Source organism: Aphelocoma coerulescens (genome assembly GCF_041296385.1).
Source record: "Aphelocoma coerulescens isolate FSJ_1873_10779 chromosome W unlocalized genomic scaffold, UR_Acoe_1.0 ChrW_unloc_scaf_1, whole genome shotgun sequence".
In the NCBI taxonomy this organism is placed as follows: Eukaryota; Metazoa; Chordata; class Aves; order Passeriformes; family Corvidae; genus Aphelocoma; species Aphelocoma coerulescens.
Genome location: NW_027184080.1, coordinates 19,604,496 through 19,748,674, shown reverse-complemented (window position 1 = coordinate 19,748,674; position 144,179 = coordinate 19,604,496). Strand labels below are relative to the sequence as shown.

At 44.6% G+C, this 144,179-nt stretch overlaps 1 protein-coding gene across 3 annotated transcripts; it reads left to right on the top strand.

The window, feature by feature from the left end:
* The first annotated feature begins 36,004 nt into the window (after positions 1-36,004).
* On the top strand, positions 36,005-121,113 carry LOC138102688 (ubiquilin-1-like). Of its 3 annotated transcripts, none has more exons than XM_069000408.1 (11): positions 36,005-36,419; positions 66,799-66,950; positions 70,894-71,009; positions 78,580-78,842; positions 80,239-80,397; positions 81,100-81,340; positions 81,859-82,001; positions 83,640-83,723; positions 86,811-86,926; positions 87,259-87,427; positions 89,122-90,289. In XM_069000408.1, exons 1-11 carry the CDS (start codon positions 36,261-36,263, stop codon positions 89,275-89,277), a joined length of 1,758 nt encoding a protein of 585 aa, XP_068856509.1. In that variant the 5' UTR covers positions 36,005-36,260; the 3' UTR covers positions 89,278-90,289. The 3 variants fall into 3 exon arrangements, with proteins under 3 accessions (XP_068856509.1, XP_068856508.1, XP_068856507.1); XM_069000407.1 differs by lacking the exon at positions 89,122-90,289 and adding an exon at positions 120,965-121,113 and having other exon boundaries at positions 36,161-36,419; XM_069000406.1 differs by having other exon boundaries at positions 36,161-36,419; positions 89,125-90,289.
* The last annotated feature ends 23,066 nt before the right edge of the window (positions 121,114-144,179 follow it).

Here is a 144,179-nt window from a genome sequence, read left to right as displayed (position 1 = left end):
TTTGGATTAGCCAAAAAAGTGACTAAAAATTGTATAACATGTCAGAAGATAAATAAAAAAGGTATGAGAAAAAGCACACCGGGAGGGCGTGAGTTAGCCCTGCGGCCATTTCAAAGCATCCAAGTAGACTTTACTGAACTTCCCCAAGTACAGAAATGGAAATTTATATTAGTAATAATAGACCATTTAACTCATTGGGTAGAAGCTGTCCCAGCTGTTAAGGATACAGCCAGCGTAGTATGCAAAACTCTCCTGGAACAAATTATTCCCAGGTATGGAATGGTTAACAAAATAGACTCAGGTAGAGGAATACATTTTACATCAAAGGTGTTACAACAAACCACATGGGCTCTGGGAATGGAGTGGGACTTACATACCCCGTGGCACCCTCAAAGTTCAGGTCGGGTAGAACGAATGACTCAAACTCTAAAAAACACCTTAACCAAACTAATGATTGAAACACAGATGTCCTGGATAAGGTGTTTATCTTTGGCCCTATTAAGGGTCAGGACACAACCCAGATCAGATCTGGGGGTGTCCCCCTATGAAATGATGTTTGGGCTGCCCTTTCTGACCACTCAACATAAAAACACTTCTTATGAGGAAGGGGAGGCAAGTGTTAAAAAATATATCACCACAATTGCCCAAACCCTGGAAAATTTGCCAGCGAGAGGAATGATTTCTCAAACTGCACCCTTAGACTTTAAGATCCATAATATTCACCCTGGGGAATGAGTAATAGTTAAAACGTGGAAGGAGCAGACTGGCTCCACAATGGTAAGGTCCGTTCCAGGTGTTGCTGACAACCAAGGCAGTGATCCGAACCAAGGAGTGAGGGTGGATCCACACCAACAGAATCAAAGGACCCATTGAAGAACCTAAGGAGTGGACCCTAATATCTATGCCGGGTGATACAAAATTAACTCTTAAGCGTGGACAGGGGGGTAATGAACTGGGAAAACCTGAATGATCCACAGAGAAATGTAAGGGTTGTAAATGATGAAGAAATAAAACGAAACCTGTATCAGTGGTTTCAGATACCATCAGAGCAAGTCCTAAGACCCCTGCATTATCCTCCTTGGGGGGGAACAATTCTACCCCAAACCGGACGATCAGGACTGTATCAGACAGAGGGTCCTAATGTGTTTGCATTGGCTTGTGATTTGTATAAAAAAGAAATCACATTATATCCTGACCTGAAAGCATTATTACAGCCCCCACCAGTGCCATTCCAAATACCTTGTTTAATTCATCCTAATAGTAAATACTGTGGCTGGGTCGAATGTAAGTGTGAATGCTGTAAGCAAAATTGGTATTGTATTTCCTATTGATGCCATGAAGATTTTTTGCCTTTTCTTTTATACCCCTGTTATACCTTTTTTGCAACTTCTGTATTCTTAGTGCTTTTTCCCTACATTCTTAGACTTGTGTGTTAAGCTAAGAGACTAAACATTTTAGAAGCTTTGTAGGTAAGAGTTAGTGTGCCCCAGACCCCAAGGTCCTCTCCAGAACACATTTTGTAAACTAAGATAGAACCATCCAGGGGAAGGCTCCTTGGGGAGGGGGGCTCACTCGAGCCTCTCATTGGGTAATTTTTGATAGATATGCTAATTAGTAAAACCTATAATGTTATACCAGATCTTTTGGGGTTGTGCACTGCGGTGTGCATTTCGGTGCATTTGACCTGGACGTGTGCACCTAAGGATCCTTAAAATAAATACAGAGGTAAAATCCCTTTTCCCCTTCTAACTGTGTTTGACTCTTGATTTTAAGACCAGGAAAAGGCATCAATTGCTGGTGACCACAAAGGGACCCTAAAGACCTTGAAACTCGCAGTCTTGGGTTGGAACACATCTTGCTTTGCCCCTCTCTCTGTGTGAAAAATGAGACAACTCTTAGTTAAAAAAAAATTAAAATAATTTATTGAAAACGGAAAAATGGAAAAATTACAGAAATTAGAAAAATATAAAAATTTGGGATCCTATGTCTCGATAGATGGTATGCCCCAGGAGCGCAGGGATTTTAGATCTTCTGGCTGAAACAGCACTGGACCTCAGGTAGAGAAAAAGGACTTGCAGTGCTAGGCTGGCTTTTGGCTGGTCCAAAAGCAAAAAGAATTACTAAAGGCTCCTTAATAGGAGTAGGGCTTTCCCAGCACTGATGTCCACCACAGCTAGCCTGCAGGGAAAAAAGAGGGCGTGTCTCTGGCTGCCTCGTTGTTTTATAGTGCCTTTGCTCCGCCCCAGTCTGCCCACAGCCCTCCCACAGCCCGCCCCTTCGGTTTAAAGTGATTGGTGCTTTCCCTTTGACAGATCATCTCCGTCCACCAATGGCTCATCGTTGTCAGAGGGGTGGTATTAGTTGAGATAAGGGTGCTACAATGCCTTCATTAAAATTCAGGTTGCCATGGAGCTTGCCTACAGGGTAATGGCTATGGGGCTAAAAATAGCTGCTGGCTGTTAGAACTGGGGTTTTTGAATTTGCCTTGGAACCAAAGTACAAGTAAAAACACCTAAAAAAAGTATTAAAATACATCCAACACATCTTAAAACACTTGTAAAAGTATACAGTAAACACTAGAAAGATAACTTATGGTGTACAGGTGGTTTGAAGTTTGAAAAGGGAGCATTAAGTTGGGAATTTTTAACTGGGGAATTTTTAACTGGGAAGGGTGCAACTCTCTTAATAAACTACTTTGAACAATTGAAAACACTGATAATGGAACTTGATTTTTGTACCTGGGCTGATGGGTTAATTTTAACATTCAATTTAAAAATATTTAACTCAAAATTAATTAATTAAAGCACTTAATATGCAAAGACCAAGCACAAATAGGGATTTCATGTATGACACTCTGCCGGCAAATTACAGAGGGGCCGGAGCTACGATCCAGGACTGTGACCAGGACTTTAGAACCCAGCACGGAAAGGCAGAAGCACAAAAAGGGAGGTGAGTTAAAAGGGGACCAATATTACCGATATTGTGCTAGCACTAGGGAAGGAGATCTCCAAGGGAGGTGGAAAGGTTGGGGACAGAGAAGCCCATGAAAGGGGAAAGCTTAAACTTTTCCCCTGCAAACTGTGGAAAAGAGGGGACACCCTTCGTGGAATCCACAAGAGCCCAGAGGCTCCACTTCTCCCAGCTGTAGGAGTGGCTGAGAGGCTTGTGAGGTTGGTTGGTTGGGACATCGGGAGGCTGTGGGTTCGAATCCTGTTAAGATCAGATTTTCATGCCTTTACTGTTTGCTAAAACTAGTATTTTTAGTATTTTAAAGTGCTGTTTTGAAGTGTTTGTGTAGTAACCTAGATAAACTGCCTGGGAAATTGGAATTCCGAGACCAGATTGCAGGCTGAATTCTGGAGTTAAAAGCTTCCCTCTGGCAGAGTTTTCCTGTCTGTGAGCAAACATGGCTGGTGTTTTTTCAGATGAAAATGAAAAAATCCCTCCTAACAGCCCATTAGTGTTGATAATAAAACACTGGAAATGGCTGACAGGGTGAAAAACTACTTTGGACACCTGAGAATTGATCAGACTCTCCACACGAGTTTGCCCGACTTTAAAGTTAAGTCAAGGAAATTGGCCTCGCTATGGGAGTTTGGAGAATAACATCATTACTGACCTGATGGTAGAATTGAGATCATTATATAGGTTTGATGAACTAAGATATGCAGAACTTTTTACTATGTATCTGAACAGGGAAGAAGCATATGTAGCAGACAGATGTAATACGGAAATGACTTTGAGGAGGAGAAAAGGAAAGAAAAAGCCGCAGCAAGCTACCTCGCATACTAATACAGACAGAGAAATCGATGTGACACATCTAGATATTGTGGCCCCAGTTTTGCAGGGTGGGGGGGGGGGGGGGTCTCCCCCCCCGTTCAACCACCGGGGCAGCCCGCACAGGTGGGGGTGGGGGATAGAGGAGTGGGGCAGCCGGTGGGGGCGGGGGGTGGGGGAGCAGTGGCTCCGCCGCCACCGCCTCTGCCTCCGGGGCAGCCAGCACAAGTGGGGGTGGGGGCGGGGAGTGGAGGGGCCGTGGCGCCACCGCCGCCTCCGCTGCCGTCCGAGCGGGGGTGAGGAAGGGAGCGAGCGGCCAGCTCCAAGTCAGAGGAGCGGCGCAAGGTCTCCCCCCCCAGCCTCATCAAGGGCAGAGGGCGGGCACGGAGCGGGGAGAGATGCGGGTATGCCACCGCCCCCTGACCGCCCCAGAGGTGGAGAAGGTGCGGACTGGCCACCGCCCCCTGACTTTTTCCGAGGCAGAGACGGGGAAGCTGGAGGGGAAGGGGTGGATTGGCCGCCTTTCCCCGAGTTCCCCGAACACGGAAGTGAAGGCAGAAATGGGTACGGGCGGTTCCGAGTACCTTCCCCAGTGCAGCGAATTGCAAGTTTCCGAGCCAGAGACAAGAGGAGCCGCTCGCTCTCCCCACCCTGCGGCGCAGGCAGTGTTAAAGCTGAGGGAAGACGGGATGGTCCCGACCCAGGCGGCTCTTGCGGAGCTAGGGACGGGAGAAGCTGCTTGCAGACCCTGCCTCCCTACCCCTCCACTGCTGCAAAAAGCGAGACAGTTCCCGATCAACATTTGGCTGGAACAATCTTTAAAACCAATGAAGCAATTTCAATTAAAAGTGAATGGGATGATTCCGATACAGATGGTTCCCGCGGGGAGTGTGGTAGAAAAAAGGGGAAGATAGCCCAAGAAGCCATGAAATCAGTCAGTCCCATAGCTAAACACACAAGGTCAAAAGCAGATAAAGGGGGGAGGGAAGGACCTGTATAAAAGTACCTCTGAGACAGGCTGTGAGAAATCAAGGGGTGATTTATATAAAGATATTATTCTCCCTCTGAAAACTACAGCACTGGAAAAACTCGAATAGATTGGATAACACAGAGAAAGAAATGGTCAACAAAGCTGCTATATCTGCTATAGAAACTCAAATTGCAGCCGAGAATCTCCAAGGGTCAGTTAATGACATTTATCCCCTAGCAAACCCTGGCTGGGATCCCAATGTCCCAGAACAGATGGATAAGCTGAAGCAATACTAGAAATGGGTGGTTGTTGGGTTAAAATGTGCCGTTCTTAAAGTAGTGAATTGGGCTAGGTTATACGAGACCAAACAAAATCCAAATGAGACCCCCACAGAGTTTCTAAATAGGCTTAAGGAGGCTGCACAAAAATACACTACCTTGACTCACCCGATCAGCAGATCCACCTGGCCTACCTGTTTATAGGTCAATCTGCTAATGACATAAAGAAAAAGCTGTAAAAGATAGATGGGCCACCGGACATAAGTAAATTGTTGAATGTAGCCTGGAAGGTATACCAGAACAGAGACTTAGCAGATAAACATAATAAACCCCACCACAAGAGGAAATATGATAAGGGAAAGTCATCTGAGACATCAAAAAGGGGTCCCCCTTTTCCCCTAGCTGAGGACCAGGGCACAGTTTGCAAAAATGGGGGGCACTGGAAAAATGAACTGTCCATCACGAGCAGAAAAGAAGCCCCCAGTTTTGGAACTAACTGTAAATACGGACTGACGGGGACCGAAGGTAACTACTCCAGCAGAGCCTTCGGTTGGAGCTAAGCTGGGGAATGATGATGTTGAATTTCTGGTTGATACAGGGGCAACGTATTCTGTGGTAAATACTTTAAAAGGTAAACTGTGGGGTATGCCCAGCCCCTGCCCTGGAGGGATCTCTGCTGAGACAAGAGATTTTGCAATTGCCCAGCAGGACTCCCTGGAAAGGCAACCACTTCTTTGGTCACGGCAAGAAAAGACAGACCCACAATCCTTTAGGAGATCCTATGCAGATCCTTCGTAACCCATTGGTTCTCACCCATCCCAGATCCTCTGTAACCCACTGGTTTTCACCCATCCCCTGTATCCCTATAAAAGCAAGCCCTCTGGCCCCTGTGGCCCTCAGAGAGGGTTCTCGTCCCTGGCTTTCCCCTTCGCCGGAGGGGACCAACAATAAAGCTACCTTCGTGCGGAACCAGCCACACGGGCCTTCTCGTCTCTCTGGTCTGGCTTGGCCTGGAGGCTGCCCTGAAGAGCTGAGCTGGAATCACGAGCTGATAATCACTAAAGAGCTGACAGTCTCTGCAGGGGCCCTCCTGCCAGCAGCTGAGGGAAGACACCGGGCCTCGAGAAGGCGATTCCTTTTGGGACCATCTCTCCAGACCGGTCACCTCTTCCTGGGTCAGAGCCTCTGACCCCAATCACCAGCTGTTATAGTAAACTGAGTCAAGACACTGTGGATGTGATCGGAGCTACAGGGGTAAGTGAAACAAAGCCTTTTTTCCAACCTTTAAAATTTAAATTGGGAAAACACTGGGTCACTCACCAGTTCCTGTATATGCCAAGTTCTCCAATGCCATTATTGGGCAGAGATTTATTGGAAAAATTGGAAGCAGAAATTAAGTTTTCCAAGGAGGGGGGAGTGAAAGTTATAATCCCAGAATCTAAAATAATTGAAGCAGCTGCTATACTTGTACAGGAATGCTATGGAAAAATTCCCAAAGAAGTTGAAGAGGCTGTCATTCAAATAGTGTGAGCCAATGATTCTCCTGAGAGATCCAAAAAAGCTGAACCTGTGAGTATCACACTCAAAGCAGGGGCTACACCAGTAAGGCAAAGACAATACCCTCTGAAATTAGAAGCTCGCAAGGGATTAGTACCTGTGATTGAAAAGTTTCTCAAATTGGGTTTGTTAGTGGAATGTGAATCCAGGTACAACACACCAATTTTGCCAGTAAAGAAAAAAGCTACAGGTTGCTACAGGATTTGTGTTGCAGCGGGGATTACTGCAACAGGCATAAGACAGCAAGGTCCATGGAAAAGAATAGGGACTGATTCTTGATAGAAGTTTTCAGAGATGTTTATTTTTCAGCTGCCTGGCCGGGGACTGACGAAGAACTGTCGCAATCAGGGGACAACTAGGGTCCTCCCCGCCCAGGGGAACACAAAAAACCAATGGGGAACGGGATTCACCAGGGAGTAGGGAAACCCCATGCCTCTACCCCAGGGTCCCCTCTCCCAGGACCCTATGGCAGGGGGGAGGAACCCCAACAGATTTGAGGGAAATTAATAAGATAACAGAGGACATACACCCAGTGGTGGCGAATCCTTACACACTCTTGACAACACTAACAAATTAATTAGGGTGGTTCACTGTTTTAGATCTCAAGGATGCCTTTTTCTGCATTCCTGTGCACAAGAATAGCCAAGAACTCTTTGCTTTTGAGTGGGAGAACCCAGAAACAGGGAGGAAGACCCAGCTCACCTGGACAGTTTTACCACAAGGATTCAAAAACAGCCCAACCATATTCGGAAACCAGCTGTCAAAGGAGCTTGAGGACTGGAGGAAACAAGAACCAGGAGGAGCGGTTCTCCAGTATGTTGATGACATCTTAATAGTGGCTAAGACACGAGATGACTGCATGAAGCTCACTGTAAGTCTGTTAAACTTTTTGGGCCAAAGTGGGTATCGGGTCTCGAAAGAGAAGGCACAGGTTGCCAAGGAAACAGTAGTATACCTGGGCCTGGAAATTTTCTGTGGACATTGACAAGTCAGCAGAGAGCAGAAGGAAGCCATCTGTTGACTTCCAGAGCCCCATACTGTAAGGGAGATGTGGGCCTTCCTGTGGATGGTAGGTTGGTGTTGCCTGTGGATATCAAACTACGGACTACTGGTAAGGCCTTTATACGAGGTCCTTAAAGCAGCTGAAAAGGGAGAATCATGTGGACAGAGAATGCCAGGGCTGCATTTAAACAGCTGAAACATTCCCTGATGTCAGCCCCAGCTTTGGGGCTGCCGGACTTGACTAAACCTTTTGAACTCTTCACACATGAGCAACTGAATGTTGCTCTGGGGGTACTGGCACAGCACCTTGGAGACCAGCAAAGAGCTGTGGCCTATTTTTCAAAACAACTAAACAATGAAGCCCAGGGTTGTCCAGGATGCTTGAAAGCTGTGGCAGCAATGGTCCTTCTGATACAGGAGGCCCGTAAATTCACCCTTGGGCAGCCCATTGTCATGTATGTACCCCATGCAGTGATAAATGTGCTAGAGCAAAAGGAGGGACACTGGCTCTCCCCTAGCAGAATGCTCAAATACCAATCTGTGTTGTTAGAACAGGATGATGTTACTCTAAAGACAACTTCTGTGGTAAACCCTGCAATGTTTTTATCATCCACGTTACTTGACAGTGTGCCTGAGCATGATTGTTTGCAGACAATAAAATAAACTTATTCCAACAGACCAGACCAGAAAGATGTTCCTTTGAAGGATCCAGACTGGGAATTGTACACTGATGGGAGCAGCTACATGAGAAATGGTAGGAGGATGACTGGTTACGCCGTAAGCACCTCAGATAAAATCACTGAGGCAAAAGCCTTGCCTCCAGATGTATCATCACAGAAAGCTGACCTCATTGCACTAACGAGAGCTCTAGAACTGAATGAGGGGAAGAAGGTGAACATATGGACTGATTCTAAATATGCCTTCAGTGTTGTTCATGCCCACTGAGCTATTTGGAAGGAACATGGCCTGCTGACTGCTCAAAGTAATGAAGTTAAACATGCTAAACAAATTCTTGCACTCTTGCAGAGCATTTGGAAGCCTATGGAAGTGGCTGTCATGCACTGCAAGGGTCATCAAAAAGGGAAAACAGCCCCTGAACTGGGAAATCGTTTTTCTGACAAAACAGAAAGGGGGATTGCAGAAAAAGGCATTTTTGCAGTGGTACCACAGAGAGAGATTTTTCAGAAATCACCCCAAAATATGGTCAGAGGGATCACAAAATAATTAAGTTTCTTATGGCTGAAATCAAAGAAGGTGGGTTGGTTGTTACCCCAGTAGGACAAGTCGTAGTTCCACCCCTGATCCTTTGGGAAATAGCCCAACGAGAACATGAAAGTACCCACTGGGGAACAGAAAATCTTTTAAAACATCTGAGGAAAGTAGTGATAGGGAGAGGGATGACTGATATTGTACAATCTGTAATAAGCAAGTGTGAAACCTGCTGTAAAAACAGCCCTGACACAAGGAAGAGAGTTGTGTTAGGAGTGACAAAGACAGGAGATCTCCCAGGAGATTATTGGCAAATAGATTTTGCTGAGATGCTAGGCAAAGAGGGATGCAGGTATATACTGGTACTGATTCCACCTTCAGTGGATGGCCTGAGGCTTTCCCCTGTCACACCAACACAGCAAAAGAAGTAGTGAAAGTTTTGCTCAAGCATATAATACCAAGACTTGGGGTTCCTTTGGGAATGTCATCAGATAGGGGACCACATTTTGTTGCAACGGTGGTTGGGGAACTTAGCAGGATTTTGGGACTTACCTGGGACCTGCACACACCATACAGGCCCATGGCAAGTGGTAAAGTTGGATGCATGAATGGGACCCTCAAAACCGAGATTTGCAAGATTTGTCAAGAGACATCCATGACATGGGTTCAAGCACTGCCTATAGCCTTGTCTTGGGGTGACTTTATGATGTGTATCCCATATCGCTGCCGTATAACCTGAAATTAATTCTTGTGCCTTTCTATGCCTTTAAACTGAGCCTGAGAGGGGGAAGGGAAAACTGAGCAAAACTTTCTCAAAGCACTTTGCAGCTTGTTCAAGGTCACATAGAGATAGCGACTTTTTTTTTCAGCTGCGGCAGGGAAGCGAGGAAGCACCCGGCTTGCTGCTTTCCAGTCAGCTTTTGGCCAGTTGTTCAGTTTCTTTTCTCCAGAGAGAGACTTAGAGTTGAACTTTTTTTTTCCTTCCCTGGAATTTCAGATTTTCTCCCTTTTCTACTGGACTGCTTCAACCTCAGAGCACATCAGGAGGACTTTCCACCGGGCACAGAGGGCCTGGCTTTGGGCCAAGCCCCAGCTCTGAGGAGACCAAAGGGAGGACTCTAACACTTTTTCCCAGGTTTTTTCTCCACAGCGAGAGATTTTATTATGTAGCATTATTTTCCTTTTCCCGTGTGTTTGTTAAATAAATAGTTTTATCTTCTTCACTTTCCTTCGAGGAAAATTTTTTTTTCCCGAACCTGGTGGGGGAGGGGTGGTTGTGCCTTCTCTCAGAGGATATATTTCTAAATTTGGCCAAACCGGAACAAGCCTTGCTGAGAGTCCGCATACAGCCAAGGCAAAGGGACAACATCAGTCCCTATGAAATATTATATGGCAAGCCATACCAGGTTCCACATATCCCAGGGGAAATTCACATGAGAGGTAAAAATTATTTGCAGAAGTATTTAATGGCTCTGGGTTCCACTTTGCAGAAGCTCCAGAGATTCGTCATGTTATCCAAACCAATAGGATTGGACACACCTGCTCATCCATTCCAGCCTGGAGACTGGGTCTACATCAAGTGGTGGGACAGCGACCCCTTGCAAGCCAAGTGGAAGGGACCATTCCAAGTTTTGCTGACCACTTTTACTGCGGTCAAGGTTGCTGGCAAGGGACCGTGGATTCACTACTCCAGGGTGAAGAAACCTTCTGCTCCCGAAATCACCAAGAAGACAGAGACTGATACAAATCAGAAGGATGCAGTTTAAACGGTTTTTTACATGTTTGCTGTTTGCCCAACTGGTAACCATGGTTTGTAGATACAAAAATGCTGCTAGCAAGGATTTTCTTGCTATTTTCTAAGTCTGTGAGAGACTTTTCTCTCTCACAGAAGAGGTGGCAGGGAATGTAAACAACCCAGACACCTGCAACCTTGAAAAGTCTTGTTTATGGTATAGTAGAAAAATATTTTGACAATGGATGTTTTAGGATTTTAGCCAATCACCCCCAAGGGGTGGCTGGTCCTTTGTCCAATTAGACTAAGAAGAAAAAAGTCTATAAAAGAGTTTGTAAAATAATTAAATAAATCAATCTTGCTGCACAACTCCTGCCTGCTGGATCTTCTCCTCCTCCTCCTCCCTATGGCTGCTGGACATGGTGCTATACCGTAGGAACCAGGCCTGCGGTAATATTTGGTGCTACCCGACGTGATCTGCACTCTCTGACGTGTCCTGCTGCTGCGAGCCAAGCCGAATTCCTCTAGAGGTACGCTGCTCCCCTTTGCCCCCCGGGACCGGGAGGTCCTACAGAACTGAGAAATGGCAAACAGCGGCTCACAAACCGAAGCTGCGATGCTGGTCTGGAAAGGTGTGTTTAGCATATTGCGCACCTCCATTCCTGAAAACTCAGTTCGGGAATTATTAGACTGGGCTACTTTAAAAGGGATTTCCATGGACAGAGATAGTGCCCTGGACTTTGCCTTATGGCAGGAACTCGGATGCGCTGTCCGACAGGAGCTCCCGACTGGGGACTCAGCAGCATTAGAATTATACAAAACCTGGGGTTCATTATTTATCCTGCTGACAGACCTTGACTGTGATAGCAGGGCTGGCTCGCCTATCTCTGTGATGAGTGACGGAGGAATGTCCGAGGGGGGGCCCCGTTGACTGGGTTTCCGGGGAAAATGATAATGGATTCAGAAAACCCCCCCCGGCTCCACAGGCAGAGCCTGTGCCGGCTCACCCTGCACAATCGCAGGACTCTGCAGCCCCCAGGGACCCCGCGCCGCCAGAGGCGGGGGGGTCAGGGCAGCGAGATGGCGCACAGCCTGCCTTGCCTTTCGGCTGGGCAGCGGCCAGGGCTTATCCAGTGCCGCAAATCAGCGGTTTGGCCACTTGGACGCCCAGAGAGGCTCCTAGCTCGGTTCTGTACGGACCTGGATCTAACTTCTTAGCCGGCGTAGCGCCGGGCGTGCCTGCCCCGGGACTCCCTGGGTGTGGTCCGCTGCCCTCCCTGGAACTGGACTGTTCTGCGCAGTCACAGAACCGAACCATCGACCTCTTAATGCAGCATCTGCCTTTGCTGATGGAGCTGCCAAACCTATACCGAAGGATGGAGGAACTCCTCACCCTGCTAGAGCGGCGAATGCCCGAGCCCGCGCCGGCCATGCCGGCCGCGCCGGCCCTGCCATCTGCGGGAGACGCTGCCGGCGGCGAACCGGGAAGCGGCGCAGCTGCGGGAAAACCCGGCAGCGGCGGTGGCTGCGGAGACGCGGCCAGAGACGGCGGCTGCGGAGCAGCGGGCAGGGGCGGAGGCACCCAGAGCGACCCCCGAGAACGGGCTAGAGGCGGCAGCGCCGGGTGCGGCTGGGGAGCGCGAAACAGCAGCGGAAGCGGTGACCGCACCGAACGCAGCTGCTGTGCCAGAGGCAGCGGCGCCGAGAGCAGCTGTAGCCCCAGGGACAGCGACAGCGGTTCCAGTACCAGTTCGGTCGGGGCTGGCCGAGACGGCCTCCCGTATAGAAACTGGTGCAAAAACTGCCGCGCAGCCAGCTGCAGTCTGTCCTGTCTGTTCTGCCTCTAGCGAACTTAGCCAAAGTGCCCCTCCACGTACATTTCTGTTCACTCCCAGCACCCCAAAGTTGCCTTTGCCTGATGATTCCTCGTCAGGCAGTGAGGCAGATGAGGTGCTGGCCCCAGGTCGTCAGGCGGCTATAGCCGCGCGGCGAAGAAAAAGGCTGTGCCGGTCTCGCCCCTGGACCTTTCAGGACTGCACAGTAACAGTGCGTCCGACGCATTATAATCGCTTCTTAGAGTCCCTTAAGATGCGAGCATTGGAGGAGGGTGACTGGAGGTTATTAGAAGTCCTTGGAATGCCAAATAGATCTGAGGATTCTGGGGGTAACCAGGGAGCTGTTACACTCCATCCACAGGCTGTGCCAGAAGTTCAGGATGGTAGTGCTTCCCCTAAAGGGGAGATCCAAGCTTTCCCAGTGTATAAGGCTCTCCAGGATTCAGGGGAGCATGACAAGCATGAGGTAATTGCTTGGAAAGTTGCCCAGGACCTCCAATCCAAGGTGGCACAACATGGACTAGATTCTGCTGAGGTTATGCAGATAATAAGGGTGATAAATACAGTTTTGCTTGATCCATTTGATATCAGACACTTAGGTCAAATTCTATTTCAACCTGTACAATTTACAGTTTTTGAGAAAACCTGGAGAAAGATGGCCGGCAAGACTGCATTAGCAAATTTGCAGCTCCCTGCTGCTGATCCTAGACACACAGCAGGAGTTGATGCTTTGATGGGGACTGGTCCCTTCTCTGATCCCAGTCTACAGGGTAACTTGTCCTCTAGCATCCTGCAGCAAGCTCAACAGGTCGGCATGGCTGCCCTGTTGAAAACCATAGAGTTATCTGCGCCCAGAAAGCGATATACTGAAATAGTTCAAGGCAAATCAGAGTCATTCCTCTCTTTTGTAGAGAAAGTCGCTGCTTCTCTCGAGAAGCAGGTTGAGGATGATGGGTTAAGACAGATGTTGTTAAGGCAGTTAGTGAGAGATAACGCAAACGAGGAGTGCAGAAAAATCATAGATGCCTTACCAGGGGATCCTGAGCTCACAGACATGGTCGAGGCCTGTGCTAAGGTGGGATCTGGGAACCAGAAAAGGTCTGCTTTGGCTGCTTTCCTGCAGCCTGTTCACGCATCTTCTGGTCGTGAACCAAAGCCACCAAAACAGGTGAAGAAACGGAAGCGGCCTAAGCCGAGCCAAAAAGAAAACTCACCGATCCCCCAGTGCAAGAGGTGTGGCAGGCCAGGGCATTGCACGGGCTACTGTAGATCCCGGACTCATGCCGATGGTTGGCCTTTGTCGGGAAACTTCCGCCGGGGTGCAAGGAGGGGGAATTGCTCTCCGATGCAGTCGTTCCCCCAGAGAGTGGCACAGGTACAGGCACAGGCCTACCCAGCCACCCGAGAGACGGCACCCAGGGATCAGACGGCACCCACGGATCAGATGGGTTTGACATCCACACTGCAGCCGCAGTCGTCTTAGACTCTAGCGGTATTTATGAGGTTCCCTTGGATGCATATGGACCCTTAGCCCAGGGATCCAGTGCGATGCTGGTGGGAAAACCTGATGTTGCCCATCAAGGAATCTTAGTGCACTCAGGAGTTATTGATGCTGACTTTAAAGGTCAGATTTGCGCTATGGTCTCCACGCAAAACCCCCCTGTAACTATTCCTGAAAAAACCTGCCTTGCTAAATTAGTGCCTTTTAAGTCTTGTGTCCCCAGGGTAGAACAAACTCAGGAAGATAACGGCGGTCGATCTACGGGACTTCCACAGGCCTTCTGGACTGCAGACCAAAGGCCACAGATGACGTATACCCTGGTCCTGCCGAACGCCCGTCCACCCCAGATTCAGCTTCGAGGTTTGATTGATACGGGTGCTGATGTAACTATTATCTCCTTCTCTGCATGGCCTCCCTCATGGCCTTTAACCCCCGTGGGATCGGCCATCGCAGGATTAGGAGGAACCACACAGAGCTATTTAAGCGAACGGCCTGTGGTGGTGAAGGACTCAGAGGGGCACACAGCTACAATAAGGCCTTATGTTGCTACCACTTCCTGTAACCTTTGGGGACGGGATGTGTTGGCAGCTTGGGGCGTACGGATTGGGACAAATTTGAGCAGGGGTCACTGTGTGTAAGAGCACACAGTATCTTACACTGCCTTTGAGGTGGTTCGTTAACACACCAATCCGAGTCAGACTCTGCTCAGTTAGTTGAATTAAGGGCTGTTACCATGGCTTTTCAGCGATTCTCACAGGAACCTTTGAATTTGGTTACTGACTCTGCTTATGTAGCAGATATCACCCAACGCTTAGATTGTTCCCTTCTGAAGGAGGTGAACAATGCGGCTCGGTTTTCGCTGTTGCAAACCTTGTGGTCTGCAATTCAGGCTCGAGTGCATCCGTATTACATTCTGCACATTTGAAGCCACACCAATTTACCAGGGTTTCTAACAGAAGGCAATGCCAGGGCTGACATGCTGGCCAACCCTGCATGGGCAGGGCCTCAGCCTGACAAAATTGCACAAGCCAAGGCATCGCACGGTTTCTTCCATCAAAGTGCACATACCCTGCAGAAGCAGTTTCATTTAACGCCAACCGAGGCGCGCGACATTGTCAGCGCTTGTGCTGACTGTCACGGACTCGCTGCGCCTTTGCCAGCGGGGGTAAACCCCAGAGGGTTAAAAGCCTTGCAGATCTGGCAAACGGATGTAACTCACATCCCAGAATTTGGTCGGCGGAAATATGTGCACGTGTCTATTGACACTTTCTCCTCGGCTATGTGGGCTACTGCTCACACTGGAGAGAAGGGCCGTGATGTCATTGCCCATTGGAAATTGGCTTTCTCAGTCCTGGGTGTGCCAGCTTCTGTGAAAACCGATAATGGTCCTGCCTACGCCTCGGAGAAGACACGGCAGTTTTTACACCTATGGGGTGTAGACCATACCTTTGGTATCCCACATTCTCCTACTGGCCAAGCCATTGTTGAACGCGCTCATGGTACCTTGAAGCGTGTTTTGGGCAAGCAGAAAAGGGGAATGCATGGAGAAACCCCACAGAGCCGACTAGCAAAAGCTTTGTATACAATTAATCGCCTTACAGTACCCGAAAATTCAAATAATCCTGTTATTCTGAATCATTTTCTCTCATTGCAGTCTGCAGGCGACAGACAACTGCCCCGGGCAAAAGTCTGGGTGCGGAATTTACTCACTAACCAGTGGGAAGGCCCTCATGAGCTTATCGTTTGGGGTCGTGGGTATGCTTGCGTTTCCACAGATACTGGGGTACGGTGGCTACCTTCAAAATGCGTTCGCCCTGACCTATGGCACCAGAGGCAGAACAGGCAACCTCTGAATGATGACCAGAACGCCAATCATCCAAGTGGCGACCAGAATGCAGATCATCAGCCTAATGACTCTTCTGATGATGACCAGGATGTCAACCATCAGGCAGATGGTCCTTCTGCAAGCAGAGACTGGGATGGTCCTTCCACAAGCAGAGACGGAACTTTAAATTTCTTGTTATGGAGTCAGATAGTTAAAGCCTTTAGGACATATTTAGAATTAATAACTGATGTAGATTTCGATTTGGCATTAATAGTAGAGTTGTTATCTTATAAAACAAAAAGGGGGAATTGTAGATACAAAAATGCTGCTAGGAAGGATTTTCTTGCTAGTTTCTAAGTCTGTGAGAGACTTTTCTCTCTCACAGAAGAGGTGGCAGGGAATGTAAACAACCCAGACACCTGCAACCTTGAAAAGTCTTATTTATGGTATAGTAGAAAAATATTTTGACAATGGATGTTTTAGGATTTTAGCCAATCACCCCCAAGGGGTGGCTGGTCCTTTGTCCAATTAGACTATGAAGAAAAAAGTCTATAAAAGAGTTTGTAAAATAATTAAATAAATCAATCTTGCTGCACAACTCCTGCCTGCTGGATCTTCTCCTCCTCCTCCTCCCTATGGCTGCGGGACACAGTGCTATACCGTAGGAACCAGGCCGGCGGTAATAATGGTTCCGGGTTCACCCTATGATTTGCATAAGACTGTGGTCCAAAATGTGTCCGAAATTCTTAATAAGAGCGATTGCTGGATCTGTACTCAGTTACCACCCCTAGATGGGAAGGGTCACTGGCCATTGATTGGCATTTTAATGGAAGAGAACCCCACTGAAACATGGGAACCAATTAATAGCACCCTTCTGTTCCCCATACCCCTGAGTGGCCTGGTAGAGCATGCAAACAATAAGGTTCCTTGTGCAATTGTAAACGCCACAGGAAAGGCCATTCTTCCTTCATATTATCATAAGACCCATTTCAGGGAAATAGTAGACCCAAGAATTGAGGAAAAGATGAAATTGACAGGGTGGAGACTGGCTCAGCCATTTGGGACGGGGTTGTATTGGATATGTGGTGATAAGGCCTGAAAAGTTATGCCCGTGAACAAAGACCAGGCTTGTGCTATTGGGGCTGTGGTCCCAAATATAACAATATTTGACCATCTTGAAAAACCAAATGAGAGGAGAAAAAGATCTCTTAATCCCCTCATTGAACGTCCCACACTTTTCCATAGCATAATCAGAGCCCTCGTTCCCTCTTACAGAATGGTTGAGCTGGAGAGAGCAGTCGTAAACATCTCAGCCATCATTGAATGTATTGAGCAACATACTGCAGATGCAATTTCAGCCTTACAGGAGGAAGTTGAATGTCTGTCCCGTGCAGTTATGCAAAACAGGATAGCTCTCAATTTCATTATTGCCGCACAAGGAGGTGTACGTGCTATTGTCAATACCACCTGTTGTTCTTATGTGGACCAAAGTGAGAGAATGAAGAAAGGTTTGGATGAAATTTGGAAGGGAACTCAAATTCTACATGAAGTAGCTTCTGGAAATAACACCTTAAAATTTGATCATGGTTTTGATACCCTCACCTCATGGTTACCAAACTGAGCCTGGGTAAAAGAAATATTCATAATAGTTGTATTTGTAGTTATTATCTGTGTAATTTCCTGTGGAGCAGCCGATTATGTAAACCGGTTCTGTGGGTAAAGAATAGAGTAGGGTAGAGACTAGACAAGATAGAGTTTTGTTAGTCTCATAAAGGGGGGAAATGATGCCATGAAGATTTTTTGCCTTTTCTTTTATACCCCTGTTATACCTTTTTACAACTTCTGTATTCCTAATGCTTTTTGCCTACATTCTTGGACTTGTTTGTCAAGCTAAGAGACTAAACATTTTAGAAGCTTCGTAGCTAGAGATCAGTGTGCCCCAGACCCCAAGGTCCTCTCCAGAACACATTCTGTAAACTAAGATAGAACCATCCAGGGGAAGGTTCCTTGGGGAGGGGGGCTCACTCGAGCCTCTCATTGGGGAATCTTTGATAGATATGCTAATTAGTAAAACCTATAATGTTATACCCAATGTTGGGGGGAGGAGATAGACTCAGCAGTGTGCATTTCGGTGCATTTGACCTGGATGTGTGCACCTAAGGATCCTTAAAATAAATACTGAGGTAAAATCCCTTTTCCCCTTCTAACTGTGTTTGACTCTTGATTTTAAGACCAGTAAAAGTCCTCACTATAAGTGGCAACCTCAATGTCCACAGTGCGTAGATACAACCACCTGACCTTCAACACCTAGCACAGGTTGTAACCCTAATTTGTGGGTGGAAACTAGCACTCTCTGCTGAGTGAAATAAGTGAAAAGGAGTGGGAAATTATACAAGCCTGGGTAAAAGAACATCGGCCTGCTGGTCAGTAAGACACTTAGAATTATCCGAATTATACAGCATAAGAATAATGCAAACTCTCAAAGGACCAAAAGTAATCATTACCAACCAAAAGACCCAAAGTAGGTGGCTTTCTTGTTTAAAACATCCCCACTCAAATCATCAAGCATGGGTATTGTGCAAATGTGTTAAATGCCAAAATAAGTGGTATTGCTCTTCAACAAAGAGGCATCCCCACTGTCTGAACTGCTGAAATAATAAAGAACAAAAAGGTCAGGAAAATGCTGTGTGTTGGCATTTTAGGAGTTCTCCTTCTGTTTTCTTTTTCTCTCAAAGAATTTTCCCATACATGTTGCCAGGCTAGAGAGAGAGGGTACACCCCACGAGCTGAGCTGTGGTTTTTCTGTGCAACCATGGGGAAGACATGAGAAGGTGGGATGGGAAACCCACTTCTATCCTGGCAGCACGGGTGCGTGAACTCAAGGAGGGAGACACAAACTGAGGGGGTTCCGCTAAGGTAAAAGCAGCCTCAGCCTACCATGACCGAGCTGCAAGGTATTACAGAAGGGAGGATGATATGTTGGATCGCCTTGAAGGTACCTTGAGCATGTACGCCCAGGGAAAGAATGATAACCAGGGCTAGAGGGTCCCTGCCTCTAGCCAGGGAGAGGCACGGGAGAACCAGGTTTTCTGGACGGCGTGGATCCAATGGCCTGGCACATCAGAGCCACAAAAATATGACGCGTTGGTTGATACTGGGGCACAGTGAACTTTAATGCCATCGGGACATGTGGGGACAGAACCTGTTTGTATCGCTGGGGTGACCGGGGGATCACAGCAGTTGACCCTTTTTGTAGAGAGCTTATCTGAGGAATGGCTGCGCAGTAGAGGACATGATAAGATAGAGCCTTGCAGGATGTAGGAGTCAGCCTGTCGTGGGAAAAGGGGTTTCTTATCAACAGGGTGTCCAACAGGACACAAGCCAGAGCAGACTGGAATGAAGAAACCATCGCCGCGGGGTGTGTTGTTCCCACGAGAGAAGATGACCAATCATGAGCTCAGGTTTTGCAATATGTATGAGCTGTTTAAGTGTTGTATAAATAAGAGATGAAAAGACAATAAAATCGAGGCTTGCCCGTCATGAAATCATGAGCTCGTCTCCCACGCCTTTCCCGACATCTGACGCCCGAACAGAAGGCACGTCATTTACCCCCCCCACCCCCATTTCCACAAGGAAAGGTGCGTTGGGTTCAGGTCCTGCAGCTAGAGGGACGGCAATAAGAGCGGAGGACAACTGTGTTCCCGTCTCCGTGCCCGAACGACCACACCGGTGGGTTCGCTGATACGTGCTGCCGAAGCCTGGAGGGCTAGCAACGGTACCGTAAGTATGGATAGGCAAGCAGCACAGGATTTATTTAAAGCTTTTCTTCTTATGCTTTACTTTAAAGCTTTTAACTTAGAAAAAGACCTCCCTTCCCTACTAACTCACTCGCGTTCCTATGGCTCCTTTCCCGACCCTCACAGCATTCACGAATTAGTAGAATGGTGGAGGTATGGGGATGAACTTTTTAGCCTTGTTTTAGACGATGATAAGTCAGCCAAGAAAATAAGCAAACTTTGGAAAGCAGTTCATAATGAGCTACTGTTAGTGCAGGCAGAGAAGCGAGCAGTCATAGGTATTAAGGCTGCGCACTCGCATAACCAAAATTATGACTCCTCGGTTTACCCTACAGCCCCCAACCCCCCCGCCTTTGCCACTATTGAGATTCCTCCAGAGCCACCCCCCGCTGACAGTCAATCCCCCGCACTGCCTACCCCCCTGCCTGCTCCCCCGCCTTCCGCTTCAATCGCCGCTTCTGCATTAACCCCCTCACCCCCACCGCTGCCGCCCGACCCCTCTAATGCCACGAAGCCTGTCCCTGGGGCAGAATCTGACCCGGCGGAGGCTATGGCAGCAAGGAGGAGAGAGTTGTGGCAGGCGCTTGCCCTAGACGGCATGGAAAGGGGAGATTCCGAACTCCTAGCAGCGGCACAAGAAGCGATGGCTTTCCCTGTTGTTTTCACTACTAATGCGCAAGGGGGTCAGAACGCGCAGTTTGCCCATCTCGACTGGAAACTCCTGTCCCAGCTGAGAGCAACAGTCAGTAACTTTGGGGTGTCTAGTGAACCAGCTAAGCAGATGTTAGATTATCTTTTTAATGCCCACATTCTTCTGCCTGCCGATATCCTGGCCATCACGAAACTCATTTACACCCCCTCTCAGAGATTGCTTTTTGAAGCAAGGTGGAGAGAGGAAGCAGCAAGTAGCGCTAATCTCCCCAGACCCCAAGGGGACCCCTTAACAGGCCTTACTGTAGACGAGCTTACGGGACAGGGCCCGTATCTCAGAGTTGAAGCTCAAGCTGGACTAGGGCCGCATAAACTTAGGGAGGCCATGGCAGTAGCTAAGAGAGCAATAGATAAAGTCAGGACATCGGGAGGGACCCCCCTATATATGAGCATCAAGCAGGGTCGTGATGAATCGTTAAGCTCCTTTGTTGATAAGGTTATGGATGCTATCTCTAGGGCAGGGATACCCGACCATATGCAAGATGCCATTTTAAGACAGTGCATTTTGCAAAATAGCAACCCTAGCACCAGATCTTTGATTACCTCTATACCTGGTGATTGGACCACTCAGGCATTACTAGATAAAGCTGCGACCTTGCCCACAGGTGCTCAAGCCTTTTTAGTCCACGCGTTAGAAAAGCTGGGGGAGGGATTGAAGGAACAAGCAGCTAGTGCTCAGTCGCAGGTAATGGCCGCCCTTGCTCCCCTCCAAGCAGCAGCCACGCGCCCCCGGTTGCCTCCAGAGGGAAACAGAATGAGATGCTATCGATGTGGCCAGTCGGGCCACCTTCGTCGGGAGTGCTCAGCATCCGGAGTTTGGTGCAACAAATGCCAATCCAACCCGCATAACTCGAATGCCTGCCGTAACAAGAAGCGGGGAAACTCCCGGAGCAGCGCGTCCAGCAGCCGTGCAGGGACACAAGTAGCAGCTGCAAACCCTTGCCCTGCCTCCAGCCAGCAACAGGTGGCAGCATCGGCCTGGACTTGGCAGCCTCAGTAGACTGTGATCTCCTGACGTCTGAAATCCATAACATCCCTACAGGACTCACAGGACCCATCTGCCTCAATGGTACACCAGTAGGAGGCTTGATTCTTGGCCGATCATCTGCCACTGCCCTAGGACTGTTCGTTCAACCAGGCGTGGTGGACGCTGACTCACAGGGTGATATCTTCATACTGGCTTATACTGTTCCTCCACCTGTAAGGATTCCTAAAGGCCAAAGACTAGCTCAATTTGTACCTTTGCCTCAAGCCACACAAGGCATGCAACCCTTGCAGGCTCAACCAAATGCTCATACAGGCTGCGGCTCAACTGGGGAACTAACCTTGCTCACCATGGATCTTAATAGCCGTCCACGGAAGCCGTGTGCCCTAACCTATAAAGGAGAAACAATCACGTTACAGAGCCTCCTAGACACAGGGGCAGACTCCAGCATTGTCGATGTGAACACATGGCCCTCACATTGGCCTCTTCTGCCAGCAATGACAGCCATCACTGGTGTCGGAGGAATGAAACTAGCACACAAATCTCCGCTGATAACTGTAGAAATTGAGGGCAAGAAAACTACCGCAACTTTTTCTATCGCCCCTCTACCCCCCACAGTTGACTGCCTCATCGGAAGAGATGTATTGGCCCAAATGAGTTTTGTGCTTACCGATGATCGCCATTTCTGCTAAGGGCCGTTGCTTGGAATTTCCCGCTGCCACTAAGATGGACTGACAACGACCCTGTGGTGGTTAAGCAATGGCCTTTAAAACGGGAAAATCTGCTCCAAGCACACACTCTAGTCAATGAGCAGCTTCAACAAGGACATCTTAAGCCTTCGACAAGCCCATGGAACACCCCAATTTTTGTCATCCAAAAGAAGAATGGCACGTTTCGTCTGCTACAAGACCTTCGAACTGTCAATGCTCGTATGGAGCCTATGGGAGCGCTGCAGCCAGGACTCCCTAATCCAGCAATGTTGCCACAAGATTGGCCTCTTCTTATTATTGACTTGAAAGATTGCTTTTTCACAATTCCACTACATCCAGATGATACGAAGCGATTTGCCTTTTCATTGCCTGCTCTTAATCGTGGTGAACCAGACAAACGTTTTGAGTGGACTGTATTGCCGCAGGGAATGCGCAACTCTCCCACCATATGTCAATTGTATGTCGATGCAGCGTTGCAACCACTGCGACAAAGGTTACCTCAGACCATCATTTATCATTATATGGATGATATTTTGTTTGTGCAGAAGGAGCCTTTTGACCAAACAGAAATTCAGCTTATTACCTCCTCTCTTCAAGAATGGTCTTTAGTAATAGCTGCTAACAAAATTCAAATATCCTCCCCGTGGAAGTATTTAGGATGGGTCATCACCAATCAAAGAGTGAAGCCTCAAAAACTGCATATCCAAGCCTCAATCACCACTTTAAATGACACTCAAAAACTGTTAGGTGATCTGCAGTGGTTAAAGCCAATAGTAGGAATCCCTAATGTTCTTTTAGACCAGCTCCGTCCCTTACTAAAAGGATCAGACCCATGCGCACCGGTACACCTAACGCCGCAGCAGCAAGAAGCTCTACAACAAATCACCACCTGTATCACAGACGGTTTTGTTTCACGTCTTAATCCAGACATCCCCCTCTCTCTTACTATTTGGAATTCTGAAACTCACCTCCTCGGCGCAATTACGCAGCTAAAGAAAACGGGGGAGCTGGCGGTTTTAGAATGGATATCACCACAGTTGCAGCAACGAAAAACTATTACCACAAAACTTGAAAATTTGGCTAATTTAATTAAGAAAGGACGTTTGCGCATTTTGGAAATTGGAGGACAAGAACCTGAGTGCATCAATCTCCCAATGGAAAAACCTGCCTTGGACTGGTACTTGCTAAATTCTTCATTACTCACGGAAGCCCTGTTGTCCTCAGGAGCTAAAATTCGGACCGGTCCCCTGTTTCCCAAGGCATTACAGTGGATAGGAGCATGAAACTGGATTTCAAAACCCTTGCGAGAAGATAAGCCTATCCGCAATGCCATTACTGCATTCACAGACGCCGGAAGAAAGACAAGGCAGCAGCTCGAGCTCATCGCAATATAGAGAGATTAAGCTGCTGGGTAGTGAAGCAAGCAAATGGAACAAGTAGAGTACTGTCCGCGCTTGCAGATGATTTAAGCACAGTCCAACATGCTGTATTACAAAATAGAGCTGCTATTGATTTTCTGTTGTTAGCTCATGGACACGGGTGTGAAGAATTTGAGGGACTATGCTGCATGGATCTAAAGGATCATTCTCGCTCTATTCATGCAGAGATTCAACAGCTTATAAATCACTCTCAAAAAATTAAGGAAGATACAGGTTTCTTTGGCCTAGATGGGCTGGTCAGTGAACTGGGATTGGGTGGTTGGGTAAGAAGCATGGTAAAAACATTGTTTCTCTTATTGATCATGGTTTTGGTAGGATTAGTCCTGTTCAGCTGTGCTCTAACTTGTATCAAGAGGGTACTGCTAAAAACAACAACTCTGAGCATGATAGCACATAAAGAAAACGGGGGAAGTGTAGAGAGCTTATCTGAGGAATGGCTGCGCAGTAGAGGACATGATAAGATAAAGCCTTGCAGGATGTAGGAGTCAGCCTGTCGTGGGAAAAGGGGTTTCTTATCAACAGGGTGTCCAACAGGACACAAGCCAGAGCAGACTGGAATGAAGAAACCATCGCCGCGGGGTGTGTTGTTCCCACGAGAGAAGATGACCAATCATGAGCTCAGGTTTTGCAATACGTATGAGCTGTTTAAGTGTTGTATAAATAAGAGATGAAAAGACAATAAAATCGAGGCTTGCCCATCATGAAATCATGAGCTCGTCTCCCGCGCCTTTCCTGACACCTTTTGGAGGCTGAGGTGAGCCTGACTGGGAAGGAGTGGCAAAAGCATCCAATTGTGACTGGCCCAGAGGCCCCGTGTATTCTGGGCATAGACTTCCTCCAGAACGGCTATTACAAAGACCCAAAAGGACTCAGGTGGGCATTTGGGATTGCTGCTGTGGAGGCAGAGGGCATTAGGCAATTGAACACCCTGCCTGGACTATCAGAGAATCCCTCTGCAGTTGGGCTCCTGAAAGTGGAAGAGCAATGAGTGCCAATTGCCACTTCGACAGTGCACTGCCGGCAGTACCGGACAACTCGAGATGCTATGATCCCCATCCACAAGATGATCCAAGAGCTGGAGAGCCAAGGGGTGTTCAGAAGACCCATTCACCCTTCAACAGCCCCATCTGGCCTGTGCGCAAGTTTGATGGGGAATGGAGATTGACTGTGGACTATCGTGCCTTGAATGAAGTAACTCCACCATTGAGTGCTGCTGTGTCAGACATGCTGGAGCTCCAGTATGAGCTGGAATCCAAAGCAGTGAAGTGGTATGCCACTATTGACATTGCTAATGCATTTTTTTCCATCCCTCTGGCAGCAGAGTGCAGGTCTCAGTTTGCCTTCATATGGAGGGACGTGCAGTACACCTGGAACCAACTGCCCCAGGGGTGGAAGCACAGTCCCACCATCTGCCATGGACTGATCCAGGCTGCACTGGAAAAGGGTGAGGCCCCAGAACATCTGCAGTACATTGATGACATCATTGTGTGGGGGAACATGGCAACAGAGGTATTTCAGAAAAGAGAGAGAATAATCCAAATTCTCCGGGAAGCCGGTTTTGCCATCAGGAAGAGCAAAGTCAAGGTACCTGCCCGAGAGATCCAGTTCCTGGGAGTAAAATGGCAAGATGGACAACGTCACATTCCCACTGAGGTCATCAATAAGATCACTGCGATGTCTCCACTGACCAACAAGAAAGAAACGCAGGCTTTCCTAGGCGCCATAGGTTTTTGGAGAATGCACATTCCCAAGTACAGCCAGATCGTGAGCCCTCTCTACCTAGTTACCTGCAAGAAGAACGTTTTCCACTGAGGCCCTGAACAGCAGCAAGCCTTCGCCCAGATCAAGCAGGAAATCGCTCACGCCATAGCCCTGGGCCCAGTCAGGACAGGACCAGAGGTGAAGAACGTGCTCTACTCTGCAGCCGGGAACAAGGGTCTGTCCTGAAGCCTTTGGCAGAAGGTGCCTGGTGAGACTTGGGGCCGACTACTGGGATTCTGGAGACGAAGCTACAGAGGGTCTGAAGCCAACTACACTCCCACAGAGAAAGAAATCTTGGAAGCTTACAAAAGAGTCCAAGCTGCATCAGAAGTAATCGGCACACAGGCACAACTCCTCCTGGCACCCCGACTACCGGTGCTGGGGTGGATGTTCAAAGCAGAGGTTCCTTTCACGCATCATGCCACTGACACTACTTGGAGCAAATGGATCGCCCTCATCATGCAGCGCGCCCAAATTGGAAACCCACGTCCCCCTGGGATCTTGGAAATAATTACGAACTGGCCAGAAGGTGAGACTTTTGGGTTATTGTCTGAAGAAGAAGAGGAGCAGGTGACACATGCCAAAGAAGCCCCACCATATAATGATCTACCAGAGAGTGAAAGACAATACACCCTCTTCACTGATGGTTCTTGCTGAATTGTAGGCGCTAGGCAGAAATGGAAAGCCGCTGTATGGAGCCCCACATGACAAGTTGCACAGGCTACTGAAGGAAAAGGTGGATCGAGCCAGCTTGCTGAACTCAAAGCTGTCCAATTAGCTCTGGACTTAGCTGAAAGAAGTGGCCAAAGCTCTACCTCTACACTGATTAATGGATGGTAGCCAATGCTCCGTGGGGTTGGCTGGAAAGGTGGAAGAAGGCCAACTGGCAGTGTAGAGGAAAACCAATCTGGGATGCTGATGAGTGGAAAGACATTGCCACATGGGTAGAGAAGCAACCCGTGAAAGTCTGCCATGTAGATGCTCATGTCCCCAGGAGTCGGGCTAATGAAGAACATCATAACAACAAACAGGTAGATCAGGCTGTGAAAAGAGAGGTTTCCCAGATAGACTTGGATTGGCAACATAAAGGAGAGTTGTTCCTAGCTCGATGGGCCCATGATGCCTCAGGCCATCAAGGCAGAGATGCCACCTATAAGTGGGCACGAGATCGAGGGGTGGATCTAACCATGGACAGTATCTCCTAGGTGATCCATGATTGTGAGACATGCGCTGCGATCAAACAGGCCAAGAGGGTGAAACCCCTGTGGTATGGTGGGTGGTGGTCCAAATACAAGTATGGGGAGGCCTGGCAGATTGATTACATCACACTGCCTCAAACCTGCCAAGGCAAGCGCTATGTGCTCACGATGGTGGAAGCCACCACAGGATGGCTGGAGACCTACCCAATGCCTCATGCTACTGCCCGGAACACCATCCTGGGACTTGAAAAGCAAGTCCTTTGGAAGCATGGTACCCCCGAGAGAATCGAGTCTGACAATGGGACTCATTTCAAGAACAGCCTTATAAACGCCTGGGCTAGGGAACATGGCATTGAGTGGGTGTACCATATCCCTTACCATGCACCAGCAGCTGGGAATGTTGAGTGGTGTAATGGACTGCTTTAAACCACCTTGAAGGCACTGGATGGGGGGACTTTCAAAAACTGGGAGGTGCATTTAGCAAGAGCCACCTGGTTAGTTAACACCTGAGGCTCCTCCAACCGAGCAGGCCCTGCCCAATCTGAACCCCTACAAACAACAGACGGGGATAAGGTTCCAGTGGTACACGAGAGGTATACTTGGATAAACTGTTTGGGTTAATTCTGCCTTGAGCAAAGACAAACCCATCCATGGGGTTGTTTTTGCTCAGGGACCAGGTTGCACCTGGTGGGTGATGCAAAAGGATGGAAAGACCCGATGCATACCTCAAGGGGACCTTGTTTTAGGGTGAACAACCTATGGCTCTGTACTTGTATCAGTATCTGTTGGCATTTTAGGAGTTCTCCTGTTATCTTTTTCTCTTAAAGAGTTTTCCCCATACATGTTGCCAGGGGGACAAATTACTGGGTGCTTAAGAAAAACAATAGTCCTGGACACAGGGGGAGGGGTTCATCTGGCTACTCTCTTTCACCTGGGCTTGTGGGCTGTTAGTTCCCGGCATTTGGACCGAGGGAGGCTGGAAGGAATTCGTCAGCACCGGAGACTTCTGCTTTTTTGGCTGCCTTCCTTCTACTGGAGAAACCCCGGGATTCCCAAGCCCGCTTTTTCCTGTCCTGCTGGGAGCCGGGCTGCAGCTGCCCTGCCCCCGCCGTTGCTTTGAGCCTTCGCTACTCTGTAGCCCTGCCACGCCCTGCCTACTGAGACCTCCGGGGGGTTCCCACCGCAGCTCCGGAGTTCGATACATCTCATCTGCCACCCAGGATTTGTGCTCCTCCCTGCTGTTCCAGCCTGCTGTTCCCGAGGGTCCAGCCGGACACTGGGATCGGCTGCCCAGGGGATTTCTGCAGCCCGTGTTCCATCTCTTCCCGGGATCCCAAGACACCATTGCCGCGTACTCCCTGAGCTCGCTCCGGAGCACCTCCTGCAGCCGCGGGAAAACCATCACACCTGCCTTGCTCACTGGGAGCCGCCAGCGCCCCTGCCGGTTGCGACAGTAACTGCACCCAAGGGGAAAGGGCCTGACAGCCGAGAAGGCTGGGACTGAGTTTGTGATTGTTTGCTGTTACTGCCCTAGTTATTGTTGTTTGTTTGCCTTGTTATACACATATATATATATAATAGTAAAGAACTGTTATTCCTATTCCTCATATCTTTGCCTGAAAGCCCCTTAATTTCAAAATTATAATAATTTGGAGGGAAGGGGGGTTGCATTTTTTTTCATTTCAAGGGACACTCCTGCCTTCCTTGGCAGATACCTGTCTTTCAAACCAAGACACTGTGGTAGAACAAATTTTGTGTGGGTGGGAGTTACTTGTACCTGAAATTTGGGACATTCCTGAAGAAAAGTGGGAACAAGAATTACTCTTATGTGCAGTATGGCTTGCATGGAAGTGGGACAAGCGGCATAAAGAGGGCAAGACTGGGTTGGCCTCTGCATCTTCCTTAGGTATAGTCCGGCCACGAGCAGCAACCTCGGAGGGCATCAGACAAGGGGGTTTATGCCAATACCGAACCTCTGATTACAACCGTGGCGATCATAATTGTCGCATGCATCCTTGCATGGGTAACCCCAAGCAATGCAAATCCAGCAAATCCCTGCACCAAGTGTAACTCCCTTCTACAATGGGGCAGTCGTGCTTCTTATCTAACCTGGCACATGACAGTAAATAACGAATGTTATTACGAAGCATCCCTAGAGACTTGTAATTATGGGAAACACTCACTATGGGTAGCCAAGTTAAAATCCTCAAGGGGACATCAGCCGGGACCACTGTGCCTGAAGGGACAGTATGTTTGTTTTGTCAATGCAGAAATGTGGGGCATTTCAGATGGTGGGGGCGCACAAGACAAAATTAAAAAAGAACTAAGAAAGCCGCAAGTACAGACTCTCGAAAGCTCCTTGAAACAGACTCAGTCACTGGAGCCACAGTAACAGTGTTAATATACCATGGGATGCCCCTGATGGACTCTTTTGGATTTGTGGGAGAAAAGCTTATACTAAACTTCCCAAAGATTGGAGAGGAGTTTGTACAATTGGAACCATTCAGCCAGGATTTTTTCTATTGCCAGAGGCAGTAGGGAAAAATTTAAGCATTCCAGTTTATGAAGATTTACAAAGACAAAAGCAAAGCTCAACAGAAAATATCCAAAAATGGAGTGGTAATATAGGAGGCACTCAAAGGTGGAAAAACTATGAGTGGCCACCTGAAAGAATAATAGAATATTTTGGCCCAGCCACCTGGGCTCAAGATGGATCATGGGGCTATAGGACCCCCATTTATACACTAAATAGGATAATAAGACTCCAAGCAGTGGTGGAAATTATTAGCAACAAAACGGCCTCAGCCTTAGAAGTAATTACTGAACAGTTATCCCAAACCAGTGCAATGACCTATCAAAACCATTTAGCCCTTGACTATTTGCTAGCAGAAGAAGGCAGAGTGTGTGGGAAATTTAATTCCTCTGATTGTTGCCTGCAAATAACTGATAACGGTCAAGCTATACTTGATATTGCTACTGACATACAAAAGATTGCTCATGTACCAGTTCAAAAATAGGAAACAATACTAGAAGCTGGTTGGTGGGATAAATTCTTAGGAACCGCATGGTGGAAAAAACTATTTTTTTTTCCTCTTGTGTGTGACCACTGGGCTGATATTCCTTCCTTGTTTAATTCCCTGCTTCATTCGGCTAATCACAAATGCTGTCCAAGGTATGCAGGTAATTACCATGCCTATGGGCTCAGAACAAGCTACTTCTGGAACAACAACCGAGGCGGCGTCGTGCTGGCGGAAGGAGCAGAAATAGGAGAGGGGGGGCAAGTTGAGTGAAGTGTAAATTACTTTCTGGGCTTAATGAATCTGTAACAGTTTAAGAGAGTACTTAAGTCCACAGTAAAATGAATGGAGTGCTCTTCTGGCAATATTGCCAAGTGCCCCAGAGCTGTGATATGCCTTTGTTCTACTAATAAATGTTCAATATTATATTGCTAAAAAATTTAGCACTTGAATTCATTTTTTTCACTACACAAACTACAGCACTTTAAAATACTAAAAAGCAATTAATTTTAGCAAGCAGTAAATGCGCGCCTGCGAAAATCTAGTCGCAACAGGATTCGAGCCCACAGCCTCCCGACATCCCAACCAACCAGCCAATCAACCTCTCAGCCACTCCTGCGGCTGCCTGGACTGCAGTCTCTGTGCTCTTGTGGATTCCACGGAGGGCGTCCCCTCCTTTCCACAGTTTGCCGGGGAAAAGTTTAAGCTTTCCCCTTTCGTGGGTTTCTCTATCCCCAACCTTTCCACCTCCCTCGGAGATCTCCTTCCCTAGTGCTAGCACAATCTTGGTAATAGCGATCCCCTTTTCACTCACCTCCCTTTCCGCACTTCTGCCTTTCCGGGCTGGGTCCTAAAGTCCTGGTCACAGTCTTGGATCGTCACTCTGGCCCCTCTCTAATTTGCCGGCAGAGAAAGGGGCAAAGCAAGATGTGTTCCAACCCAAGACTGCGAGTTTCAAGGTCTTTAGGGTCCCTTCGTGGTCGCCAGCATCTGATGCCTTTTGCTGGTCTTAAAATCAAGAATCAGACACGGTTAGAAGGGGAAAAGGGATTTTATCTTGGTATTTATTTTAAGGATCCTTAGGTGCACTATGTCTAGGTCGAATGCACCAAAATGCACACCACAGTGCACAACCCCAAAAGATCTGGTGTAACATTATAGGTCTTACTAATTAGCATATCTATCAAAGATTCCCCAATGAGAGGCTCGAGTGAGCCCCCCTCCCCAAGGAACCTTCCCCTGGATGGTTCTATCTTAGTTTACAGAATGTGTTCTGGAGAGGACCTTGGGGTCTGGGGCACACTGATCTCTAGCTACGAAGCTTCTAAAATGTTTAGTCTCTCAGCTTAACAAACAAGTCCAAGAATGTAGGGAAAAAGCACTAAGAATACAGAAGTTGTAAAAAGGTATAACAGGGGTATAAAAGAAAAGGCAAAAATCTTCATGGCATCAGTATAATGCCTGTTGATTAGCAGCAGAAGGAATTCTGTTAAAAGGAGAAAGAAGTAGTATTGTAAAGGTGCGTGTTCATCTCCTCAAAAATAGCTTATTCTGTTTTTAACTGCTAAAGAAAGAGACACACCTTATTTGGGCAATGCTGAATACAATTCTCATTGTTCAACAATTAATCTCAGTCCTCCTTTCCCAGTTCACCACATGGTATATTAGCTAAACAGTTCAGTATAAATTGTGAGGAAATTCTTAATCAGCTGATTTGTTCTCCACTAAGTCCCCCTTATTCTTATAAGTTAGTTGTGTATGACTGTTGAGGGGGAGGAATGCTATTTTTCCATATGTTGTTCCTTTTATATTTGTAATAACTGAATGTTCATAAAGAGAAAGCTTATTTTATAGTTGTTGCAGCCTGTTTTGGGGGGGTGGGAGGAGGAAAGATGGGGCAGTACAGGAACACACACACACTCCCAGTATGCTTTCTTCTGAAAATTTAGCAATTCTCTTGCTATTTTCCCATAATTTGATTCATTTTAGATGAGTGTATATAACTTACTGATACAGGTTTTCCACTCTTCCGATTTCCAGTACAAATCTTTAATAGTATTCTGTATTTGCCCTAGTTGCTTTGAAATAAGCTGTAAATCATGTATGTAGCAAAATATGTAGCAAGACTCAGCAAATAAAGATTATATTAAAAAAAAAAAAAAAGTACCAGAATTACAAGACCAAAGATGAGATGAGGTGACAGAAATTCTGAACAGAGGGAAGGAAGAGAAAGATGCCTATTTACTGAAATAATAGTGTGAATAAAACAACAAAAATAGGTAGGACTAATGCTTAGATAGTAGAGTCCAATTGGAAACTGCCTGTCTACTGCTTAGGATAATCAAACTGATGAATGCTGGGGGTTTTGGTTTGGTTGTTTTTATTTTTCTTTTTTCCCTCTAAACTTTGAAAGAGTGATTCCATCTAAGAACTAGCACTCATAGTTCAGAAGCTCAGGGCTCTTTTCCTGTCTAATGCTACTGTTGTTAGCAAAATCGGATTTGTTACTCAGTGTGCAACAAGCCAATAATTACACACTCAAGAGAGACATTGATTATTTATTTCATAGTTGCGGAAGCCTGGGTGTTCGGTGGTTTTTCACAAATCAAGCACCCCAACTACCAAAACTTTTTCTATTTATACATTTTAGCAAACAAAGGAATTAGTGTTCATTGGCTACAAGTTACATAGTTCTCTTATTAATTAGTATTGTATCTTCTATTCGTTAATGATTCCGTCATTTCTCATGCTAATTAGTCCACATGCTCAGTCTTTCTCTTCTTTTGAGGTGGTGGGTTTCTTTGGTTGGTGGTCGTGATCTGCCCCTACGAGAATTACCTTTTACCCAGTTGGAGCTGATTTCAGCACAGTTGCTGAGTTGACTTTATTAGTTTCTTCTTTATCTTGGGAGTTCTACCAGATGTCCCATAAATTCTGCATTCTTTGTGTCCACTATCAGTGGGCATCCTTTTTTCCCAAGCTATGTTAACCTTCCCCCCCACATCTGTGATTACTGAAGCATGTCAAGCCCTAAACATTAATTTGTTTTTCTAACACCTGGACATCACTTAGAGCTTGTTGTCTGCTCTCTCTGTTTCATGGATTAAATCTCCCTTCTTGTTGATTATGCTTGAAAGTTACAAAGATCAAACATCAAAGAACATCCTTTTTTAAGAAAGTTTTTACATATTCTACATTTTGCAAGGCTACTTTTATGGAGCTATTTAATGCCTTTTAGAGAGTAAAGACAAATTCCACTCAAAGGGAGTTAACAGCATTTAATTTATTGCAATTATTAATGAACTAACAAGGATGTTGCACTCTGGTTCTAGCAAAGCATTATGCCTGTGGTTTGCTATAATAAAGGCAGGGTATTCACAAAGTGAGCCCCATAACATCAGTAGAAGATAACTCTTGTCTATCCAGTTACACTTCAGCATGCAGCATTTTCAATTTAACCTTTTTAATTGACTAAAACAAGAGTCTTAACCTCAACTCAGGCATGTGAAGGGAAACTTAATACACATCTCATGTGGGGTTTTTTTCTTTTTTTTTTTCCCTTTGGACATATGAAAGTAGAAGCGTCCTGGTTCCAGCTGGGATAGAATTTATTTCCTTCTCAGTAACTGGTACAGTGCTGTGTTTTGGATTCAGTATGAGAATAATGCTGATAACATACTGATGTTTTTGTTGTTGCTAAGTGATGCTTACCCTGAGTCAAGAGCTTTTCAGTGTCTCAGGCTCTGCCAGTGGGTGGGTGCACAAGAAGCTGTGAGGGAGCATGGCCAAGACAGCCAATCTGAACTGGCCAAAGGGATATTCCATTCCATAGAATGTCATGCTCAGTATATAAACTGGGGGAGTTACCTGGAAGGAGGGGCTGATCACAGTTTGGGAAGAGGCTGGGTATCAGTCTGCAGGTGGAGAGCAATTATATTGTGCATCACTTGTTTTTTTGGGTTTTATCACTCTCTCCCCTTTATTACTATTATTATATTTTACTTTGTTTCAGTTATTAAACTGTTCTTATGTCAATTCACAAGTTTTAGGATTTTTTCTGATTCTCCTTTCCATCCCACTGGGGTGGAGGTGGAAGTGAGTGAGTGACCGCATGGTACTTAGTTGCTACTTGGGGTTAAACAAGAATCATAGAATAAGATGAGTTGGAAGGGACCCATCAGGATCATCAAGTCCAACTCCTGGCCCTGCTCAGGACAGCCCAATACTTTTTTCTTTCTTCCCCTGTGCATGAAAAACATGAAAGGTGAATGTATCATCTTCAAGGTTTAATGTTCAGAAATATAAGTAAAGTTTATAGCAAAACTTTGGAGATCTTGGTTGTAAGTTTTAATGTAATTATACCACCTGGGACGTTGTCTAAACTCAGAATTGTCTCATTTTAACTTAAGGTATGACTTTAAACTGAATTTAGCTAAACTGGTTCAAAATCTTTTACTGATATTCTCAATTTGGTTCAATTTGGCTTGAGCCAGTATTTTGATCTTGATGCAAAATATTTTCTGGTCACTGCGAGTTCATTTTCAGTTGTGTGTAGCATGTAGGTTTTCAATTTATTTTGGTTTGTGCAGTTATTTTGCAAATTTAAGTGACAACATTTGATGAAATCAATTACCTCTGGAAAAAAATCACAAACTGGAGATGTCTATTCAGAGCTGGGAATTAAGGTGAAATGAAAAATGGTAAGATGTTTGACTTGAAGTAAATCAGGTCTATTAGATTGAAGGCAGAATTTTCTTCTTTTCAGATATGTATTAACAAGAAACAATTAAACAAATTTGAAAATTACATTATTTGGAATTATTAGGAATATAAAGTATTTTAAATTATATGGAAGAATGCTCAGAATTTGACTTTTAGTAAATATTTACAGCACCTGGTAAAGTTCACATTAGTGGTCTGACCCGGCTGTTGAAGTCGAGACTTCACTGGAAGGAGAGCTGTGCAAGATTTCTCTCTTTTCACCATCAACCCAAACCCCCAGATCTCTTTGTGCAGGACTGCTCTCCCACCTCTCTTCCTCCAATTTGTATGTGTAACCAGGATTACTCCATCCCCAACTATCATAATGATTATAGAAAGAGGAAATAAAAGCACAGGAGGAAGGAAGTGGGTAAAAAATAAAACCAAGAGTAAAGAAATTAAAAATGAAAAGAAGTTCAAAATAAAAACAGCCTATGGAAGAGTAAGAACTCAAAATGCCTTGCTGGATTATTTTCATTTTCTATGCATTGTATATAAGATGTATTCTGAACTATCTCAATTTGAATACACAAACATTGACATGTTTCAGGGTATTTTCTACCTTGACACTTTCAATATAGGCAAATAAACTCCCTTTTTCATTTATCTGTACCAAAATTAAGATTATGAAACTACCATTAAACCTTCATTTTTGCTTACTCAAGGGCTTTTTACTAATTTGTATTCTTTGTCCCTTGGGTATTCTTAGTAAATAACAGATTATTAATTCTCACATCTGACTTGTAAACATGAAAATTTGTAAATCTTCAATAAGTTAAAGCAGGTAGCATTTGTGCTATTTCAGTACAAACTGTATTCAAAGTAATAATACCATACAGCAGTGTAAAATGATATAGCCAGCATAAGATAGCATATAAACTAAGAGCCATGGATGAGGAACATCTCTTTGTCCTTTGATTTGATTTCTGCTTGAAAGCACTACTTGATTGCAGTCCAAAATGTTATTTCATAATGGCCCTCAATCTGCTAGTTAATAGGACAATGCATCACTAGCATGTATCAAAGTGCTCTCCTGGATCAGAATTCAACACTTTGTAGGGTCAAATTATGTGTGGAGAAGGAAACAGCATGACCAAGGAAAGGCTTAGTGGTTAAATATGCCTGAAATATTTTTTATTGTAACAAATTGAAGCCCTAGGACAGACAAAATTTGGGATAGGCTTTAGCCATTTTGCGCTTTAAAACTTTTTCACGGGTTTTTAATTGGTTTAATAAAAATTTATTGAACCAATTTAAATAGTTTATATGAAATTATCCCAGTAGTAGACCAAGCCAACAAAGGGTAAGGAAGAAAGGACATTTGACTCTAGAATTCAAAGCCATTCCTATATTTGATATTAAAACAGGGATAAGAATGTGGAATTTACTATCTGATGCATAGGAAAATCACTAATGTTTTGGGAAAGGACCTAATTTGGTGATACTAAATTTAAGTATGGGTTAAGGGGGGTGGTGGTGCTGTGGTAATGGGTTTTTTTTGTGTCTTTTTTTGGTCCGAGTTTGAGGAAAATCTGATTCCCAGCTATGGAATGTTTCCATAGTACTTATAGTTTTAAAGTAGTAAAAGATTTTTATTTGAGATATTAAGTTTTACCCTTAAGCTGATGCTAAACAAGTAACCTACAAGCAAAAGGCAATTTTATGATCTCTCTTTACATAGGTTCATGAGCTGTATGTAATTTTTCTCCCTCTTTTTAACATGTAAGTTATACAGGTCATGATTCGGCTTTGTTACTTCATACAATATAATTTTGCATTATGTTATATGCAAGTAATAGTGTAATTATATGTAGGACATCAACGCTTTAATATTCTAAAACTCATAATAACATTTTTAATGTATTTATTTGGATCTTTAGAGTACTGAAGTCACCTAACTATATCGAAAATAAATTTAAAACTTCCATGTAGCAATTTAAGGAACTATTTGTCACTGTCTTTTTTTCAGATTTTAAATCTTCAAACTACCGCCCCTAGCGCGCAAGCGCACCGAAAGCGGACTCACGCCCGGGCAGACAGCTCCCCCTTTCTAGTAACTTCCTCAATTCGGGGCGTCATCAGTGCGCGCCGCGGGTCAGTTGGGTTGTTTCTGTCCGCCGCTTTGAGACTGAGAGCGTGGCGCGGAAGACTCGCCTGGAACCTTACGGTTGGAGCGAGTTGGACCCTACCTGCAATGTCGGAGGGTGCGGAAAGCTCCGCGGGCGCCCACAGCTCCTCTGAGTCCTCCGCTCAGGGCTTCGCTGCTGCCCAGCCGCGAATCATCAAAATCACGGTGAAGACTCCCAAGGAGAAGGAAGAGTTCGCTGTGCCCGAGACCAGCAGCATCCAGCAGGTGAGGAGTTGGGGGCGGTAGGTGGGGAGCGCAGCCAGGGGCAAGAGCCTTGGTCTGTGGTTTCCGCCTCCCACACTGGAGGGTGAGGGCCCTTCGCGATGACAAAGCAGCTTCTGCTTGTCGGACCTGTTCTCGGTGCTGTTGGGCGATTATCGGGGCTGGCTGGCCGGCCTTATGGAGGGCCGCTGATAACAGGCTATTGGGAGTGGTGAAGAAACCGTCTGCGTCGTCTCCTCCACGGCTCCTCCCTGTTGCGATGCTGAGAGCCGGCCCGGGAGGTAGACATAGCTCGTTTCGTAATTCTGAGTTGCCCTGTTGAGCTGACTCAGTCTGGCAATAGGAGGCTCGCTGGCTAACTAGTACAACTGTAGAAAACATGCAGTCACCTACGTGGCGGTGCTATAGTGCCAATAACTATCTTGATCTAAAATTGGCTTTAGAAACAGCGAGTAGGCTATGGCAATGATCTCTTAATTTTAGAAAAGCCACGTCTTTAGACTGTACAAAACTTCCGCTACAAATAAAGCACAGCTTCTGCCGTGCTTCAGTGTAGTACTGTCTGATAACTCTGAATTGCTAGGGTCTTTGTTATAAGTTTTTATGAAAGTTAGTATCTCATTGTGCCTTTGTTTCAAGAGAGACAGTGGCATCTACTGAATCATTGACACTATTTCCTGCAGCGCTTCAGTTCTTTGGAGGCCTTCCATAGGAGTATTTACCAGGACTTAATTTGTTTAGACTGGGAGGCTACAAATCGTAGGAAAGGTGTGGTCAAAGCATAAGGCAGATATCGATAAAGCCAGTCTCCCCTATTTGTGAAGGATGTAGATATTGCTATGCTAAAATACTTGAAAAGATGAAGGTCTCTGAAGGATATTCAGATCTTACTTCATTTTCTATAAAATTTCTCTGAAACTCAGTATATGCAGCTTGACATCATGTTAGGGGTTTTTTTGTGCAGTTGGTAACTGCAAACCTCACAAAAAAAATTGATTACATATGTAATAGTGCAATTGATGTATTGAAATTGAGCTTTAAATCTTTAGTTGCTGATGAGGCAGAAGATATTTGTTTTCGGGAGGGAAATGTAAAACTTGAGTTAAAAAGCTCTGAGTGATCTTCTAGCCAGTGTGCCGCCTAATTTTAAAATTCTTTGTAGTTCCATTTTTGTTTTTTATATAATATGCTGGTTCTAATTTAAGGATCACATTTGACCTGAAAAACAGTTTAATTGCAATAATATTGGGGACTTCATGAATTATAAATAAATTCATTTAAGATGTGAATTCCTAATATATCTAATTTTAACAGCATAATTTCAAATGTGAATCCCAATGGGAGTATCAGGTTTTCCTAGTAGATGGTCATCTTAAAAACTGAAATAGTTATACAAGCTAACAAACCCATAAATTTTTATTGAAAAAACTAATTTTAAAAAAAGTGATTAATAGAACATATTGCTTTAAAATGTCTTCATTGTCTATAGATATCTTAAACTTTAAGTATTGTCTTGGTATCCCTTTGAGCTGATATTAACAGATTAGATATGCAGTTGAATCTTTCTGTGAAGTAAGACTGCTGCTGCCCCTGTGGGTCTGCCATTTGCTTTGATTTCTAGACAAAGTTACAGTTAGCACAAAAAAATATGCAAGACTGTAGTGTGACTAGTATTGGCTGTTTTGGTTAAATAGTCAAAATAAGTTGCTGTTAATAATAAGCATTATGTAGCATAATAACAATAGATGTGATGTTTCTAGAGCCAGCCCAGAAAATAGATTAGCCTCAAATAAACAAATTGAGCAGCTGTTCAGATGCATATGGGATCAGCAAGTGGGTTATTCTGTTGGTATAGGCAAGCCAGCAATGTCTGCCCTATTTGGGGGGGGGAAGGAAATGTCAAAATTCGTACAACCTAATAGCTTTTAGTTTGCTGTGCATTCCTATAACTAATATTATGACTTAGTGACTTGGTTTTGTTTACAGTCACTTCAGAATAAAGCAAAAAAAAAACCCTCTAAGACTTTTAGATAAATATTTTGGGTTATCTGGCCTAAATTTAGGGCTACACAAAGTGTATTTTATGTTGCTTCATTGATGTAAGTCAGCTTTGCAACAGTTCAAATTTGAGGAAGATTTTCCTATGTTAGAAGACTTCAGTAACATAGGGTTTGTTATTGCTGATTCTATGTCCATGACTGTGAGTTCTATCCATCCTAGATGTCTTCCAGGACAGGAGGACTGGTGTGCTGTTGGCTGGTTGTTGCATCAAGAGCTCATGAGTGATGTATCTGGAACAAACCAAATTCATTGTCCATGGGAGTTATGACATACAGTGGCAGTGCCATTCAGCAACCAATATTATTGATTTACCAAAATATGAATATCGATCTAATATCGATATCCAACTGAGATGGACAAAAACTCTCTAACAGTTTAAAGTTAGAAAGTGCATGTTTTATTTGGCGCCAGGCACTGCGTGGGATAGCTCCCTAAGACGCAGGCCCCAATACAAGCAAACATGATACCTTTTATGTCCACATATTATGAATATCCAAAATACAAAATGCATATTCATAGTGTTGACACCTCCCATTCTCCGCTTCGTATGGAAATGAGCTTACATGCCATTAAGCATGCGTAGTGTGTGATCTGAATTGAGTCGGTGGTCTTGAATTGGGTCAGTGGTCCTAAGGAAGATGAAGTAACTCATCTTCCTCACTTTGACCTTTATGCCTTTCTGAGTTTTAACAATTCTAATTGCTTTAGTGACCTCTAAGTTTCTTCTTGCGTGACTTTTGGATGGGCTCCCACAAAGGGAGGAAATTTGTAATTGTCTTTATTCTATACACCAACTTATCAATGTTTCTGCTCATTATTCTAAGCACAGCTAAACAAACATGCAAATGACAGATCATCAGTTATTTGGTAATCAGTTACTAACATCTAAAACTCTATTTCAGGTCCAGCTCTCCTAACTATTTTGATTAACCCTTACTGGGCCCAAGCCTACAACTGAAATTCCAAGCCTATGACTAAAATCTTTATGTTTCCTCCAAATCTATGTTTCATTCCCCACTTCTCTTTTAACAGTGAGTAAATTCTTTTACTCAATACACAGATTCTTCATTTATCCAAGCCACACAGTCAGCCTTTTTCTCATTCAAGACAAAACCATACACTTTGGATAGTGATGTCAAGGCTGCTATTCTCCACAGCATCTTCCAATACCAAACAAACATCACCACAGATAAAATCCAACTTGTGCCTACTAGAATGAGCAACACAATAATAGGATGAATCAAGGCATTGAGTATACCAGTTGTTGTTGGTGACCATCCGAAAAGCACATCCCACCAATGATGAGACAAATGTCTATCGTTATGGTGGGACATGCCATCCTGAGGCAGACGCAACCTTTTCTGGTATACACTAGCTGCGTTGTTTGGTTAATTGAATGCACCTCAAAGTGGCAAATGCTTTGGTCTGTGTCCAAACAAATGTCTTTACCTAAAATCCTTCCACATATGTACCCTAACTGTTCCCTTAATGGTTTGCCACTGGCTTTTAATTTCTCGTGCCCGCATTCTATGTTCAGAGGGGTATAATACAGTTCAATTCATGGTCTTGTTCTTCTGTATCTTCCCAATCTGGTAATATTTTGGATAGTTTCCAATGGTTATCACCCAGGACCAGCAAGGAGGATTGCTGCAATTTAATTAAGTCGCTCCTTACTGCGGTCAATTTGTTCATCATATGCTTTTGTTGCACACCCCTCTATTTTAAGTCTAAACTTGCTCAAGCATTTGTCACAGCATTCAGGATAAGCTTCATGGGCGGATGGTAAGCCTCATGAAACCTATCTTGCACAAATACATATTTACATCTTCAAACATCCCTTCCTTCCCACAGGCTTGCGTTTGTGACTCTGAGCATTTTGTTCAAAGCCTTCTGAAAGTGAGAATCATATGCCTTCCCTTGGCAACGGTATATTTCAGTTGCGTTAGACTGGTGTGGTACTGCTTTAACTCATGTTACAATTGTAGGAATAATTAGTAAAGTCCCAATTTTCCACATAATGTCCATCATAACTGAATCCATCAATCGCCTTTTCGGGTCAGCTTCAGTTCGTTATCGCTTGGCGTTACCTCCCAAACTCTCTCAGGGACCTTCTTCACTCAGGAGTGATGAATCCAGGCCTTCTGCTCTTTGATCTTGGTTGCAGTGAAGGTGGTGGGGAGTACCTGGAATGGTCCTTCTCACTGCGGTTCCAGTCTTTTGCTTCTCTGCAAAAGACTTAACATACACATAATCTCCAGGTTATACATCATGTACTGGCCCATCTAATTCTCTGCTTTGGGCTCCAGCCACATACTTTTCAATTTCTCTGAGTTATCTATCTAAGGCCACCATATATCTATGCAGGGTTTCTTCTCCCACCTGAATGGGTGAAGTTCCCTCTTGAACTACATATGGCCTCTCATATAAAATTTTGAATGGACTTAACTTTTTTTTTTTTTTTTTGTTCTGGGTTTTGTTCGAATCCGCACTAATGCTAATGGGAGACAAGGCAAATTTGCTTCTTATCCCAATCTTATAATTTGTTGCTTAATCAAATGGTTCATCTTTTCTACCTGGCCACTAGACTGAGGGTTATATGGAGTATGTAACTTCCAGTCTATTCCCAGGTGGTGACGGATTTGTTGTACAAATTTTGAAATAAAATGTGGCCCTCTATCTGGGGACATGGTGGCTGGAACTCCAAAGTGGAGTATGATCTCTTGCAATAATGCTTTGGTCACCTCTCGAGCTTTAGCTGTTCTAGTGGGAAAGGCTTCTGGCCATCCTGAAAAGGTATCTGTTAGTACCAATAGGTATCGATACCCCCCTTTCCTGGGCAACTCTGTGAAATCAATTTGCCACTGTTGCCCAGGTCCGCATCCTTTCCCAATTTGACCAACTTTAGGTTTTGGAATATTCTTAGGATTAGTTCAGAAGCAAAGACCACACTGGCGAGTTACTTGTATCACTGCACCTTGCAATCTCTTAGCCATAATCCTATCTTTCAAATAATTGTACAAAGCATCCATTCCCCAATGTGTTTTCTCATGTTCTTTCTGCACCAGTGACCACAACAAATAAGGAGGTACTATAAGTTTGTTATCCTTAGTTACAGCCCATCCTTCCTCATTATAACTTGCATTTTCCTTTTTTTAAATTTTCTTATCTTTCCTGTTGTATTCTGGCCTACCTTCAAGGTAAATCTTTCCATCTGGTATTAATGTTGCCTCTACCATTTCATTGGGTACTTCAGCTTTGGCTGCATCTTTTGCCTCTCTGTCCGCCAGCATATTTCCTTCTTCCAATTCAGAACTCACTTTTTGGTGTGCTTTAATGTGCATAATAGCTACCTTCTCAGGTAACTGAACTACATCCAGCAACTTTAGTATCTCCGGTGCGTGTTTGATACTCTTCCCTTGTGAGTTTAACAGTCCCCTCTCTTTCCAGATGGCTCCATGTGCATTAACCACCCCAAATGCATACCTTGAGTCTGTGTAAATATTAATCTTCTTCCCTTTTGCCAATTCTAAGGCTCAGGTTAGAGCAATTATTTCAGCCTTTTGTGCAGAGGTATTCATTGGCAATGGTTCCAACTCTATTACCTCTCGGCTGGTGGTAACGGCATACCCAGCATGTCTTTTCCCACTTATGACATAACTGCTTCCATCGGTAAACCAGGCCTCAGCGCCCTCGAGAGGAATGTCCTTCAGATCTGGGTGACTGGAGTAAGTGGCCTCGATGGTCTCCAGGCAGTCATGGATCACCGGTTCTCCCATATTCCCACTGAGGAATGAAGCTGGGTTCACAATGTTAGTCATCACAATTCTGACATCATCTTGTTCTACCAGTATGCCTTGGTACTTCAAGAATCTCTAAGGGGAGAGCCAATGGCCCCCTTTCACCTCCAGGACTGCAGATACTGTGTGAGACACTAGCACAGTCATTTTCTGGCCCAGGGTAAACTTGTGTGCCTCTTGGATGTTTATTGCCACTGCTGCAACGGCTCTGAGGCACCCTGGCCATCCCTTGGCTGCTGCATCCAGCTGTTTGGAAAGGTAGGCCACTGCCCGCCAATACGGGCCCAAGTCTTGTGCCAGTATTCCCAAGGCAATTGCTTGCTTTTCGTGGGAAAACAAAAAGAATGGTTTACTCACGTCCGGAAGTCCCAGGGCTGGAGCTGACATGAGGGCCTTCTTCAGTTGGTCAAAGGCTCGTGTTGCTTCTTTTGTCCACTGCAGACTCTTATTTCTTTCCGCAGTCAATGCACATAAAGGTTTAGCAAACAACCCATAATCATTAATCCACAGTCTGCACCACCCTGTCATACCTAGAAAAGTTCTCATCTCTTTTGCTGTCTGGGGTTTCGGGGTCTGGTATATTGCTTCTTTGCGCTCTTATCCCAAGGTCCTCTGTCTGGCACTTATTTCATAGCCCAGGTAAATAACTGTTTGCTTCACCATCTGGGCCTTCTTTTGCGACACCCGATACCCTTGCAAGCCTAAAAAGTTTTAAGAGGCTTACCGTCCAGTTCATGCATGTCTCTTGGGTCTGGGTGGCTACTAGAAGGTCATCCACATACTGAAGCAGTTGCCCTTCTCCCGGTGGGGGTTCCCAGGATTCAAGGTCCTTTGCAAGCTGTTCCCCAAATATAGTAGGGGAGTTCTTGTACCCTTGGGGTAATACACACCATGTGAGTTGAGTTTTACATCCACTCTTGGGGTTCTCCCATTCAAATGCAAAAATTTTCTGGCTGGCTTCATGGAGAGGGAGGCAAAAGAAAGCATCCTTCAAACCTAAAACGGTAAACCAGGTTAGTTCAGGTGTTAAATGAGTTAACAAAGTATAAGGGTTAGCAACCACTGGGTACAAATCCTCAGTTACTTTATTGACTGCCCTTAAGTCTTGGACCAACCTGTATGACCCACCAGGTTTCTTCATGGGTAAAGTGGGAGTATTAAAATCTGATTGACACTCCTGTAGCAATCCAATTTGCAAAAAGCTCTTAATAATTGGCCTGATCCCTTCTCTGTCTTCCCTTTTCAAGGGATATTACTTGGCCCTTACAGGCCATTTCCCTTCTTTAAGCTTAATTTGAATTGGCAGGGCAGTCTTTGCCCTCCCTGCGGTATCAGAGGCCCATACTCCAGGGAATACTTAATTCATTATCTTAATAATTTTTCATTTACTATTTCAGTTTCTTTAGTTATTAGCATTAGGCTCAGCAACTCTATATATTGTTGGTCTTTTATTTCCAAACTGATTTCTCGATTTTTAAATATTATTTTTGCCTCCAGCTGCTCTAGCAGATCTCTGCCCAAAAGTGCAGATGGAGCGTGTAGTGGTTTGGTCCAAAATACTCATTACTGTTTATCTTCTGTGAGATAAGAATTAGGAGAAATGCAAAGCAGGCACCAAACTTGAAAGAATATAAAGAAGTTTATTAACAGACCTAAAAGAGGGAAAAAAAAAATAAAATTATACCATACCTTCAGAACTCTCCTCCTCCCCCCACCTTCCTCCCTTCTCCCACTGACAATGTAAAAAGACAACCCTTAAGATGTTCAGTCTGTTTCCCACTTCCATAATAACCTTGTTCAGTCCATTTAGAAAGAGAAGTCTCTTCTTGCTCGTGCTATGAAAACAGTATCACAACGAGACAGCCGCCCACTTCCAAATATTGTTCAGTCCATTTAGGAAGAGGAGTCTCTCTGCTTGCAATGTGAGTCCCTTCCCCCCAACTTGCAGCTTTTCCTGCAACTGCTTTCGAGGGTCCACTCTTGAAGTTTTTTGGGGTACAATTTTAAGGTTGAGCCATTCAGAAAAAAAAACAGACGCCCTTCTCCTTCCCTGGGAGCAAAGGGTCTTCCTCATCTTCATTGTTAGGACTATCTTTGGGAGCATCTCTAGGGACTGAGGTTTTCTCCTTTCCCATTTGGAGCAAAAGTCCTCATCTGGTCCATCTCTCCCTGTCCAAACTTCTCATGAAATTACAGCTGCGTCAGCATCTGCATATCTCAGCGCAGGTGCTTTTGCTTATGAGTTGAACACTCCACCCCCCATATCTTCATGAAATTACAATGGGATACTCTGATATATCATAGCTTCACAACAGACTTTCAGCTTTAAGCATCTCCTCTCTCTCTTCCCTCAGGTTTTCAGCTCTTCACAGCAATAAAAGGGTTAATCTCACCTCGGCCTTGCAGCTGGAATATTTCTTATTGCAGTGGAGAGGGGGGAGAGCCGAGCCGCTCCGGCTGCCCATGGCAAGGCAGTGGGGGGGGGGGAGGTTCCACGGGTGGAACAGGTCCATTGACTCCAGGATGGCCGTGGCCCGGCCTGGCCTGGCCCAAGCAGGGCCTGGCCGGGCCTGCTGGCCCCCACACGGGGCCCGCAGCCACCTGTCCCAGCACCGGAAACGAGAGAGAGAGCTTGGGGGGGCAGTTTGTCTATTCTTAAATGTGGATCACAGAGGCGGTCACAATTTTAAGTGGCTTAAAGAATTGTCCATATTCAAACAGGCCAGCTGATAGGTTCTATCAGGTCCCAGAGGAAGCTGTAAGCACCCCTTAGCAAGGACATCCCTTCCGGGATTATGCTTGCTAACCTATGACAGAGCGTTAGGCATATATAAAAATTGATAAATTCCCCACTGTTTTCCCAACTTATATTTCAGTGGTTTACAAAAGTATGCCTTTTCAGATTGACCAGTTGCCCCTGTCACTACAACATAATCACTTGATATGGGTATCAATGCTTTATTCAACACTGAATATGTTGCTCCTGTATCCACTAAAAATTCCACTTTCTTTTCTTTGTTCCCTAGTTTAACTATAACCAGAGGGTCCCCTAGGGGAGGGCCCAGTCTTCCTTTTTCTTCTTCTTCTTCTTCTTTTACCACCCTTATTAATTTTTACGTCCTCTGTTCAAACTCTCCATGCCACATTAAGCGAAGTCTCTAGATTCCGGATTGTTGGACCTTGCATCTTCTGAAGCTTCTGCCAGATGTCTCCTGTGGATTGTCCTAAAAATAAATGTACTAATTGCTGCACTCCTTCTTCCAATCCAGGATCCAAGGTTGTAGGTAAAAAAATGCTGCTAGCGAGGATTTTCTTGTTATTTTCAAAGTCCGTGAGAGACTTTTCTCTCTCACAGAAGAGGTAGCAGGGAATGTAAACAACCAAGACACCTGCAACCTTGAAAAGTCTTGTTTATGGTATAGTAGAAAAATATTTTGACAATGGATGTTTTAGGATTTTGGCCAATCACCCCCAAGGGGTGGCTGGTCCTTTGTCCAATTAGACTATGAAGAAAAAAGTCTATAAAAGAGTTTGTAAAATAATTAAATAAATCAATCTTGCTGCACAATTCCTGCCTGCTGGATCTTCTCTCCTCCCCCTCCCTATGGCTGCAGGACACGATGATATACTGTAGGAACCAGGACTGCGGTAATACAAGGTGGCATGGTGACACTTCGCATCTCACAAGTTGTCTAAAAATTCAAAAGGTGTTTGAGAGGGACCCTGCTTAATAGCATACAGGGCTGACCAGTTTATGGCTTTAGGGATTGCTCTTTCTAGCCCTTTTATTATGAATCCTCACTACCTTTTTAGCTGTGCCATTTCATCTGGCTCATTAGGGCCCCACTCTGGATCCTGAAGAGGAAGTACCTTTTTAACATCCTCCTGTGTTATCCTGCAATCATCCTCAGCCATATTCACAGCTGTCTTTATAACTAATTGCTTTTCTGAGTCAGTTGGAGCATCAAGCAGTAACTGAACATCAGCCCAATCAGGATTGTGTTGCTTTACCATAAATTTAAATTTCTTAGCAGCCCCTATTGGGTCACTCCGGTAATTTCTGGCCACTTTTTCCCAGGCTTCTATATCTATAATAGAAAAGGGGATTTTAACTAATATAGGAATCCTTTAATAATTTACTGCTTCCCTTAAAGGTGCTTGTATATTTCTTTTAGTTCGCTCCCGGGTCCTTAATGTTATAGGACCCTGTGGGGAGGGTGGTTCATCCTCTTTGCTGTCACTGCTTGGTAAAGGTAGGTGCAGGTTAGTTGTTATCGATTTCCCAGAGGGAGATGAAAGTGGAGCGGGGTTCGGGGATGGAGATGATGGTAACTCTGATTCTGTATCATTTGCTACCCCTCCCCCATCTCCCTTTTTAGGGAGTGACTTAAGTAGATCTGCCAGTTCTTGTTCTTGTGCTTCTACCTGATATACCCTGTCAGCATGGGGTACATCTCTGGTTTATTGAACATGCACTGCAACATGACTTAGGTTTTTCATTATTAACTTTGTTATCCTTTTCAAAAGCCAATACCAAGGGATCAGAGGGTGGTCTGATCCCACACTCTTTTTATCACTCAGGTTGATTTCGAAGAATGAAAAATAATTCAGCATAAACAATCTCTGGCCATTTTTGCTCATGTCTAAGAAAAGCATTAGTTGCAGTAATGTTTCATAATCCAGTGTACCAGAAGGCAGCCACTTCACATCCCTTTCCAGTTTATAAAGCGGCCACCATTGGGTGCATGACTTAATAAGCTCTCTCTTGGTCTCCGCACCGCTATGATTCACCATCTTTTTCCAGTGTGTCAAAACACATCCCAGGGGGCTACTCTTAGGAACCTCTTTGCTTTTTTTTGCCCCTATTTTTAAAGTTCACAAAAAGCTTGTTAATAAAATTCACAACACACTCCACCACTCAAAAAAAACCCCTTCTTTTTATTCAAATCTTAAAAGAATTCACACAGCACATAAAACTCACACCACACATTCAAATGCTTAAAACAATTTACTCAAAGCACTTATACCAACAATTTTAAAATTATAAAACCCACCGCAAGCCTTTTGCAACCTTGAGCAAATATTCTGCTGGGGTTTCGCAAGGCTCCGCTAAAATCTGGCGAGCTGGCGAGTCACAGCTTGTGCTGCCGCCTCGCTCACTCTGCCGAGCGGGGAGGGGGGGGGGGTTTAGCCCCTACCGCTTCCGCGCTACGCCTCTCTGCCTCGCTGCTAAGGTTAAAATTATTAGCCCTTCGTCTGCATGTTACCCTGCACCAAATTACCAAATTTAAACTCACTTACAATCAAACTTTTCAAGATATACTAAAGGCTTACAAAACAAAAATCCAAGGCTACAAACTCCAATCACTCCGCCGGTCGCCAAGGTGACGCCGGGCGTAACTTCAAACTAGCTCCACTCGCTCCTTTAAACACAAATTTAACAACTTTCAAACACACAATTACCACTCTTCATTAATGTCTTAATCAGATTTCACCGTCACCCTTTACACAACTCAAAACTCACACACACTACTTAATGCCTTTCTTACAACTCATGCACAAAGATCAAATTCCTCCGCTCTCTCAAACACAAAAATCCTTCCGCCAACTCCACTAAACGCAAACTCTTACAAGCTTTTCACACGAATACGCAGCTAATCCGCTTCAAATACACACGAATCAAAATACCAACTAACTAAACACACACACACAACGAGCTGCTAATTCACAGTTCCAAATAACCCTTTGGCATAACCCAGCCACCATACCCCTACAGCGCTTGCGCAGCCCAGGGAGTCCGTACTCTTTGACCCAAAGAGGTCCCTGTAGACCTCTGGCGCGTCTCTAACGCATGCTCACAGCACTCAAAGTTAGTCTCTGTTCACCACTCGTATCCCAAACTAAAAGCCAATGCTGATTTTAAGCCACCAACCGGACCGGAGCCGACAGCACTCCCGCCGCTACCGCCCGTACTCCTCCGGTGTGCAACCGCGCGGTCCTCCCTCCCCTCTACGGGAACGAACCAAGCCGGAGTTCTCACCGCCGTTAAAACCCCGCGACCACACACACACACACACACACACACACGCCGTACGGCCGCTCACGCTGTGCGCCCGGCTCTCCTCTACGAAAGACCAAGGCAGCGCCCCTGTGCCCCGTTCCCCTCCCTGGGAAACAGAGGCAGCTCTGCTCCCCTCACAGGAAACAGACCCTTTTTCCACGGACACTTACAACCAAACTTTCCCAGGCTTCCACTTCGCACAGGGCGTCCCGCTGTGTCTTACAAGCTGCCTTCCTTAAGGTACCCTTCAATTTTATAAAACATACCTTTGTCCGTGGTTCCGGAAGGTCCTGGTCTTTCCCCAGGGTGTCAGAGGATCAAGGAGCCCCCCTCCCTGAAAGTGCGGGGCGGGCGCCCGAGGGGGGCCCCCGGACCCCTGGCCCCACGGCGAGATAGAGCAGGGTCCCAACAGAGTCGCCAAAATGATTTACCAAAATATGAATATCGATCTAATATCGATATCCAACTGAGATGGACAAAAACTCTCTAACAGTTTAAAGTTAGAAAGTGCATGTTTTATTTGGCGCCAGGCACTGCGTGGGATAGCTCCCTAAGACGCAGGCCCCGATACAAGCAAACATGATACCTTTTATGTCCACATATTATGAATATCCAAAATACAAAATGCATATTCATAGTGTTGACACCTCCCATTCTCCGCTTCGTATGGAAATGAGCTTACATGCCATTAAGCATGCGTAGTGTGTGATCTGAATTGAGTCGGTGGTCTTGAATTGGGTCAGTGGTCCTAAGGAAGATGAAGTAACTCATCTTCCTCACTTTGACCTTTATGCCTTTCTGAGTTTTAACAATTCTAATTGCTTTAGTGACCTCTAAGTTTCTTCTTGCGTGACTTTTGGATGGGCTCTCACAAAGGGAGGAAATTGGTAATTGTCTTTATTCTATACACCAACTTATCAATGTTTCTGCTCATTATTCTAAGCACAGCTAAACAAACATGCAAATGACAGATCATCAGTTATTTGGTAATCAGTTACTAACATCTAAAACTCTATTTCAGGTCCAGCTCTCCTAACTATTTTGATTAACCCTTACTGGGCCCAAGCCTACAACTGAAATCCCAAGCCTATGACTAAAATCTTTATGTTTCCTCTAAATCCATGTTTCATTACACAATTCAACATTACAGGCTATTCTCACCCAAAAATCAAATCCTCTTGAGTTATACAACGTGTTTCCCTGTCCCTCTGCATTACCCACCAAGCGCACACAGGTCCTTGAACAAAAACAATCCCATAGGTGGGTTTGCCTTTGCTTGAGGCAGGACTGATCCAAACTGTCTTCCCTAACACATTTCTCATATGCACCACAGGGACCTTTTCCCCTTCTATGGTATATGAAGGTTTTGACTGGGCAGGGCCAGCTCAATTGGTGGAGCCTCCAGTGTTTACTAACCAGATGACCTTTGTTAAATGTAGATCCCAATGTTTGAAGGTCCCACTGCCCATTGCTTTCAATGTGGTTTTTACCAGTCCATTGTACCATTCAATTTTCCCAGAGGCTGGTGCATGATATGCCCACTCAGTCCTGAGCTCTCTGGCCCAGGTATCTGAGGCCATTTTCAAAATGAGTCCTGTTGTCTGACTCAATTCTTTCAGGGGTGCCATGTCACCACAGGACTTGCTTTTCAAAGCCCAAGATGGTGTTTCAGGCAGTTGTGTGAGGCACAGGGTATGTCTCCAGCCATTTAGTGGTTGTTTCCACCATTGTCAGCACTCAGCGCTTGCCTTGGAGGGTTTGTGGCAGTGTAATGTAATTGATCTGCCAGGCCTCCCCATATTTATATTTTGACCATCGTCGCCCATACCACAGAGGCTTTACCTGCTTGGCCTGCTTGACAACAGTGCGTTTCACAGCTATGGATAATCTGGGACATAGTGTTCATGGTAAAGTCCACCCCTCGATCAGGAGTCCATCTGTTAGTTGCATTTCTTCCCTGATGACCTGAAGTGTCATGGGCCCACTGAGCCAGAAATAATTCACCCTTATGTTGCCAGTCCAGATCCACATGAGACACTTTAATCTTGGCAGCTTGATCCAATTGTCCATTGCTGTGATGTTATTCAGTAGGCCCACTCTTGGGTATGTGTGCATCTACATGATGTACTTTTACAGCCAACTTCTCTACCTGGGTATTACTGCAACCCTAGGGTATATCACCATGTCCCGCCAGCCGTACGGAGGAGGAGAGAAGATCCAGCAGGCAGAAATTCTGCAGCAAGACTGATTTATTTAATTATTTTACAAACTCTTTTCTAGACTCCCCTCTTCATAGTCAAATTGGACAAGGATCAGCCCCGTTTGGGGGTGATTGGCTAAAATCCTAAAACATCCATTGTCAAAATATTTTTCTACTGTACTATAAACAAAACTTTTCAAGGGTGCAGGTGTTTGGTTGTTTACATAACTCTGCTACCTCTTCTGTGAGAGAGAAAAGTCTTTCACAGACTTAGAAAATAGCAAGAAAATTCTTGCTAGCAGCATTTTTGTATCCACAATTCCCCCTTCTTGTTTGATAAGATAACAACTCTACTATTAATCCTAAATAGAAATTTACATCAGTTATTATTTCTAAATATGTCCTTAGGGCTTTAACTATCTGACTCCATAACAAGAATTTTAAAGTTCAGTCTCTGCTTGTGGAAGGACCACCTGCCTGATGGTTGACATCCTGGTCATCATCAGAAGAGTCATTAGGCTGATGATCTACATTCTGGTCGCCATTTGGATGGTCTGCATTCTGGCCATCATTTGGAGGTTGCCTGTTCTGCCTCTGGTGCCGTAGGTCAGGGCGAACACATTTTGAAGGCAGCCACCGTACCCCAGTATCTGTGGAAACACAAGCATACCACGACCCCAAACGATAAGCTCATGCGGGCCTTCCCACTAGTTAGTGAGTAAATTCCGTACCCAGACTTTTGCCCGGGGCAGTTGCATCTCACCTGAAGACTACAATGAGAGAAAATGATTCAGAATAACAGGATTATTTGAATTTTGTGGTACTGTAAGGTGATTGATTGTATACAAAGCTTTTTCTAGTCGGCTTCAGTAACCAAATTCAAAGGTTCCTGTGAGAATCATTGAAAACCCATGGTAACAGCCCTTAATTCAACTAACTAAGCAGAGCCTGACTCAGATTGGTGTGTTAGTCAGCCACCACAAATGCGGTGTAGGATACTGTGCACCCTTACGCACCGTGACCCCTGCTACAAATTTGTCCTAATCCGTACCCCCCAAGCTGCCAATATGTCCCATCCCCAAAGGTTAAGGGAAGTGGTAGTAACATAAGGCGGAACTGTAGCTGTGTGCCCCTCTGAGTCCTTCACCATCACAGGCCGTTTGCTTAAACAGCTCTGTGTGGTTCCTCCTAATCCTGCGATGGCTGATCCCACTGGGGATAAAGGCCATGAGGGAGGCCACACAGAGAAGGAGATGATAGTTACATCAGCACCCGTATCAATCAACCCTCGAAGCTGAATCCGGGGTGGACGGGCGTTCGGCAGGATCAGGGTATGTGTCATCTGTGGCCTTTGGTCAGAGATGTCTGCAGTCCAGAAGGCCTGCGGAAGTCCCGTAGATCCACTTCCATTATCTTCATGAGTTGGTTGTTCTATCCTGGGGACACAAGACTTCAAAGGCACTAATTTAGCAAGGCAGGTCTTTTCAGGAATAGTTACAGGGGGTTTTTACGTGTAGACCTGTCTCGGTTTGAAAGACAGGTGTCTGCTAAGGGAGGCAGAAGCCTCCCTTGAAGTGGCAGATATAACCCCTTTCCCTCTGAGTTATTATGATTTTGAAATCAAGGGTCTTTAGGCAAAGATGTGGGAAATAGGAATAACAGTTCTTTACTATATATATATGTTGGGGTCCCTCCCCCCGCGCCATGTAGCCCTGAGGGAGGCACGGGGTTTCCCTGCCCCTGGTCAGCCTCGTTCCCCATTGGTTGGTTTGTGTTCCCCTGCGCGGGCAAAGCAGCTCGGGCCCCGACTGTAGGAGTCTCTCGGCAGAGCCCGGCCATGCGGCTGGGGAAATAAACATCTCTGAAACATCTAGCAAGAATCCATCCGTATATATTTCTTTTCCACGGGACTCCTGGTTGGATATAGGCGTGTTGCAGTATCCCCACTGTAACATATGGTGAAAGATTGCGAGCAGAACGATCCCCGTGACTGATTTGTGTGAGTAAACCCTGGAAACTTTGGATTCCTCTTCTTGGTTTTGTTTTGCTATTGCATATCTGGACTATGGAAGAATCGTGGGAAATGGGGCTCTCTGAGCCACAGAAAAAAATGTATCTAGAAGTAAAAGGGATCCTTGAACAACAAAACAAAAAAGTATTGGAACCGGGAGATCTTGAACACTTTTTTATCTGGCTTTTCAAAGAGTTCCCCTATATTTCTCGAGACTTACTTTTTGATATCAAACCTCCTGGATATTCTCAGGAGTGTTTCTGGAACGAGATCTGTGATAAGCTAAGGGATGGACTAGCGATAGAAGCTCTCCGTGGATCCTTTATAATCAGTGACGCTCTTCAGGAGCATCTGTATGATCCCATTACCCCTAAAGCAGAAGATCATACCTCTCCCGTGGCCGAGACCGCGTGGCGGCCACCCCAGGAGTGTATGACTGCAGCCGTGCCAGCGGAGGTGCCTGCGCTGGATGCGCCCGGCCCCCTCGGGAGCGCGCGCCTTACTGCGGACCCCATCCCTGTCTCGGGGTCCCTGGCCACGCGGCCGCGAGTGAGGGAGCGACGCCGCAGGCGCCGCGGGTGCCATGGGCCACGAGCAGCCAGGAAGCGGAGGTCAGCGTGGAAGCCCGCTCTGTGCATACGGCTCGGAGAGCCCTATGCAGGGAGAAGCGGCGGTTTCCACAGCAACACGAGAAGCCGCGCAGCGCAGCGCCGAGCCGAAACGGGGCCGCTCTCGAAGCAGCGTGGAGTTTGCAGAGCGGAACCGCTCACAGGCCACGGAGCCAGCGGCAATGGCAGCGCGGGGCCGTGCAGAGCCCAGACACGCACCGGAGCAGCGTCGTGCAGAGAGCGCAGAGCGGCCGCGGCGCGGGGGCCCGGCCGAGACGTCGGAGTCGGCGAGGCGGCAGCCACGCGGGACCGGCACCCACGACAGACACGCAAGCACGTGATAGGAGACGTTCTAGCAACGAAAGTCACAGGAACTGTGAAATGGTACAATGTAAAAAACAACTATGGATTTATAACACGAGATGATACAGGGGAAGATTTATTCATCCATAGAACTGCCATTAAAAGGAATAACCCTAAAAATTACCTGCAAAGTGTAGGAGATGGGGAAGTTGTTCAATTTGATATAGTGCAAGGAAAGAAGGGTTTACAAGCAGCGAATGTTACTGGGCCTGGAGGTATTCCCGTCAAAGGCAGCCGTTATGCACAAAATTATAAACAATATCCATTCCAGCAATTTCCCTACCCACAGCCTAATTTCCCCTTTTATCCTATACCCAATATGAACCCTTTCCTAAGTTTACCCTATCCCCAGTTTATTCCCAATCCGTTTTTTCATCCATGGTTTCCCTCACAAACCCCTGCCTTTGCCAATTGTTTCCCCTACAATTCCTCTCCGATGCCGATGGGGGGATGAAAAGGGGGAGGAAAGAAATTAAACCCTCTCCTGCCTCAGTTTCCCCACAGGCATGTCCAGAGAGTTCTGTCTCCCTTCTGTCAGCCCTGAGATGTTCCACAGAATTTGTTTGGACATTTAAAGACTCAGGAGGGTGGCTTGTTTTGTTTTGAAACTGTTCTTGTTATGTTTATCCAATTGTCTTCATTCTCCTTTTATTAAAATAAAACGGGTGAGATGTTGGGGTCCCTCCCCCCGCGCCATGTAGCCCTGAGGGAGGCACGGGGTTTCCCTGCCCCTGGTCAGCCTCGTTCCCCATTGGTTGGTTTGTGTTCCCCTGCGCGGGCAAAGCAGCTCGGGCCCCGACTGTAGGAGTCTCTCGGCAGAGCCCGGCCATGCGGCTGGGGAAATAAACATCTCTGAAACATCTAGCAAGAATCCGTCCGTATATATTTCTTTTCCACGGGACTCCTGGTTGGATATAGGCGTGTTGCAGTATCCCCACTGTAACATATATATATATATAGATATATAGATATATAACCAAACAAAACAACAACAACTATGACAGTAACAGCAAACACAAACCCAGTCCCAGCCTTCTCGGCTGTCAGGCTATTTCCCCTCGGGTGCAGTTCCGCTCGCAGCCGGCAGGGATCGCTGGCGGCTCCTGGTGAGCAGGGCAGGTGCGATGGTTCCCCCGCGGCTGCAGGGGCACTCCGGAGCGAGCTCGGGGAACACGCGGCTCTGGTGCCCTGGGATCCCGGGGAAGGGTGGAACAGAAGCTTCACAAACCGCTGGGCAGCCGATCCTGGACTCCCGGAACAGCAGGCTGGAATGGGTCCTCTGACTAAGGCTACCATTGCTGTTATCCGGTTTGCGCTATGGGTCGAGAAGGTGAGGAATTCATGGTTTCTAACTTCCTCCAGAATGTGGGCACGTGGATAAATGGCTATCACACACTAAGTGCATGTTTTTGGGGTTATGTTAAAAATGGTACCTTCTGTGAGGAAATGACATCAGAGGAAGTTTTCTCCCAATCCCTCAACCAGTTCTTTGGGCCCATCCCACCAATTTTCGAAGGGTTTAGATTCCCTCTGAGTACTAACCAACTGGTGCTGGTAGGCCTACTCTATTTAGCACTCAGGGATAAGTTGAGATTGGCTTGGATAACTACTTAGACACTGGCCCCAGAGACTAGAGATCCTACCCCAGAGCCGGATCCTGCCCCAGAACCTGACATGGCCCCAGGCACCAGAGATCCTACCCCAGAGCCTGACCCAGCCCCAGAGCCTGACACAGCCCCAGACACTAGAGACCCTGCCCCACAGCCTGATACCGCCCAACAGCCCACCTCAGAAATGGACTACCCGAACTGAGTGGGGGTACTGGTGAAGGGGTTCCAGCAGATGTGCCAGTACATATGCCAGGAGATGGGCCAGGTGCGCCAGGGGATATGCCAGGAGATGGGTCATGTGTGCCAGGAGATATGCCAATTGCTAAGGGAATACACCTCCTCAGCTAGTGAAAAACCCTCTCCCTGCCCCAAAGAGGATGAGTCCGATGGTGCAGCAGTGGAACCCACGGATGTTACAACCGTCCAGGTTTTAGGTGAACCACAAGGACAACCACAGCCAGCAGCAGTCGCCCCTGTGCAAAGGAGGAAGTATAAGACCAAATCAGTACGACCAGTTAATGATGATGGGGAACCAGGGCCCTCACAACCAGCAGGAGAGCCAGAGCCAGAAATCATCACTGAGTCCCTGTCGTACGACAGTCTCCATAGTATGTGAAAAGACTGTGCGAAGAGGGCATGAGCCTTATACAACCCGGCTGCTTCAGGTTTGGGACCTTATGGGCACAGGTGTGCAACTGGATAGTGGTGAGGCAAGGTATCTGGGATCATTGACCCAGGACCCAGGTGTGGACCAGATATTTGTGAGGGAGCCAGGGCCCCTTTCTCTCTGGGAGGGGCTCTTAATGAGTGTGAGAGAAAGGTTCGTTCACAAAGACAGAATGCAGGAGTACCATCATAGAATGCAGTGGAAGACACTTGAGGAAGGGATCCAGCAGCTAAGAGAGGTGGCAGTATTAGAGGTACTCTTTGGGAGGGATGGACAGCATGACAATGACCCTGATAAGATCAAGTGCACAGGACAGATGATGTGGAACCTGGCAAAGCTAGGGCCACCGCAATACACCACGTTCATTGCAACAATTGATGCTGACAATAACCGAGAAACAGTGGGCTCTGTTGCCAACCAGCTCAGGAATTATGACAGTATGGTCAGTGGTCCGCTGAAAGCTCATGTCTCTGCTGTGGTCCAGGACCTCAAAGAGGAGATGAAGGAGATGAGGGAGGAGATGAGGGAGGAGATGAGGAAGGTCAGTGTGGCACCAGTGCAAGTCACAGGCCCCCAAGTCAGAGCCCGTCGTCCCCCAGCTAGAGAGAGAGGGTACACCCCACCAGCTGAGCTGTGGTTTTTCCTGTGTGAGCATGGGGAAGACATGAGAAGGTGGGATGGGAAACCCACCTCTGTCCTGGCAGCGCGGGTGCGTGAACTCAAGGAGGGAGGCACTAACCGAGGGGGTTCCGCTAAGGTTAAAGTAGCCTCAGCCTACCATAACCGAGCTGCCAGGTATTACAAAAGGGAGGATGATATGTCGGATCCCCTTGAAGGTACCTCGAGCATGTACGCCCAGGGAAAGAATGATAACCAGAGCTAGAGGGTCCCTGCCTCTAGCCCGGAAGAGGCACAGGAGAACCGGGTTTTCTGGACAGTGTGGATTCAATGGCCTGGCACATCAGAGCCACAAAAATATGATGCGTTGGTTGATACTGGGGAACAGTGTACTTTAATGCCATTGGGACATGTGGGGGCAGAACCTGTATCCATCACTGGGGTGACCGGGGGATCACAGCAGTTGACCCTGTTAGAAGCTGAGGTGAGCCTGACTGGGAAGGAGTGGCAAAAGCATCCAATTGTGACTGGCCCAGAGGCCCCGTGTATTCTGGGCATAGACTTCCTCCAGAACGGCTATTACAAAGACCCAAAAGGACTCAGGAGGGCATTTGGGATTGCTGCTGTGGAGGCAGAGGGCATTAGGCAATTGAACACCCTGCCTGGACTATCAGAGAATCCCTCTGCAGTTGGGCTCCTGAAAGTGGAAGAGCAATGAGTGCCAATTGCCACCTCGACAATGCACCGCCAGCAGTGTCAGACAAATCGAGATGCTGTGATTCCCATTCACAAGATGATCCGTAAGCTGGAGAGCCAAGGGGTGGTCAGCAAGACCCACTCACCCTTCAACAGCCCCATCTGGCCTGTGCGTAAGTCTGACAGGGAATGGAGATTGACTGTGGACTATCGTGCCTTGAATGAAGTGACTCCACCGCTGAGCGCTGCTGTGCCAGACATGTTGGAGCTCCAGTACGAGCTGGAGTCCAAAGCAGCGAAGTGGTACACCACTACTGACATTGCTAATGCATTTTTCTCCATTCCTCTGGCAGCAGAGTGCAGGCCTCAGTTTGCCTTCACCTGGAAGGGTGTGCAGTATACCTGGAATCGACTGCCCCAGGGGTGGAAGCACAGTCCCACCATCTGCCGTGGACTGATCCAGGCTGCACTGGAAAAGGGTGAGGCCCCAGAACATCTGCAATACATCGACGACATCGTTGTGTGGGGGAACACGGCAACAGAAGTGTTTGAGAAAGGAGAGAGAATAATTCAAATTCTCCTGGAAGCTGGTTTCGCCATCAAGAAGAGCAAAGTCAAGAGACCTGCCTGAGAGATCCAGTTCCTGGGAGTAAAGTGGCAAGATGGACGACGTCAGATTCCCACTGAGGTCATCAGTAAGATCACAGCAACGTCTCCGCCGACCAACAAGAAGGAAACACAAGCTTTCCTAGGCGCCATAGGTTTCTGGAGAATGCACATTCTCGAGTACAGCCAGATCGTGTGTCCTCTTTACCTGGTTACCTGCAAGAAGAACGATTTCCACTGGGGCCCTGAACAGCAGCAAGCCTTGGCCCAGATCAAGCAGGAAATTGCTCACGCCGTAGCCCTTGGCCCAGTCAGGACGGGACCAGAGGTGAAGAACGTGCACTACTCTGCAGCTGGGAACAATGGTCTGTCCTGGAGCCTCTGGCAGAAAGTGCCTGGTGAGACTCGGGGCCGACCACTGGGATTCTGGAGCCGAAGCTACAGAGGGTCTGAAGCCAACTACACTCCCACAGAGAAAGAAATCTTGGCAGCGTATGAAGGAGTTCAAGCTGCCTCAGAAGTAATCGGCACAGAGGCACAACTCCTCCTGGCACCCGGACTACCAGTGCTGGGGCGGATGTTCAAAGGAAAGGTTCCTTCCACGCATCACGCCACTGACGCTACTTGGAGCAAATGGATCGCCCTCATCACACAGTACGCCCAAATTGGAAACCCAAGTCGCCCTGGGATCTTGGAAATAATTACGAATTGGCCAGAAGGTGAGACTTTTGGGTTATCGTCTGAAGAAGAAGAGGAGCAGGTGACATGTGCCAAAGAAGCCCCACCATGTAACGAGCTACCAGAGAGTGAAAGACAATACACCCTCTTCACTGATGGTTCTTGCTGAATTGTAGGCGCTAGCCAGAAATGGAAAGCTGCTGTATGGAGCCCCACATGACAAGTTGCACAGGCTACTGAAGGAGAAGGTGGATCGAGCCATCTTGCTGAACTCAAAGCTGTCCAATTAGCTCTGGACTTAGCTGAAAGAAGTGGCCAAAGCTCTACCTCTACACTGATTAATGGATGGTAGCCAATGCTCCGTGGGGTTGGCTGGAAAGGTGGAAGAAGGCCAACTGGCAGTGTAGAGGAAAACCAATCTGGGATGCTGATGAGTGGAAAGACATTGCCACATGGGTAGAGAAGCAACCCGTGAAAGTCTGCCATGTAGATGCTCATGTCCCCAGGAGTCGGGCTAATGAAGAACATCATAACAACAAACAGGTAGATCAGGCTGTGAAAAGAGAGGTTTCCCAGATAGACTTGGATTGGCAACATAAAGGAGAGTTGTTCCTAGCTCGATGGGCCCATGATGCCTCAGGCCATCAAGGCAGAGATGCCACCTATAAGTGGGCACGAGATCGAGGGGTGGATCTAACCATGGACAGTATCTCCTAGGTGATCCATGATTGTGAGACATGCGCTGCGATCAAACAGGCCAAGAGGGTGAAACCCCTGTGGTATGGTGGGTGGTGGTCCAAATACAAGTATGGGGAGGCCTGGCAGATTGATTACATCACACTGCCTCAAACCTGCCAAGGCAAGCGCTATGTGCTCACGATGGTGGAAGCCACCACAGGATGGCTGAAGACCTACCCAATGCCTCACGCTACTGCCTGGAACACCATCCTGGGACTTGAAAAGCAAGTCCTTTGGAGGCATGGTACCCCCGAGAGAATCGAGTCTGACAATGGGACTCATTTCAAGAACAGCCTTATAAACACCTGGGCTAGAGAACATGGCATTGAGTGGGTGTACCACATCCCTTACCATGCACCAGCAGCTGGGAATGTTGAGTGGTGTAATGAACTGCTTAAAACCACCTTGAAGGCACTGGGTGGGGGGACTTTCAAAAACTGGGAGGTGCATTTAGCAAGAGCCACCTGGTTAGTTAACACCCAAGGCTCCACCAGCCGAGCAGGCCCTGCCCAAACTGAACCCCTACAAACAACAGACGGGGATAAGGTTCCAGTGGTGCACATGAGAGGTATGCTTGGATAAACTGTTTAGGTTAATTCTGCCTTGAGCAAAGACAAACCCATCCATGGGGTTGTTTTTGCTCAGGGACCAGGTTGCACCTGGTGGGTGATGCAAAAGGATGGAGAGACCCGATGCATACCTCAAGGGGACCTTGTTTTAGGGTGAACAACCCATGGCTTTGTACTTGTATCAGTATCAGCATGTATATATGTATATAATTCGGGTGATGCATGTATTTATATGGTTAAAAAGGGTAAGTTTCATGTAACATGTTAGTATGGGAAAAAAATCGGGGTGGATAATGTTGGGGTTTTTTAGGAGTTCTAGTTTTTTTTTCTGTTAAAGGAATTTTCCCCCATACTGTTACTAAGAAGACAAATCGCTGGGTACTTAAGAAAACAAAGAGCTACCCACTGAAGGTGGGGTGCGCCTGGCTACTCTTTTGTTTCACCTTGGTGTGGGGTCAGTTGGGTCTCGGCGTCCAGAGAGAGAGGAAGCTGTTTTTCCTACGTCCGCTTTTCTTTCTGCTGGAGAAAACACTGGGATCCCAAGCCCACCTTTCCTGCCCCGCTCGGAGCTGGGCCATGGCCGCCCTGCCTAGCCCCTGCTTCGAGCCTTCACTACGTTATAGCCATGCTCGCCCTGCCTGCCTAGACCTCCGGGGGGGGGGTACCCCGTTTGGATACATCGTGTCTGCCACCCGGGATTTGTGCTCTTCCCTGCTGCTCCAGCCTGCTGCTTCAGCCTGCCGTTTCAGCCTGCCGTTCCCGAGGGTCCGGCCGGACACCGGGGCCAGCTGCCCAGGGGTTTGTGAAGCCTTTGTTCCATCCCTTTCCCGGGATCCCAGGGCACCAGTGCCGTGTGCTCCCTGAGCTCTCTCTGGAGCACCCCCTGCAGCCGTGGGGAAACCATCGCACCTGCCCTGCTCACCAGGAGCTGCCAACGCCCCTGCCGGCTGCAACCGGAACTGCACCCAAGGGGAAAGGGCCTGACAGCCGAGAAGGTTGGCACTGGGTTTGTGATTGTTTGCTGTTACTGCCATAGTTATTGTTGTTTGTTTGACTTGTTATATATATAATAGTAAAGAACTGTTATTCCTATTTCCCACATCTTTGCCTAAAAGCCCCCTTGATTTCAAAATTATAATAACTCGGAGGGAAGGGTGTTGCATCTGCCATTCCAAGGGAGGCTTCTGCCTTCCTTAGCAGACACCTGTCTTTCAAACCAAGTCAATACCTTTCTCCTTGGCGTTCCCTCTGCTTGGGCTCACTACTACATCATCCTTGAGAGAATACCTTCCCTTCACTCTTGACAGGAGTCGCCTCCAGAGGCTGAGAGTTTTTGTCTTACAAATCACCTGATCAATGCCCACATACCGGGCCAGGGATCCCAGTTGTTTGGCTTCACTGCCATCTAGTTCCATATAATGGGCTGTGAAATCCCAGCATCGGAGCAGCCGGGTCACCGGGGCTCACTCGACTGGTGGCTGAAATCTTTTTGCATTTCTCACATCTCACACAGGGATAGGGATCTATTAAGGTATCCTGCAGTGGTAGGGAGGAGAAGAGACATCCAGCAGGCAGGAATTGTGCAGCAAGATTGATTTATTTAATTATTTTACAAACTCTTTTATAGACTTTTTTCTTCATAGTCTAATTGGTCAAAGGATCAGCCACCCCTTGGGGTGATTGGCTAAAATCCTAAAACATCCATTGTCAAAATATTTTTCTACTGTACTATAAACAAAGCTTTGCAAGGTTGCAGGTGTTCATAGTTTATAGAACTCTGCTAATATGTTCCATGAGAGAGAAAAGTCTCTCACAGGACTGGAAAGAAGCAAGAAAAATTCTTGCTAGCAGCAATATTGTATCCATGGGGATCGAGTGATTATCCCTTGCCCTGCCTCTTCCTCCTGTTGTGAGGGCCCTACTTCCTCTTCATCCCTCACTATGCAAACTGATTTGATCTTGGATTTCTTCTTCTGTATAGGGGCGACTGCTAGCAGCATGGGCTGTTCCTTTGGTTCAGCTGCAGTTTGAGTGGACACGGTGCCAGTTGCTCTGCTTTCTTCCTCCTCCCCCTGAGGTTGCTGTCTATTGATGAGCAGTGTCCAATAAATAGTAGCCAGGGCCCAGCACACTGCAATAAGTTGTTCCTCTCTGGAGTTGCCACAGCATTGTCCTTGCAAGATATTCTGTCACTTTATCAGGGTCCTGTAGTTGTTCAGGGGTGAACTCACAAACCATTGGAGCAGAAAAGTCCTCCAAAAACTGGCCCATTTACTCCCACATTCCATGCCACTCATGACTGTCTACCCTTGAGGCAGATCTCTGAATAACTTCCCCAGAAATCTCTGTCCTTACTCTAAACATGTTGTGGACCGCAATGAGGAGACCTGGCAGACTTAGCAGCAAGAAGAGGCTTTCCTTAACATCCAAAGGAAATTCAAAATTCTCAAAAGCTGTTGAAACAGGCCTGAAGGAGGAAAAGGGGGTGAAAAGCTGGGGAAAACCATCCTCCTCTCTTTCCCCCACAGGCTGAGTATGATTATTAATGGACTCCCAAAGGTAGCACCCAAGGCCATGGCAGGAGAGCAGCACTAAAGACACATCCTAAATGACCCTAATTTCCCTTGATGTTATCATGTCATAAACTGATATCCCATGGTACACCAACAGAGCAATCCTGATCCCTCTCCTTGCTCTGAAAAATATAATTGCGAGGAGCACATACGGAAATATATACAGCATATACAGTGTACCACACCCACATGAACAGACCAAACAATATTGTGACCAGTGGCTCCGTACCTAATACAGCAAGTGCTTAGATCAAATTTGTTTCCAACCTGCTCTGGGCAGATCTGTTGTTAACCCTTCTTGCCTCATGTTGAGCACCAGTTAAGGCTGTTGTGGTTTAAGAAGGGTACTCCCTAATTTAGTACTCCCACTAAAAAGTCCATGAGCTGCTCCCTCCCCCCCTCTGATGGGAGGCAAGAAAGGCAGAGATCATGAGTTGAGATAAGAACAATTTACTGGAAACAGTAATGAGATAAGAAACAGGAACAGCAACAATATTAATAACAATAATGTACCAAAGAGAGAGTGATTCACATGCAAAAATGCTCACCATGAACCTGGGCAACAATAAACAAAGGGGCAGTCGGCTTTCCCCCTCCTGCCATGTTGAAGCCAGAGAGTCCCTTACCCCCTGCAATGACTTGAGGTCCTATAGAATAACAACCCAGCTATGCCCACACATCTCCAGCCTCTGCCCCCTCACAACTACTGAAAAAAATTAACTCTGTCCTGGCCGGAATCAGGACACCAGTATAAAGTAGACTTGAAAGATGTTTCTCTAGGAACTGGAACCAAATCTGTGAGCAGACTGCTAACTGAACAAATGCTACCTGCTACCCAGGCATAGAGATTTCTTACCTATGTTGTATCTCAGACTCATTATTTTCGGTTCTGTTTTGTCTCTGACAATGCTACAAACATTTTCAATTAGGGACTTGGCTTCAGAGTATTAATACAGTGGGGGTTTCCATTTTGCAGGGGATTTTTAGCCCTGCCTCTTATATAATTTAATAATAAGTCATTGCAAGATTAATGTTTGGGGTTCCTCTATGAGAGCTCACTAGGATGTTTGGAATAGGATTCTTTTAAAAATCAAGGTGACCATACTACTTGAAGAATGTTAAATGTTGTTTACTTCTGGAGGGCTTTCCAACTGCCTAAGATCCGTTCAGAAACATTTAGTCTATTGACTAGCCATGTTGAACAGGTTTATTTGATTTTCTTATAGTTTCCTTTTTATATTTTGCTTTTTCTGTGAGAGTACTTTTATGAAAAATAATTGTAGTGGTTTGGTCTAAAATACTCATTACTGTTTATCTTCTGTGAGATAAGAATTAGGAGAAATGCAAAGCAGGCACCAAACTTGAAAGAATATAAAGAAGTTTATTAACAGACCTAAAAGAAGGGAAAAAAAATTATACCACCTTCAGAACTCTCCTCCTCCCCCCACCTTCCTCCCTTCTCCCACTGACAATGGAAGAAGACAACCCTTAAGATGTTCAGTCTGTTTACCACTTCCATAATAACCTTGTTCAGTCCATTTAGAAAGAGAAGTCTCTTCTTGCTCGTGCTATGAAAACAGTATCACACCGAGACAGCCACCCACTTCCAAATATTGTTCAGTCCATTTAGGAAGAGGAGTCTCTCTGTTTGCAATGTGAGTCCCTTCCCCCGACTTGCAGCTTTTCCCGCAACTGCTTTCGAGGGTCCACTCTTGAAGTTTTTTGGGGTACAATTTTAAGGTTGAGCAGTACAGTAACAAAAAACAGAGGCCCTTCTCCTTCCCTGGGAGCAAAGGGCCTTCCTCATCTTCATCGTTAGGACTATCTCTGGGAGCATGTCTAGGAACTGAGGTTTTCTCCTTTCCCATTTGGAGCAAAAGTCCTCATCTGGTCCATCTCTAGGGACTGAGGTTTTCTCCTTTCCCGTTTGGAGCAAAAGTCCTCATCTGGTCCATCTCTCCCTGTCCAAACTTCTCATGAAATTACAGCTGCGTCAGCATCTGCATATCTCAGCGCAGGTGCTTTTGCTTATGAGTTGAACACTCCACCCCCCATATCTTCATGAAATTACAACAGGATACTCTGATATATCATAGCTTCACAACAGACTTTCAGCTTTAAGCATCTCCTCTTTCTCTTCCCTCAGGTTTTCAGCTCTTCACAGCAATAAAAGGGTTAATCTCACCTCGGCCTTGCAGCTTTGCAGCTGGAATGTTGAATTTTTCTTATTGCAGTGGAGAGGGGGGAGAGCCAAGCCGGTCTGGCTGCCCACGGCAAAGCAGTGGGGGGGGTTCCACGGGTGGAACAGGTCCATCGACTCCAGGATGGCCATGGCCCGGCCTGGCCCGGCCCAAGCAGGGCCTGGCCGGGCCCGCTGGCCCCCACACGTGGCCCGCAGCCACCTGTCCCAGCACCGGAAACGAGAGAGAGAGCTGGGGGGGAGTTTGTCTATTCTTAAGTGTGTATCACAGAGGCGGTCACAACTTTAAGTGGCTTAAAGAATTGTCCATATTCAAACAGGCCAGCTGATAGGTTCTATCAGGTCCCAGAGGAAGCTGTAAGCACCCCTTAGCAAGGACATCCCTTCTGGGACTATGCTTGCTAACCTATGACAATAATGAATGTCAGTCAGAAGTCAGTCAAAGTATAACATGGTTGTTATTGGTTAAGAAGGCAAGACGAAATACAATTGCTTTTCAAGGTTTAGTTGTTTTAATGAAGGCATGAATTGTTGGGAAATAGAATTATTGGGATCAATAAAAGAACTGTACAAGCAATAGGCCTAGAAGCAAAAGGCCTGTGTGTGAGAAACTACTCTCCATGGGAAAGTCCCTGTGTGAAAAATAACAAGCAGGGCTGGGAACAAAGAGGGAGTTTTTGAAATGGTGCAGCTGTCCTGATAAGCTGTGCTAACTGGCAGAGAAGCGAGATGAACACTGAATTCTTTTAATCATAACATAACTAGTAGAAGCTTGCCAATGTAATCTAATTATGTAGAAGCATGTTGGGGTTTCAGTTTAGTCCTAGTTTTTTTCTGTTAAAGGAATTTTTTCCCATAGCATGTTGCTAGGAGATAAATAGCCATACTTAAGAAAGACAAAAGGGCCCGGCCAGGCTTTTGTTCTCACCTGGCGGGCAGTTCAGTTCGCTCTCAGCGTCTGGAGAGAGAAGGTGCAGAGAAAGGAGCTGCTGGTTCCCGTTTTCGGCGTCTTTCCTTCTGCTGGGAACAACACCGGGGATCCCAAAGCTGCTTTTCCCTGCCCTGCTGGAGGCTGGGCTGTGGCCGCCCGCCCCGCTGCTGTTTCGAGCCTTCGCTACGCTGTAGCCGTGCTTACCCTGCCTGCCTGGAGCCCCGGGGGGTTCCCCTTTTGGATACATCTCGTCTGCCACCCGGGATTTGTGTTTGTGCCTGCCGCTCCAGCCTACCAGTCCAGCCTGCTGTTTCCGAGACTCCGGGACCAGCTGCCCACCGGTTTGTGAAGCTCCTTTGTTCCATCCTTCCCCGGGATCCCAGGGCATCAGAGCAGCCGCGTGCTTCCCGAGCTCGCTCCGGAGCGCCCCCTGCAGCCGCGGGGGAACCATCGCACCTGCCCTGCTCACCGGGAGCCGCCAGCGATCCCTGCCGGCTGCGAGCGGAACTGCACCCGAGGGGAAATAGCCTGACAGCCGAGAAGGCTGGGACTGGGTTTGTGTTTGCTGTTACTGTCATAGTTGTTGTTGTTTTGTTTGACTAGTTATATATATATATATATATATATATATATATATATATAGTAAAGAACTGTTATTCCTATTTTCCCACATCTTTGCCTGAAGACCCTTGATTTCAAAATTATAATAACTCAGAGGGAAAGGGGTTACATCTGCCACTCCAAGGGAGGCTTCTGCCTTCCTTAGCAGACACCTGTCTTTCAAACCGAGACAAAGCAGAAATGCTCTTTGATAGGTTTTAAGCCACTTAAGGGTTAACAAGCTGGTATACTATATAAGTGCCTCTGGATTGCTAATAAACGGAGTCTTGCTCTTATCAACCATATTGGCTGGACTGCTTCTCTCTCCCCCCGCCGGGGGCCCGGGCTTCTCGTCTTGTTACGCTTCTAACAGGTATGATTTAGCAATCAGCTGAACTATGTGTCTGTTCACTGTGCCCTGGGCCAGAAGCACATTTTGTGTAGCTGTCATGAGTTGGATGAGAGAGCAGAGCCACTCAAGAAATAATTTTTGACTGTGTGGAAAGGATTGCTAGTTTGACATGTGAAAGGTAGCAGTAATATGTCCAAGAAGGAAGGATACTGCTCCTTTCAGTGCCTGCACAAATGTGGACTGAATTAGCATAATGTTTTGTTGCATTCTCAGCATATCAGCAATGGATTGTTTCAATAACATGTTTCTAGATTGTATATAGCAAAACATATTGAGCAAGTAGATTATTATAATAAATGTAAGCAAAATAGCTATTCCTTAAATTATTAAAAAAATAGTTCACTATTCAATTACCTAACTATATAATATTAACTTCTGTTTAGTTCAAGGAAGAAATCTCTAAGCATTTCAAGTCCCACACTGATCAACTTGTTTTGATATTTGCTGGAAAAATTTTAAAGGATCAAGATACTTTGATTCAGCATGGGATTCATGATGGACTTACTGTTCACCTGGTCATCAAAATGCAAAACAGGTAACCTGACTGATGAGCAATCTTATTTTTACCTCAAAGTAGTACAAATATTCTTAATTCCTAGTGTGATAGCTTTCTGTTGGGCAAACCTAGGTTTGACTAAAATGTATTCAAAAGCTGTACAAATACTCCTGCTATTAAACATGAGAAGCAACCCCAAAATGTGTAAGGTTGTGTCCCTAGATATCATACATACACTTTTTGAAAGTTAATATTATCTTCTAAACTGAGCCATTACTATTAAATCACTTGAATTGGTGTCTTAGTTGCAGTTGGTGCAGAATAACAGTCAATAAAATCCAAATAGTCCTTGATCTGTTTCACTGTGTGGTAGCACCCGTGCTTATGCTTCTGCAATAGGCAGGTGTGGTGAGCATATGAATTGGGCAAGCAGCCTTTAGTGCTTGTGGTAGTTTATGATGGCGTTAACTTTGTGTAACTACATTGTTACCATGCTTTTACAGTCTTAAAGAATATTAAATTTCTGATACTAGTCTTGTGATGAAATAAAACTAAGTTAATTTGATGTTCAGTGGGGTGACCTACTAACAGTATGGTATGGAATAGATCCTGTATTATAGATTTTGGTAGCCTTCTCTCCTTTAAGGATAGTAAAAAAAGATGGTAACAGAGTGATGCCCATCCATTTTCTTACTCTTAAAAATTACTGTTCTGAAGAAGTGATGAGATTATAGATATCTGAGAATCACAGTATGATAGAGGTCGAAAGGGACTCTTGGGATCATCTGGTCCAACACCTCTGCTCAAGCAGGGCCACATAGAGCCAGTTGCCCTGGAACATGTCCAGATGGCTTTTGAACATGTCCAAGGAGGGAGACTCCACAAGCTCCCTAGGCAACCTGTTTCAGTGCTTGGTCACCCTCAGTAGAAAAAAGTCTTTCCTGTTGTTCAGACAGAACCTCCTGTGTTTTAGTTTGTACCCATTGCTTCCAGTCCTGTCACTGGGAACCACTGAAAAGAGCATGGCTCCATCTTTGCATCTTCCCTTCAGGTACTTATATACATTGATGAGATCTCCCCTGAGCCTTCTCTTTTCCAGGCTGAACATTCCCAGCTCTCTTAGCCTTTCCTCATAGGAGAGATGTTCCAGTCCTTTCATCATCTTTGTGGCTCCTCATTGGACTCCCTTCAGTATGTCCATGTCTTGCTTGTACTGGGTAGCCAAGAACTGTTGGGGTGACCCAGCCCACTGTAGGGCTGGGGCAGCGTGCCAATCAATCCCAGCCCCTCCCCTGGATCGAGTTCCCCGAAGTCAGACTCAGGGGGCTGCTCAGAAGCCTAAGCTGCACCCCCTGGGCGGGGCCCAGGTACAAGCCGCCTCCCCCGGTTCGGGAAAATTCTCGGTTACTCGGTCGTTCATTGGTTCTAACTCCCGCCTCTCGGTTTACCCCAGTGGTTCTTGTTACATTGTATCCTCCCCCTGGCTTGTAACTCATTGGTTGTTTTCCCCTTTCACCAGAGTTTTCAAATTCCCTATAAAACTGAGGACAAGGCTCCGAGGAGCCATCCCATCCCATCAATCCAACCTCATCATCGTCCCATCGCATTAAACCTGTTAGAAGCCAGACCTGAACAGCCTCTCTCTTCCTTTGTCTCCGAGCTAACGTGAGCCGATCCCGTCGGCTCCTGCCGTGTTTCCTCTGCCAAGAAGCCAGCCAGCTAGCTAGCCCAGCAAGTAGCTCTTTTCCTGATCCCGAAGTCGCTTCTGCGACGGGCAGAAGTAACGCAGTTGGACTGTCTCTGACCTGGGGCACACCAGAGCTCGTGCCTCGAGCACCAAACGCTGTGTTAAAGAACTAGTCACAGGACTCCAAGTGTGGCCTCACCAGTGCTGAGCAGAGGGAAAGGATCACCTCCCTTGACCTGCTGACAACATCTCTCCTAATGCAGTCCAGGATACCATTTGCCTTCTTTGCAGCAAAGGCACATTGCTGGCTCATGTTCAACCTGGTGTCCACCAAGACCCAGTGCCTTTTCTGCCAAGCTGCTTTACAGCTGGGTGGTCCCCATCCTATACTGGTGCCTGGGGGTTGTTCCTTCCCAGGTGCAGGACTTTGCATCACTTTCCCTTGTTGAACATCATGAAGTTCCTGTCATCCCATTTCTGCAGCCTATTGAGTTTCCTCTGGATGGCAGCATGACCCTCTGGTATATCAGCTACTTCTCCCAGTTCTGAGTCGCCCACAAGCTTCCTGAGGGTTCACTCTGCCCCATCATCCAGATCATTAATGATGTTAAACAGGACCAAGCCCAGTAATGATGCCTGGGGTGTATTGCTAGTCACTGTCCTCCAACTAGATTTTGATCCACTGATCACCACCCTCTGGATCTGGTCACTCAGCCAGTTTTCCATTCTCCTAATTCTGCCCCTATTTCTTCATCTTCTCTATGAGGATGCTATGGGAGACACTGTTGAAAGTCTTCATGAAGTCCACGTAGAAATTATCCACTGTTCTCTCCTCATCTACCAAGCCAGTCATTTCATCATAGAAGTTTCTCAAGTTGGTCAAGCATGACTTCCCTTTGGTGAATCCATGCTAACTATTCCTGATGGTTTTCTTGTCCTTCATCTGTCTGGAATTGTTTTCCAAGATTAGCTGCTCCATCACCTTCCTGGGCATCAAGGTGAGGCTGGCTGGCCAGTAGTTTTCTGGGTCCTCCTCCTTGCCCTTCTTGAAGATAGGAGTGATATTTGCTTTTGTCCAGTCTTCGGACACTTCTCCCAGTCACTATGATCGATCAAATATCAAGAGTGGCCTTGCAATGACATCTGCCATCTCCCTCAGCACTCATGGGTGAATTCCCTCAGGGCCCATGGACTTATGTATGTCCAGTTTGCTTAAGTATTCCCTGATCTGATCCTCTTCAACCAAGGGTACATCTTCCTTGCTCCAGCCTTTTGCCCTGGTCTCAGGGGTCTGGTATTCTAGAAAGCCAGTCTTGCTAGTAAAGACTGAGGCAAAGGCAGCAAACAGTACCTCAGCCTTTTCTGTGTCCTGGTGTCCTGTGTAACCAGGTCCCCTGTCTCATTAAGTAGCAGTTGCATGTTTTCCCTAGTCTTCTTTTTATCACCTATGTACTTATAGAAGCCCTTCTTGTTATCTTTGAAATCCCTTGCCAAATTCAATTCCATTTGGGCTTTATCTTTCACAACTGTATCAAAGAAAGAGAGACTCAGACAATATCTTTGTATTCTTCCCAGGTTGCCCATCCTTGCTTCCACCTCTGTATACTTTCTGAGTTTGGCCAGGAAGGCATCTAGAGTTTGGGGGGGGGGGGGGGGGGTTAGAAATAATAAAAAATGTAAATTAGGATTTTCAAGTATGATACTGTTCTTGTATTAAATGTCATTACTATATTAAATGCCAGACCTTATGTACTGGATCTGGTTCAAATGTAGTTTTACTTTCATCATAGCAGCCTATATAGTGAGGTGTTTGGGATTCTTGACCTATAAGTGTTGATAACACTGATGTTTTAACTATTGCTGAACAGTGCTTGTACAGCATCAAGGCCAGTAAGTAGGCTAGTGTTGGGAAGGGGACACATCTGGGACTGTTGAACCGAGCTGACCATAGATATTGCATGCCATATAATGTCATGCTAAGCAATAAAACCAAGGGGAAACTTTTCTGAAGTATCTGTTGCTTGGAGACTGGCTTGACAGTGGTCTGCTGGTGGGAGGTGGTAAGTTATTGTCTTTGCATCACTTTTCTGGTTTTGTTGGGGGTGGTTTTTTCTTTGCTTATTAAACTGTTTTTATCTCAACCCATGAGTTTTTCTCACTTTTGCCCTTCTGATTCTCTCCCCCATCATGCCTGGGGTGAGGCTAAAATGTTGTAACTGGGTGGGGATTTAACTGGCTGGGGTCAACCTACTGCACCTTGTTCAACTTGTAATTTTTTAAACTTGCTTTTTATAGATCACAAGACCATCCAGGTCAACAAACACACACCACTGGCAGTATTACTACCACATCAATATCGAGCAGTAATACCTCAGCACCAACTTCAACAAATATCAATTCTTTTGCCTTGGGTAAGAATATTTGTCAGATAACATGGTGGCTTATCTTGGTTTCAGTTAAGTATTTCTGGAGCTTTATTCTAATGTAAATGGGACTTAAAAAATTATAAAATTACTGATTGCAAAAATCTGTGGTGTTGGTTGGAATAAGTTTTTGATCAGTAAGTTATCAGAGGTAAGTTGTTTCCTTAATTTTTATGTACAGAACTTGGGGCTTGTGCTGTTTCATCTTCAGTAATAAGGTGCCACTGATCTCATATTCTGGCACTATAGGTAATTAAACTCCTTCCAGTCTCCTCCTTCTCCCTAACAGTGCATTTGAATTGGCCTGAAGAGAGTACTGAAGTTGGAACCATAGCATCATGACTTGGAACAGAAGTAACAAAGTTATTCCTACCCTACAAACCAGTATTTCTCAGGTTCTGAGTCTGACTGCATTATCAATCTTCTCTTTTAGGAATAGAGACAGAAGGCTATTGTTTTGAAAACATCTCTTTTCATAGTTGCTGCATTTTGTTATTCATGCTCTTTGTTTGCTTTCTTTTTAAAAAACAAAACAATGAAACAATGGAAAACTGTTAGGCAATTGCTTTTTTTATTTGTAAACAGTTCTCCAGATTGACTAGTACCTTCTAAAAATGTGAAACTTTTGTTTGCTGAACTCTGCAAAGGAGAATTTAAAGCTGTACTAGTTTGAAAACAAACCAGTGAGAGGCACCAAGTCAGAATAACAATTTAATGGAAATTAAAGAAAAGGAACAGAAAGTAAAAGAAAACACTGACAGAGTCAAGATACAACCTGAGTCCCTATTAGGCAGGGTAGTGGTAGCAGTCTGGTGGAATGGTGGCTGCAGTCCTCTGAAGTGCTGATCCTGTAGTAGAAGGGGTCTGCTCTTCCTCAGAAAGTCCAGTGGTGGCTGTGTAGCTCCTATCCTCTGGAAATCCAGTGGAGCCAGTGTCTTTCGTGCTCAGAGTCCCAGTTATATCCACGATGGGATGCTTGGTTCCTCCCTCTGGGTGGAGCATCTCACAATGGAGTAATGAGTCATGAGGCCAAGTGTTGATTAGGCTCGTTAACAGAAGATAGTCTGGAGGGAGTTATTTCTGAGTCATGCAGCAGGACAATGATGGGCCATTAACAGAAAGATAGTCTGGGGGGAGGAGGTAAGGAAACACTGCCCCACCTGATTTCAACAGCTCATGAGGATGGTAATAGAATACACCTCAACCCAGGACATTATCCACCCCTTATTCTGTTACCATCTACATCATCCCAAATCAATACCTTCTTAAACTCTAAACACACATACATATATATATATATATATATATACAATGAAACCCTACACACCATTCTCACCTAAGATTAGGTCTCCCTGTGGTACACAACGGGTTTCCCCATCTTTTTGCATTACCCACCAAGTGCAACCAGGTCCTTGAGCAAAGACAATCCCACGGATGGGTTTGCCTTTGCCTGAGGTAGGATTAATCCAAACAGTCTTTCCTAAAATACCTCTCAGGTGTACCACAGGGACTCCATCTCCATCCACTGTGTGCAAGGGTTCAGACTCGGCAGGACCAGCTCGATTGATGGACCCTCGGGTATTGACCATCCAGGTAGCCTTCGCTAAGTTCACTTCCCAATTTTTGAAGGTCCCCCCACCAAGTGCCTTTAGGGTGGTTTTAAGTAGTCCATTGCACCGTTCAACTTTTCCGGCAGCTGGTGCATGATAAGGAATGTGATATATCCATTCGATACCGTGTTCTCTGGCCCAGGTTTTGATGAGGCTGTTCTTAAAACGAGTCCCGTTGTCTGACTCGATCCTGTCGGGGGTGCCATGTCTCCACAGGACTTGCTTTTCCAGGCCCAAGATGGTGTTCCGGGCTGTAGCATGAGGCACAGGGTAGGTCTCCAGCCATCCAGTGGTTGCTTCAACCATGGTCAACACATAGCGCTTGCCTTGGCGGGTTTGGGGAAGGGTGATGTAATCAACTTGCCAGGCTTCCCCATACCTGTACTTTGACCATTGTCCACCGTACCACAGAGGCTTCACCCGCTTGGCCTGTTTGATTGCAGCACAGGTCTCACAACTGTGGATGACCTGTGAGATGCTGTCCATGGTAAGGTCCACCCCGCGGTCACGGGCCCATCGGTATGTTGCATCTCTGCCCTGATGACCAGAGGCATCATGGGCCCAACGAGCTAGGAATAGTTCTCCCTTGTGCTGCCAGTCCAGATCCACCTGTGATACTTTCACCTTGGCAGCTCGGTCCACCTGCTCATTGTTGCGATGTTCTTCATTAGCCCGACTCTTGGGTACGTGCGCATCCACGTGTCGAACCTTCACGGTCAGCTTCTCTACTCGGGCGGCGATGTCCTGCCAAATCTCAGCGGCCCAGATGGGTTTCCCTCTGCGCTGCCAGTTGGCTTTTCTCCAGCGAACCAGCCATCCCCACAGAGCATTAGCTACCATCCACGAGTCGGTGTAGAGATAGAGCCTCGGCCACTTCTCTCGTTCAGCAATATCCAAAGCCAGATGGACGGCTTTAAGCTCTGCAACCTGACTCGATCCACCTTGTCCCTCGGTAGCTTGTGCAACTCGTCGTGTGGGGCTCCATACTGCAGCTTTCCACTTCCTGTTAGTGCCTACAATTCGACAGGAACCATCAGTGAAGAGGGCATAACGTCTTTCAGTCTCCGGTAGCTCATTATATGGTGGGGCTTCCTCAGCACGAGTCACTTGCTCTTCCTCTTCTTCAGAAGATAATCCAAAAGTCTCACCTTCTGGCCAGTTTGTTATAATTTCCAGAATCCCAGGGCGATTCGGGTTTCCAATACGGGCACGCTGTGTGATGAGAGCAATCCATTTGCTCCATGTGGTGTCGGTGGCGTGATGCGTGGAAGGAACCTTTCACTTGAACATCCACCCCAGCACTGGTAGTCGGGGTGCCAGGAGGAGTTGTGCCTCTGTGCCGATTACCTCTGAGGCAGCTTGGACTCCTTCATAGGCAGCCAAGATTTCCTTCTCTGTGGGAGTGTAGTTGGCTTCAGATCCTCTGTAGCTTCGGCTCCAGAATCCCAGTGGTCGGCCCCAAGTCTCACCAGGCACCTTCTGCCAGAGGCTCCAGGACAGACCATGGCTCCCGGCTGCAGAATAGAGCACGTTCTTCACCTCTGGTCCTGTCCTGACTGGGCCAAGGGCTACCGCATGAGTGATTTCCTGTTTGATCTGGGCGAAGGCTTGCTGCTGTTCAGGGCCCCAGTGGAAATCGATCTTCTTGCGGGTAACCAGGTAGAGAGGGCTCACAATCTGGCTGTACTCAGGAATGTGCATTCTCCAAAAACCTATGGCGCCTAGGAAAGCTTGTGTTTCCTTCTTGCTGGTCGGTGGAGACATCGCAGTGATCTTGTTGACGACCTCAGTGGGAATCTGACGTCGTCCATCTTGCCACTTTACTCCCAGGAACTGGATCTCTTGGGCAGGTCCCTTGACTTTGCTCCTTTTGATGGCAAAGCCAGCTTCCAGGAGAATCTGGATGATTTTCTCTCCTTTCTCAAATACTTCCTTTGCTGTGTTTCCCCACACGATGATGTCGTCGATGTATTGCAGATGTTCTGGGGCCTCACCCTTTTCCAGTGCAGTCTGGATCAGTCCATGGCAAATGGTGGGACTGTGCTTCCACCCCTGGGGCAGTCGGTTCCAGGTGTATTGCATACCCCTCCAAGTGAAAGCAAACTGGGGCCTGCATTCTGCTGCCAAAGGAATGGAGAAGAAGGCGTTAGCAATGTCAATAGTGGAGTACCACTTTGCTGCTTTGGACTCCAGCTCGTACTGAAGTTCCAACATGTCCGGCACAGCAGCACTCAATGGTGGTGTGACCTCATTCAGGCCACGGTAATCCACCGTCAGTCTCCATTCTCCGTTGGACTTACGCACTGGCCATATAGGGCTGTTGAAAGGTGAATGGGCCTTGCTGACCACCCCTTGGCTCTCCAGTTTACGAATCATCTCATGGACGGGAACCACAGAGTCTCTGTCGGTGCGGTATTGCCGACGGTGTACTGTTGCTGTGGTGATTGGTACCTGTTGTTCTTCAACTCTTAGCAGTCCCACGGCAGACGGGTCATCTGAGAGGCCAGGCAATGTACTCAGTTGTCTGATATCTTCTGTCTCCACAGCAGCTATCCCAAAAGCCCAATGATGTCCTTTTGGGTCCTTGAAATATCCATTTCTGAGATAGTCTATGCCGAGAATGCACGGGGCCTCCGGGCCAGTCACGATGGGGTGTTTCTGCCACTCGTTCCCAGTTAAACTCACTTCAGCTTCCAGTACAGTCAGCTGCTGGGATCCTCCTGTCACCCCACAAATGGAAATGGGTTCTGCTCCCACATACCTTGATGGCATCAGAGTACATTGAGCGCCTGTGTCAACCAAAGCCGTGTATTTTTGTGGGTCAGCTGTGCCAGGCCATCGGACCCACACAGTCCAAAAGACCCGATTATCCCTTTGCTCTACCTGGCTAGAGGCAGGGCCCCTCTATTCCTGGTTCTGGTGCATGTTGCTCCCTTCCGGTGAGTATGTTCCTGAGGTCCCTTCAAGAGGATCAGTCATACTATCATTCTGGTATCGTCTGGAGTTCTGTGTGCGAGAGACCGGAGCAATGTTGACTCTAGATGCGCTTCTTGTGGTAGTTGTCCCTCTTTTTAGTTCACGTACCCTGGCTGCTAAGGAGGAGGTGGGTTTTCCATGCCACTTACTCATGTCTTCTCCATGTTCCTGAAGGAAAAACCAGAGATTACCTCGTGGGGTGTATCCTCTCTCGCTGGTTGGGGGACGCCGGCTCCTAATGGCAGAGACTCTTGTTGGTTCTGGTGAGATCTGGTAAATCTCTTCCTTAAGTTCCTTTTTCAATTTCTGATGGCCTTCTTCAATCAAACTCCGGACTTGCTCAGCCAAAAGACTTGTTTCCACAGATGAGACATGGGTGCGAAACGGGGCTGTGACGGTGTCCTCGTAAATCCTCAGTTTGTTCACCAAGACTCCCACCCTGTCCTCGCCTTCCCTCCATTGCAGCGTTGCCAGGTAACGGGAGTATATCTCTGGTCCAAGGCGTGCGAACCTCAACCACATCTGTGACGTGCACTGGACACCATCTGGGCTCTTAGGAAATCTTTCGTCTTCTGAGAAAATGATCTCCAGCACAGCCAATTCCCTCAGGCACCGGATACCTTGTTCCATTGTGCTCCATTTCCCTTGGTGCACCTGGAGGTCTTCTTTACAAAGGTACCTGTCCCTGACACTTGTAAGCAGTCGCCGCCAGAGGCTGAGAGTTTCTTGGGTTCTCCCGATCCCCTGGTCAATGACCACATCCCGGGACAGAGATCCCAGCTGCCTGGCCTCACTTCCGTCCAGAATGGTGTCATTGGCTGCGGCGTCCCAAATGCGGAGCAGCCAGGTCAGGATGGACTCGTTCGTCTGGCGCGTGAATTCCCTCCGCAGGTCACGCAGCTCACCCAGGGATAGTGACCGAGTGATGATCTCTGGCTCTGCCTCTTCTGCTGGATGTGAAGGTCCTGCTGCATCCTCATCAGTCACTATGTGGACTGACTTGCTTTTTGATTTCTTCTTCTGCACGGGGGCAACTGCAATCGGTTTGGGCTGTTCTGGTTCAGTGGTGGTTTGCATGGGGACGCTGACAGTGCTTTTGGTTCCTTTCTCCTCTGAGTCAGTCTGCGTAGTCATGGACGCTGTTGCTTTGCATTTGGCTCCTTTCTCCTCTGTGTCAGTCTGCGTAGAGATGGACGCTGTTGCTTTGCGTTTGGTTTCTTTCTCCTCTGTGTCAGTCTGCGTAGAGATGGATGCGGTTGCTTTGCGTTTGGTTTCTTTCTCCTCTGTGACAGTCTGCGTAGAGATGGATGCGGTTGCTTTGCGTTTTCTTCCTCTCTCCTTTGTGACAGTCTGTGTAGAGATGGATGCGGTTGCTTTGCTTTTGGTTCCTTTCTGTGTGGCAGTCTGTGTAGACATGGTATTTGCTGCTTTGCTCCTTTTTACCTCCTCCTCAAGCAGACGTTGCACCACACTAAGTAGCGTTCTGTTTCTAAGCATGGTGTACACAATGCAGGCCATAGAGAAAAAAGAGAATAGAGCTGACAAGAAGATTATACCATCCTTAACATCCAGAGGGAACTCAATATTTTCAAAAACTGCTGTGCCTGGCCTGAAAGGCTGGAAGAAACCACTCTCTACTCCTCCCACCAGGGGCTGGGTGCGATTGTTGAAGAGATCCCAGACATAGGAGCCCAGACTCGGACAGCCAAACAAAATTGAGTATATATTCCGAATGGTATTCATCGCCTCGCAGGTTATTATGCTATAGACATAATAAACGAATAAAGCAATTCTCATACCATTCCCTGGTTTTAACAGGAGTAACACAACAGGTAGGTAGTTCCCCATGTGAGGAAAAATATAGAGAGCAAGATACAGAACCCATGCAGACAAGCTGAGCACCATGGTGAATAGGTTTCTGTTAATACAAGATTGTAATTCTGACTGTCTCTCAGGGCAGGCCCCACATTGGGCGCCAAATTATGTACTAGTTTGAAAACAAACCAGTGAGAGGCACCAAGTCAGAATAACAATTTAATGGAAATTAAAGAAAAGGAACAGAAAGTAAAAGAAAACACTGAGAGAGTCAAGATACAACCTGAGTCCCTGTTAATCAGGGTAGTGGTAGCAGTCTGGTGGAATGGTGGCTGCAGTCCTCTGAAGTGGTGATCCTGTAGTAGAAGGGGTCTGCTCTTCCTCAGAAAGTCCAGTGGTGGCTGTGTAGCTCCTATCCTCTGGAAATCCAGTGGAGCCAGTGTCTTTCGTGCTCAGAGTCCCAGTTATATCCACGATGGGATGCTTGGTTCCTCCCTCTGGGTGGAGCATCTCACAATGGAGTAATGAGTCATGAGGCCAAGTGTTGATTAGGCTCGTTAACAGAAGATAGTCTGGAGGGAGTTATTTCTGAGTCATGCAGCAGGACAATGATGGGCCATTAACAGAAAGATAGTCTGGGGGGAGGAGGTAAGGAAACACTGCCCCACCTGATTTCAACAGCTCATGAGGATGGTAATAGAATACACCTCAACCCAGGACAAAAGCATTATTAGTTCTTGTTGCATCAGCAAAGAGTTCTACTTTTTGTCTAGAATAGAGTATGCATCATGTTAAGAGATTCCTCATGGTGATGGTCTGTCTATAAATGATTATTACAAATGTATTGGAAAGTGTTGGGAATTAGCTGGAGACCTCAAAATTCAAACATCCCTTGTACTTCAGCTACAGTAAAGTAGAAGAAAAGCTGTTAGAATTGTAACAAGTTATATTTTGGATGCAGTTTGGATTTCCATATGTCTCATTATGTAAAGAAGCAAACTCTTAGTGGATGACTCCTTAACAGCCTTGCAAAGATAGAATTTCCATTGAGTTTCATTATTTTGAAGCATGAGTTATGTCTATGTACTTTGTACTTAAAAAGAACCTGGATAAGTTTAGAAGCTGAAAGATTAATTTTTTTTCCTTTCACCTTAAAGGTGGCCTTGGAGGTTTGACAGGCCTGAGTAGCCTGGGCTTAAATGCATCAAACTTCTCAGAGTTGCAAAGTCAGATGCAACGACAACTTATGTCCAACCCAGAAATGATGGTTCGGATAATGGAAAATCCATTTGTTCAGAGCATGCTTTCAAATCCTGACCTGATGAGACAGTTAATTATGGCTAACCCTCAAATGCAGCAACTGGTACAGAGAAATCCAGAAATCAGTCACATGCTGAATAACCCAGATATAATGAGACAGGTATGTAGAAAGAGCTTTCATGACCTTTGATTATATTGTAACTGGGAACAAAAGAGCAAGAATTGGACATGCTTATATGAGTGCTGAAATATTATTGAGGAATTTAGGCTTGTTTGACAATCTGTAAAAGGTCACTATAGGAAATGGATGCTTTATTTCTAGCTGCTGATGTCTGAAATAAGATACTTTTTAAAAAGCATAGTTTTGAAAGATGCTGAAGACTGTATAATCATATATTGAGTTTAGAGTTGAATGCCATTTGAAATCTCCTGTTGTCTAGTCAACAGTGAGTTTACTATAAATTAATAATTCTCCAAAATACTGCTTATTTCCAGTTTATGTAACTGTGAGTACTTTTGATTACTTCTAAATTATGTTATGTAAGGTTATGTGACAAGGCATCAAGAAACAAGTGGAGGCTTTGGAAAATTTAGGTATTTATTTTTCAAGTTTGTGCCGGTTTGGACAAATTTGGAGGAAAATATCCTCTGATAGAAGGTAGGTCACAACCAGGTTCGGGAAAAAAGAAATTTTCCTCGGAGGAAAGTGAAAGAGATAAAAACTATTTATTTAACAAACACACAAGAAAAGGATAATAATGCTAAATAATAAAACCTCTCGCTGTGGAGAGAAACCTGAGAAAATTTCAGAGTCCTTCTTGTAGATGTGGTCTCTCTCCTCCTCCTCGGAGCTGGGTCATGGGCCCACCTCCAGGGCCTCGCTGGAAAATTCTCCCGATGTGTTCTGATGTTGAAACAGTCCAGAAGAGAAGAAGGGAAAAAATCCTGAAGTCCCAGGAAAACAAAGTTCAACTCTTCGTCTCCCTCCGGTGAAAAGGAGCTGAAAACTGGCTGAAAAGCAAGAAGGGTGCTTCCTCTGCTCTTGCTGCTGTTAGAAGCAGAGGAGTGTGTACCTGTGTCCTTGAACAACTGTTTTGAAAAGTTTGCTTGGTTTTTTTTCCTCTCCCCCCTCTCAGGCTCAGTTTAAAGGCACAGAAAGGCACAAAGTTAATTTCTGGGCATAGAGCAGCGATAGGGGATACACATCATAAAGTCACCCCAAGACAACGTTTTAAGATGCATGCTGTATTGATGTTAGAAATGGAAGAAATGTGTTGAAAAGAGCCAAGAAAGAACAGGATGGTACATTCAAGGATTTTTTCTTCTGTTTAGTCAATGCTTTCTGATTCAGCTAGCATACTGACAGTTGTGGCATAAAGTTGTGTAAATACAAAATTCTATAGACTCCCCTCCCACTAAGATGATGTCTTGTTTTGGCTCTAATCCTAATTTCAAATGGAGTTAGACATTAATAACTGAGCTACTGTTAAATGCTGTTGTTTTCACTTAAGAATGGATTTTTTAATTAATGCAAATTACATGTTCTATTTCATTAGACACTAGAACTTGCTAGAAACCCTGCAATGATGCAGGAAATGATGCGAAACCAAGATCGAGCCTTGAGCAACCTTGAAAGTATACCAGGTGGCTACAATGCCTTGCGACGTATGTACACAGATATTCAGGAGCCAATATTGAGTGCAGCTCAGGAACAGGTGAGAAATGATTATAGGGGCCACTGAAAGTAAGTGGGTTTTAGTTGTTTGTTGGGGGGCTTTTTGTTTGGTTTTGTGTGGTTTTGTGGTTTTTTTTGAGGTTTTTTTTTCAAAAATGAAAGAAATAATGTAACTTTTCAAATGTGTACTTGACAAAACAATTTCTTGAAGCTTGAAGTCAATGTGTGGTTTGTTCCTATGCTCTTTTAAACTTGAAGGGATAAAGACTATTATGCGAGTTTGCTAAACTATTTTAATGTTACTAAATTTTTGTTATATATATTCTAAATTTATGTTTAATTCTTGAATTTATAAAATTACTGAGGTCCAGGAAAAATTAAGAGTGTGTTCAGTAACTTGGAACCTAAGGTGGGAAGAAAAAAGGCTTTGAAATTTTTCCAAGTTGGAAACCACTGTGCAAGATATAATCTTAGTTTGATCAAAGTACTAGTGTAGTAACAAATGCTGAATTTAAAATGAGGTATGATTAACTTTTTTTTCCTTGTTGGAGGTAATATCTCTTTCAACATTGGTATCTTTTCAGAATATTTACAATGGCTTATTTTAGGATGGTGATTATAATTGATTAAGAGCCATCAACATTTATCTTTATGTGTAATATTGGAAAGGTAACTTGATGATTCTAGCAGACTTAAAAATAGTTGACTAATAGATGATATGTGTTTGTTTCTCCTTCTGTAGTTTGGAGGTAACCCATTTGCTTCCTTAGTAAGCAATGAATCATCAGGAGGGGACAGTCAGCCATCTCGTACAGAAAATAGAGATCCTTTACCAAATCCCTGGGCTCCTCAGTCCAGCTCTCAGAATTCCACAAGTACCAGCATCAGTGGTGAGAGCAGTGGCAGTAATAATGTTGGAAATAGCACCTCTGCTAGTACGGGACAGAGCTCAACTATACCAAATTTGGGACCTGGACTAGGAGGTGTGTCTGTTAACGCAGTTGTATATATTTGCAAATATTCAGGAGTTTGGTGAAATGATTCTGTTATTAGAAAGAGATGTTTTAATTAAAAGTTTGTATTGCTGTTTATTTCCATAGAACAATTGACTAGTATTAAAGTCCTCTGTGGAAAAACATGAAAAATAAACCAAGAGTGCTAACAATACTTGTGTACTGCCTTAAAATAACAGAAGTAGCGAATCTGTACATGAATGATAATAATTTTTCTGTTTGGAGACAAACAGGAAGACAGTTAATAATGTTGATACTTAGCCTGACTGCTTGTTGTATATGACCTCTGGCTTAATTTGTTTCTAGGGCAGACGCATCTGTGTAAGCAGAACCATGTTGAGATGTATTTAAGGAGCTAAAGCTCATTTAATAAAAAACAAACCAACAAAACCACACAATTGTATCCCAGTTCTAGGCAGTCTAATTAATTTGATTATAGTCAGGATTTTTACTAAAGTGACCTTTTACTTTTTTTTTTTTTTTTTAAGTTGGTATGTTCAACACTCCAGGAATGCAGAGCTTGTTCCAACAGATAACAGAAAATCCACAACTTATGCAAAATATGTTGTCTGCACCCTATATGAGAAGCATGATGCAGTCATTGAGCCAGAATCCTGATCTTGCAGTACAGGTAAATGCTTTTGGTGTAGCAATGAGTTGTGTGCACTGAAGTGACAAAAGGAGTTGAATTTATGATACAGTTATATTTTCAATGCAGAATAACTGTGCCAACTTCTCAACAATAACCTGTTTGTTGCAAAGGGTCCAGTTTTTAAATTATGTTAATGTCTGACTGTACTAGTTTGAAAACAAACCAGTGGGAGGCACCAAGTCAGAATAACAATTTAATGGGGAAAATCAAAGAAAAGGAAGAAAAAAAAAAAGAAAGACTGAAAGAAAACACTGGTTCAAACTGACAGAGTCAAGATACAACCTGAGTCCCTGTTAGGCAGGGCGGTGGTTGCAGTCCTCTGAAGCGGTGATCCTGTAGAATAAAAAAAGGTCTGCTCTTCCTCAGAAGGTCTGGTGGTGGCTCTGTAGGTCCTGTCCTCTGGAGATCCAGTGGAAAGAGTGTCTCTGGTGCTCAGTCTCAGATTATATCCACGATGGGATGCTTGGTTCCTCCCTCTGGGTGGAGCATCTCACAATGGGGTAATGAATCATGAGGCCAAGTGTTGATTAGGCTCATTAACAGAAGATAGTCCGGAGGGAGTTATCTCTGAGTCATGCAGCAGGACAATGATGGGCCATTAACAGCAAGATAGTCTGGGGGGAGGAGGCAAGGAAACACTGCCCCACCTGATTTCCACAGCTCATGAGGATGGTAATAGAATACACCTCAACCCAGGACACTGACTTATTGAAATTATTACCTAGTTACCTTTAGCAGTCTGTTGCACTAAGTTTCTTCAATTTGTGGTTGGACATCATTGGCATTTTCTTGTAACAATTTGTGTTTGTGTATGTTTCATACAGCTCTATAATTTTGTGGCCTAGCATAAGAACCAGTTAAACAAAAATACTTTGATTATAAATCAAATAGATCTGCTAGTAAATAAATACCCACCTTAATTTGGGAGGACAGAAGTGGAGGGGAAGGATTTGGTGCCATATTTAGCTGTTATTCTGGTTTTGATTTCTCACCTGTGATCCTTGCTTGCAATAAAAGTGCTGATACTGTTGTTTTATGAATGGTATTGTAGAAGTGCTTTTCAATTTTACTTACAGCAATAATATCCAAAGTCAAATCTTGAATGGAGATAATATTATTTTGTATAATAAACAGTTAATTGGAAATATCCCAGGCTTTTTGCAAACAATATATACAGGGAAACCATCAAATCAGTAGTGGAGGTTGACTAGAAAAGGCTTTTCTTGTTACATAAGGTAGGTTGCTTTGGTGAGGAACTGGCAAGGATTCACTTCAGAAGTTTAATGTCACCACCTCCCCACTCCCACAAAAACCCCACAACAAGAACCACACCCAAAAAATAAAATAAAAAAGAACACAAAAAAAAACAAAGAAAAAAAACGAACAGCAAAAAACCAATTCCACATCACCAGTTATTTCAGTCAATTCTCAGGGTGGTGGTTCACTGTTTCAGAACAAGTTTTGGTCAAAGGAGAAGTGGGAGATAATCTCAGAGTAATTATCATGGACTCTTGTTATCTGATTCATAAATGGTAAATAGTTGTCTTAAAATCCATTCTAGTATTTACTTTTTCATCTACTGCTTGATCCATGATATCAAATATTTTTGGCCCATAGATGATGTTGAATAATCCTTTATTTGCTGGAAATTCTCACCTTCAGGAGCAAATGAGACAACAGCTTCCTACTTTCCTTCAACAAGTAAGATGAGATACTAAGTGTTGTTAATAAATGTCTGAAATTTAGTGAGCAATTTTTGCAATAAACTGCTGCCTTCTCTTGATTGCACTTAAAACTACATTCTGTTATGTGTATTCTCATTAGCTTCAGACAATGAGTTGCATTATCCCTTGATAATTAAATGCTTGATTTATCTCTCCATCCCTTTCAAAAGTTAAATCTGGCTTTTAGTGATTTTTTTTTGTCTGTGACTAGCACAACTGCTTTGATTTGCTCTTGTGCCTTTGCTTAGAAGTAATGACTTGTTCTTACTGCACACCAGCCAGAGAGAACCTGTTTCCTACATGACTTCTTTGGCAAAATAAAGAAAAAATATTATTACTCTTCCTACTACTAAGATAAGTTTTAACAGTACTTTTCTCATGCCTCCTCCGCCCTGCCCTGATTATTTGGGATAAAGAGATTTTACAGCATGCCTTGAAAGATGCAAGTCACAAGCTAATTCAAAGAAGTGGAATGGGTTCTGAAGATGTTTGCCTATAAAGATTACCTTACCACCAACTTTCCCTCTTACACCATTGTGGTTGCAGCCCTGGTATTTGCTTTATGTCAACTGTCACAGTGTATACGAGGACCGTGTCCTTTAAATAGGACTAAGCAAAATTATTAGGAATTAAAAATTTAATCCAGTGTATGAGTTCCATCATTAGGCACTCTTTACAATTCAAAGTAAATGTGTATTGCCAGGATCTCATTGCATGTAGGCAGTGTTATGAGTAAAATAAATAACATGAATTTCATGCCATTGATGATCGTCTAATTCTTCAGTCTACCTAGATCCCTCTGCAAGGCCTCCTGTCCCTCAAGAGAGTTACCAGCACCTCCCAATTTGGTATCACCAGCACACTTGCTAATGGTGCATTCAACTCCTGCATCCAGATAATTGATAAATATATTGAACAGAACTGGGCTTAGAATTGAGCTCTGAGGAACACTGTGCCTGATTGCCAGCCAGATGTAGCCCCGTTCACTACAACCTCTTGAGCCCTAACGTTTTTCCAGTTCTTCACCCAGCGCACCATGAACCTGCTCATACCCCAGTTGGACAACCTGTCCAGAGGGGTGCTGTGAGGGGCAGTATCAAAAGCCTTCCTAAAATCCAGAAAAACTACATCTACCACCTTCCCTTCATCTACTAGGTGCATGTCCTTAACATTGAAAAATGAGGGGTCTTGAATAATATGTTTGCTAGTATGTTTTGGAGAGTAGATATTGATGGCACTACAGATAGGAACACATGCACAAATTATCATGATCAAAGCGCTTTCTGTATTAGGTAACTACTGTCTTGGTTTAAGACAAGTTTTAACCAATCCCTTTCCATTAATAAGGAGAAACGAATATGAGTAGTGTCAGGAAAATTAATCCACAAACACCAGAGGTTTATGTCTAAAAAGGAGACAGAGGAGTCCTGTAACTTTATTCAAATAAAGGGAGAGGCCATGGGGCATTTCCCATGGGGTCTCTCGAGTTGTTGGAGGATGCAGCCTCCTTTTTATCCTAATTTTCCCGGCTGCATTTCCCTCTCTCTTTCCCCATTGGCTGAGGTACTTGAGAGGTACAGGCTTCCTGAACTGCCTAATACAGACCCCCTTCTAATGTGTACCACTCCCCCTTCTTTTTCTTCCTTGTGTCTCTGTTCTTTTTCTCTAAGTCCAGGGATTTAGCATGGCCTTGAGTGAGTAACAGTCTGTGTCAATTAGTGGAATTCATGGATCCTCCCATTGCTTCTTTCACCTCTCAGTATCTGGCTTTATCTACCAGCAGGCCCACAGTTTGTAAAGACACCTCCTTCTCATTCCTTTCAGTAGATATAAGTGAAAAAATAACAGTTTATTAACAGGCATAAAATAATAGTAAATAATCACTAGATACAAAATTTCTAAATCTCATTAACTCCCCGCGAACAAAGAGAAACAAAATGGCAGTACCCCCCCCCCCCCCCCCCGAAGATTGCGGTCCCCACAGCTGACTATGTGGCTCAAAAGACAAAGGGAAAATGGCAGACAAACCCTCCCCCCAAGATGGCGCCCTCCGCAGGCGACCGCGTGGTCTGAAAGACAAGAGGGAAATGGCGGACAAACCCTCCTGGGAAGGAAGGAGCTTACGAAGCAGTTCTAGTGGCAGATGAGAATTGCTGGTGTGTGAGAGGTCAGTGCTGCTGCTCGCTGCTTCCTCCTGCCATCCACTGGACTCTGCCGGTGTTGGTGCTGCTGCCTTGGATCCTTGCTCCAATGGGGGAGGGGAAAACCTGAACACCAATGAGCGGTGGCTCAACCCCGGACCGGCTCAGTCTTCACACTGCCGACAGGTGGTGTAAAATTCACTCTGAAACAGTTTCTGATTGCGAAATGTAGCTTCTTAAGTTGCTACTGTTGCAAGCCCCTCCGGAGGGGAGCCTCCGCCCGCGCTGCCTCAGCTCTCCCAGCAAGAGCAACAGGGAAAGGCAAAAGGCAAGAGAGAAACAAAAAAACCCCCATGAAGCAGAGCCTCTGCCTTGAGCAAATGCCATAATGCAAAAGAGGGTCTGCTTGGGTGACTTTTTAAAGGGACCCTGGCAACCCCCCAGCCCCTGAGGTTCTGTTTCCGGCTTCGGCGCTGGGTCTTAAAGAGACAGTAACAATTTTGAGCACCGATAGATATGAAATACAATAACATTTTGAGTTACCCAGGACAACCACTTAGTCAGGTTTCACTGTATTCAGTCCTGTTTTTTACCAGTATTATTATATAGGAGACTAATTTAGAATAATGTTGAATTAATATACTCCTACGGCTTTGAAAGATGATAAAGTCTACCAGAAGAAGTAATGAAAAATACTTTTCTTTATGTTCTCCTTATTTAAAAGAAGTCTATAGAGCTCATTGGTCATCTATCAAAATTTTCTCAAAAATAAACAATCTGATGGATTTAATGTAAACATTTAAATACAAAGTTGAAAATCAGCAAGTTCTGAAAGGATATCAGATCCTATAAAACATCACGTGATAAAGGTCAACTTTGAATACCTGTAAATTATTCATTATGAGTTTCTCTTCTGTTTTTAGATGCAGAATCCAGACACATTATCAGCTATGTCAAATCCTAGAGCAATGCAGGCTTTGCTACAGATTCAGCAGGGCTTGCAGACACTAGCAATGGAAGCACCAGGACTTATACCAGGGTAAGAATTGGTCATACAAATTTATACAAGAACTTTTCTCTTGTGTTTTGGACTTTTTCAGCTTTTGTCTTTCTTTTTAACACATTAAGGTTTATCCAGTTTTTACAGACTTCCTCTTGCATTTTTTAGTTTCACTCAACTTGTTTTAGAATCTGTCACACTTTTGTCTTCAACACACTTTTAAGCAATGGTCTATGGTCTTGTTTTAATGCTTTACTTGTCATCCATTTTTTATCTGACAGATTTTTTGCTCAGTAATTACATCTCATGGGAAAAGATTATAACTAAGCCATTTTCTACATTAGTGATGTATTTCTCTGTCATTTGTGCAGATTCAATCCTGTTTTAGGTGGATTGGGAAGCACTGGAGCTCCTACAGGGTCCACTGTACCTAGTTCAATTCCCAGTGAAAATACAACTCCAGTATCAGGGGCCACTGAACCTGGTCACCAGCAGTTTGTCCAACAAATGTTGCAGGCACTTGCTGGCACAAATGCTCAGGTAAAGTAGATCACTGTATTCTAGTGTGCGTGTGGTTGGTAGTTTTTTTGTTTGGGTTTTTAAAAATATCCAGACACATAGAGAGCACCACCACCCCCCACCCACCCCCACACACATCCCCTTCCCCACTGTAAACCAACAGAATGCTTCTGGTCAATGGAGAGCAGAGGAAGATTAAAAGTGATGTTCTAGATGTGCAAATAAATACTGGGAAAGCATCACATTTGAGTAAGTGTCCTCTGAATGGTTGATTGGCGGGTACACCTATCTTCATACCCTTGAGTTTCTGAAATGCCTGGAAAGAAGGAGATTAAGGTGTTAAAGGGAGGACTGGTTCCCTGGCAAGTGAAATGTGATCTCAGACAAGAAAAGAACTTAAGCATACTGAACATCATTGTCTCTACATCTGTGTTGCTGGTTGTAGCTCAGGTGTTTTGGGGCCTGGATTTGTAGCATGCTTCCCTGACATCCTGCAGTTCCAGATTGCACAATATACATTGTGTTAACATGCCAAGTGAGATTTAGGCTTTCTGGAAAGCTCCAGAAGTCAAGCAAAGGTGGCAGCTTTGTGAAACAGCACCATTACATTTTGGTACATATCCAGTGTAATGGCAGACTGCTGGTAAAAGGGACAGTCCTGTTCTTACCTCCTCTGTTGCCACAGAATAAAGCACTTCAGCTTGCTGATCTGACAGAAAAATTTTATGTAACCATGAGAAAGTGGTGGCAAGCATAGCTATAGGAAGCCATGTTCTCATAGATATTTTTATCCTGCTAGATCTTATGCTACCAATTCAGTATTCTGTTTGGTTTTTCTGGGGGAGGGAGGAAGCAGATGGGGGTGAGAGGAATATTTACATTTCAGCCAGTATGTTTGCATTTTATTAGTTTGGAATTATATGCAGTTTTAAAATACTGCTAGGAATTTCTCAATGGATGAAACTAAGTAGAACAAAAGGAAAATTAGCAGTAGGTGCAAAAATCTTGTGTTGATATGTAAACAGTCTCACTCATTTCAAAAAGTGGCTTCTCAGTATTACTCTGACCTTATATACCTAAAGCATATTATTTTCATATAACTGTTCTGTTTCACAAATGTCTCTGAGGTGAAGATCATGCAACTGAAATTACTGATAATTTTGCTATTACTTTATGAGCAATTTATTTCAGCAAGATCAACTCATGAAGCACAGCTGTCACTTTGCCTTGTGCTGAACTTTTTCTAACTAGAATTTTGGTAAATTTAGTCAACAAATATTTGGAGCATTAAAGAGGTAACTTTTATGTCAAGGAAAAAGAAAGAGCCTACCACATTCACTGTTGCCAACAGTGAAATTCTCAAAATTTTGCTATTCCACATTACTAGATTAGATTAATTAATTTAAAAAAAAATGTCTGCATGCACATCATTAAAAAACTGTTCTTGGGACACGAGATTTAACTGTTCCTTTTTCATTAAACAAACAGCTGCTCTTGTAGTTCAAAAATGTCACATAAGTGAAGATACTCTTAAAATTTGAGGCTAATCTGACTTGTTTGATCAATAATTCAGTAGTGAATGAAATTTGGGGAATTTGAAAAAGATGCATTCAGAAATTAGAACCACAAGAAGTGGCTCCAAACTAGCTATGTTTAAATACTGTAATTTGCCAAATATATATTATGCTTTTATAGCTTGAGATTTTTCTTCTTAGCAGTTACAAAATCCAGAAGTTAGATTTCAGCAACAACTGGAGCAGCTGAGTGCAATGGGCTTTTTGAACCATGAAGCAAACTTACAAGCTCTAATGGCAACAGGAGGAGATATCAGTGCAGCTATTGAAAGGCTCCTTGGTGCTCAGCTTTCATAGCACTGTTTCTTTAACTTGAAAAAATGTAATTTATTTTTGATAACAGTCCTTAAATCTTTAAAACAGTTGCTTTATTTAATTCTGACTCTTGGGTTTGTCTTGTTTTAACCAAGTCATGCATTTTAAGGTCAAGTGCAGTAGTTTTCTTCAAATAGGGAATTGATGCATTTTCAATCAGTTCTTGCGTGCATCACTTTTGTTCTTCATTATTTCTTAATTTTTTGAAACAATATCAGCTTTCACAGTTGATTAAGCAGGTTTTGTCTGACTTGCAACTGTCCAATTTATTTACTACTAAACCATTAGCATTCAGTAGTAATTTATGTAGGATACAAATTAAAAAGGAAAAAATTGAAGGCTATAATGTGTGGGTACCAGTGATGCTTATGGTGATTTTGGTGTGTATTTTTTTGCTAGAAAAATGCTGTAAGATTTATACCACTTTGAATAATCTACCATTTTTGCTTTTAATTGTATGAAGTACAAAGATGACATATACAATGGAGACAGCTAATTTCTATAAATTTACACATTGCAATAGAATGAAATTATAAGTAATCAAAAAAGGCCGGGGATAAAAAAAGTAGTAAGACACGGAGCTTAGTGTATAATCTTCCAGCATATTTGGTAAACATCTCACAAAAAATGCTTGGGCAAGTTAATTTAAAATATATTAGAATTGCTGTTCTAGTTATATCTTCACATCTAGCCACAAAGAAACCTGCACTGTAACATTGTCTCATTGCAACATCGTTACAGATTAACTGTAAATTACCTTTGTGCAAATTAAAGGAGCACTGCCTTGTGCTCTGAAACTGTCTCTAAGGTATTTCATCTTGTTCCATTGAGATTCTAACATGCATTATGATTTGTATTTGGAAATATTACTTTCAGCCATTGTCAGTTAATATTCTAATTACTTTTAATCACCATGTAAAAAAATACTGTATATCTCTTGAGTTTTTATTGGTAGTTCCCCCTTGTGCACAGGTAATAAATGAATTTAAAAGTATTTAAGCATCTTGTTTCAGTGTGTTTGCAACTGGTGATTATCCAGCATTTAAGATGACTGAACTTTTAATTGTTAGCTCTGGGACTATTTACAGACTTCAGGCTAAGATTAACAAACAATACTTGTGAGTATAAAGTGGAAGGCAGAGAGGAAGGGTCATATGATACTGAAGACTATTTAAATAAAGTGAAAGCTGTGAAATAAAGCATTCTGCTGTGTGTTACAGAATAGCACTTGCTTTTTGTTGGTCTTTGGTGTCAGTGTAATTGTGAACATTCTGATTTAATTCTGGTATTGCATTAGACACTTCATCTGAACAATCTTTTGGTACATATATAAAGTCAGTTCGTTCTAAAAACCCATTGCTTGCAAATGGTTTAAACTTACTGGCCTTGACTCAAAATTGTTAATAAGTTAAATGAAACAAATTTATAATGGGATATAAAGAAGGGTGTTGAGTACACTTTCTTTTAGACAAGCCAAGCATGCAGATTTTACAGGGAGTGTGTTATATTCTTCTCTCAGAAGTTTTTGCTGTCCAGTAATCTTGGCTTTTACTTCAGCAGTAAGTAAATAGATAAAATACTGCTGATGCACAGTACTGGGTAAAGTTCAAGAAAATAAATTGGTTGGCAGGCCTCTCTGCCTCTTGATCAAAGTCTCATAGATAAGCAACATGGAATATTAAACAAATAAAGCAATTAAAATAGAATCTCATGGTAATTTGAGTTTTATACAATCAAAGCCTTTAAAAATACTTAAAGTTTGGTAGGAAATTATTATTACTTTTGTTTCCTAGTCAATGATAGTAAACCTGCAAGGCACTAGACCGCCATAGTGCCTTCTGTTTGGGTAGGTATCTTTCACTGCGCTGAGCATGAGGCTGATAGGGAAGTGATAGCAAGTAGTTTCTGTAGAATAATCACTACTTTTTCACAATTACTCTTAGGATCTTCAAAGTAACTAATTTGACTTGACCTTAGAGTATGCCTTCTAGGAACTTTGCTTTAAAAAAGTGAGATATCTAGTCATTCAGAAAGTATATCATTTTAAAAATACAATCCATAACTTGCAAAAAGGCCACTGTCAAATGGAAAGGGCAAAACTGAAGTAGGGAGGGGAGAGACTTTTGCCAAGCTTTACTAAGATACTGAATTTTAACTCCATTGAACATTTTTTTGAGACAAGATTCACTTCACCTATATAAGTAAAACAGAGATGCAATATTTTAAGTCAAATTCTATTAGAATTTAAGAAAAAGTAGAATTTGACCTAAACTGTACAATGAACCATTGAGCTAAGTTTGCTACTTGAGATACAATTAATAATTAATTTAACTATGTAACTACTGTCAGCTAGTAATAACAATTAGTAACTGAGTAGTGGTAAAACACTGAGATATTTAGTATAGGAGAACTTTTGGTTTTGCTGGAGAAGACTTCAATTATCAAAAGTGGCAGTAGGCAGAACAAGGTTTGTAGTGGGGTAAAAATGTATTGTCTTCAACAATAAAAGATACATCACACTTGGTTTAAGGACATAATAGAATCTTTGCACACTCTCAACAGTCTCTAGTCTTTTAGGCACTCACTTTTGAAGATGTCCAATTTCTTTTTGGTTATAAGGGTTTGAAATCTTATATTACTGCTTGGAAAATATGTCATGCAGCTGCTTTTCTATCACTGTAGTTTCATGAATTAGTTTTATTGTGTCTAAAATAATAAGCATAACTTTGCATTTAATAGTGGGTATATTAGAAAAGCTCTTTGCTTGTAAAATGGTATACTGGGAAAATAGGAAGATTTCATTAAAAGCAAAGGTGCCACAAGAGGTTTCCATTGCTCTAATTTGCATAGTAACTAAATTTGCATGGCAAAGTTCAGAATAATAACCTATTCAAACTGTATATAGAGATGATCCTATTCAGGTCTGACTTGTACAATCTTACATAAACTATCTACAGAGTTTTCATGAAGTTAAGCTAAAGAGGCATCTCTTGTTTAACAAGGTGTATTGATTTTACATGGCCTGGTTTTTGGTAGCGGGAGGGGGGCCACAGAGGTGGCTTCTTTGAGACACTACTGGAAGCTTCCACCATGTCTGGCAGAGCCAATCTCTGATGGCTCTGAAGATGGGCATGCTGCTGGCCCAATTAGAGAAGTTGTTAATGCCTCTGTGATGACATATTTAAGAAGAAAATCAAAACAGCGCACATGCAGATTTTTCCAGGGGTGGCGAGCTGCTGCTGCCGGGGCATCCCAGTGCGGCCTGTGGCGATATGCCTAAGTGGCCGCTGTGATCTTGATGTGGCCCGCAGCAAGCCTTGCCTGCCTGGCCACCCCAAGCAAGCCACACCATGGGCAGAAGGGCAGGGGCAGCGGCGGCGGCTTCTCCTTCTCGGCACCCTGCATGAAGAGAGGTGTTAAATAGCACCAGCACCACGGCGGCCACCACCACCCACACAGTGGCAGCGGGGCCCTGTGGCCTGCAGCGGCAACATGATGAGCGATTCCCTGACACGGAACTTAGACGAAATCAACCTCTCGGCTCTGCGGGATGCTGCAAGTATCTTTGAATTAGTAGAACTTGTTGGCAATGGTACCTACAGGCAGCAGGTTTTCTTTTAGATAGAGAAGAGGAAGAAGCGAGGACATGTAAGAGAGAACAACATGGCGGCACCAAGATCAGTGGAGAAGGAGGGGGAGGAGGTGCTCTAAATTTCTCTGCAAGCTGTGGTAAGAACCATTATAAAACAAACTGTCCCCCTGTAATCCATGAAGTCTACGGAGAATGCAGAGATCCACTTGCAGTCTGTGAGAAAAGTGCTCACACCAGAGTGAGTGGATGCCAGAGGAAACTGTGATCCAGTGGGAGACCCAAATAGAGAGAGAGGGCCCTTGCTTCCAGAGATAAAGAAAGCCCTTCCTTCCAAACTAGAGCAGCCTATCCTTAAAAGACTGCACCCCGTGGATGAGTGACCCATTCCACACCAGTTTTGGGAACACTGTTTTGCCTGTGGGAGGGACTCACAACATAGCAGAAGAAAAACTCCTCTCCCTGAGCGAACTGAGAAAGATCTCGAGTGACAAACTGACCAAAACCCCCCATGCCCTGTCTCCCTGCACTGTCAGTAGGAAAGAGGGAGGGGCTGGGGGGGAAAAAGTGTTTTAAAGGCTTGTTTTACTTCTCATTATCCTCCTCTGACTCTTAATAATAAATTTACTTTATACCTTTAAATTTGAACCTGCTTTGCCCTTAGAGTGTTTTCTCTCAGTCCTCATCTCAATTCATGAGCCCTTTGGTAATTTTTTTTTCTGAGCGAATGGCTTTCGTAGGTGCCTGGCGTTTGGCCAGTGTCGAACCACGAGAAAAGGACTTAAAACATTTTGGCAATTGAAATGAGAATTTTAGCCTTAAATTTTGTGAGTTATGTAACTGACTATATTCAGAATTTGCAGATCACAGAAAGGTTGAAATATGTATTTGAAGTTGCTTGATCTTAGCTTTAAAGCAGCTGTCTGAAAACCTATCCATAAGCATATATTGGACTGGGTATAGGCTGAGATGGAAGAGTAAAGAAGGCCAGGAAAGGGAAGTAAAGAAGGTCTAACTATGAAAAGAATGAGAATGAGTTCGTTTTACAGTATTGGTATTTTTGTGTGGTTTTGTTTGTTTGTTTTAGAGAAGGAAATATCCATTAGTCTTGTACTGGCTGATTTGCTCTCTGCTGCATTTCATCAATGGGTATGCTTTACATGTGAAAGATGCTAATTCAAAGTCTATATCACAGAATCACAGAATGGTTAAGGTTGGAAGAGACCACCAGTGGGTTCATCTGGTCCAACCTCCCTGCTCAAGCAGGGTCTTCCTAGAGCACGTTGCACAGGATTGCATCCAGATGGTTCTTGAATATCTCTAGTGAGGGAGACTCCACAACCTCTCTGAGCAATCTGTTCCAGTGCTCGGTCATCTGCACAGTTAAGAAGTTCTTCCTCATATTTAGATGGAACTTCCTGTGCATCAGTTTCTGCTCATTGCATCTTGTTCTATTGCTTGGCACCACTGAGAAGAGCCTGGTCCATCTTCTGACACTGTGGCATATGAATGCAAGACTCATAAGCTGAGAGCAAAATGAATCAGTTGATTGCAGAGTTAAGACAGTACTTATACGCTTAGTGTGAGAATCTCTGTTCAGTCTTTCCCACACAACCTGGTTGCAAGCCTGTAATAAATCTGTTGGCCTGCCAGTTTGTTAGTTTCCTCAAGGTTTGCAGGCTTCAAAGAAAACAGGATGCCTTTCCTGTTCTCAGACAGTGTGTAATCTACTTTCTTCTGTGCTTCCCAGGAATTTTCTGCAGTATCAGGCTTGTTTCTTTCTCACATCTCCCCCTCTTTTGTTTTTTCATTGGGGTCATAGATAAAGCTAATGTAACCATGACTTGGTTTTGTGTGCTTTTAACAGCTCTGATTATGTTAAAAAGGACAAGAAAGGAGATTAGGATGTCATTGCCAGACAGCCCAGTCCAATGAAAATCCGAACTCGTAAATTTATCCCAGAAAACCTATTCTTTGGATTTATTCAAGAAAGATCATTTTTCACATCTATCAACACCTTTTGTTCCTCCAGAGTTAGTAAAGTTCTGAGCTGATATTTTAATTGAGTGTGAAGTGACTGTATATTCTGTTGTAAGGTTTTATCAAAGGCCCCTTGGACGTGGCTTTTAATTGTCTCCCAGTCCTGTTCCATTTCATTCCATGGAAGGGGAGTGACATATAAGGAATTATGGATATGTTTCTAATCACAATGCAGGGACAGACGAGTTTTTTGGGCCTTGACTCACTCGCCTACTCATAAAAGAGCACTTTCCAAGGTGTCTAATCTAGCCATTATTTCTTTATCAATGTTTTCTTGTGTTTGTAATTCTTTTGTGATATTAGTTAAAGCCTGTCCCATGGTATGGGCAGTTTGAATGGAATGAGTCAAGGCAGTGACAGCCACAGAGGCTGTGGTTAATATTATTGCGGTAGAAACAATAGCAAAGATGTATTACCGCAGGCCTGGTTCCTATGGTATATCACCATGTCCTGCAGCCATAGGGAGGAGGAGGAGGAGAAGATCCAACAGGCAGGAATTGTGCAGCAAGATTGATTCATTTAATTATTTTACAAACTCTTTTATAGACTTTTTTCTTCATAGTCTAATTGGACAAAGGGCCAGCCACCCCTTGGGGGTGATTGGCCAAAATCCTAAAACATCCATTATCAAAATATTTTCTACTATACCATAAACAAGACTTTTCAAGGTTGCAGGTGTCTTGGTTGTTTACATTCCCTGCTACCTCTTCTGTGAGAGAGAAAAGTCTCTCACGGACTTAGAAACTAGCAAGAAAATCCTTGCTAGCAGCATTTTTGTATCTACAAAGATCAACCAACCCAGAAATCTGCGAACTCGTTTCTTACTTTTTTGGATTTCCTCTTGGAGCATTTGAGCCAATTGCAAGAGACCATCCTGTCCTTCCCAAGCCCAGGTCAGATTTACAGGTACCCAAGTTTCAGATCTTCTTTTAAATGGACGAAGGACAGAATAGTTGCGCATATATCCATAGGTTATACATGATTTGAAAACAAAAGAATCATTGGATAGAAAATACAAACCATTTCTATAATCTATCGAAAAATCATTAGCTAAAGCAAAAACATACAGGTGTGAAGTACAAGTCATTAGTAATTGTTCCTCCAGCAGTGTTAAAGTAGCAATTGTAGCATTCTTTCCTAATTTTACTTGGTATATCTTATTGCCAAAAGCAGGTAACAATTGCCAGAGATCTGCCGGGATGAACCACACTTCTCATAGAGATATGGTGGAACTCCGTTTATTCTATTGTCTGACCTATAGTTATACTCTAATTCCTCAAGCACGCATAAGCAAGCTCCATACTATTGGATTACAGCTACTGTTCATGCAGCCTTTAATAGCAAGCGATTGGTTACAGATTAATATGCATGCGACTAACTAACATAAGTTTTTCTCTTTCTATGGTCAGCATCCCCCTCCCCAACATCCTGTTGCTTGCCACATCAGCATTGCTCCTCTCTTTTTTCTCTAGTCAAGGACAGTTCACTAATATAGCTTGGACTGTGCACATACACATGTCCCTGTTCACTCAGCCATTTCTCTACAGGTAAAAACATTTTCCACAACTGTTTGAGTACATGGGACTGGTCAGTACCTAAATAATATTGAATTAATGATCCGGCCATCCCACCATCATGCCAAACAATACTGCAGTTTGCCTTTTGGGATGGGAGAATGGTTGTATTGATCCCATTTTCTCTAAGGATACCATGTGGCCCCCAATCAATTACCTACCCATACTGTAAGAATTGTTGTTGTGGCCGTTGTCCAATACATGATGTCCATTCCAAATGCCATATACTGGAAATAGGTGTAAAACAACATTTGGGGAAATGAGGTGGAGTGGCAGATTTGTTGGAGGTAGACAGACTGGCTGGCAATGTAATAGCAGTCAATTTTCTTGCATTCTCTGCATGCACATATATTAAATGCAATTGCATAGAAAATTTAGCACAAGGTAAAGAGGTACTTGTTTGATTCCATGTTAAGCATATAGGTGGTAAATCAGTAACAAAAGTAGTGTTAATACTATATGTATCTACAATATCCTGATCTAAGGGAGGAAGCCAAGTTACTCCTACCCATTCCATTCCATTGTTGCTGAGGGGAGGCTCTGGATCCCACCAAGCAGAGGTTGAATGATGTGGGCTCAGTAGATTCTTCCTTCCACCATTTGATGGCAGTATAGCAGAAGAAAGACGACAAGATTCATTGTTGTCATCCTTGGCTGGGTTTGATGTATCTCGCCAGGAGCCAATATGGTCCTGTAGGTAAAGAAACACATTCATAACCTCTCCCCCAAGCTAACAGTGGAACTGGACCTTTCCACTGACCGCTATGTATATCCTTGTATGTGACTTTGGGTAAACTCCTTCTCCATCAGCAGTCTGACCCAGGAGCCTTTTATGCACAGTGAAGTCATCTCTAGTGGAGAGATTAAAAAAATTTAAAACATAGGTTGCTTTGTCAAGCTGCTCTTGAGGAAGCATACCTATTGGATTCCCCTTTATTTGTTTTTGTAGCATGTTTTTCAATGTATAATGTGCCCTTTCGACTATGGCTTGCCCGGTTGGGGAATGGGCAATACCTATAACGTGTTTGATACTCCAAGTGTGGAAAAATTCTTGTGTTTTATGAGATGTATATGCTGGTTCATTATCTGTTTTTATGTTGAGGCACGCCCATCACGCTGAAGGCATGGAGCCAATGTTGGGTGGGATCTCTTGATTTCTTACCCTTGTGTGTTGTTGCTATTATGAATCATGAAAAGGTACCTGTTGAGCTTCTGATGGGATACCTTCCCTTTTTGGACGAGGGTGAAAGAGCAGAGGAGGCTACTGTCCTGCTAAAGTTCTTTATTTCATAGTCTCATAGTTTTCTGAAGGTAGAGTTCAAAGGGGTTACGATAAGGGCAAGCAGTAACAGCAGCAGCAGCAGGCAAACAGCAAGTAGAAAACAGCTGCTTCTTCTTCTCTAAACTTACAGAAGTGTGGATTATATTTGTTAATTGAATAATGAAATTAACACACAATTCTAGGGGTTTTTTTCTTAACCTATCCTGGTCTAATTCTAATAGTCGTAAATCTTACACAAGTGTTACATAGGTATTACACAGATTTGCGTATATAGTTTCTATCAGCTATTATTGTTTATGTGAACACTCTATCTAAAAAATGTGAACAGTATAGTTCCATCTATGTTTTGTCGAAAGTAAAGAAATTCTGGGAAAAGGTAACACTGCTGCAGTAAGAACTGTGTTTAAGGTCTTTTTGCTGCAGCTTTTCAATGTTTAAAGCACTTAGCATATATTTCTACTAAAAGTTAAAAATCTACATTTCTATTTCACTTTGGTGTGACTTCATGTATCTCAGTTTGTCCAAAGGTTTTGATTCAACCCCTGTGCTTTGGCTTTCCTCTGGGCCTGGGTCCAGAGGAGCTCTCACTCCAACAGGTATCAATAGAAACATGGACATATTTAAAAGTTCCAAAGCTTGATATGTGTGTTACATCTGTTTGCCAAATGTCATTAGGTTTCAACCCTCGTGGGTTTGTACCTAACGTTTGTGGCAAAGAAAGAGTCTGTTGACATTGTGAGTAAGTATTCACTACATCTTGTGCTTGTGGCAAATTTAGATCAAATTGTTTTGCCAGTGTTTGGGCATTTAGATGGTAGAAATCATGAGAAAATTTTGCCTGCCCTTGTGGATACAAATATACTGGTAGCAAGAATTTTTCTTGCTTCTTTCCAGTCCCGTGAGATATTTTTCTCTCTCATGGAAGATATTAGTAGAGTTCTATAAACTATGAACACCTGTGACCTTGCAGAGCTTTGTTTATCGTACAGTAGAAAAATATTTTGACAATGGATGTTTTAGGATTTTAGCCAATCACCCCAAGGGGTGGCTGATCCTTTGACCAATTAGACTATGAAGAAAAAAGTCTATAAAAGAGTTTGTAAAATAATTAAATAAATCAATCTTGCTGCACAATTCCTGCCTGCTGTATCTCTCTTCTCCTCCCTACCACTGCGGGACACCGTGATATGCCCTAACTTCTGTGGTATAGTGACTATCATGGCAAGGGCATCCGCCCTTGCATTACCTTCCACTATAGGTCCAGGCAGAGTGGTATGTGACCTAAAATGCAGAATGTAATATTCATGAGACCTGTGAAATAAAAAGTTGTACAGAGCAGTTAATAACACAAAAAGATCTTTGTTAGAGACTTCCTTTAGGAATGAGTGCTCAATTCTCTCAACAATTCCTGTAATGTAAAGAGAATTACCAACAATATTAATAGGTTTCTGTGAAAAAAGATGAAATGCTTCTACCACAGCTGCCAGTTCAACTAGGTGGGTAGATCCAGTTTAAAAGGTTATTGAATGTTTCCACTGTCCCTTATCATTTTTCGACACGGTGACAGTTTTGTGTGTCTTTCCTGATCTGTCAGTGAAAACAGTTTTTGCATCAGGAATTGGGGTTTTTGTCTGTAATTTTCGCTGCTGAAAGGGGAGTTTTTTGAAGGATTGTAGCAGGGCATGTCAAGGCATTGTGTGAATAAACTGTCCATTATAGTCCCCAAGAGCAATTTGAAATTACAGTGAATCCCTGTGTCTTGGGGTGACCTTATGATGTGTATCCCATATCGCTGCCTATGCCCAGAAATTAATTCCTGTGCCTTTCTATGCCTCTAAACTGTGCCTGAGAGGGGGAAGGAAAAAACTGAGCAAAACTTTTTCAAAGCAGTTTGCAGCTTGTTCAAGGTCACACACAGATAGCAATTTGTTTCCAGCTGTGGCAGGGGAGGGAGGAAGCACCCGGCTTGCTGCTCCCGGGTCAGTGTTTTTTGCCAGTGGTTCAGCTGCTGCTTTTTCTCCGGAGAGAGACTGAGAGTTGAATTTTTCCTTCCCTGGAATTTCGGATTTTCTCCCTTTTTTACTGGACTGCTTGATTGCTTTAACATCAGAGCACATCGGGAACAAATTTAGTGGCCTAGCTCAGTCGGTAGAGCATGAGACTCTTAATCACAGGGTCATGGGTTCGAGCCTCACATTGGGCACCACTAAATTTGTTCCAGTTTGGCCAAATTTAGAAATATATCCTCTGAGAGAAGGCACAACCACCCCTCCCCCACCAGGTTCGGGAAAAGATAGATTTTCCTCAAAGGAAAGTGAAGGAGATAAAAGCTATTTATTTAACAAACACACGGGAAAGGAAAATAATGCTAAATAATAAAATCTCTCACTGTGGAGAAAAAACCTGGGAAAGTGTTAGAGTCCTCCCTTTGGTCTCGGAGCTTGGGTTTGGGCCAGGGCCAGGCCCTCTGTGCCCGGTGGAAAGTCCTCCTGATGTGCTCTGATGTTAAAGCAATCAAGCAGTCCAGTAGAAAAGGGAGAAAATCCAAAATTCCAGGGAAGGAAAAATTCAACTCTCAGTCTCTCTCCGGAGAAAAAGCAGCAGCTGAACCACTGGCAAAAAACACTGACCCGGGAGCAGCAAGCCGGGTGCTTCCTCCCTCCCCTGCCACAGCTGGAAACAAATTGCTATCTGTGTGTGACCTTGAACAAGCTGCAAACTGCTTTGAAAAAGTTTTGCTCAGTTTTTTCCTTCCCCCTCTCAGGCACAGTTTAGAGGCATAGAAAGGCACAGGAATTAATTTCTGGGCATAGGCAGCGATATGGGATACACATCATAAGGTCACCTCAAGATACCCTGAAAAAATTCTCTAATTCTGTTGCAGTAATAGGGAGATGTATCATTGCCGGATCATATCCTGTCAGGCTCTGACATCAGTCGTCCCATTGACAGCAGTCAAATAATCATTTTGAGTTGAGTGGTTATAGTTTTTTAAAAGATGTGTGGCAAGAAAATCCATTCTAATAACCAGAGACAACGTTCTTGCACATCACATTGGCCAATAAGAGCATAGGTTTGGAAAGACTGCAAAATCAGGATCAACCGCAAAGGCAAAGCTGGGTTTCAACGTGTGGCAAAGGACTTGTTGATTCTATTACTTACAGTCTCTAAAGCCTTTTAGGCAGTTTTTTTCAATTGCCTAGGGGAAGAGAGGTCTGGGTCCCCTTTTAACAATGAAAATAAAGGAGATAATTCTTCTGTTGTAATTCCCAGCAAAGGGCAAATCAAATTAATTGTGCCCAGTAACTTTTGCAAATCATTCAACGGGCATATGGTAGTTTTCAAAGTTACTGGCTGTGGGATGACTGTTTTTTCAAGTAGTTTAAAGCCCAATTTTCAAGGAGGTACTGTTTGAATTTTGTCTGTGGCTATGCACAGACCTCTGCTGGTGAGTGTTATTTTTAAAGCTGCTAGGCAATCACACAATAGTGTTGTGCTGTCGGAGGCAAATAAAATATTGTCCATATAGTGATACAGCAAAACGGATATTTTTGCCGTATTGGCTGTATTGCTGAGTGAACGACAAATTGACAAATACTTAGACTGTTTTTCATACCCTAGGGTAAGACAACCCAGTGGTATCATTCCATGGGGGTTTCATGGTTGACAGATGGTAAAGAAAAGGCAAATTTAGGTGCATTGTCAGGATGTAAAGGAATTGTGAAAAAACAGTCTTTTAAATCAATTATTGCAAATTCCCTATGTTCAGGAATCATCATGGGGTTAGGTATTCCTGGTTGTAATGACCCCATAGGTGACATGACTGCATTGACTGCCCTGAGATCCTGTAAAAGTCTCCACTTTCCTGATTTCTTAGTGTACTAGTTTGAAAACAAACCGGTGGGAGGCACCAAGTCAGAATAACAATTTAATAGGGAAATTAAAAGAAAATAAAGGCAGAAAACAGTGGTTTAAACTGACAGAGTCAGGATACAACCTGACACCCTGTTAGTCAGGGTGGCAGTAGCAGTCCGATAAAATGGTGGCTGCAGTCCTCCTGAAGTGGTGGATGTGGTTCTGTTGAAGTGGTGATCCTGTAGAAGGGTCTGCTCTTCCTCAGAAGGTCCAGTGGTGGCTATGTAGCTCTTGTCCTCTGGGAATCCAGTGGAAAGGGGGTGTCCGTGGTGTTCGGAATCTCAGAATTTATCTAGGATGGAGTGCTTGGTTCCTCCTTCTGGGTGGAGCATCTCACAATGGGATGATGAGTCATGAGGCAAGGCGTTGATGGGCCCATTAAGCAGAAGATAGTCTGGAGGGAGTTATCTATGAGTCATGCAGCAAGGCATTGATGGGCCCATTAACAGAAGATAGTCTGGAGGGAGGAGGCAAGGAAGCACTGCCCCACTTGGTTTCAACAGCTCATGAGGATGGTAATAACACTGCAACCCAGGACACTTAGGAATAACAAAAATAGATGTATTCCATGGGCTGGTGGAGGGGACTATGTGACCCAATTGTAGTTGTTCCTGTACAAGGATTCAGGCTTGGTGAAGCCACTTGCCTCTTAGAGGTCCACTGCTCGATCCACACAAGCTTATCGCTAAGCCAGGTAAGTTTCAGGAGCAGCATTTCATCTGTGGCCCCTATAAAAAACGTGTTGAAATGATCAAGCCTCATTGAGTCAGTAGATCTAGCCCCCACAAAGTGCCCGAGATCGGGAGTGCATACGGTCTCAAGGTGGCAGTCTTGCCTTCTGGTCCAACCATGTGTAGTTCTTTGGCTGATTGCCATGGTATCTGTTGTCCGCCAACTCCAGCGACAATCACTGTGGAGGATGCCAAGAACCAATCAGGAGGCCACTCCTTCTGCGCTACAATGGATACATCGGCTCCAGTATCAACCAGTCCTGTAAAAGACTTAGAGTCTATTTGGCAGGTGAGTAAGGGCTGTTGTGTTCTAATTACTTTGGACCAAAAGATCTGAGAAACACCTGTACTTCCAAAGCTCCATTGTTTCGTTGCTGCTGCAATATTGGCACTGGACAAGGAATTGCTGGCAGTGGTATGAGCGGCTCCCTTGAGGCACAGTGCAAAGGGGATTAGGAGTCCAAGCCATAATTTTGATTTTCCCTCTATAATCTGCATCAATAATTCCTGGTAAAATAAAAAGTCCAGTTTGAGTGGTAGAAGAATGACCCAATAATAAAGCATGAGATTGAAATGGTAGTGGACCAAAAACAACAGTGAGTAATAGATGAACAGAAGCGTCTTTTAAGACTGTGGTAGAGCTGATGGCCACGTCCAGGCTGGTGGAGTCTGCAGTGCCCCTTGCCAGACCTGAGTTTGCATTGGGGGTTGGCTGAATTGGGCCCCATTGGGTTGAGGGACACCAGCCTGCACACCCCTGTTCAAGTTTCCCTGCTTTTGGAGTGCATTGCCATCCTTGTCGTACTTAGTGTGGCATTGGTTACTCCAATGAAAGCCTTTTTTTGCAGCGAGGACAGGGTTTATTTGGCTTTTTATTAGTTTTCTGTCCCTTTGGGCATTGTTTCTGAACATGCCTCTCATCTCCATATGCAAAGCACTTAACAGTTGCTTTAGCTGCTTGCAATTGCTGGGCGATTGCGGTAGCAATTAGTTTTGCTTTATATTGTTCTGAGCCGCTATTAGCACATGCTTTGATGTAATCAGCAAGCTCAACATCGGTGAGGTTATGTATCAGATCTAAGGCTGTTTTACAGTCATTATTAGCATTCTCATAAGCAAGGGATTTTAAAACAGCATTGGCTGCCGCTTGCATTTCAATTTGCTGTCTGACCGCATGTTGCAGTCAGTTGATAAAGTTGATATATGGTTCCTGGGCACCCTGATGAATCACCGCAAATCCTGGCTCTAGATTTTTTGTATCAGGTACTTTTCTTAGAGCATGCGACGCTATAGTTGTTGGTTGGTCCCAGGCCTGGGGTTGTAATTGCAGCTCGGCACGAACAGTAGCATACATGCCAGTCCATGAGAGCTGGGATGCTGTGATATTAAGTGGCAGATTTTAACTACCATTATTCAGTGCCTGGGTTTGAGCCAAATCTACAAATTCTGTCCACCACATAGAGTACTGCCCCCCCCCCCCCCCCCCCCCCCCCGTTAAAACTGTTTTTAAAAGAGATTTCCAGTCCACTGGTAACATGGTATGCGATTCAGCAATAGCATCTACTAAATTCACAGTAAAAGAGGAATGCAAGCTGTTTTCCTTCACTGATTTCCTTAGTTCTTTAACCATTTCATAAGACAACTGTTCATGATGTGGATTTTGTTTGCAATATATTACAGGCATAGCTTGTAAAAATTCAATATCTCCATCTTGTAAAGCTTGCCTGCAGCAGCTATGTATAAACCTTTCTGGCTCAGATTCAGGGGGTGACACATCCTCATAATCATTAGAAGAGTGAGACGTGGCATAAAGAGGAGGACAAGTGGGTGAAATGGTTGCAGCTGCCTTTCAGCATGCTGTCTGTAATATTTCTTCCACACTAGGAGTGGTGGCTGCCATAATGCGTATTGGGGTCAGAGGAGGGTATAAATCTGGTTCTTGGTCAGGATCAACCGGCCCTGGATCAAACAGGTCTTGGCGTTCCGGATCATCCTCCTCAGAAGGAGAGGATAGTGGTGTGTCCGAGGGAACATGGTCCACTTCCTTAAATTGTTGCAAGGCAGAATAGATGGCACGCCAAGTCACAATATCATCGGGGCCAACGTCATGGTGAGTAACCTGATGAGTTTGTAAGCATTCCCTGACTTTTTGCCAATGAATGAGCTCATAAAAACTGTCAGAGGGGTACCAGGGGCAGTTTTGTCTAATCCAAATGAGCAAAGATATAAGTTTCTGAGGTATTACTTTAAATCCTTGCTCCCTGGTAATGCGCAACAAAGAGTCTTTATGGAGTCTTTGAGATTTGGTTGTGCTTTGCCCCATAATTAAAGAGAAATGACTATCCGGCTGCTCGCTTGGCTAACCTTGTTCTATAGCCGCGATGAGAGGAGCTCCTTGGTGATCTTTCAAGCACAATGGGATGGTTCGGCCAGGGTCTATCACAGGACTGGATAACTGCAGCAGTTGTCAGCTCATGTTGGGTGTAATTTGTGATACATGAAAGGATGAGAGACACCAACAGAGATGCAGGTCAATCTTAAGATTTTATTTGCAAGTGTCAGTATATATATCTCTACTCCTAAGGACCTTATTTTTAGCTACAGCTTACAGGCTTAATCACAGTTCTGCAATAAATCTGTCCTCTTGACATCTTCTATTGCTCCCTCCAAAGCCATGGCTAGTAGAGAGCGAAGAGTGTACTGTTCTATGTTGAAGTAGAAAGTTGTTGGTCCAGTTCTGTCTCAGGTATGCACTGCTGCTGCTGCCGGCGCTGGTCTTTGTTTAACTCTTTCCTTACACCAACACTTGTTACCCCAACATGTTCCAATGCCCCTGCCATGGGCAGGGACACCTTTCACTTGACCAGGTTGGTTCAAGCCCTGTTCAACCTGGCCTTGAACACTTCCAGGGATGAGGCATCCACAGACCATTGTATTCAACAATAAAAGTGAAGAGAAAGGAAGGTAGGGAAGCATTTACTATTAAGACACTTGTCTTCTGAAGCAACTGCTACATATACTGAGGCTCTACTTTCCAGGATGTGGCTGGACATTGCCCACTGGTGGGAAGTGGAGAATAAATATTTTTGTTTGTTTGTTTTACTTTGCTTTTACAGGTGGCCTTTCCTTTTCTTTATTAAACTGCCTTTATCTTGACCCATGAGCTTTTCTTTGTATTTTCTCTCCCCCATGTCCCACTGAAGAAGGGGAATGATACAGTGATTTTGTGGGCACCTGGCAGACAGCCAAGGTTAACCCACCACAGATATACAAGACAAAAAGTGACAAATGCCATGCACCCATATTTTGGTAGGTCCTACCTCCTCCCAGAAACCTCAGGGGCCATTTGCCCCAGACGTCCCCTTTCCAGTCACAAACTCTGTTGTGATTGTCTGGCAGGAACAGCACCTCCCACTTCTGGTTTACTCTGAGGTACATCAGACCAGGAAGACCCTTCCCCTATATACACAATAGGGTGCCATTTTGTTCTGGTCACTATGACAGGGCACTATTTTGTTTTGGCCACCATTTTATGACAGGGCTCAGGCCAGTTTATGGCAGGAAGCTGCCATTGTGGTACATGTCATACTGCTCTGTGATTTGCTGATGGCATTTGAGTGCACCCTCAGCAAGTTTACTGATGACACCAAGCTATGTGGTACAGTTGACACACTGGAGGGAAGGGATACCATCCAGAGGGACCTTGACAGGCTTGAGAGGTGGGTCTGTGTAAACCTCATGAAGTTCAACAAGGCCAAGTGCGAGGTCCTGCACAAATACAGGCTGGGAACAGAATGTATCGAGACTAGCCCTGGGGAGAAAGACTTGAGCTGTTTGTAGATAAAAAGCTCAGCATGACTCAGCAATGTGCACTGGCAGCCCAGAAAGCCAACTGCGTCATGGGCTGCATCAAAAGATGCCAGCAGGTCGAGGGAGGTGATTCTTCCCCTCTGCCCTTGTGAGACTCCACCTGGAGTACTGTGTCCAGCTCTGGGGTCCGCAGCACAGGAAAGATGTGAACGTCTTAGAACGAGTCCAGAGTAGGCCACTAAGGGGGCTGGGCTGTCCAAGGTCTATCAATATTATTAAGATTGAAGCAAAAATAGCATTGAATGCCTCTGATTTTTCTTCATCCCTATTTGTCAGGTGACCATCTTCAACAAGTATTGGTCCAACGTTTTCCTTGGACCTCCTCTTGCTATTAACATACTGTAGCAGAGTAGTAGAGAGAAGTAGGACACATTATGTGGATGATTATGATTAGATTTATTACTAATACATTATCTAAATACTTGTGAGGAATGAGACAACTCTTTGTAGAAATTAAAACAATTTATTAAAACAGAAAAAAAATTGAAAAATTGCAAAAAACTAACAAAATATAAAAATTTTGGATCCTGATGGCTCGAGAGATATGCCCCAGGAGCGCAGGGATTCAGGAGCTTTAGGCTTAAGACAGCTCTGAACCTCAGGTAGAGAAAAAAAAATAAACTTGCAGTTTAGGCTGGTCAAAAAGAAATCTATTTCTAAAAGCCCCTAGAAAGGGGTAGGCTTCTCCAGCACTGCCTTAGCAAGCTGGAGAGGAAGGGAGAATGAGTGGGCGTGTCTTTTGGATCCCTTTTATAGCTTTTGCTCCGCCCACAGTCCGCCCACAGCCCACCCACAGTCCACCCCCCTGGTTCAAGGCGGTTGGTGTTTTCCCCTTGACAGACCACCTCTGTCCACCAATGGCTCCTCCTGGTCAGAGGGGTGATATCAGTTGAGATAAGGGTCATGTGCTTATGGGGGGCTGGGCTGTTTGTTGCAACTGGGGTTTTTTAAAATCTGCCTTGAAACCAAGATACAAGTAAAACATAAAAATACATCCAACACATCTTAAAACACTTGTAAAGGTATACAGTAAACACAGGAAGACCATAAAAACTTGATTAGTGTACCTGGACTGATGGATTGATTTTAACATTCAATTTAAAAATATTAAGCTCAAATTAATTAAAGCACTTAATATGCAAAGACCAAGCACAAATAGGGATTTCATGTATGACAAGTCCCCCCTTTTTCTCTTATGTTCACATCTTTGGTCTTTGCATTTAAGTGGAGGTGGATAACTCTTCAGGGATAGATTCAAGCTCTTTAAAACTGTCCCACACTTGCTGGGCAATTTTTCTCTCCTTTCTAGTTTTCTTATTGTTACTATTATTGACATGCATAATCTTTTGAGCGAATGGTGGACGCTGCTGTTGTCCTTGAAGATCCTGGATCAGTGGCATGCCTTGGACGACAGTGGTGATTAGACGGATGAAACAAGGGATTAAACAAGGGAGAAAAATAAGTCCTGTAAGGGAAAGTCCAACAATAATTAAAGCTTTCTTCCACCATTGTCCTTGGAAAATATTTTCCCACCATTCAGAAGTGATCAAGGGCTGCCATTTCTGCACTGGAACATGGGCTAGTTTCCTGATGTTTTGGGTAATCTTGGTGATGGCTTCGCCGTGATCATCAATATGGATGCAGCAGTCTGAGGTGTTAAACTTGCCACATACTCCACCTTCTTCAGCTAGTAAATAGTCCAATGCCAGCCTATTTTGGTACACGGCTGCTCGAGTTTGCCCTTGCTATGTGTTAAGTAGTTCAAGAGCAAGAGAGGTCTCATTAGTGATTACCTCAATTAGTGCTTGCAGTCTGATGATCCGGTTTAGCATGTAGATGGGAGTTCGGTACCCCCAGCTCCCATCCTGTGCCCATGTTGCAGGTCCATAAGTCTCTAGGATCCTCTCAGGTGGCCACTCTTCTTCTCCCCATCTCTGGGTCCCTCCTATTACATGTCTCTTAGTACGGAAAAGTTCATCATAAAGGGAGATTCCAAGGTGGGCTCCAGCGTTTTCAGCAAGTAGGAAGAAGTTTGGTTGAATGGCTCCAAGAGTGCAGCTCCCTTTCCAGCGAGGTGGTAAGTTGGAATAAGCTCGGTTACCACAGATCCAATAAAGGTCTTGTGGTGCTTCCCAGAAGTGGGGTTGTATACTTGCTGCTGTAATCCAGTACTTGGAAATTTGTGGCAGGACAGAATATGGATTTCCTTGATCCCAGCACTGCCAGAGTTTTTTAACAGGATTCAAAATGCAATTTTTGTTTTTAACCTTTTCTGCAGACCAGAATACATCTGGTTCTTGAGGTATCCACCAATGTTTTTGCCCATCAGTTACCAGGTACCTTTTGTATATTGTCTCACCGACTTCTTCTAAAAATTTTCTTCCTTTCCTCCAGATGCATTCTTCTCCAATAACAGTATTGCTTAGCAGCCAGGTTTCATTGTCATGTCGGGTTGTGGGGGAGAGATTACTCAGTCGGAGTAAATCGGGGGGTCCAAGACTGACTCCCCGCCAAGGCCAACTCTCCGATTCTAAAGTTCCTCCGCACACCCAGCAATTTGTTAAATTTAGCTGTTGTCCAATCCTTTCTGCCAGGTCAATAAACAAGTTTTTCCTTGACATCAAAGGATTGTTTTCTTTTTGTTTTTCCTTTTCTTCTATGACCACCTCTTGGATCAGGTCAGTGTCATAGGTCTTTCTTTTTAACAAATCTTCTGTCTTGGTTATGTATCTAAAATTGAAACAGAGCCAATCGTCTTGGGAGGGGCACTCTCCCTTCTGCTTATGTATTTGGGTGCCAATGTTTTTGCCAATCCAGTACTTGTGACCTTTTTCTGAGCAGATACTCAACCTTGTTATGTTATAACAAGATGGATTAACATAAGTATGTGCTCGGAAAAAGTGTCGAATTTGAAATGAGCCTCCTTCTGCCTGGTACACAGTCTTGTAACATCTGTTACAGCGGCTGTCGGCTGCTTGTGTAAAGGGAGGCCAGAGGACCCAGAGACAGATGACACTTAGTAGCAGGATGTTGCTCACTTTCCCCTTTTGGCATACCCGAGAGGAGCTGTCAGCATTTGGGTTGCCTCTGCTGGTGGGGGTTGTCATCTTTGCTTCTTTCGTCCTTTCTTTAGGCATCTCACCTTCAGATGGTTCTTCAGTGACCTCAGGCTTCTGGAAACTCATGGTTATTTTAGGGTTGGCCTTGTCAAAGATTAGAGTTATCGTGCCCATAATTTTGGAGTCTGATTGGACTGTTATTGGAAGAGAATGCTGGCTTCAAATGGAGCCTTACTATACAGTTGATGTGACAATATGGTTGTGTGAAGGCAGAATCTGTAAAAGGGAATAACAAAGAACAGAATTAACAGCAAAATATTTTCAACTTAGTTTAACAACTTGTAGCTAGCACTTATTACTGAGGTATAACTGGGGAAGAACTGGGAGTACAGGATTTTATTAACTTGGAGTGAGGGATGCTGAGTGGAGCTTTCAAACAGGGTGTTTAGTTTGATGGTTTGTCTGGAGGTTTCTTCTCTTCAATTGGTGGTGCCACTGGACCCTTCACCCTCTTGACATGCGTCCAGCCCTTTTCAAATGTCCGGACAGCTGTTTCAGTGGTTAGCTGGACCTGAAATGGACCTTCCCAGGATGGGGTTAATGACTTTTCTTTCCAGGATTTTATTAACACCCAGTCACCTGGATTGATGTGATGTAAATTAAAATCAAGTGGGGGAGTTTGTGGTAGAAAACCTCTTTCCCTTAGCAACTCTAGATTTTTGGCAATTATCTGTACATATTTTTGTACATTGGTGTTTCCACACTCTTTCACATTCAACTCTTGTGGTGTAGCAAGGTAGGGTAATCCATACAACATCTCATATGGTGAACAACCCAAATCAGATCTTGGCTGTGTCCTGATTCTAAGAAGAGCAAGTGGAAGGCATTTTACCCAGGTCCATTTTGTTTCCAGCATTAATTTTGTGAGGGTGTTCTTGATTGTCTGGTTCATCCGTTCCACTCTCCCAGAGCTCTGTGGATGCCACGGGGTGTGTAATCTCCAATTTGTTCCTAATTGCTGAGCCAATTGTTGTACAATTTGGGAGGTAAAATGAGTACCTCGATCTGAATCTATGCGGTGGACTATCCCATAACGGGGGATAATTTGCTCGAGGATCACCTTACTCACTGTCTGGGCTGTTGCATTGACAGTTGGAATAGCTTCCACCCAGTGGGTAAGGTGATCAACGATTACCAATAGGTATTTCCACCTCTGGACAGGAGGCATTTCTGTAAAGTCAATTTGAATGTTTTGGAAAGGCCTGATTGCTAATTCAATTTCTCCGCCCGTGTTCTTTTTCATTACCTTTTTGTTAACTTTTTGACAGATTACACAGTCCCGGGTTATTTGGTTGGCTATTTCATAAACACCAGTGCATCCAAAGGTTCTGAGATAGTGATCCGCCAGAGCCTTTGAACCCCAATGATTGCTTTGGTGAATATTTTGTAGAATTTCTCGGGTTAAATTTTTGTTTAAAATTTGGCGTTTATCTGGTAAATACCAGCGGCCTTGAGAATCCTCATTGGCACCAATTAAAACTAATTTCTGTTTTTCCTGATCAGTAAAAATGGGCGTGGGTAAAATGTTAGTTTGTGGAATAGTGTCAGATGTGGTGGTGTTAGCTGGAAGTTGGTTTACTTCCATCACTTTTACCTCTTCTTCCACTGCTGCTTCTTTTGCTGCCAAGTCTGCTAGGTTGTTCCCCCGAGCTTCTTTTGTGGTTCCCGATTGATGACCTGGAATATGCACCACTGAGATCACCTGAGGCAGTTGCAGTGCTTTTAGAATTTTTAGGATCAATTCCTTATGTAGGATATCTTTCCCTTTGGTGTTTAGGAACCCCCTTTCGGACCAGATTTTTCCAAAGGTGTGGACTACGCCATAAGCGTATCTGGAGTCAGTGTAAATGGTCCCGATGCTTCCTGCTAGTCGGTGGAGTGCTTTTTCTAGGGCATAGAGCTCACAGACCTGAGCTGACCAGGTTGGTGGCAATCTGCCCTTTTCTAGCACACACATTTGGTGTCCATCGACCACTGAATAGCCAGAGCATCGCTTTCCATTCACCACTCGAGATGACCCGTCAATGAAGAGGATTTCCCCTTCATTGAGGGGACAGTCCACCAGGTCCTCTCTGACTTTTGTTTGGATGTCAATTATCTCAATGCAATTGTGTTCAATTTCTTTTTCTGATGGGGTCCCATAAAGAAATTGAGCTGGATTTTGGTGTGTACACACAACTAACCTCAGGTGGTCTGAGTGCATGAGAATGGCTTCATATTTGACTATTCTTGGGTCAGTTAACCACTCTGCAGCCCTGTGAGCTAAAATGGTTTTGATTGAGTGTGGTGTATGCACTGTCAAGTCTCCACCAAAAATGAGTTTTTGACTCTCCGAGACCAGAACGGCTGCTGCGGCGATGGACTGGATGCAGACGGGCCATCCTCTGGACACTGGATCTAGTAATTTGGAAAGAAAAGCAACCGGCTTCCTGACTCCTCCCCACTCCTGGGTCAAGACGCCATAGGCAATTCCCTTCTCCACATTAACAAATAGATCGAAGGGTTTTTCTAGTGAAGGAAGGCTTAAAACAGGTGCTTTTGTTAATTTCTCTTTCAGATTTTGTAATTTTTGTGTGTCTGAATTAGTCCAATTAAAAGGTTCTTCTTCTATTAGTTTTTCATATAAAAATTTGGCAGATTGTGAATACTGATCAATCCACAGTCTGCAGTATCCAAATAGGCCTAATAATTGCCGGATTTCTCGTTTTGAAGTTGGAGGTGGTAGATTTAGGATTCCTTCTACTCTTTCAGCACTGAGTTTTTTTGTGCCATGGCCAATTAGATGTCCCAAATACTTCACCTCCTGTAGCACAAATTGTAATTTAGGTTTTGACACCCTCAGCCCGTTCCTCCCTAGAAAATTCAGTAACTGAATTGTAGCAGTTCTTACCGTAGACTCCTGTTCCCCAGAGAGGAGCAGGTCGTCTACGTACTGAGTTACCTGAATCCCTTCGGGTGGAGAAAAGGAACTTAGCAAATCTTCTAGCGCTTGGCCAAAGAGTGTGGGTGCCTCGGTGTACCCTTGAGGCAGGCGAGTCCAGCGCAGCTGCTGCTTCCGTCCAGTGTCTGGATCCTCCCAGGTAAATGCAAAGATGTCTCTGCAATGAGAATCTAGAGGACATGACCAGAAAGCATCTTTAAGGTCAATAACAGAGAACCAGGCATGTGCTGGGGGTACCCGACTCAGGAGTGTATAGGGGTCCTGCACCAGTGGGTACCTGGTTTGGACTCTCTTATTGACCTCACGCAGATCTTGTACAAGCCGGAATGACTTATCTGGTTTCTGGACAGCCAAAATTGGAGTGTTGCAACTGGATTTGCAGGTCTCAAGAATTCCATCTTGTAATAAGTCCATGATAACAGGCTTCAGGCCCTTTCTTTTGTCCTTGGAGAGGGGATATTGTGGTACACGTACTGGCTGGCTATTTGGGAGCAACTCAATTGTTAGAGGTGTGATGTCCATTTTTCCCCGGTTGCCAGGTTTGGCCCACACTACCGGGTCAATGTGTTGCTCATCTACTAAAGATAAAACAAACAATTTAGTGGTCATTTTTCCACCCTGCGGTACCACCCCAACCCTCAGAGGTATTTGGAAGTCACGTCCTAAAAGATTGATCCCAGCTTGAGGTAGGTATAGCACATCCCCTGTATGGGTACGTCCTTGTATGGAAAGGGTTACATTTTTAATTACAGGAACAGCAAAGCTTTCACCATTAGCACCATATATATCTAATGTATCTTGAGAAATAAAACATCCTGGAGGTGTTTTAGTGACACAGGTTCTTTCAGCACCTGTGTCCACTAAAAACTCCACTTGTTGTCTCTGGGGTCCAGCTTCTAATTTTATCAAGGGCTCTTTAAGATGTTTTTGCCCCAGAGAATAAAGCCCCTGACCCCTTCAGTTGTTCAAAATTTGTCCCTCTATTTGAAGGACTCCTTGATCTCTCTGCTTTTTAAAACAGTACCACTGCCCGTGGCCTGGTTTATTACAGTATGTGCAAATTAACCTCTCAGGTCTTTGAACAATTGGGGTAGATTGTTTATTGCAAACACAAACCTGTGGCTGTTGCTGAGAGCAGATTTGGGTTTGCTGTTGTGGGATGCCCCTTTGGGAAGTTCTTTGTGTAGGAGGATTGTGGATTGGAGCATTAGTACTGTTATTCATTATTCGGCTTTTAGCCTTCATCCTCTCTTCATCCCTCCTAACAAAGACTTTTTGGGCTTCCTCCAGTAATTCATCTAGTTCCCTCTCTGGCCATTTTTCCAATTTTTCCAATTTTTTCCTGATGTCAGGCCAGGAGTGAAGTACAAAATGTACCTTTAGCATAGTTTTGCCTCCCTCACTGTCTAAGTCAATGACAGAATAAAGTTGAATGTTATTCCTTAACCGAGCCATCCAAGCTGTTGGGGACTCATCCTTTTCCTGTTCCCCACAAAATGCTTTTTTCATATTATTAACTCGAGGAACAGCTTCTCTAATCCCTTTTATAATTAAATTTCTGTAATCTTTCATGTTCCTCCTGCCCTCTTCTGAATTTGGGTTCCATTCAGGGTCTGTCAGTGGTAATTTTTGTTCTCCAATTGGGCCCTGATTAGAATTATTTTCTCTGTCCCAGACTGTCACTCCTGCAGCTCTAATCAATTTTCTTTCCTCAATGGTGAATAAGGAGTGAAGGATGGATTGTATCTCTCCCCAATTATAAATATTAGGGCCGAGGAATTGATCAAATTGGTCAGCTAGACCAATAGGGTCAGCCATCAGACTTTTCATTTCTTTTTTAAATTCTCGTACCTCAGATGAAGCTAGAGGTACAACTACATAACCAATTCCTCCTTGAGCATTTCCCATGGGTACCTCCCTAAGAGGTAAAATTTTAGACTCATGGGGAGTGCTAAGGCAGGTGGGACAGTCAGGTGTTTTAAATGATTTCTTTCTAGTGCAAGATGCTGGGCCATCCTGGCTAGAAGAAATCCTTTGTTTGGTTGTCTTTTTGTGAGAGCAGGAAGGAACAGAATTTTCTTTTTCACTTTCATTCTCATTTTCTGAGTCCCTTTCGATTGGGTGGCTCGATGAAGGAAGGACCCTTTCTTGTTCAATTTGGACCCTCCTTTCTGGAGGAGTTACTGGAGGAAGGTAGTCTAGGGGGTCCCACTTTGGTTTATTTAATTTAGGTTTTTGTTTTTCTTTCTGTTTGTGTTCTTCTGCAATGGAAAAAATTTGGTTTGAATTTTTATTAAGTCCAATTGAATTAGATTTAGTTTCCTCTTCCAATTCTAATTTTTTGCTTTGGTCTTCATTTTGTTTTTGCCAATAATTTAACCAAATTTTAGCATAGTCTAATTCATCAGAATGTTTTGGAGCTTTGTAATGTACATAAGAATGCAAAGCCTCACAAAGCCATTTTTCAGAAGACCCATACTTGGGCCATCTGAGTCCATCTTTGTTAATTCTATGTTTTGGCCACTTAAAAACACAGTACCTAATCATTTGACACTGGTCTTTTTCTTTAGTTAAAAGATTTTCTTCCCACTTTAGGAGCATTTGCCCTAACGGACTGTCTGGGAAGATTTTGTATTTCTTCATTAGGTCTTTCTTTTTGCTATTCGCTTGTCCCATTTTGTTACTGGGAAGCAAACAAGTAGCTAGTGCAGAAGAAAAATTTTTTTTTTTTTTTTTTTTTTTTTCTAATTAAATAAACCAAAGTATTGTATTATATAAAACAATTAAAATATTGCATAAGGAAATAATATTACAAAATAACCTAAATTCAATACACTATCACAATAAAAAAAATGATAATAAAGTTATAAGCATAAAATACAATACAACTAATGTAGAGAAAAGCAAGCAGGGTTAGTAGATATATAAGGGAATGAATGATGGCGAATCTGTGGGAAAAAAATTAAATATGGCAGGCTGGTGAGAAACAAATATGTTGCAAGAAAAATTAATTTTAATTATAAAAAGAATAATTAGTGAATATTTAAATTGGTTAAAGTATAACTGAAATTTAGATAGTTTTATACATATATACTTAAAATTTAAGAAACAAGAGTTGTCTTTTTTAGCAAAGGAGAGATAAATTTAAAATATTTATAACCGAATTAAAGGAAAAAGATTATAATGAATAACACAAACAGTAATTCAAAATATCAAAGTAGTGTCTTATGATTAAAGCAGATAAAGCAAATTACAACTACAATCCAATAACCCAAACACTCCAAACTAACAGGAAGTATAAAGGTGCTAGATAGCACTGACCACAAGAGTGCAGCTAAAACAAGTTCACACATGCACAGGGGTAGCAAAGGGGTGCAGTTCAAATTAAAAGGACACAAAATGGCGGCCGACCACGTGGAAACCCGAAATTTCAAAATGGCCGCCGACCACGCGGCGGCGCGAAATTTCAAAATGGCCGCCGACCACGCGGCGGCCCGAAATTTCAAAATGGCCGCCGACCACGCGGCGAAAAGGAAAAGAGAGGGGTTTAAAATGAGGTTTCTCCTCAGTTCTAGACCCGAGGAGACTGAGACACTAATAAAAATGAATTTGGGGCTGCGCACACCCCTAAAACGTGGAAACCTCCCCCCAGAAAGGCTGATCACCACACTCGATCTTCCCCTCTGTGTCTCTAAAGGGGTGATCCCTCGTGGTGCCCTTAAAAATGAACCCTTTCAAGCACACTCACACACACACTGGGGGCGGCCAACCCCCCCACACACTCTCTCACAAAAGGAATTCCACTCGGAGGTTCCCCAAAAACTAATAGCCCTTAAAAAGGGTAAGTCCCTAACTAAGTTCCCTTTAAGAAGGGTTCAAGCCTTACCACAAGTCTTTCTCCACCGGAGGTGTCCTTTCTCTGCTGCAGTAATCCTTGTGGGAGCCCAGAAAATCCAAGGAGAAAAAAAACCAAAAAAAATCGCAAAAATTCAAAAATAGTAAAATTAACCAAAATACCTGGATTTTAGGGCAAAAATAGGATCCCGGCGAGCCCCCAAAAGAGTTGTGAGGAATGAGACAACTCTTTGTAGAAATTAAAACAATTTATTAAAACAGAAAAAAAATTGAAAAATTGCAAAAAACTAACAAAATATAAAAATTTTGGATCCTGATGGCTCGAGAGATATGCCCCAGGAGCGCAGGGATTCAGGAGCTTTAGGCTTAAGACAGCTCTGAACCTCAGGTAGAGAAAAAAAAATAAACTTGCAGTTTAGGCTGGTCAAAAAGAAATCTATTTCTAAAAGCCCCTAGAAAGGGGTAGGCTTCTCCAGCACTGCCTTAGCAAGCTGGAGAGGAAGGGAGAATGAGTGGGCGTGTCTTTTGGATCCCTTTTATAGCTTTTGCTCCGCCCACAGTCCGCCCACAGCCCACCCACAGTCCACCCCCCTGGTTCAAGGCAGTTGGTGTTTTCCCCTTGACAGACCACCTCTGTCCACCAATGGCTCCTCCTGGTCAGAGGGGTGATATCAGTTGAGATAAGGGTCATGTGCTTATGGGGGGCTGGGCTGTTTGTTGCAACTGGGGTTTTTTAAAATCTGCCTTGAAACCAAGATACAAGTAAAACATAAAAATACATCCAACACATCTTAAAACACTTGTAAAGGTATACAGTAAACACAGGAAGACCATAAAAACTTGATTAGTGTACCTGGACTGATGGATTGATTTTAACATTCAATTTAAAAATATTAAGCTCAAATTAATTAAAGCACTTAATATGCAAAGACCAAGCACAAATAGGGATTTCATGTATGACAATACTGATAATGCATTATATAATATAAGCAGGTTCAGCTAGAAATGTACAGGTTTACAGTCTTTGGTCTTGCAGAATACACAATTACAAAGCAACAAAGCAGCTATGGAGCTACTTTAGGATTTTATCTCCATATGTAACCCAATCTTAGCGCTTTTAGCCACCCATTCAAAAGTGAGTGTTCCCTGTCTTCAGGCTGGATGTACCCTGCAGGTGTCCATGCCAGGGGGAGGGGCAGGGGGCGCAGGATCCACCTGGAAGCTGCCTGCAACCTTGGGAGACCAGTTTGCCCAGTTGACCCAACTATCTTTCATCACAGTCGCACATACTTTATAAAAACCTCTCATTGTCTAACACAACACTGGCCAGTTTCAACTCTAGTTGAGCTTTGACCTTTTAGGTCTTCTTCCTGCATATACAAACCACAGCTCTCTGATCTTCCTGCAAAGCCTGACTTTGCTTCCAAAGATCATATAATTTCTTTTTCCTTCCAATTTCCATGAGGGCGATATCCCTGATTTGGGCCCCAGAGAGGGGAAAGCAGCAAATTTCTCTGAAAAGAGGGTCTGATCTGCAAATGAGTGCCTCCATTCCTCTCAGGGGGGAGTTACATGTGACCATAACTCACTGCTCTTTCTTCTCAGCACTGGTCTTAACATGGGTCTTGATGCAGTTGATCTGATCTTGATGAGAATGCTTGTGTAATTTCCTCCTATTCTATCTCATACGCTTTTTCTACCATACCCAGAGCCTCATACCTATTCTGTAAAGGTAGCTGAGAGGGTAAGGAGGGGTTTCTCTTACAGCTCCATGCAGTAACCTGCTTCCACTCCTCCCTATCCCTTGCACCACTGCTTTCCTCCTGGTACAGAACAGATACTGAACCTACCTCTAGTGGCCATGCTGACTTGACTTATGTGTACCAGAGACAGCAGAGCACAGCTATGGTGAATCTCCTCAGACTCAGATGCTCCTCATTCTGCCCACCTCCTCCTGAGGCTCAGCCACCAGGCAAAGGAGTTCATCTACCTGGACACACCTCTCACAGGTGTGCTTGCTGTCACCATTTATCTTTGGGAATGTCCCCACACACACCATAGAGCCTGAAGCCTATATGGTTTCTTGCTCTGGCAGGAGCTCTGTCTGTGTGGCTGCATTGGTTCTACCAGGTGCTAGAAGTTCAGGATAAGCAGAAGCCAGCTTTTTGCTGAGTAATCACCATGTTGCTGCATAGCAAAACCAGCTTTTGTTTGATGAGCTCCCCAGCAGCAGAAGCCTGCAAGTGATCATTACCTATGCCTCACTGTGAGAAAAGTGTGGGTGATACCTGTAGTGCATTTGGGGCATGCTGAGGCATTACTTACAGACAGTGCTCAATTCCTGGTAGACCAAGTGTCACGGAAGTGTTCAGCATACCAGTTCAGCTGACAGTAGTGTCAGCAACCAGAAAAATTTTTCTGGGAGAGCTACTCAAGTTCATTGTTACTGGGTTTGTAGATAACAATGCTTTTAGTGGCAATTATACTAAGAACCATTTCAACTTTAAACATTATGATATAAATTTTGTGGCCCTCGATTTGGATAGTGAAAAAATGCCAGCAAAACTGCTGCAGCCTGATTTTGAGAGTGGTTGATATGTAAGACAATACATGCAGCTCATTCAACCAGCAGACCATTCCCTACTGGATGACAGAGAAGAATTTTTCCCGTGGCTATACTCTGTATGCCTTTGACCTGAATGTGCTGATCATTATTCCCTGATTAATACTGGAAGTCTGAGAGCAGAAGTACACTTTTCAGGGGCCTTGGCTCCCACTGGTAATATGATTATGTACAAGGCATTTGACAATGTGAAAGAAATAAAATGGAGGAGACATGGTCTTGGCCTACATGTGAGGATGGACACTGAACAAGTCTCTTGGTTTTTTTCAGCAGACCACTGATGCTTTTCCTGGTCTTAAAATCAAGAGTCAAACACGGTTAGAAGGGAAAAACGGATTTTAACTTTGTATTTATTTTAAGGATCCTTAGGTGCACTACGTCTAGGTCAAATGCACCGAAATGCACACTGCAATGCACACCACACAAAAGATCTGGTATAACATTATAGGTCTTACTAATTAGCATGTCTATCAAAAATTACCCAATGAGAGGCTTGAGTGAGCCCCCCTCCCCAAGGAACCTTCCCCTGGATGGTTCTATCTTAGTTTACAAAATGCATTCTGGAGGACCTTGGGGTCTGGGGCACACTGATCCCTAGCTACGAAGCTTCTAAAATGTTTAGTCTCTCAGCTTGACAAATAAGTCTAAGAATGTAGGCTAAAAAACACTAAGAATACAAAATCTATAAAAAGGTATATAAAAGGGGTATAAAAGAAAAGGCAAAAAATCTTCATGGCATCATTTCCTCCCTTTTAGAGACTAACAAAACTCTACCTTGTATAGTCTCTACATTACCTGCAGAACCAGTTTACACAACCGGCTGCTCCACAGGCTATTACCCAGATAATAACTACAATTACAGCTATTATAAATGCTTCTTTTACCCAGGCCCAGTTTGGTAACCATGAAGCGAGGGTATCAAAAATATGATGAAATTTTTAAGTGTTATTTCTGGAAGCTATTTCATGTAGAATTTGAGTTCCCTTCCAAATTTCATCCAAATCTTTCTTAATTCTTCCACTTTGGTCCACATAAGAACAACAAGAGGTATTGACAATAGCACATACACCTCCTTGTGCAGCAAGTATGAAATTGAGAGCTATCCTGTTTTGCATAACTGCACAGGACAGACTGTCAACTTCCTCCTGTAAGGCTGAAATTGCATCTGCAGTATGCTACTCAATGTGTTTGATGATGGCCGAGATGTTTACAATTGCTCTCTCCAGTTCAATTACGCCATAAGCGGGTAGAAGGGCTAGGACTATGCTCTGTGGGCATGAACAACACTGAAGGCATATTTAGAATCAGTCCATATGTTCACCTTCTTCCCCTCACTCAGTTCTAGAGCTCTCGTTAGTGCAAGGAGTTCAGCTTTCTGTGATGATACATCTGGAGGCAAGGCTTTTGCCTCAATGATTTTATCTGAGGTGGTTACGGTGTAACCAGTCATCCTCCTACCATTTCTCATGAAGCTGCTCCCATCAGTGTACAATTCCCAGTCTGGGCTCTTCAAAGGAACATCTTTCAGGTCTGGTCTGCTGGAATAAGTTTCCTCTATTGTCTGCAAACAATCATGCTCAGGCACACTGTCAAGTAACGTGGATAATAAAAACATTGAAGGGTTTACCACAGAAGTTGTCTTTAGAGTAACATCATCCTGTTCTAATAACACAGATTGGTATTTGAGCATTCTGCTAGGGGAGAGCCAGTGTCCCTCCTTTTGCTCCAGCACATTTATCACTGCATGGGGTACATACACGACAATGTCTTGCCCTAGGGTGAATTTATGGGCCTCCTGTATTAGAAGGACCATTGCTGCCACAGCTTTCAAGCATCCTGGCCAACCCTGGGCTTCATTGTTTAGTTGTTTTGAAAAATAGGCCACAGCTCTTTGCTGGTCTCCAAGGTGCTGTGCCAGTACCCCCAGAGCAACATTCAGTCGCTCATGTGTAAAGAGTTCAAAAGGTTTAGTCAAGTTCGGCAACCCCAGAGCTGGGGCTGACATCAAGGAATGTTTCAGCTGTTTAAATGCAGCCCTGGCATTCTCTGTCCACATGATTCTCCCTTTTCAGCTGCTTTAAGGACGTCATACAGAGGTCTTACCAATAATCCATAGTTTGATATCCATAGGCGACACCAACCTACCATCCCCAGGAAGGCCTGCATCTCCCATATGGTATGGGCCCCTGGAAATGAGCAGATGGCTTCCTTCCGTTCTCTGCTGAGTTGTCGATGTCCACGGAAAATTTCCAGGTCCAGGTAAACTACTGTTTCTCTGGCAATCTGTGCCTTCTCTTTCAAGACCCGATACCCACTTTGGCCCAAAAAGTTCAACAGACTTACAGTGAGCTCGATGCAGTCATCTCATGTCTTGGCTGCTATCAAGATGTCATCAACATACTGGAGAACCGCTCCTCCTGGTTCTTCTTTCCTCCAGTCCTCCAGCTCCTTTGCCAGCTGGTTTCTGAATATGGTCGGGCTGTTTTTGAATCCTTGTGGTAAAACTGTCCAGGTGAGCTGGGTCTTTCTCCCTGTTTCTGGGTTCTCCCACTCAAAAGCAAAGAGTTCTTGGCTATTCTTGTGCACAGGAATGCAGAAAAAGGCATCCTTGAGATCTAAAACATTGAACCACCCTAATTTATTTGTCAGTGTTGTCAAAAGTGTGTAAGGATTCGCTACCACTGGGTGTATGTCCTCTGTTATCTTGTTAATCTTCCTCAAATCCTGTACCAACCTGTAGCTTTTACCATCAGCTTTCTTTACTGGCAAGATTGGTGTGTTGTACCTGGATTCACATTCCACTAACAACCCAAATTTGAGAAACTTTTCAATCACAGGTACTAATCCCTTGCGGGCTTCTAATTTCAGAGGGTATTGGCTCTGCCTTAGTGGTGTAGCTCCTACTTTTAGTGTGATACAGGTTCAGCTCTTTTGGATCTCCCAGGAAAATCTCTGGCCCACACTATTTGAATGACAGCCTCTTCAACTTCTTTGGGAATTTTTCCATAGTATTCCTGTACAAGTATAGCAACTGCTTCAATAATTTTAGATTCTGGGATTATAACTTTCACTCCCCCCTCCTTGGAAAACTTAATTTCTGCTTCCAATTTTTCCAATAAATCTCTGCCCAATAATGGCATTGGAGAACTTGGCATATACAGGAACTGGTGAGTGACCCAGTGTTTTCCCAATTTAAATTTTAAAGGTTGGAAAAAAGGCTTTGTTTCACTTACCCCTGTAGCTCCGATCACATCCACAGTGTCTTGACTCAGTTTACCTTTTAAAGTATTTAACACAGAATATGTTGTTAACTCAACAACCACCCATTTCTGGTACCGCTTCCGCTTATCCATCTGTTCTGGGACATTGGGATCCCAGCCAGGGTTTGCTAGGGGATAAATGTCATTAACTGACCCTTGGAGGCTCCTAATTGCAATTTGAGTTTCTATAGCAGATATAACTGCTTTGTTGACCATTTCTTTCTCTGTGTTATCCAATAATTCATCTAGCATAACATTCAGGTCACCCCAATCTGGGCTTTGGGATTTGATTGCCATTTCTACACACATAGCTACTTTTTCTGGGTTGTATCTGTACCTCCTGTTATAAACATATATGTAATATTGGCTTCTCGCAAGTATTAAGGTAGATATTATATAATGTTGGAAATGCTTTTGCTGTGTGGATGTAGTTTTCTTTCTTTTTAGCAAGAATATTAGCAAGTGTGAGTGAGTAAGATAACTTCCAAGTGAACAGAGGATGAGGCCCAAGAGCGGCTAATCAACACTGCCCGGAGAACAAAGGGGCCCAAAGCGGCTAATCACCACTCTGCCTGGGGGGCCAAGAGGCCCAAAACTGCTATCAACCCTGACTGTTTGGGGAATTAAGAGGCCCACTCAACTATCAACTCTCACCTAGTGAGCCCAGGCCCAAGAATCAAAAGAAATAAAACCGCAAGGCAGAAGAATACGCATGCTCTAAAAAGGCGGAACCAAGGAGTGGCCATGCAGAACAGCTCCTGGAAAAGTTTGAATATGCATAAAGAACAGACAGTGAAAATGGTATAAAAAGGACTATCCTCGAGCATCAGGTGTGTTCTTGGCAGAGCGCCAAGGCACCAGGCTGTTACCTCTTTGCTTTATTTTATGTGTCTCTTATTGTCTTTATATTAAACCTTTTTAATTCTCACAGGAGAGTGAACCTCGTTTTTCACAATTGGAGGCTCGTCCCGGATCTACACCTCGCCTCTGAAAAGCGTGAGGGCATTCAGAGCAAGGGTAAGGCACCCCCCGCCCAGTTTTCGGCGGGTCCCTGCTCCATATCCTCTGGCATGGATCGGTGGCAGCAGGGCGACACCCGGAGGACAAGAAAGACACAAAAATAAAGCAAATGAAAGAGAGCGCTCTCAAAAAAAAACATACCAACACTGGAAAAGAAACAGGACTGGTAAGTATTGTCCAAACAAAAAGAGGGTGGTTACGGGAGATGAGTGTGTGTGAATGAGACGCGGGCTGGTTGCCCCCAGATCTGCAAAGTGAGTGTGGCAGTCTCTGAGAGCTGCGGTTCCATTTTGTTTGCGAGAACAGCAGCCAGCGAGGAGACGAAGCGAGAGATAAAAAGAGTGAAAGAATCTCCCGGGGTGACTGGGACGGGGTCCCAGGGAAGGGGTTACAAAGTGGGAGCTACCCCCCCCCATATGCTGGGTTGAGGAAAAATCCAAGAGCACTCAGGGTCTAAAGGCACCCCAAGAGAATTTGGGGTTGGATGCTAGCAGTGCTGGGTTGAGGGAAATCCAAGAACACCCAGGATCCTAAGGATTATATCATACCCATGGGTGGATACTAACAAGTGACTTGAAAAAGGTACCTTATTATTCTGCTGTAAGAATGAGTGAGTGAACAAAAATAAATTAAAAAAAAATAAGAGTGAATGTGTGAATGAAAGACTGTGTAATTAGAAGTAACTTTGTTTTGTTTTTTGGGGAGGTGGGCTATAATAAATCTTTTTTTTTTTTTTTGTACTGTGAAAAGGTGGATAGTATTTTACAGCGGTGAAGTTGGTGTTTTAAAGGAGTGAGTTGGTATTTCAAAGGGGGGGGATAAATTGATATTTTGAAAAGAGTAAGTTGGAATAGAGAACCCCTGGAAAAATGGGACAACAACTTAGTAAATTAAGTTCAAAGGATAAAAGAGTACTGGAGGATATACCCCAAGACAGCCCCCTAGGAGTCAAACTAGCAAATTGGGAAACTGATCCTTCCACAAAAGGAAAAGATAAAGTAAAAATGATTCAATTCTGCATGAAGGAGTGGGTAAAAAAGGAAATCAGACCTGATCATGTTTACTGGCCAAAATATGGGTCTGACGAGGCATGGATTTGCCAGGCTTTAAATGTATTTGTGAATTCAAAAGAGCCATCTAACTCTGAGGAGGGAGAATATGCTTCTTGCTGGACATGAATTACAGAACCTCTGGGAACCAAAGTCTAAAATATCAGAAACCCCAGAGGAGAAGCAAACAGAAGAGAAAAAAGGGTGGGACCCCTTAGAGGTATTGCCACCGCCACTGGTGCCGGGGGCGGCCCTCCCCCTGGCTCTGGGGTTTCCTCCGCCAGCCATCCCTTTGCCCGCACCGGGTGCCTTTCCCCTGGCAGCCCCCCCGCCCCAATGGAGCTGGGGGGGGCCCTGCCCCCGCCCATGCTGGGGACCCCACCCTTCCCATATATCTCGGGGATCCCCACACCCGCAATTGAATCAAGGGAAATGTCACACGTCCCGACTTCGGCCCCCACCCCTCCTGCCTTAAGAAACCTGGCTTCAGTGCCAGACCCTGCCTCTACCCCTTGCACTCCGGAATACTTGGCTTCAGTGCCAGACTCTGAATCTGCCTCTCCTCCCCAGGGGAGTTCAGTGCTTTCTTCCCAAATAAACCCTCTTCTTAACGAAGGAGCACCATACCAGAATACAAGAGGTGCCATTAAGGCTCAAAGGCAGCCCAACAATCCCTCCATTGCTAAACAAACAGAGGGAAGCCAAGAAATTCATTTATTACCATTAAGAGAAGTGCCTATAGGAGGAGGGGGAACTGGTTTTGTGAATGCCCCTCTAACCTCTACAGAGGTTAGGAATTTCAAAAAGGAAATTAAAGGATTATTAGAAGACCCCATAGGTACAGCTGAACAGTTGGATCAGTTATTAGGTCCCAACATTTTCACTTGGGAAGAAATGCAATCAATAATGAAAATAATATTCTCCCAAGAGGAAAGAGAGATGATTAGAATTGCTGGAATAAAAATTTGGGAAAGGGAAAACCAACAGGGCCCACAAGGGGATCAGAAAATGCCCATTACACCTCCTAACTGGAACCAAAATGATGAAGCAGGGAGGGGATATATGAATGATTATCGTAATTTGATAATCAAGGGAATAAAAGAGGGGGCACCCCAAGGACAAAAATGTCAGAAAAGCCTCTGAGAGGCAGCAAGGGAAGGAGGAAACCCCGACTGAGTGGCTGGAGAGGCTCCGAAAGAATATGAAACAATACTCTGGGATAGACCCGGAGTCCCTAGCAGGGCAAGTCCTGCTAAGAGTTAACTTTGTCACTCATGCCTGGCCAGATATTAGGAAAAAACTGGAAAAAATAGAAGACTGGTACAAGAAACCATTACAAGACCTAGTAAGGGAAGCTCAAAAGATATATGTCTGGAGGGATGAAGAAAAAGCCAAAGTGGAAGCAAGGATCATGATAGCCACTATGCGGGAGAGTACCTTCCAAAAGAATGTAAATCAAAAGCCCTCAGGTACTACTGCTAAACATTCAGGGTTCAGAAATGGGGGAAGGGAGAAAAGTAAAACTTCAGCACAGTCAAAATTCCAGGAACAACCCAGGGATGCCTGTTTCTATTGCAAGGAAGAGGGGCATTATAAAGGGAATGCCCCCACCTGAGGAGGGATCTGAAAATATTTCAAGAGACACACACAGAAGAAAAATAGGGAAGTCATGGGCTCTATTTTTTGGGGGATAAATACCATCTGGAGCCTGTGATAATTTTAAAAGTAGGCCCCCAAGAGGAGGTATTAGAATTTATAGTTGACACTGGGGCAGAAAGGACTTGTATGATGAATATTCCAAAAGGGTGTGATGTAAGTAATGATATGGAAAAAGTAACAGGAGCAAAGGGGGAAGGATTTAAGGTCCCTGTCATTAAAGATGTGGTCATTGAAGGAGAAACAAAAATAGGAATAGGGGATGTTTTACTAGTTCCTGGGGCTGGCAGCAATTTATTGGGAAGGGATTTACAGATCCAGCTGGGGATTGGAGTCATACCAGAAGAAGGGAAAATGATGGCCAAAGTGTTAAAACTTAGCCAAGAAGATGAGGAAAAGATTAACAGAGAGGTTTGGGCTGGGGAAGGGAATAGGGGTGTGTCAGGGTCCCTCCTCCTGCCATGTAGACCTGGGAGAGAGGCCCTGAGGGGAGGCATGGGGTTTCCTAGCCCCTGGTCAGCCTCGTTCCCGATTGGTTGGTTTATGTTTCCCTGTGCCTGCAAGGACCCTCAGTCCGGTGACTGAGAGAGTTCCTCGGCAGAGCTCCGGCCATGCGGCTGGAGAAATAAAGATCTCTCTGAAACATCTACCAAGAATCTGTCCATATATATTTCTTTTCCACGGGACTCCTGGTTTGATAGGCGTGTTGCAGTATCCGCACTGTAACAAATGGTAGTGAATTGCGGGCAGAACGATCCCCGATCCCTAAGCGACTGATTTGTGTGAGTAAACCCTAGAAACTTTGGATTCCTCTTCTTGGTTTTGTTTTGCTATTCCATATCTAAACTATGGAGGAATCGTGGGAAGACTCTTGGCTCTCAGAGCCGCATATGGACATTTATCTTAAACTTAAAATGATTCTTGAACAACGATTTGTAAAATTTAGCTTAATTCAAGCTCAAAAAGAACTGAAACATTTCCTGGCATGGTTGTTTAAGAACTTTTTCTATGTTTCTTGGGACTTTATTCTTACCAAAGACTTTTGGAAGACCGTTTGGACACAGTTAATTTTTGAGTTAAAATATATGCCCATGGAAGAATATTTTCGTGAATATTATTTAATTACCGAGACTGTTGAGCAATGTCACCTGTTTCCTGGTGAAGGGAAGCCTGCCTCAGGGACCGTGCGACCCAGGCCACGTGGACCGAGCCCTCTGAGAGCAGCAGCGAGGCAGTTCCCGCACGTGGGCGGAGCCACGCGAGCCGCAGTGTCAGCGGCAGAGTAAGGCGCGGCGGGAGTGATGCGACCTGGCGGTGCCCGCCTGGCCCCGCCCAGCATGTGGTGGAGTGAGCCCCGTGAACGCCCAACAGAGAGGAGCGGCGTGCGGGCGGTGGCTGGTGGCAGTGGCGGCAGAGTGGAGCCGTGCCCAGCCGAAACACGTGCTGAAGCAGGGCTTGGGGGATTCATCCCTCGGGGGCCTGGCAGAGACGTGGCTGCAGCACCTGGCAGCGGCAGCGAAGCTGCGACCAGAGGAGGCGATGCACATAGAACTGAGCGGCGCGGCCTGGCCCAGCCCGTGTGGCCTCGAGTGCGACCCCGGGAAGAGCACGCAGGCACGAGCATCTCTGGCGGCCCCAGCATCCCCAGCAGCTCCGGCAGTTCCAACACGGGAGCGAGTGAAAGAGAAAGCAAGAACGCAGCAAGACAGAAAACAGCAGCCACTCAGAAAAAGCAAAAGATCATAGTAGCTAAGGTTTTAGGAATAGTAAAGTGGCATAATGTTAAACAAAATTATGGTTTTATAACAAGATGTGACAACCAGCAAGACATATTCATGCACAGAACTGCTATTAAAAAGAATAACCCTGAAAAATGCATCCCAAGCTTGGGAGATGGAGAGGTGGTGGAATTCAAAATTGTATGTCATAGGTTAGCAAGCATAGTCCCAGAAGGGATGTCCTTGCCAAGGGTTGCTTACAGCTTCCTCTATGACTGGACAGAACCTATCAGATGGCCAGTTTGAATATGGACAATTCTTTGAGCCACTTAAAATTGTGACTGCCTCTGTGATACACACTTAATAGTAAACCCCGAGGCAGAGTCTCTTTCTCATTTCTGGTGCTGGGACAGGGGGCTGCAGGCCCCGTGCAGGCGCCAGTGGGCCTGGCCCAGGCCCTGCTCGGGCCAGGCCAGGCCGTGCTGGGCCACGGCCATCCTGGAGCCGATGGGCCCTGTTCCAGCAGCGGGACCGCCCCCCCCCCCCACTTCCTTGCTGTGGGCAGCCGGAGCGGCTCGGCTCTCCCCCCCTCCACTGCGATAAGCCACATTCCAGATGCAAGGCCGAGGTGAGATTAACCCTTTTAGTGCTGTGAAGAGCTGAAAACCTGAGGGAAGAGAAAGAGGAGATGCTTTAAGCTGAAATTCTGTTGTGAAGCTATGATATGTCAGAGTACCCATTGTAATTCCATGAAGATATGGGGGGTGGAGTGTTCAACTCATAAGCAAAAGCACCTGCGCTGAGATAGGCAGGTGATGACGCAGCTGTAATTTCATGAGAAGTTTGGACAGGGAGAGATGGACCAGATGAGGACTTGTGCTCCAAATGGGAAAGGAGAAAACCTCAGTTCCTAGAGATGCTCCCAGAGATAGTCCTAAAGATGAAGATGAGGGAGACCCTTTGCTCCCAGGGAAGGAGAAGGGCCTCCGTTCTTAGAGTTGAAATGCTCCCCGAGATGGGTGAACTTTTGTTTCTGAACGGCTCAACCTTAAAATTGTACCCCAAAAACCTTCAAGAGTGGACCCTTGAAAGCAGTTGTGGGAAAAGCTGCAAGTTGGGGGAAGGGACTCGCATGCGAGCAGAGAGACTCCTCTTCCTAAATGGACTGAACAAGGTTATTATGGAAGTGGTAAACAGACTGAACATCTTAAGGGTTGTCTTTTTACATTGTCAGTGGGAGAAGGGAGGAAGGTGGGGGGAGGAGAAGAGTTCTGAAGGTGTGGTATAGTTTTTTTTCCTTCTTTTAGGTCTGTTAATGAACTTCTTTATATTCTTTCAAGTTTGGTGCCTGCTTTGCATTTCTCCTAATTCTTATCTCACAGAAGATCAACAGTAATGAGTATCTTGGAACAAACCACTGCATTGTACTAGGTAGAAAAGGGTTACAAGCATCTCAGGTCACTGGGCCTGATGGTGTGCCTGTAAAAGGCAGTATATATGCTAAAAATCGTACTCACGTTAGACAATATCTCCATTGTAGGCCCACCCTACAGTCTCCCTTTCCTAATCCCACCTTTCCCTTTTACCCTATGTCCTATTACCCCCAGTGTATTCCCAATCCATTTTTTCATCCATGGTTTCCCTCACAAAACCATACCTTTGCCAGTTGTTTCCCCAAAAATACCTTTCCAATGCCGAGTGTAGGATGAAAATGGGGAGGGACGAAATTAAACCCTCTCCTGCCTCAGTTTCCCTACAAAGCATGCTCGGAGAGTCCTTTCTCCCTTCTGTCAGCCTTAAGATGTTCCAGAGAATCTGTTTGGACATTCAAAGACTCAGGAGGGTGGCTTGTTTTGTTTTGAAACTGTCCTTGTTGTTTTCAATGTTAAGTTTTAAATCTCTTTTTGTTAAAAATAAACGGGTGAAATGTCGGGGTCCCTCTCCCTGCTATGTAGCCCTGGGAGAGAGGCCCTGAGGGGAGGCACGGGGTTTCCTAGCCCCTGGTCAGCCTCGTTCCCGATTGGTTGGTTTGTGTTTCCCTGCGTGGGCAAGGACCCTTGGTCCGGTGACTGAGAGAGTTCCTCGGCAGAGCTCCGGCCATGCGGCTGGAGAAATAAAGATCTTTCTGAAACATCTACCAAGAATCTGTCCATATATATTTCTTTTCCACGGGACTCCTGGTTTGATAGGCGTGTTGCAGTATCCGCACTGTAACAGGGGTGGACTAGTTATTGACCCCATAAGGGTCACAATTGAAAGAGAAGAATGTTCCATTCTTGTACGTCAGTACCCTATATCTTTAGAAGGGAGAAAAGGCTTAAAACCAGTAATAGAAGAATTAATAAAGGATGGGACACTGGAACCTTGTAAATCCCCTCATAATACCCCTATTCTCCCAGTAAAGAAATCTGATGGAAATTATAGTTTAGTGCAAGATTTAAGAGAGGTAAACAAAAGAACATGGGCCTGCTACCCTGTGGTTCCTAATCCTTACACTCTTTTAAGCAAAATTCCACCTCAACATCAGTGGTTTAGTGTGGTGGATCTTAAAGATGCCTTTTGGGCTTGCCCACTGGCAGAGGAAAGCAGAAATATTTTTGCCTTTGAATGGGAAGATCCAAACACGGGGGGAAAAAAACAATTGAGGTGGACTAAACTGCCACAGGGGTATTGTGAGGCCCCAAATTTATTTGGGCAAGCCTTGGGAGAAATGCTACAAACCTTCCCCACTCCCCCAGGAATACAAATTATCCAATATGTGGATGATCTTCTAATATCAGGAGAAGTTGAAATTAAAGTTAAAGAAGCTACTATAAAACTTCTAAATTTTCTTGGGGAAAAGGGACTAAGGGCATCAAAAGGGAAATGACAATTTGTGGAATCAGAAGTAAAATATCTTGGCCACCTGATAAGCAAAGGTAGCCAAAAACTAAGTCCTGAAAGAATTACAGGGATTTTATCCCTCCCTCCTCCCTCTTCAAAAAAGGAGGTTAGGAGACTGCTAGGGCTATTGGGATATTGCAGACTATGGATTGAAGGATATACACAAGCAGTAAAATTTTTATATGAAAAATTAACAGGAGGAGACAATATACAATGGACCAAAAATGATGATGATAAATTAGAAAAACTGAAGTTGATACTGGCCTTGGTACCAGCCCTAAGCTTACCCTCACTAGAAAAGCCCTTTCATTTATACGTGAATGCAGAAAATGGAGCAGCTCATGGTGTTTTAGTCCAGGAATGGGGAGGGGTGAGAAGACCAATAGCTTATTTATCCAAATTATTGGACCCAGTAAGCCGTGGCTGGCCGGTATGCATTCAAGCCATAGCAGCTACTGCTATTTTGGTGGAGGAGAGCTGTAAGCTCACCTTTGGAAGTAAACTAATTGTATACACACCTCATGCAGTCTGAAATGTGCTAAATCAAAAAGCTGAAAAATGGTTAACAGACTCCAGGATATTAAAATATGAATCAATTCTGATTGACAGTAATGATTTAACTATAGAAATGAGCAAAAGCCTCAATCCGGCCCAATTCCTGTATGGGTGGAGTGGTTGGTCCAAAATACTCATTACTGTTTATCTTCTCTGAGATAAGAATTAGGAGAAATGCAAATCAGGCACCAAACTTGAAAGAATATAAAGAAGTTCATTAACAGACCTAAAAGAAGAAAAAAAATTATATCACACCTTCAGAACTCTCCTCCTCCCCCCACCTTCCTCCCTTCTCCCACTGACAGTGTAAAAAGACAACCCTTAAGATGTTCAGTCTGTTTACCACTTCCATAATAACCTTGTTCAGTCCATTTAGGAAGAGGAGTCTCTCTTGCTCATGCTATGAAAACATCACAATGAGACAGCCGCCCACTTCCAAATATTGTTCAGTCCATTTAGGAAGAGGTCTCTCTGCTCGCGATGTGAGTTCCTTCCCCCGACTTGCAGCTTTTCCCGCAACTGCTTTCAAGGGTCCACTCTTGAAGTTTTTGGGGTACAATTTTAAGGTTGAGCTGTTCAGAAACATAAAAAACAGAGGCCCTTCTCCTTCCCTGGGAGCAAAGGGTCTTCCTCATCTTCATTGTTAGGACTATCTCTGGGAGCATCTCTAGGGACTGAGGTTTTCTCCTTTCCCATTTGGAGCAAAAGTCCTCATCTGGTTCACCTCTCCCTGTCCAAACTTCTCATGAAATTACAGCTGCGTCAACATCTGCCTATCTCAGCGTAGGTGCTTTTGCTTATGAGTTGAACACTCCACCCCCCATATCTTCATGAAATTACAATGCGATACTCTGACATATCATAGCTTCACAACAGACTTTAACCTTTAAGCATCTCCTCTTCCTCTTCCCTCAGGTTTTCAGCTCTTCACAGCACTAAAAGGGTTAATCTCACCTCGGCCTTGCAGTTTTGCAGGTGGAATGTTGAATGTTTCTTATCGCAGTGGAGAGGGGGGAGAGCCAAGCCGCTCCGGCCACCCACGGCAAAGCAGTCGGGGGGAGTTCCACGGGTGGAACAGGTCCATCGACTCCAGGATGGCCGTGGCCTGGCCCGGCCGGGCCCGAGCAGGGCCTGGCCAGGCCCGCTGGCCCCCGCACGGGGCCCACAGCCACCTGTCTGTCTTGGTTTTGAAAGACAGGTGTCTGCTAAGGAAGGCAGAAACCTCCCTTGAGGTGGCAGATGTAACCCCTTTCCCTCCGAGTTATTATAATTTTGAAATCAAGGGCTTTTAGGCAAAGTTATGGGAAATAGGAATAACAGTTCTTTACTATTTTATATATATATATATAACAAGTCAAACAAACAATAACTATGGCAGTAACAGCAAACAATCACAAATCCAGTCCCAGCCTTCTCAGCTTTCCCCTTTGGTGCAGTTCTGCTCACAGCCAGCAGGGCAGGTGCAATGGTTCCCCCGCGGCTGCAGGGGGCGCTCCGGAGCGAGCTTGGGGAGCACACGGCGCCGGTGGCCTGGGGTCCCGGGGAAGGATGGATCAAAGGCTTCACAAACTGCTGGGCAGCTGGCCCCGGTGTCCGGCTGGACCCTTTGGAACAGCAGGCAGGGACGGCAGGCTGGAATGGCAGGCTGGAGCAGCAGGCTGGAGTGGCAGGGACGAGCACAAATCCCGGGTGGCAGACACGATGTATCCAAGCGGGGAACCCCCCGGGAGGTCTAGGCAGGCAGGGCGAGCACGGCTACAACGTAGCGAATGCTCAAATCAGCTGCGGGGCAGGGTGGCCACAGCTCGGCCTCCAGCGGGGCAGGGAAGGTGGGCCAGGGGTCCTGGGATCTTTCTTCGCAGAGAGAAAAACGGCCGAAAAGAACCAACAGCTTCTCTCCTGAGAACACCGAGAGCGAACTGACCCCACACCCAGGTGAAACAAAAGAGTAGCCAGGTCTTTTGTCTTCTCTTAAGCACCCAGCGATTTGTATCTTAGCAACAGAATGGGGGAAAATTCCTTTAACAGAAAAAAAAACCCAAAAAACTAGACCTCTTAAAACCCCAACACTGTCCCAGCACCAGAAACGAGAGAGAGCTTGGGGGGGGAGTTTGTCTATTCTTAAGTGTGGATCACAGAGGCAGTCACAACTTTAAGTGGCTTAAAGAATTGTCCATATTCAAACTGGCCATCTGATAGGTTCTATCAGGTCCCAGAGGAAACTGTAAGCACCCCTTAGCAAGGACATCCCTTCTGGGACTATGCTTGCTAACCTATGACAATGGGGAACAAAAGATGACCTGGCACATGATTGCTTGGAAATTATGCAATGCCAAACAAAAGTTCGGGGGGATCTAGCAGAACAAGCCCTCTTGGAAGGGGAAAGCATATATGTTGATGGTTCATCCAGATGCTTGCAAGGAAAAAGAATGTCAGGATATGCCTTAGTCGATGGGATAAATATGCAGACCATTGAAAAAGGAAAACTACCTTCAAATTGGTCGGCGCAATCTTGTGAATTATACGCCCTAAAAAGAGCACTGGAGCATTTAGCACACAAAAAGGGGACCATCTATACTGATTCAAAGTATGCCTTTGGGGTAGTACATACCTTTGGAAAGATCTGGGAAGAAAGGGGTTTACTAAATTCAAAGGGGAAGGAACTGGTGCATGAAGGCCTGATTTCAGAAGTTTTGGAGGCATTAAAACTGCCTGAAGAAATAGCCGTAGTGCATATCAAAGGACACCAAAAAGGGATGACCCCAGAAATAAGAGGGAATAATCTGGCAGATCAAGAAGCCAAAGATGAAGCAGAAAATGGGACTAAGCGAATTATGTTAATCTTGACCCCAGAGAGGGGAGAATTGGAAATCCCTAAATTTAGTGAAAAAGAAGAAGAAAAGAAATTATCTAAAATAGGGGGAGAACAAGATCAATCTGGAAAATGGAAACTCCCTGATGGGAGACAGTTACTTAATAAGACACTCACTAAGAGAATATTAGAACATATGCATCAAAAAACTCATTGGGGTACTCAGGCTTTGTGTGATCATTTTTTAAGAAATTATGGGTGTATTGGAATCTTTGGAGTAGCAAAACAAATAACTGAGAACCGTATAACTTGCCAAAGAGTGAATAGGAAAATAATGAGAAAAACAACATTAGGAGGCCATGAGTTAGCTCTGAGACCATTCCAAAGTATCCAAGCAGATTTTACTGAACTTCCCCAAGTACAGAGGTGGAAGTTCCTATTGGTAATAGTAGACCATTTAACTCATTGGGTGGAAGCAGTTCCTGCCAGTAGAGCTACAGCTAATGTAGTATGCAAAACCCTTCTAGAACAAATTATTCCCGGTGTCTCGGTTTGAAAGACAGGTGTCTGCTAAGGAAGGCAGAAGCCTCCCTTGGAGTGGCAGATGTAACCCCTTTCCCTCTGAGTTATGATTTTGGAATCAAGGGTCTTTAGGCAAAGATGTGGGAAATAGGAATAACAGTTCTTTACTATATATATATATAGATAGATAGATAGATAGGTAGATATATAACCAGTCGAACAAAACAACAACAACTATGGCAGTAACAGCAAACACAAACCCAGTCCCAGCCTTCTCGGCTGTCAGGCTATTTCCCCTCGGGTGCAGTTCCGCTCGCAGCCGACAGGGATCGCTGGCGGCTCCCGGTGAGCAGGGCAGGTGCGATGGTTCTCCCGCAGCTGCTTTGGTGCCCTGGGATCCCGGGGAAAGATGGAACAAAAAAAACTTCACAAATCCCGGCTGGTCAGCCGGTCCTGGACTCCCGGAACCGCAGGCTGGACTGGCAGGCCGGAGCTGCAGGCACAAACACAAATCCCGGGTGGCAGACGAGATGTATCCAAAAGGGGAACCCCCCGGGGCTCCAGGCAGGCAGGGTGAGCACGGCTACAGCGTAGCGAAGGCTCGAAACAGCAGCGGTGCAGGGCGGCCCCAGCCCCAGCCTCTAGCAGGGCAGGGAAAGCAGCCTTGGGATCCCGGTGTTGTTTCCAGCAGAAAGGAAAGACGCCGAAAACGGGAACCAGCAGCTCTTCTCTCCGCGGCTTCTCTCTCCAGACGCTGAGAGCGAACTGAACTGCCCGCCAGGTGAAAACAAAAGCCTGGACGGGCCCTTTTGTCTTTCTTAAGTATGGCTATCTCCTCTCAAGTATGGCCATTTATCTCCTAGCAACATGCTATGGGAAAAAATTCCTTTAACAGAAAAAAAACTAGGACTAAAGTAAAACCCCAACACCCGGGTATGGAATGGTTAATAAAATAGACTCAGATAGAGGAACACATTTTACATCCAAAGTCTTACAACAAATAACTCAAGCCTTAGGGATAAAATGAGAATTACATACCCCCTGGCACCCACAAAGTTCAGGCCGAGTAGAAAGAATGAACCAAACTTTAAAAAGAACTTTGACAAAATTAATGATTGAAACTCAAATGTCATGGGTAAAGTGCTTACCTTTGGCTCTGTTGAGAGTCCAACACAGCCCAGGTCAGACCTGGGAGTGTCTCCTTATGAGATGATGTTTGGATTACCCTTCCTTACCACTCAACATGAAACATCCACTTATGAAATAGGGGAACTGTCAGAAAATATGTCACCACAATTGCCAGAACACTTGAAAATTTGCGGCTGAAAGGAATGATCCCTCAAACCACAACCTTGGAGTTCAAAATTCATAATATCCATCCAGGGGAATGGGTACTAGTAAAAACATGGAAAGAACAATCTTTGACTCCACAATGGGAGGGTCCTTTTCAGGTACTGCTGACGACTGAGGCTGCAATCTGGACCAGGGAACGAGGGTGGATCCATGCCAGAAGAATCAAAGGACCTGTAAAAGAACCTGAAGAATGGACTGTAATATCCAAACCAGGTGATACCAAATTGACTCTTAAACGGAAACCAGGTGGCAATGAACTGGAACAATCTAAATAATCCGAGGGATGTGCAAAGAATCACACCTAACTGAGAAGTAAAGCCAAATTTATATCAGTGGTTTCAAGTGCCCCCTGGACAAATTCTGAGGCATCTTGGGGAGGAATATTCCCACTTCAAATGGGAGAGTTGGGACTGTATCAAACAGGGGATTCTCATGTTCTGATTCTAGCCTGTGATTTGTATTAAGAAGGGGGAGAATCACAACTTCCATCAGTGCCACATCATATACCCTGTTTGAATCATTCTAACATGGGGCATGCCAACTAGGTCAAATATGTGTTTAATCTGTGGGAAAATTGGCATTTCACACCATCGACGCCCTAGTTGTAAGGAGTGTCAAGCACAAAATCGACCCTCTATCCAGGCAGAATTACAAGCAACAGAAATAATAACTTTGCTCTGCAGATGGGAATTACTAGTGCCTGTTGAATGGGAAATACCTGAGATACAATGGGATACTACAGTTAAAAAGTGCCAGAAGAGATTTGCCTAAAAGCTACAAAAAGGGAAGTGACAAGGAAATAGAGGGCAAGACCGGGTTGGCCTCTGTACTCACCACCGAGAAGATCCAATACACCTCCTATGGGTTGCAACCTCATAGGCAAGGGAGGTGGGAGTATAAGCCATGCCGGACCTCTGTTATTCCTTCTTTTGTCACTTATCCTGGTCCCTTTCGGGACACCGGCAAGACCATGTTACAAATGCTATCAAAAGCTTTACATGGAAAGACACTGGGGCTTCTTGCTTATTACTCATACCCATATCAACAGTCACTGTTATGACTTGTCCAAATTAGGTATTTGCATGCATAAAGGCGAAAAATATTGGATTACAGAAAATTTAGGAACAAGTGAAAACAGACTAGGAAGTAATTGTCCAAAAGGAGAAAAATGGATTTGCTTCACAGCTGCCACCAGGGGAACAGTCCAAGATTTGGTAAAAGAACAAGTGGTAAATAAAGATACAAAGCCAGCACAGCAACCTCGCCCTATATTCACCTCACGTCAAGACCTGTATGCAAAGCTTAAACAACAGTTAAAAGAGGAAAAAACCCCAAGGTTGGGAAAGAACCTGTTTGTGGAATTGGGGGAGAGGATAGGTAAAGAACTTAACATAACCAACTGTTGGGTCTGTGGAGGAGTTTTAATGACAGAAGAATGGCCATGGAAAGGTAGCAGCATAGGCCCGGTAGAACACCTTAAATGGAACCGGACAAATATAAGAGGGGGGAACCAACTTAAAGGGTGGATTTTAAGTTCAACAGTGATAGGGGAAGAATGCCTCTGGCGAACTGGGAAAAATTTTCTTAATGAAGTAGGAAACACTCCCTGTAAAAGGTATAAAGTAAGTAACAAAACTTCAATGTGGTGGGTCCCAGAAAAACCAACTTGGTATTGGGCTCAGAAAAAAAGACAAGACTGTGTATATGATAATGAAATTGGACTCTTTCAATGTAATGACACAGGGAAAAATTCTTATTTTGGAATCCCAGAAATATCCAAATTTTGGGACAATATAAATCAACAAGAAGGTGATTATTGGAAAGCACCAGATGGCTTATTTTGGATATGTGGGAGAAGGGCATACCCGAGACTCCCTTCACATTGGAAAGGGAGCTGTACACTAGGAATCCTTCAACCAGGGTTTTTCCTTTTACCAGAACCAGAGGGAGATCAATTAGGAATACCCGTCTATGAGGACTTCAAAAGAAATAAAAGAGATTTGGTTTGGAGGATTCCAAAAATGGAAAGATGAGGAATGGCCCCCTGAACGCATATTGGAAACATATGGGCCAGCTACCTGGGCACAAGATGGAAGTTGGGGATATCGAACCCCAATTTACATGCTGAATCGTATCATCAGACTCCAAGCTCTTGTAGAAATCATAACCAATGAAACAGCTGGGGCTATGGAATTAATAGTCAGCCAGCAACGCCAAACCAGAGCTGCAATATATCAAAATAGGCTGGCTTTAGACTATTTATTGGCTGAAGAAGGGGGTGTATGTGGGAAGTTTAATACATCGGATTGTTGTTTAAAAATTGATGACAATGGGGATGCCGTTCTAGATATCGCCAACAATATCAGAAAAATAGCCCATGTACTGGTCCAAAAATGGGAATCAATGATGTCTGCTAACTGGTGGGATGGCATATTGGAGAAAGAATGGTGGAAGAAGCTAGGTTTCTTCCTCTTATGTGCTACAGCTGGTCTAATATTTCTCCCTTGCTTGATCCCCTGTTTTATTCGGCTAATCACCAGCGTAGTTCAAGGCATGCAAGTTGTGGCAATGCCTCCGGACCCAAAGGTGGCTATTTCTGGAACAGCACAAAAAATTATGGTATTAAAAAGACAAAGTGATATAAAAGACCCTCTCAAAGAAGCCAAATTAATGTGAAAAGAGCAAACGAACATTAGAAGCCAAGAAGAAAAGAATTATTGCTCAAGCCAAATGATTTATAAAATAGAAAAAGGGGGGATTGTTATAAACATGTATTGTAATATTGGCTTCTCGCAAGTATTAAGGTCGATATTGTATAATGTTGGAAATGCTTTTGCTGTGTAGATGTAGTTTTCTTTCTTTTTAGCAAGAATATTAGCAAGTGTGAGTGAGTAAGATAACTTCCAAGCGAACAGAGGATGAGGCCCAAGAGCAGCTAATCAACACTGCCCGGAGAACAAAGGGGCCCAAAGCGGCTCTGCCTGGGGGGCCAAGAGGCCCAAAACTGCTATCAACCCTGACTGTTTGGGGAATTAAGAGGCCCACTCAACTATCAACTCTCACCTAGTGAGCCCAGGCCCAAGAATCAAAAGAAATAAAACCGCAAGGCAGAAGAATACGCATGCTCTAAAAAGGCGGAACCAAGGAGTGGCCATGCAGAACAGCTCCTGGAAACGTTTGAATATGCATAAAGAACAGACAGTGAAAATGGTATAAAAAGGACTATCCTCGAGCATCAGGTGTGTTCTTGGCAGAGCGCCAAGGCACCAGGCTGTTACCTCTTTGCTTTATTTTATGTGTCTCTTATTGTCTTTATATTAAACTTTTTAAATTCTCACAGGAGAGTGAACCTCGTTTTTCACACTCCCAATTGATTTTTTCCACTGCTGTAGTTCTCCAAGGGAGAACGGTATCTTTATATAAGTCACCCCCTGATTTCTGAATCGTGCCGAAACCGGGCCAGGAGACACTTCAGAGACAGAGAAGTGGGTATTTGCTTTATTCGGTGCGCCGGGTGTGTGGGGATCACTCCTCCAAACACACACCTGGTGCTCTCTACAACACAGTATTAAGGGTTAAATTATGAACATTCATCACATTCCTTGGGACAGGCGTGGTTAAACAAATTATTTATTGGAAGTCATTAGCATATGGGCCACGCATGCGCTGTGTGTCCTGGTGGTCGCGCTGAGGAAGGCCTCTCCTCTTCCTCGGGGGTCTTTCTGATGAAGGCCAGTAGTCATCCTCACAGTGAACTTTTTCACCTTTCTCCCTGGGCATGCGTAGTCCTTTGAGGGATGATTCAGCAATCTCTGAGATAATCCTTGTCCCCTCTATCTTGACAAGATTAGGGTGAATTCAGCTTCTCAGGCTTTGTAATTAACATCTTCTGTCTGAACTAACATTGCTGTCTCCCAATAGTTAACTTGTGCTTACATGAGTTAGTTATTGACTGCCCCTTCTTCAATCCCCCCTTTTCTTTGGTTATTTGTAATTCTTTACAAATCTTGTATGTCTTTAAAGTAAGAACCCTTCTCTACCTTATCTCTAAGTTTATGCTTGTGCCACTGAGCATAAGCATCGCGATTCCAAGTACATAATATCATACAACAGTAACTACTAATACAAACAGTAAGTAGGAATGCAATAACACAAATAGCTATTACAAACAATTGTTTAAGCCAGGATAAGTTGGGTAACCATGATGTAAGTTTGTCCCATACCTCTTTAAACCCTCAAGAAGTGTTGTCTAAAGTGATCTGATGTAGTGTCTGTGTTTTTTCCAGAATTGTCTGCAAATCTGTTTCTATTCGTTTGTCTAAATCAACATAACTGCAACAGCTTGTGTTTATTACTGTACATACTCCTCCTTCTTTGACATACAGCAAATCTAATGCAAGTCTATTCTGTATGGCTAATTGTGAGATTCTCTTAATCTCGATTTGCTGTGCTCTTATGGCATCTGCACTGGCATTCATTATAGTTTCTACAGTAGCAGAAAGGTTCACTATTGCTTTCTCTAGTTCACTTACTCCGAGTCCCGGTATAAACCATCTGGCAAAGCTGTGAAATCTAGTGGGCCTATCTATTAAGGGGTTTGATGTCCTTTTGGTCCTTCGTATAAAGGTTCGGAGCAAGCCTTGTAGTTGAGAAACAACAGTAATGTGGGGAAACACTGGTCCTATGGCACAGCGGCCTTGCCATCCTAAGGGTAAAACTTTATAGGCGCTGTGACCACATATCCAGTACCAACCCCGCCCTGTGGGCACCGGCCAACCCTTGGGCTTTGGTCCTCGTCTTGTTTGATTCTTATTCCACATGTTGGCCCCCTCATAGGTCCAGAATTCTGAGCAGTTGGGGTAGCTGCCTATAAATGTTAAGTTCCCACATTTGGAGTCTGTCTTATTCCCCCCTGAGTTTTTAGGTACAGATTCTTCCCAGCACCTCTGCACACAGGATACTGGTGAGGACCCAAGTATTGGCTCTTCAAACTCCAACTTCCACTGAAGTTGATCTAGGGATATGTTGACATAATGTGAAAGCCTGTTAGTACTAAGTGCAGCATAGATTGTTGTTGTATTAGGGAATGTTGCCCCAACCAAAGGAAAGCCTCTAGCAGAATTCTCAGGCAGCTGAGAACATATCCAGCAATCAGTTAGATTAAAATTTTCAACAACACCTTTGAGCAATCGAAGGTATGTGTTCTGGTCCCATGACCCTGCCCCAATTATCAATGTTACCAGTATGGTCCAAATCATGTTGTGTTGATTTTTCGTAGTTGAAGGCGCAGAGGTCCTGTTCTTCTTTACTCCCACTCTGGCTTTGGCGCAGGTTTGGTCCTGGTATAATGGATCCAGGTCGGTTTTCCTTGTACTTTAATTGCTGTATGAGTGGTCAGCAGTGTCTGATAAGGTCCTTCCCACTTCTCCTGGAGTGGATCCCCTGAAAAAGACTTAACATAAACCCAATCCCCTGGTTTCACATTATGAAAGGGTTTATCAGGTGGTGGTGGTTGACAATTAACAACTGTAGTGCGTATTGATTGTAATTTTTGACCTAAATGCTTTACATAATCTATTACGTAGCTTTGCCCTACCAGAGGCACACTGTCATTGTGAATCACGTTTGTTCCATAGGGCCTTCCATACAGAATTTCAAAGGGACTTAATTTTTCTTTGAGTCGTGGTTTTACCCTAATTCTTAGCAAAGCCATGGGCAGAGCCTGATACCAATATAAATTAGTTTCTTGACAAATTTTGGCTAATTGTTGCTTTATTAAGTGATTAATCTTTTCTACTTGTCCACTTGCCTGAGGCCTGTATGGTGTATGTAACTGCCAGTGTATGCCCAGTAGATGACTCACTCCCTGCACCACCTGGGCTACAAAGTGTGATCCTGTCAGAATTAATTTCTCGGGGTACCCCAAATTGTGGAATAATTTCTTATATTAAAGCTTTAATAGCTTCTCTAGCTTTATTTAGTCTACAAGGGAAAGCTTCTGGCCAACCTGAAAAGTGTCTGTGAGGACTAGAAGGTACTTGTATCCCCCCTTCCTAGGTAATTCAGAAAAGTCAATTTGCCACACATCCCCTGGTAAAACTCCTTTAGTGATAGTTCCTGTGTTTAGCCTAACAGTGGTATTAGGGTTGTTTTTAAGACAGATTTCACAAGTGGAAGTTATGTCCTCAATTGTTTCCTTTAATTTTGATGCTGTCACTTTGTCCTTCAAATGGTTATATAAAGCATCAACTCCCCAATGTCTCTTAGAATGTTGTCTTTGGATTAATAATTTTAACAGTTTTCTGGGTATGATTATGACACCCTTTATTCTAGCCCACCCATCAGATCTTATTTGTCCCTTCCCTTCTTGTACCCAATTTAAATCATCAGTGTCGTATGGTGGGGGTTTTTCACCCATAAGGATGTTAGAAGGGATTAGAGCTAGGGCTTGATTTTGATCCCTGCCCGCCACTGCCTTTGCTGTTTTGTCTGCCATAGCATTTCCTAGTTCAGGGATAGTGTTACCCTGGGAGTGTCCCTTACAATGCATTATAGCCCCTTGTCATAGGTTAGCAAGCATAGTCCCGGAAAGGGTGTCCTTGATAAGGGGTGCTTACAGTTTCCTCTGGGACCTGATAGAACCTATCAGCTGGCCAGTTTGAATATGGACAATTCTTTAAGCCACTTAAAGTTGTGACTGCCTCTGTGATACACACTTAAGAATAGACAACTCCCCCCCAAGCTCTCTCTCGTTTCTGGCGCTGGGACAGGTGGCTGCAGGCCCCGTGCGGGGGCCAGCGGGCCTGGCCAGGCCCTGCTCAGGCCAGGCCGTGCTGGGCCACAACAGTCCTGGAGTCGATGGACCTGTTCCAGCCGTGGAACCCCCCCACTGCCTTGCCGTGGGCAGCCGGAGCGGCTCGGCTCCCCCCTCTCTCCACTGTGATAAGAAAAATTCAACATTCCAGCTGCAAAGCTGCAAGGCCGAGGTGAGATTAACCCTTTTATTGCTTTGAAGAGCTGAAAACCTGAGGGAAGAGAGAGAGGAGATGCTTAAAACTGAAATTCTGTTGTGAAGCTATGATATATCAGAGTATCCCGTTGTAATTTCATGAAGATATGGGGGGTGGAGTGTTCAACTCGCAAGCAATAAGCAGATGCTGACGCAGCTGTAATTTCATGAGAAGTTTGGACAGGGAGAGATGAACCAGATGAGGACTTTTGCTCCAAATGGGAAAGGAGAAAACCTCAGTTCCTAGAGATGCTCCCAGAGATAGTCTTAAAGATGAAGATGAGGAAGACCCTTTGCTCCCAGGGAAGGAGAAGGGCCTCTGTTTTTTATGTTTCTGAACAGCTCAACCTTAAAATTGTACCCCAAAAAACTTCAAGAGTGGACCCTCGAAAGCAGTTGCGGGAAAAGCTGCAAGTCAGGGGAAGGGACTCACATCGCGAGCAGAGAGACTCCTCTTCCTAAATGGACTGAACAATATTTGGAAGTGGGCGGCTGTCTTGTTGTGATACTGTTTTCATAGCACGAGCAAGAAGAGACTTCTCTTTCTAAATGGACTGAACAAGGTTATTATGGAAGTGGGAAACAGACTGAACATCTTAAGGGTTGTCTTTTTACATTGTCAGTGGGAGAAGGGAGGAAGGTGGGGGGAGGAGGAGAGTTCTGAAGGTGGTATAATTTTTTTTTCTTTTCTTCTTTTAGGTCTGTTAATAAACTTCTTTATATTCTTTCAAGTTGGTGCCTGCCTTGCATTTCTCCTAATTCTTATCTCACAGAAGATAAACAGTAATGAGTATTTTAGACCAAACCACTACACTAAATTGGTGTTTCTGCCCAGTTACAAACCCAACCCACGACACCCCTTTTGAAGGTTTTACCAATGCTTCCTGCAACTGTACGATTTCAGTAGCATGCTTGATTTCTTTCTTCTGTGAGGTTATTAAACCCCTTTCTTTCCAGATAGCCCCGTGAGCGTGTACCACCCCAAGAGCATACCTTGAATCAGTCCAAATGTTGATAGGTTTTCCTTCGGCTAACACCAAGGCTCGAGTTAGGGCTATTATTTCAGCCTTTTGAGCTGATGTCCCCACAGGTAATGGTTTTGCCTCAATGACAGCGTCTGTGGTCGTAATTGCATACCCAGCAAGCCGTTTACCATTCTTGACATAACTGCTCCCATTGGTGAACCAGTTGTCTGCATTTTCTAGCACAGAGTCCTTTAGGTCCAGGCGGCTGGAGTAAACTGCTTCCATGGTTTCGATGCAGTCATGCTGTATGGGCTCCTCAGTAACTTTGCCCTGGAAGTAAGCTGCTGGGTTTAAAATGTTAGTTACTTGGATACTCACATCCTCTGATTCTGCTGGGGCAGCCTGGTATTTGAGAAAGTGAGATGGGGTTAGCCAGTGATTTCCTTTCTGTGTGAGCACTGCTGACACTGTGAGAGACAAAAAGAGTCATCTGCTGTCCCATTGTGAACTTGTGAGCTTCCTCTATGTTCAGGATCACAGCTG

Bases quoted from the DNA above. Each gene is read 5' to 3' on its own strand.
- LOC138102688 (XM_069000408.1), top strand. From the start codon at position 36,261: ATGTCGGAGGGTGCGGAAAGCTCCGCGGGCGCCCACAGCTCCTCTGAG. The intron at 78,843-80,238 runs GTATGTAGAAAG...CTATTTCATTAG, and splicing joins ACCCAGATATAATGAGACAG to ACACTAGAACTTGCTAGAAA. The intron at 82,002-83,639 runs GTAAATGCTTTT...TTTGGCCCATAG, and splicing joins ATCCTGATCTTGCAGTACAG to ATGATGTTGAATAATCCTTT.